This window comes from Heteronotia binoei, chromosome 3 (assembly GCF_032191835.1).
Source record: "Heteronotia binoei isolate CCM8104 ecotype False Entrance Well chromosome 3, APGP_CSIRO_Hbin_v1, whole genome shotgun sequence".
Taxonomy (NCBI): domain Eukaryota; kingdom Metazoa; phylum Chordata; class Lepidosauria; order Squamata; family Gekkonidae; genus Heteronotia; species Heteronotia binoei.
Window position 1 is genome coordinate 167,294,259 of NC_083225.1, and position 144,179 is coordinate 167,438,437.

The 144,179-nt window shown below is 43.2% G+C and overlaps 4 protein-coding genes across 6 annotated transcripts; 1 reads left to right on the forward strand and 3 right to left on the reverse strand.

The window, feature by feature from the left end:
- The first annotated feature begins 2,689 nt into the window (after positions 1-2,689).
- On the forward strand, positions 2,690-29,171 carry LOC132568746 (protein NPAT). Of its 3 annotated transcripts, none has more exons than XM_060234857.1 (18): positions 2,690-2,892; positions 8,120-8,238; positions 8,474-8,534; positions 9,233-9,305; positions 10,883-10,923; positions 11,650-11,880; positions 12,364-12,448; positions 12,864-13,008; positions 13,565-13,656; positions 13,752-13,839; positions 15,287-15,386; positions 16,361-16,489; positions 19,561-21,168; positions 23,044-23,159; positions 23,246-23,348; positions 23,682-23,745; positions 25,683-26,808; positions 28,565-29,171. In XM_060234857.1, the coding sequence occupies exons 1-18, from the start codon at positions 2,856-2,858 to the stop codon at positions 28,640-28,642; spliced, it is 4,296 nt and encodes a 1,431-aa protein (XP_060090840.1). In that variant the 5' UTR covers positions 2,690-2,855; the 3' UTR covers positions 28,643-29,171. The 3 variants fall into 3 exon arrangements, with proteins under 3 accessions (XP_060090840.1, XP_060090842.1, XP_060090841.1); XM_060234859.1 differs by having other exon boundaries at positions 28,568-29,171; XM_060234858.1 differs by having other exon boundaries at positions 12,367-12,448.
- Positions 29,172-30,393: 1,222 nt separating this feature from the next.
- Positions 30,394-50,713, reverse strand: ACAT1 (acetyl-CoA acetyltransferase 1). The gene is made up of 12 exons (XM_060234861.1): positions 50,514-50,713; positions 47,614-47,661; positions 46,314-46,431; positions 42,418-42,513; positions 41,606-41,706; positions 40,937-41,080; positions 38,319-38,469; positions 37,169-37,264; positions 36,794-36,907; positions 36,245-36,309; positions 32,580-32,737; positions 30,394-30,725 (listed from the first exon to the last, which is right to left on the reverse strand). Exons 1-12 carry the CDS (start codon positions 50,547-50,549, stop codon positions 30,605-30,607), a joined length of 1,248 nt encoding a protein of 415 aa, XP_060090844.1. The 5' UTR covers positions 50,550-50,713; the 3' UTR covers positions 30,394-30,604.
- Positions 50,714-55,007: 4,294 nt separating this feature from the next.
- CUL5 (cullin 5) lies at positions 55,008-92,623 on the reverse strand. Its single transcript, XM_060234850.1, has 19 exons — positions 92,217-92,623; positions 84,168-84,277; positions 82,205-82,304; positions 78,752-78,928; positions 77,880-78,021; positions 76,815-76,960; positions 76,650-76,730; positions 76,230-76,323; positions 74,193-74,323; positions 72,038-72,145; positions 69,811-69,875; positions 67,855-67,987; positions 66,420-66,551; positions 64,541-64,664; positions 64,220-64,395; positions 63,934-64,095; positions 63,299-63,417; positions 62,754-62,877; positions 55,008-59,159 (listed from the first exon to the last, which is right to left on the reverse strand). The coding sequence occupies exons 1-19, from the start codon at positions 92,238-92,240 to the stop codon at positions 58,965-58,967; spliced, it is 2,343 nt and encodes a 780-aa protein (XP_060090833.1). The 5' UTR covers positions 92,241-92,623; the 3' UTR covers positions 55,008-58,964.
- An 11,638-nt stretch (positions 92,624-104,261) lies between these two features.
- RAB39A (RAB39A, member RAS oncogene family) lies at positions 104,262-125,466 on the reverse strand. The gene is made up of 2 exons (XM_060234851.1): positions 125,141-125,466; positions 104,262-106,335 (listed from the first exon to the last, which is right to left on the reverse strand). The coding sequence occupies exons 1-2, from the start codon at positions 125,464-125,466 to the stop codon at positions 105,909-105,911; spliced, it is 753 nt and encodes a 250-aa protein (XP_060090834.1). The 3' UTR covers positions 104,262-105,908.
- Positions 125,467-144,179: the final 18,713 nt, after the last annotated feature.

Consider the following 144,179-nt stretch of genomic DNA (forward strand, 5'->3'; position numbering starts at 1 on the left):
TACAAAGGAGTCAAGTTGCACCTTTAAGAACAACCAAGTTTTATTCAGAACGTAAGCTTTCGTGTGCTCTCTAAGCACAATTCATCAGATGAGGGGATCAGGTATAGTGGGCTGAAATACATGCAGTTTGTTGATTAAGAGGGCAAATCTGATATATAAGTATATAGAAGCTTTAAGTTTCATATACCCACTGGCATAACTATCCTTTCATGTACACAGTATAAAAATGTGTAAATTATATTTTTTTCAAAGGCTAAAACAATGAAAGAATAGAATACAATGACCAGTTTTGACAGGGCTAAAAATTGCCAGCTTGTAAACCATACCCTGTGCTAAGTCAAATGGGTGATGTGCAGTTAGTTAGTGAAAGGGGGAAATGCACTCTGCACATGTTTCATGGCATTTGCTTCTTTAACTGAGCTCCAAAAGCAGATAGGCTATAGTCAACATGTCCAGGCTACAGTCAACATGTCCTGCTCAAAGACTCTACATATTGGATAAACAAAGTACCAGCATTCAGAGTAACTTTCAAGTAACAGCTGATGCCACAAATAGTCAAGAGTTGTCCAAACAAGCATTGCTGGCATTTAATAATTCTGTTTCCTTTAACATCAAGCAATGGCGAACTGCAAGCATGAAATGGTCATTAGGCAACCTGTAAATGAAAGCATACTTGTCTCTTTAAAACATAATATTTTTATTGCAGATAACTGCTCATCTAGTCATTAGCCACTGAAAAGCAAGGCATTTGATGTATAATTCTTACTTTTTATTTATTTATTGCTATTACTTTAATGGTACGATAGCTATCCTATCAGATAGCTGTTCTTATCAGAAACTTACTACAATATACTGAATGGGGCTTCCTCCCAGATATGTGTTTTTACAATTGTGCTGAAAAGCAGCCTCCTGTCCAAAAGAATTTACAATTCACATCAATGGTAAGATAGCTATCCTAATCTGTTCTTACCAGAAACCTACTACAATATACTGAATGGGGCTGACTCCTGGATATTTTTACAATTGTGATGATGATGATGATATTGGATTTTTATCCCGCCCTATACTCTGAATCTCAGAGGTCACAATCTCCTTTATCTTTCACCCCCACAACAGATACCCTGTGAGGTAGGTGAGACTGAGAGGACAACTCTTATGAAACTTATGGCTGACCCAAGGCCATTCCAGCAGCTGCAAGTGGAGGAGTGGGGAATCAAACCCGGTTCTCCCAGATAAGAGTTCGCACACTTAACCACTACACCAAACTGGCTGCTGAAAGTTCAACAGAATTTACAACCCACATATCAGTTGTGGGGTGCAGGAAGACAACAGTCAGGGAGGAAAATGACAGCAAGAAGCAGGGCTTTAAATAAAAGCAGAGAGAAATGCAGGAGGGAAGGAAGTCAACTGATGTAGGAAAGATACACAAACTAATCTAGGGCTAAATTGTATTGAACAAAATTAGAGTTCCTTAGAATCAGGCTATCTCTAAGCTGCTTTGGAGCTGTTTTGTTTTTAATTCCCCAGTTCTCTGGTGTCTGAAACTGAGATGCATCAATTTCATTTCACTATAGGTATACACAAAAAGAGCTGTCATTGCGACAATCCCCCATCTCCAAATGTATTTTCAGCACTGAACCTGACCAATGAAGTGAAGAAGTGAGCAGTGACTCAGGAAAGTTCCTACCCTGCCGCTAATCTTGTTTAATCTTGAAGGCGCTATTTGACTCTTACTCCTTTCTACTGACCAATGCTGGGCTTTAGAAATTCAGTCCTGTGAGGTGGGACCCAACCCTGTCAGGGAGGAGACTGGCTAAGGAGAAAAGCATTATGTAAGCAGGGAAGCAAAAGGTAGCCGGGTCAGTCTGTTGCTGCAAACAAGAATGCGCAGAGTCGCGTGGCGCCTTAAATGCTAACACCTTTTTATTGTACCATAAAGTGTGGGGGATTACAGCTCGGTTCCTCGCATGCACGCAGAATCGAAGAGTTGGAAGGGACCTCCAGGGTCATCTAGTGACCCGTGCACAATGCGTGGTGGATCCTGACTAGGCAGGCATATATACACGGGCGGGCATGAAAATATGAAGGGAAAATAAATACTAGAGTCAAGGGGCCACGAAATGCCATCTCATCCTGGACTAGTCGGGCATCGTCATGCAAAACTCGAGAAGCACACGCGCTATTCGCAATCATTAGAGGAAGCGGCCAAGGGAGGCGGGAGGAGAGACCGCCAGGCTGAGGGAGGAGGGACTGGATGGCGCAAAAGACGGTTAACGGACCTCAAAGGCACGCGCCTGGCTCTCTCCAGCGCGCGCCGCCTCCTCCCGTCGCCTCGGTCACAGCTGTGCACCCGGCCACGTTGCCTCACCGTTTTCACCAACGGGCGAAAAGAGAAAGAGAAAGAACGAATGGAGGCGGGATTTCCATGGAGGTGGAGAAAGGGAAAGTAAAAAGAGACTTCCGGTCCAAAACCGAACCGGTTTCCCCGTTTACAGCCAGAAGCATAGGTGGCATAGGAGGCTTTCACCATAGAGAGACCAAGGGATAGAGGCGACGCAACTCGACGCCCCAAACTCATACCGGAAATCCATTTTACGCGCCTCTCTAGCGTTTTCAACTCTTCTGTCTCTGGGAAATGCGCTGCTCTCCTACCTCTACCGCCGTTCTCACAGGAAGCGGAAAAAAGTTTGTTGTGACTGGTGATACCGGAAGTTGCTAGGCGGGGCGAAGAGTGAGAGTTGCTTCTGTGGAGAGCTTTGGGCGCCTTTCTGTAATCGGGAAGGCGGGACGACGAGCGCGAGAATTGCTTCTGTGGGGGCCGCCGCTCCTCTGGGGGGACAGCCCCCCTCCTCGCCATGTTGCTGCCCTCCGACGTGGCTCGCCTGGTGCTAGGTAAGCAGACGGGGAAACCTTCTCTCCTTCCCGAGGGAGCTGCTGAGAAAATGGCCCCTGGGCTCTTTCTCGTTTTAGCCCGCTTCGCGTACGTGCCTGTTTGTTTTTTTCGGGACCTCCGGGGAGAAGAAGATGATATTGGATTTATATTCCGTCCTATACTCTGAATCTCAGAGTCTCAGAGCGGCTTACAATCTCCTCTACCTTCCCCCACACACACTCACACAGCAGACACTGTGAGGTAAGTAAGGCTGAGAGAGCTCTTACAATAAGTTGCCCTTTCAAGGACAGCGCTGCAAGAGCTATGCTCTTCCAGCAGCTGCAAGTGGAGGAGTGGGGAATCAAACCTGGTTCTCCCAGATAAGAGTCTGCACACTTAACCACTATACCAAACTGTCTGGAGGGGGAAGAACTGTTAAGAGTGGGGTGGCCAGAATCTGTTGTGGGTTTTGTTCCCTCTTGTAGGAAAGAAAACAGAGTGACATTGTCTTCTGGGAGGCGGGCGGTGGGTGATTACTTGCTTTCTTTTGCAGCCTAATTTCCCCGAAGCCTCTTTCTCTCCCGCGCACCTATCTTATCTCTTGGTATGAATGGTCAGTAATCCTGAGCCAGAGGCTTGATGTGATGTAGGGCAGTATCTTATCTGACAGCAGTAAGTGCTGGACGTTGAGCAAAACTTGTTATCGTGTACACCACAAAGGAGGTGCAGCTTGAAGATCCATCATCCGTGATCGGAGATGGTGTGTAGCCAGTGGCCTGGGATTCGTCCTTGTTCAAATTTCATGTATCTCCTGTGAATTTAACAACTGGCTCAAAACAAGTTGCTGTCACTCATCTATAATAATACTGACTTTCAATTTTTGTAGGATGTTAATATGCAACATGAATCAATAAGTTAGAAGTGCTTTCAATACTGAAAGTGTACATAAATACTAAGTAAAAAAAAAGGGTAGAGGCAGTCCCCTGTGCAAGCACCAGTCGTTTCCAACTCTGGGGTGACACCGCATCATGACATTTTCATGGCAGACTTTTTACAGTGTGGTTTGATATTGTCTTCCCCAGTCATCTACCCTTTCCCCCCAGCAAGCTGGGTACTCATTTTGCCTGTTTTGGCTTTTAATGGTAAGGCAATAGAAGCTGCTGATCTGTATTCTTTGTGTGGTTAATGCTTCTTTGATGGAGGTGGAATTACCGGTTTGAAGAAGGTGGTAATGAGGCACCTCCTAATGAAGCCTTCTCTGGATTTGATTGGCTGAAGCACTTATCAGCCTGTAGCAGATAGCCCCTTTAGGGGCTGTATGCTCAGGCTAGCGGTAGCTGTTCAGTTCCAGTCTTACTTGGAGGGGATTGATTACATTGACCTCTTCCAGTCTGGTTTCAGACCTAGTTTTATATGGAAATTGCTCTTGTCACCCTAACTGATAGCCTTTGCCTGGAAGGAAGTGAGGAGCTCAACCCTATTGATTTTCCTGAACCTTCCAGCAGCTTTTGATAACATCAGCCATGGTTCCCTTCTTGTATGACTGGCTGAGATGCAGAGGTACTGAGCTCTGGAAGGTCTGCTTCCACTTCTCAGATCATTACCAGAATGTAATGCTGAGAAATTATTGCCTGACGCTATTGCATTGTGCTATGGCATTTCATAGGGTTCATCTTGATACACTATACCATTTATCATCTAATGTGAAGTTGTCAAGCAAGGCCATCTGGGGTTCGGAGTAAAGTGTAGTCCATGGGTGGCCAAATTGTGGCCCCACCACCCTGTTGGCCAGCTTGGAGAAAGCAATTGTCTCTCTTCTCCAAGCCTGGCCAACCCACATGGGAGGCTTGGAGAATGCATTTAAAGTTGCTTTCTTTCTACCTCTCCTTCCCCATTCTCTCTCTCTCTCTCGTTTGCTTCCAAATGAAGGAGCTAGAGAATGCTTGGCAAAATATATCACTTTCAAGAAGAATTTCAGGAAACAAATAGTTCTAGTTATCTAGTAGTTCAGTTTATTACATCAAAGATCAGTTAAAATTGAAATAAGATGTGCCTGCAGCTCAAGGCTGCTTTTATTCTTGCCTGATTCTCTCTCTCTCTCTCTGTGTAATAATATATAATTGCACAATGGATCAGACAGGGGGGGCACAGTGTCTTGGGAGCTGGTGAGCCAGTGCGTTCATGTCTTGCGGCTCTCAAACATCTGTTGTCTATGTGACTCTTACACTGAGCAAGTTTGGCCACCTTGGGTATCATCTGTATGCAGTCTGTTTGCTCTGTTTCTCAGGTGAGCTAGGACATGTCCTGAACCACTGTTTTGACATAGTAATAGGCTGAATGAGGGCCAATAAATGGACAGTTGAAACAAGACTGAGGTGCTCTTTGTGAGGAAGGTAATTATCCAATTGAGACAAAGACATTACTGAGTTCCTCAGCTTATTGTCACTTAATTTTTTGTAGATAGAGTCAATTCGCCCCCCCCCCCCACCACCATGTTTAGTTTTCTTGCATTCTAAATGCTTTTTACTGTGTAAACGTTACTGCCTTACAGTCTTGTATAGTTCAGTGTCTGGTGAGAAGAGAATGATCCCTGCAAAGAAGGAAATGAAAGTAGCTACTAATAACCAAGTCTGAAAATAATGTCCATATTTATACTCCAGTTAAAAATAAACTGCCAGCTTGTGTGCTGAACTTTGACTTTCTTGTTTGCCAGAACTATTGGCAGATTCATCCCCAGGAGATGGTATAATAAGAAAAACAGAAGAAGCCACAGTTCTTGTTAAAGGGGGGGGGGGGGGGTTGTTCCCTGAAAAAGGAGAGATTTGAATTATCTGGCCCAAAACCATTATATATAGTCAAGTTTTCTCAGTATAGACCTAGCTTGGACCTGGATGAAACAACATTCTCCATTACCTGGGTTTTAGGGAGTGCACCTCCTCATCCAGTGGGCACTGATGTGTCCCATCAGCAAGACTGCAGGATATTGTGTGGACAAAGCATTGAAATAGGATGTTCCTATGTAAATCCAAGGTGTATAGAATCCAATCACATAATTGATTGCCAGGTTATTGCCTGTCTATAAATCAATCAGTTTGGAATGCTTTGGATTCTACATACATGTGATATATTGAAATTTCATCTGCCTTCTAGGACAGAGATGTCTGTTCTCACTCCTCCATCATGCATTAGGAAGAGACTGGAAAAAGTGTCTGATGTGGCTTTTTAGTAGAGACATAGCACATTTCTGATATGGAAATAAAAATTGCATTCTAATTTCATCCTGTGGATGGTCCAGTCGTTGGTTAACAAAGTTTAGTTGTTAGAACATGATTCTCAGCATTGCTCCAAAAGTGTGGTGTAGCCTTGAAGTGTCAAGTCTTGGATCTGGAGTGGAAGCTGCTGAGTGACCTTGAACCAGACTCACAGTCTGAGTGTAACCTTCGTCATAGAGTTTGTATGAGTATAAAATGGAGTAGAAAGTCGCTATTGAGAAGAAAGACAAGATATATATAAATAGTATCTAAAAGAATGTGGCTTCATTTCATATGTTATGGTACAATCAGCTTTTCATTTTATTTTCTTCAATGTTAAACTGCTCATAACATATCATGAGATTGCACTTCTGAAAACATGGGGCTTAGTTCAAATATCACACCAAACCATGGTTTATTTTGACTGCGGTTAGTCTGTGAACTCAGGACTTAATTCACACATGACCATTGAAATCCTGATTTGCCTCAACAAGTGCTGGTTCCATCTCCTTTTCTCTGTTGCCAGGGTGGGCAACAAGCAAGGATTAAATTAGAACTCCTGTACTTGTTGATTGTGCAAAATCACAGTTAGGACTAACTGGTTAAAAAACATCAAATTCTAGCTTCAGGTATGGAGCCTAACGATCAGTAATGTGTTCAGGCGGGTAGCTGTGTTGGTCTGAAGCAGCAGAGGGAAGTTTGAGTTCATAAGAACATAAGAGAAGCCATGTTGGATCAGGCTAACGGCCCATCAAGTCCAACACTCTGTGTCACACAGTGGCAAAATTTTTTATATACACACATACACTGTGGCTAATAGCCACTGATGGACCTGTGCTCCATATTTTTATCTAAACCCTTCTTGAAGGTGGCTATACTTGTGGCCGCCACCACCTCCTGTGGCAGTGAATTCCACATGTTAATCACCCTTTGGGTGAAGAAGTACTTCCTTTTATCCGTTTTAACCTGTCTGCTCAGCAATTTCATCGAATGCCCACGAGTTCTTGTATTGTGAGAAAGGGAGAAAAGTACTTCTTTCTCTACTTTCTCCATCGCATGCATTATCTTGTAAACCTCTATCATGTCACCCCGCAGTCAACGTTTCTCCAAGCTAAAGAGTCCCAAGCGTTTCAACCTTTCTTCATAGGGAAAGTGCTCCAGCCCTTTAATCATTCTAGTTGCCCTTCTCTGGACTTTCTCCAATGCTATAATATCCTTTTTGAGGTGCGGCGACCAGAACTGCACACAGTACTCCAAATGAGACCGCACCATCGATTTATACAGGGGCATTATGATACTGGCTGATTTGTTTTCAATTCCCTTCCTAATAATTCCCAGCATTGCATTGGCCTTTTTTATTGCTAACGCACACTGTCTTGACATTTTCAGTGAGTTATCTACCACGACCCCAAGATCTCTCTCTTGGTCAGTCTCTGCCAGTTCACACCCCATCAACTTGTATTTGTAGCTGGGATTCTTGGCCCCAATGTGCATTCCTTTGCACTCGGCCACACTGAACCGCATCTGCCACGTTGACGCCCACTCACCCAGCCTCAACAGATCCCTCTCTGGTTCTCACCACCCTGAACAATTTAGTGTCATCCGCAAACTTGGCCACTTCACTGCTCACTCCCAACTCTAAATCATTTATGAACAAGTTAAAGAGCATGGGACCCAGTACCGAGCCCTGCGGCACCCCACTGCTTACCGTCCTCCACTGCGAAGACTGCCCATTTATACTCACTCTCTGCTTCCTATTACTCAGCCAGTTTTTGATCCACAAGAGGACCTGTCCTTTTACTCCATTCAATGGAGTAAAGTTCAATGGAATGGCTTGCATCCCTAGTCACAATAACTATAGTTAATTTAAACAGGGGTTTTACAAAGTGCCTGAGCTGAGCTCAAAAATAATCAGTTTGGAATATGAGTCCTTTGGCTTTTTTCTTAATCATATTGATACATGATGTAGCAAGAATGCTTGATTTGTCTGTTGCAGGATATTTACAGCAAGAGAAACTTTTAACCACATGCCGAACGTTTATAGTGGAAAGCTCAGATTTAAAAGAATATGCAGAGCACTGTACAGGGGAAGGCTTTGTTCCAGCATGTTTATTGGTGAGTGTGTATTTGTACTTGCATGCAACAATGAAATTTCTCACGTGAATCTGGTTTAATTAAACCTGAGGTTGGGTCTATTCCCTGCAATGAAAATGGAGTCTACATTAAAATGGTTTGTTTGATGGACTTTTGGTCTGTGTCTCTGTGGTCACTATACTTTTGCTGAGCTAGTCTTTTGCAGTATGTTTCTACTTGAAGTTCTTTTGCTTTAATATTGTTCTTTCTTCTGCAGTCTCTGTTTGGAAAAAACTTGACCACCATCCTTAATGAGTACATAGTAATGAAAACAAAAGGTAAGTAGGGAGAGGTGTTAGGGCAGTGCAAGGAATAGATTTAGTTGCCTGGTGTTGACTATATAGATTTTGAACTTCCCCTCTTATATGATGATATTTTTCACATCGTTCTTTTTCCAGTACTTGACTCAAAGTCATAAGCGAAACAAAGTAGTTGCATCCAACTGACTTGAGTTAAGTCGGCAGAGGAAGCTATAAATGGGTTTGAATAAAACTCTGCTGTATAAGGGGGTGTGGATTGTTTGTCATTTTGTGGCTACTATAATGCAGATTAATATACATTTTGCTTCCACAAGTGGTACTATTTTTTAAGCCCTGGCATGCTGCTTGCTTTGTGAACATCAAAATGTAGTTAAGAACAAGCATTTTCCCATTTATTAGTTTGCCCAAGTGTGAATGCCCTTCCACTAATACATGAAGGGGACTAATTTCTGCCAGTTCCTCCTCCTTATTGCAGCCCCCCACATTGTTCTTGAGAGTTGTCCAACGCTCAGAAGCAGCTTTTCAGGAAGCCCAGGCGATTTGCATTGGAAAAATGTGATAAAGTTGCCTCCATTTTGTGAGCTGTGCTCTAATTAGATTTCTTTAGATTCAGCCCTGGTAGTCTCTCGACTGTGAAGTCTCTCCATTTGGCTATCTTTTCAGTTTCTTCCTTTATCTAATGCAAATTTGTGCTTGATTTCTTTTTTTAAAAAAAGAAACTACACATGATGTTCCTGCAATGATGTCATCCCTGTGGAAGAAGTTGGACTATACATTGACTCAGATCAGGTAACTTGTTTTGAATGGAAATACTAGCCCATATTTCTCAGGGAATCTGCCTACACGTTCTAATTATAGGAGTTAAAGACAGGGCTTTTTTTGTAGCAGGAACCCCTTTGCATATTAGGCCACACATCCCTGATGTAGCCAATCCTCCAAGAGCTTAGAGTAGGCCCTGTAATGAGAGTCCTGTAAGCTCTTGGAGGATTGGCTACATCAGGGATGTGTGGCCTAATATGCAAAGGAGTTCCTGCTACAAAAATGGCCCTGGTTAAAGGCCTCTACCTTTGTGCTAGGGTATTGTTCTGCTGATCACTTGGATTGATTAGGTCTGGAAGAAATAGTTGTGAAGATTTTGAGTTATTTTGTCAAATCAGAACAACCAACAGAAGTGATAGAGAGGTGTTTTGACCTGTGCATGATTAAAACTTTTATGAAATTTAGATTGTTAATCACATCATCAAAAATCCCAAAGCTAATATTTAGGCAATTGATACAAGTTTAATTAGTTATTTCTACATGCATAACTATATGGGGCCCATGAAAAACTTGCATGGAAGTTTAGCCCCTCTGCCATCTTTCTCCACTCCCCTCATCCCAGTATCTCCTGCTCCTCCTCCAATCTCTTTCCTTCTATCATCTCCCAGCACTGATTCCCTACCTCCCTCTTGCCCATCCACAGCACCCTCTTTCTTAGTCTTCCTCTTTGCTACCAGGAGGAAAAGAAGTGGCAGCCAGGGGAGGTGGGTGCTGTGTGCCAACTGTGTTTTGGATTGGGAGAGAGCCTCCAGCAGCAGTCTTCTCTCCCTTTCACCAGTGGTGCCCATCGATGGAGGGGGGGAGGTGGATGAGGACCAGACTGGCCCTTAGCTCCCTGCTGACCTAGACATCACCAGAGTTTACCACCTGTTGCATCTATTCCAACAGGGTCCACTGATTTTGGCCACTGCCACCCACTAGACAGGCCACTGACTTCCTCCCAACCCAGACATCACCAGCACTCATTGCCTAATCCCTACTTTCCCTTCAGGCAGCCTTCATCTCTGCCAATGCACCTTGAGGGTCACTAGGCAACTCCCAAGATGCCAGCTGATCTCTCCAGGCTTGTAGGAAAATCTCCCTTCTCTATACATGGCTGTGTTCTGCCTGTTTTTTATCAGCTTGTTTTTGGCCACATTCAGAATTAAATATAATGATGGCATATATTGCAGTTGGTTTATCTGTCTATCTATTTGTTTTATCTCCTGCCCTATCCTGCAAGTGGGTGCAGGGTGGGTAACAATATATAGGTTGTATTGTGACATATATATTGAAAATATATAGGTTATGTTTTGGAAATGAGTTCAAATATCCCAAAGCTCTGTCTTGATAATATAGCATATTGAAATTCATGGCCCTCATACAAGAGACTTGGAAGTTCATGGGAGGAAGAAGTTATATTGCTTTAATTTTGCATTTGTTCCCGTATTTATGTCATACACAAACAATATTATGAGCCTGTATGCTGTCTAATACATACAAAACTAAAAGCATCTTCTGCATTCATGGTATAGTATATTCTAAAGTAGCTTGATTTTTTTTTCCAGGAGCATGCAGAATTCTAGTGCATTTTCTGTTCACCAAAGGGGTATGTATCGGAAAATTATGATAGACTGTATGTGCAGTGAATTTACTCTTTGTAAGCCTTTGCCTGATCTGAACCACATTTCTTTGGAAGTAAGTTCCAGAGATTTCAGGGAGACTTACTTAAGTGTGCATGTTTAGTTTGTCATTCTTAACGTAATGATTCTTCCCCAAAAACATTTCCAGTGTAATTGCTTAATACTAATGAATGTAGTAGCCCAATAGAAATAGAGCTGAATGCTATGCAAGGGCATGTACTGGTGGAGACTTCCCCACTCACACACATCTTTTTGAACATTTCTCTGGTTAATATTTATTGTGATTTTGTCCCCTTCCCCTGATCAAGCGGACAGGCAAGGTAAACTTTTTAGAGTTTGAGTTTGGAAAGGTTGAGTGTTGGGAACTGCAGCTGTTAGCTTGATCTGGAAGGGATCCAGGCAATAAGGTCACCATGTGCCCTTGTGTGTAATTCCACAATGATACAATCCACAGCTTGACTGCCTCACTCTCTCTTTGAGGTTAGCTCCTAATTTGGTTGGCATTGGAACTGTGATTGTATACGTGATTCGGCTGAAAAATTGCTTCAGAAGTAAAGGAGCAACTGGTCTTGCTTCAGCTCCACTGTAAGGTCTTCCAGGTGGTAACCATGTAGTTTAACTGTCTGTTGAGATGCCTGCTTCATTAATTTAAATACGGTAAATAAATAATTTTATTGTTAACTTTCTCTTAGGCCGCACAAGAAGTGCAATTGCAGATTTGAAGAAGCAGAAGTGTCTCCAGCCACCAACCTCTTCCACTTTGGGAACATCGTGTGTGTCACTTCTGCCTGGGCAGCTGAACTCTGTTCCAATGACAGCCACACAAGTTATTCTTAAGCCAGTTGCAACACCAAGCCATGATCTGATAAGATTAAGCTCTGCACCTGTGCAGCTGCCCCAAGCACAGGGAAGCAACAATAACAGTGAGTGAAATTTGATACAGATCTGTTTTGTTAAAATATTGACAGGAGAGAGCCAAATTTCATCTGAATTACAAGTAGTGGGGAGGGGCAATGGCTCAGTGGTAAAACATCTCTTTGACATGCAGAAGGTCCCAGGTTCAAATCGCTACACCTCCAATTAAAAGAAACAAATAGCAGGCATTGTGGCTGCTGCCAGTTTGAGTAGGCAAGTACTGACTTTAATGGATGAATGGTTTGATTCAGTATAAGCCCGCTTCATGTGTTCATAATGAGTGTAGCTTTCTGGCATAGACTCCAAGGGCAACTTCAGACTGTACTTTCTTTAAAAACAAGAGAAAGTTTGAATCCTCATAAGGCACTTAAAACCATGTAGTCAGTTACTGCTTTAAAAGCGAATGCAAATGGGGGAGGGAGTATCTTCCAGGATGCAGGCATTTCTTGTCATTGTCCACTATTGAAAACTATTACTGGTATCTTTTAAAGCAGGAGATCCTCTCAGTTTAGTTTCTGCCTCAGTTCAAGAACGAAAGCTTCACTCAAGTGTGATGTCTCCAGGAATACGAAAAAGGTAAATGCTGGTTTCCATCTTTGGCTGTAGTTTTATTCATCCCTTGTATGTTTGAAGTTAAGCAACATAAGCTGAACAATGAAATAAACAGATGGAACACATGGAGTGGGCATGGTGATCCTCTGCTGACACCTCTCATTTGATTCTTCTCTGCTTTCCCACTGTCATGTATACGAACCTGTGCAGAGTCACTTCCCCTCAGCTTTACCCTTCCCATTTAATCTTTTGTCTCTAGAATGCAAACTGTTGAGCAGAATCATAATAATGATGTAATGGATGTAAGACCACAAGATTCCAGCTGAAAACAGGAAAATAATAAGTTGGGGGGGGGGCGTGAATCACTAAGGGTCTTGTCTTCATGTTACTTTTGTGTCAGTTCCTTCTCTATTTCTTACAAACTTCTCAAATATTTCAGTGATTCCCAAAAGAAAAAAGCCATGTCCTCTGGAACGCAATCATCTAACAGTAGCTCAGAAGATTCTCCCACAGCGGAAGAAGATAGTTCACCCATGGAAGAGGAAAGTGAGCCACTTGAAGAACTTATAGATGGCAATTTTCCTGTAAGCAGAATGACAGTGACTTACTTTTAAAAAGAAAGGGGTGCGGGAGCTTCCCTAACAAATCCTTTTCTGTGTATTTTCTAAAGACCTCTTTGGACAGATTATCAGCTTTGGTGCTTTAGAATTTAGGTCTAAGGACTAATGTATGGAGTAGTTCTGAGCTTCATGGTTCAGATGTATGAAAAATATATGACTAGATGGCATAATTCACTACAGGATTTTGTAGCACTGACTTTTACCATCCAGTTCCAATGCTGCTGTGTAATTCTGAAATGCACATATGGTTTGAAATTTGATCCTAATCCTTGCTCCCCTTTGGCTAGTTTAATTGTGTGAGAGTGCCCTTAGAGTTGAATGCACAGAATATTCTGCAGATTGCTGGCAAGTGGGAAACACTTGTGTATTAATCAGCCACATCATAAATATTTCCGAGGTCCCTTTTTTGTAGTTCCAGTGTAGATTTTGGAAGAATGGATCACTAGCACTGATAAAAATGGTTGTTTTCTTATTAACAATTTTAAAAAATGACTTGGACATCTTGCTATTCTTCTTGTAGCAAATGGTTATTGAAAATGCCAGGGAGAAAATTCTGAGCAACAAGTGCCTTCAGGAGAAACTAGCTGAAAATATTAACAAATTTTTGGGCAGGTAACATCTTATTTGAAACCTCCTATTCCAAATTGCCATTGTTTCTGAAATCTGTACTAATTTTTTTTTAACTTCTGTATGTGTTTCTTTTTCAGCGATGGCACAGTTTCTCAGACTCCAAAGCAACCAGACAGTGGCCCTACAATACAAGAGTCTTCAATTGATGAGTTCCTTGGTCTCCAAGTAAGGTCTTGGGGTTTACTATGTATTGCATAAAATGTATATAATGATGCTGATTGATTTGCTCCATAAGAGGGCAAGAGTGCCCAGTGTTACTAAACCAGCATAAATATTTTGAAGCATGATGTGTGACCCACCAAGCAAAACAGTGGCCACAAAGGTCTTGTTGGATTTCCTGTGTTTTCTGACTATCTAGTATTGCATAAAGAGGAGGGCTGCCAAACCTCTGGCTGCTGCAGAATGTGAACTCTTGTGTTCAGCTTGAGAGGTCATAGGTTGTCCAGACCTGCTTTAAAGCAATCTTCCCCATGGCCAGGAGAAGTGGATGTAAGTTGGAGACAGTTAACAAGGAATTTTACTGGTACAAACATCGTGGGAAGAAATGGGAGTTGCACAAGTGTGTAAAAACAGATCTGTGAAACTCACTTTAGGTCTTTAGACCTTAACCTTAAGTCAGTGGTTCTTACTGTGAGTTGGGACCCACAAGTGACTTGTGATTTTCTTGCAAGTGGATTATGGGATCAGAAGGGAAGGAGATAAAACAGGGTGAGCTGGGAGAAGAAGCTGTAGGAGGCTCAGTGGGAAATCTGAATTTACTTCTGCATAATGGGGAAAACAAGCATGAAAAAACAGGTTGTTCCTCAGTAACACTGTATATGTACAATTATGGAAGGGGAAGATGAACTTGTTAATTAACTGAAGTGAGATTCCTGCACCTTAAATTGTTGAGGGAGAAAGAAATATGAAGTTGCTTTCCAAATGGGTCCTGAAAATAACCTTTGAAGTGTGTCTCACTTCAGAAGGTTTGAGAACTACCTTCAGTGAACTGTGCAGAAGACCTTTTTAGGGTGGTGCTTTCTGGATCAGACCAGTGGTCCATCTAGCCCAGCATCCTGTCTTACACAGTAGCCAGTTCCTCTGGGATTGAGAGCTGTTGTCTGCCTCTAAACATGCTTTTTTCTTACAGTTCTGTGCAGTCGCATAGCAGTTGATGTGCCTTGCTTCTAGATGCATGGGCATTATGGAAAGGGCTCCAGTATTTGTTATATCTGTAGCATCGTTTCAGCTTCTGACACCGAAATTGGTTCTGTTTGAAGAATTCTGTCTCCTTTTTTTTAGTGTCTAGGAATGTATTTCTAACAGTGCATTGAAATATCCCAATAAGCTGACACTGGGGGTATTCACAAAGCCAGCTTGTTGTTGCTTGCATGCATCTCTCTTGTCATGTATCTCCTCCCCCCCACCCCCAGGAAGATCTTAACTAACTCCAGTTATGCCTGAGAAGGCGGGGGAGGAACCAGGAGCAAGGCATGCACCCAACCCTGATCTTTTTAACGTCCCAACTTCCTATTGCCTTGTTGTGACATCTGAATGCAGCCTAGGTAAAAGCACAAGTTTTGGAAGGAACTGATTTTACATTTAAACCATTGGCTTGATTGTTTTTAAACAGCAGGGTGAGATTCACATGACCGAGGAAGCCATCCAGGAAATTCTGGAGCAAACAGAATCAGATCCAGCATTTCAAGGACTCTTTGATATGTTTGATTTCGGTATGATTTTACATGCTCACTTTCTCTTGTATATCAAAAATAATAAGAATCATGAACTATGAATTTTAATAAGTAGGTAAAGATGAAACATCTGTCTGAAGAGAGTTAGGCATTTTAAAATTTCCTTCATTTCAGGAAGAGACCATGACTCAGCTAAGACTGTGATGTGAAACTGTAGATAAAGTAACTTCACTAACAGGATTGGAAGTTGGTTTATTAACTATAGTTAGTTTTAATTGGGTTTTGCATGATATCTGAAAGCAGGGTTTAATCTTGTCTTCTCTGGTAAAACTCCCCTCCACATACACAAAAAAGAAAGGTGGAAATTAAAGCAGTTTTTGTTGTGGTAACCAGGGTTTAGTTGATTGTCTGTGTTGAAATAAGCCATGGTTTTGTGTTATAGCCGAATTGAGTCTTAAATGTGTGCTTTTTTCTTGTATTTAAATCTGAGATTTAATGATATTTGAATCATGCTCTCAATGAGCTATTGATGTCGGGAGGATGTTTCAGCACAGTGGCCTTCTTGGTTTCTTCTATTAGGTGACAAAAGATTTTCCCCAGTACTTTGGTTACCAGTCAGCAGTTCTGTAAAAACTTTATGTATCAGGCCTTGCACTGTTCTAATGAGTTTCTGGATTTCTGTCTGGTAACTGTAAAATATTTGTGCTGATTCATAGCAGAAATCTTTCCCATACCTAGAAAGGGCAGTCCAATCACTGAGGGGCATGATTCATATTTAACTTAGAATTTGTGGAATGCCAGGTAGAGAGGATGGATCATCAATCATTTCTGCCCTGTGGTCACTGGCCAGAAGGGCTTTAAGAATGATGGTAATAAAAACAGAAACGTGTTCCTGGTTATCAGTAAGATTTAATGAATAACTTTTGTGTCTTTCTTTTGGTTTAACATATAAACCTTGAACCATGTTTAACACCCCCCCGGCAAAGCTACATTTTTCTTTTCTTTTTTAATAGGTAAAACCAAGGGTAGCAAAAATGCCTCTCATGGCATTCTTGCTCAGAGCGGAGGGGAAGAGAATGCTATGTTGGTGGATGAAGAAAACCTGAAAGCACTTGAAAGCTATATTGGAACAAAAGAAATGAGTAAGAACTTGCTTCTAAAATGTTTTCCGGTACCTGGGTGGATCCTGTGCTCCTCCCTTCTAATACCAGAGCCTTCCTCTGGTGGCAAAAGCATGTTGTGCTATCAGGAGGACAGATTAGTAAGACCGAGTCTTCTGAATATTTGCATATTATTCTTTTACAAGTGGGAGCTTGCAGAAAACTTTGCTTCCTTTCCTCCCCCTTCTCTAATAATCTTCCTCCCCCCTCCCCTTCTGTCAGTCTTTCTCATCCCTGTATTGTCCCTTCCCTGACAATCCCCCTTTTCTCCCTTTCCCCTTATCTGACAAACCTTTCCCCTTTCCCCTTATCTTTTTGGCCCCCTCCCCCTCTGTTAATATACTTAGTCTCTGTTTCTCCCTCCTCCTCCTCTAGCAGTTCCCCCTCCCCTGATCTAACCTTTCTCCTCTCCTCCATCAGCTCTAGTTACCGCCTCCCTCTTTTCTCCCACTTCATCTTCTCCGACAATCTGCTATTTTCCCCTTCCCCTTATCTGACTTTACTCCATCTCTTTTGCCGTAACTTGTCAATCTCTTATCTGTCAGCCCCCTCTGTTTGCCCTTTCCTCACTTTGTCAGTCTACTCCTCCCCTACAGTCAGCCTCCCTCCTTCTGTTCTCCTCCCCTTTTCTGACAATCCCTATCAAAAAGTGACCACCTCTGCAACATTGCCAGGTGGGCCTGCTTCAGGAAAGAGTCGGTTTGGGTAATGGGCACACAAAACAAAAGGGTGAAGTGTGAGTCCACACAGCTCAGGGTATCACTGCCATTAGCCCCTTAATTACTCATAGACAACCAGAGACCAAGGGACCAAGCCCCTTGTGGGGCTAAACAAGAAACCAACCCTGTAGGATTGCACACTCACAAGGTGAGTCCTGAAAACAAGTTACTTCCATAGTTATAGCCAACTTGGGCCAAAGTACTGGATTCAGATCAGAGTCTCCTGAACTCAAGAACAAACCAAAATTAAGTGATTTATTAAAAGGCTGTTCAGGAATATACAACAAAGAGCAAAGACTAGCGAAAATAAAATAGCAGCAGTAGATAGCCAACCTAGATACTTCTAACCATGGTTCTCTAATCCAGAGGATACTTAACAAGACACAGTTCAAGATAGATTCAAAGTCCAACATCAATAGGTGTCCAACCAGTGCGGCCCACCCCATCAAAGTGTCCCAAGGCAAGTTGTAATCCAAGCAAATGGCAAAATTTGAATGAAGGATCTTTCCTTTATGCTTTGTGACCTAAGCTGGCATGATGTAAGCTAACCAATCAAATATAGGCCCAATGATGTAACCCCGTTGACCAGGTGATATAACCAATCAGGTGAGATTGCCGATTAGTATCTGGTGTTTTGCGGTTCTATCAGATCCAGTTAACAAGCTTCCATAAATCCTTGCATTAATACGATGGAATGTGTAGACCTGCTTAGCGTGACCTTGAAATGTATAGGGCTGATGAGATACCCTTGGACCTGTGAATGCCTCCCATCCTCCCTTATCTCTCTCTCCCTGTCAGCTTGGCTTTGGTGGGCAGAAGCAGAAACTTTTTCATGTTCTGTAGGCTTTATGCCTGAACCAAATTGTTGAGTCTGACAAGAGATTATGAAGCCTAGTCTCTTCACACCCACCCCCCCACCCCCGTTTCTTCCTCCTGCCCTTGTCAATATTCCCCATGTTGCTTTCTTCCCCCTCCCCCTTAATGGCTGCAGCAGCTGCAGTGTCTGGAAGCTGCTCTGGGCCTAGATAGGCTCCTGGATGCTGGCACTTCCAGCTGTGAAGAAAAAGTTAAGTATGCTGTCTGCCTAGCCACAGACAATGCTCTTTAATGGGGGGTGGGGGGACTTAAACGCCAATGTAGTTTTTAAGATGTCACATTTTCCTGCAAACCTGGGTGTTCCTCCACCTCTGCAAATTTACGTATCTGCAAATGAGAGCCATGCTTGAGAAACAGATATTTAGATGGTTTCAAGGCTTAGAAAACTCATGCCTTTTCTGTGTAGTCTATAAAACAGGTAGGGGCTGCCAACTTCCAACTGAGGCCTGGAGATCTGGAATTACAGGTGTTCTCCAGATGACAGATCAGTTTTCCTGGAGGAAAAAAGCTGCTTTGAAGAGTGGACATTATGGCATTGTACCTTGCTGAGGTCCCTTCTAGTGATCCCCTCTCCCAAATCTTCAAGAATTTTCCAACTTGGAGATGACAGCCCTAAACACAGGTGAACTGTCATAGAGACAGGCTGAGGCTGCAATGCAAGATACATAGGAAGGACATTGCTTCTGAGTAAACATACATAGGACTCAGCTACAACTGTTAATTGATCAAATTTTTAACAAAGCATGTGTCTTCTAAATAAGAAGCTTTTTAATGTTGTCTAGTAGGTGCTGTTTGCTCTCTAACCAAGGTAACCTGCTCTCCCTTCCCATAAGTCACAAGCGCGGCATGACTGCTAGTGCCAGCTGTTGGCTCTGGAGCTTATATGACATGTTGATTTCAAGACAGCAGCACAAAACATAACTTTCAGCGCCTGGGCTTAGGTGATACTTGAATCTTAGTCACAGGGAGTTTTATAGACATGGATAGAAGTGAGAGAAAATCATTGTACTTTTGTTTCTAAATTGTTTTGCCTTGAGACAAAAGACTTGAGTGATCTTTGTTACTTAACCTATGAGGCTCTGCTTGTTTTTACTGTATGTTTTTGCTCGTGTGTTCTGTAAATTGTCTCTTGGGACTCCCAGTTTTTTAAATAAGAAAACTTTTAAAAGAAGTAAAATATTGCAGACCCCATAGTGCAGAGTTATGGTCTCCTGTCAAACCAGGGGGGAAACCCAAGCAATACCTTTTATTATGACCAACCAAATTAGCACAAAATGTTGTGCAAACATTTGCACTCATCTGAACTCTTCATCAGGCAGGATATTACAACATTCTAAAAGGTAGAAAGCAGGTTCTTCAGGCCGTGGTGTTAATGTCTGCCTGACTTTGCATGCTTCCTCTGAGGTTCACAAGCAGGCAGTCAGCTTAATAAAGAACTTACTGAAACTCTTGTTGCAGGTGATGGTTCCCAAGACAGATTGTCCTACACAGGAGATAATTCCAAAGAGGCGGCTTGTATCTTGAAGTCTGGTGGCAGTGATGTAATCTTGGAAGAACACCTGAAGATGCAAAGTATAATTGATGGAGAATTTCCAGGAGTCTCTGAAGTGAGGACTGAACCCAATTTAGATGAAGCAAGATTGGCTAGCCAACATCTCCAGCATAAAACTATCTTTGAATCTGAGCCAGACCAGGTTTCTGCTCCTGAGTTCATTGTAAACAATGCAAGTTCTTATCAAAAGCAAGAAACGACAGCAAGTAGAATAGATACTGAAACTGAAACGGGCCTGTTGTGTCAGGATGCCCCAAACTTACCTGAACTGCAGTATGATCAGTTGGATACTCAACAGAAGTCCCTTTCAGAAACAACGGAGTGTTGCTCATTGCCTGATAATATATTATCTGAAAAGACAAATGCAAAATTGCTCTCTCCTCTGTGTTCTGGTCACAGTGAGATGCTAGAAGGAACAAATGTAGCTGACTCTGACCATTTTGAAGATTCAAATAAAAGTGCAGAGCAGGTAGCACAAGGATCTGTGTTCTTTCCTGCTCCCAGCCAGCAAAGTCCTCACAGTCCTACCCTCTCTAACTTTCAAGATCAAAATAAATTGACAGATTCTGTTACAGCACCTGTAGTCAGTGCACCGGATCTAACAGAGCTCCAGCTTGAAGTGGTAGATACTTCCAACAGTTTACATTCCGAGGATCAGCTTGTGCTTGAAGAATCTTGCTCAAAACACCAAAACCAGAAACCAGCAGATTCTGAGGTGATACTGGTAGAAATGCAGGAGCCGTCCTCTTCTACAAAACAAGATGCCGATAGCTTATTTGTTTCTTCTGACAATGAGAGGCATACAGAAACACCTGTGGAAAGCAATCCTACCACATCCACTGCTTGCTGTTCGCCTCTACCAGAACCAGCAGGAGAATCAGGGACCAAAACGGCAGGCAGTGTTTCATCTAGCAGTCATGCTGCCGATGAAGATCCCTCCAGCATTGTCTCCCTAAAAATCATCATCAGCGAGGACCCCTTCATTGCATCAGAGACTGAACTGAACAATGCCATTTCCAGCATCACTGGAGAGAATTTGCCAACTATCATATTGTCTTCTCCAGCGAAGTCACCAGCCAGGGTGACGGGACCAGCCAGGTGCATCGTAACTCCAGAAGAGGCTGAAAGAACTGGGGATTCAGCTTTGGTAGAGCAGAATCTTCTCATCGTCAGACCTCAAGATTCTGTTGTGAGCACACTCAATGTGCAGAATGAAGAGTGTGCTCTCTTTTCCGTTGCTGGAGCATCCAATGTTGCCAAGGATGGGGGATTTATACAGCTCATGCCAGGTGCAAACACATCTTTCGGTAGCGCCAACAGTGTCTATATCGCCACCTGTGTGACTGAGCCAGCAGCTTTGAGTACAGGTGTTACTCCATCAAATTTAGTCGTCTTGCCAGGCCATTCCGCATCCCTCACACCGCAGATCCCGGCAGCACAGCCGTTACGGACACCTCCCAGAACAAACAACTTGTTTGCCATGAACCCGCCGATGTCTCCAAACTTTTCTCAGGGTAATTAGTGATTTTAACTAAGATGCTCTTAGTTAATAATTGTTTTGTTTTAGTGTTGAAGTAAGCTGGGGCATAGGTTACTGTGCTCTTCATTTGAAGATAGCTATATGTTGTTGTTTTTGTCATCAAGACACAGCTGCCTTATGGTGACCGAGTAGGATTTTCAAGGCAAGAGACATTCAGAGGTAGTTTGCCATTGCCTGTCTCTGTGTAGTGACCCTGGTATTCTTTAGTGGTCTCTCCCACTCAGCAATGACCAGGGCTGACTGTTTAGCTTCTGAGGTCTGACAAGATCAGGCTAGCCAAATGGAAGATTATAGCAGCTGATTTGGACAGGAAGACGTAAGCTCCAGGAATTCTAGACTTGTACAAGGGACAGAATAATAATGTGAAGGACTCAGTGATGGACTTCATTGCTGTTGTCTGGTTGTTTTTAATTATATTCTTTGATGCTTGATTTCACCCCAGTGTTGTGCCGGGGAAGCAGTGTTTAGCTGATTGTGTCGTCTCATTCTAAATCCGTGGTTGATGAATGGCAAGGCTTCTGGGCTAAACTGAGATCAGACACAAAAAGCAGTGTGTGGGTCCATTACATCAGAGGCTAGAGGATCTCTTCGCTGGAAGCCACCTAGATGCCTTCAGCTGCAACACAATCTAGCATGGATTGTTCTGAGAGTAGGATGGTTGTAGTGTCCCATGCTATCTCGTGCTTCTAGATAATTAGAAGAAATGGGTAATTGGGCTGCTGGTTTCCAAGCAGCCTCCATCTCCTTTCTTGAGACACTTCACATCAGTAAGACTTCCTGAAGCTCTAAATTGCAGCAATAGATGGTTGGTCAGGTAGGCAGAGAGAAGAGCAAAGGAGCTTTGCTTGGAAATGTAGTAAGCAGTCAGGCCTCCTTACTCAGGAACTCCAGTGCATATATGAAATTCTGTATTCTCTTCAGCGCCTGTGGCAGTTCTGCATACATCTTTGTTTCATATGCAGATCTTCCCCTAATGTTTCTCAGCTGCCATCAGTCAAAGAAGTAGAGGCTGCATCCAGGGAGTCATCCGCTTAGAAACTGCTTCCTTTGCATCTTGGAAAGCAGGGCTGGGGTCAGCATTCCCTGAGGTGGGGCAGCTGCCAGGGCCCAGGGATTTTGGTGTGGCCCAGTGTTGCTGACCCCCCACCCCCTCCACGTGCCTCTGCCTTATTCTGTATGCTCTTCTCATTCTCTTGCAAGGGATCTGCCACTCATGCATCCATCTGCCTAGCACCAATTGGAAAGCACTCCCAGTGGCCGTAGAATGTTGATGGGGAGAGGGCATGAATGTGGTGCAAGCAGCTGTGAGTGTGGGCAGTGGGAGAGCTTGTGAGTGCAGGAAGGGCGCACAGTCAGGTGCGGGGGGGACAGGTAGGCAGGTGGAAAGGGAAACATGGGGGGGCCTGGTAGTGGACAGAAAGCAGCCCCTGGGCTCTGTCTGCCCAAGACCCACCAAAACCTGGAACTAGCACTGTTGAATAGGCTGTGCCAGTCCACACAGAAGAGCTTATTCATGTCTGTGCCAGCCCTTAGAATATTGCAATTCATACACTGTATGGTGAAGCTGTTGCCCTTTTTCTATTGCATGTCTTAGGCCGGTAGCTAAATGTGTAACTGTGTAGCCAGTTGCAACATCTCTATTCCAAGGCTAAAGTGACTTACATGTGGTTCCTGGGTCATCTTCCATCTGGGCACTTTATTAGATTTATGCAGTTCCAGGAGGAGGCTAAAATGTGCATTCAGACTGTTCTTCAACCTTCCTTAATTTGTGCAGTGGAGACTCTCTTGAGACTTCTTTTGAATCAAATATTAAAAGCGGTTACTAACTTGCAAGTCTGTTAATTTTTAGGTTCTGCCATTATAATTGCATCTCCAGTGCAGCCTGTGTTGCAAGGAATGGTGGGGATGATTCCTGTATCTATAATGGGACAAAGTGGAAATGCCTTCTCAGATCCTTCTCGTCAGGTAAAACAATTTAGTTTGCGTAGTGTAAGACTTTCCAGCTCAAAATGGCAAGAAGTTTTCATTGTGCTGCTTTAATTTTCCCCCAGGTCCTGCACATGCCTGTACCAACTTCTCTAGGCAGTGGAGGAGTTCCAAAATTACCTCTTCCTCCCAAATCTCAGAAGTTCCCAAGAAGCAAGTCAGCTGCTGGTAAGCTATCAAGATGAGCAAAATTCTATAACTCTGCACCACACAGCACTCATAGTAAAGCTGTGCTTAGCTGACTCCCCCCACCCAGATACTCTTTAATTCCAGAAGTTAAGGCTAGTATATTGTGCGTGTGGTTTTTTGTTGTTAGTGGTGGTTTCTGCTTCCAGGATTGGGTTAGCCTGGGCAATCCTGGTCAGAACATTATATTGTTAGGAGTCCTCAAATAAAACACTTAACTTGTACTACACAGTTGGGTTCCATCATAGAAAAAGAGCTGATAATTTTTTTCCTCCCCAAAAATGTTTTCTCATTCTTTGACTTTTGTTTCTAAAGGAAAGCTAAAAATGGATCAGAGTGGATCGAATACTGTCAGTCGTCCTGGTTCTCGTGTGCAAAGGTCAGCAGTTGATTTATCTTTTCCATGAGAAACACTTTTATGCATTACCTTTCTTGGCTCCCAGTGTCCCCAGGAAGGCAGTCCTCAGTCATATGAACTAACCATATAGATAGATCCCAGTAGGCAGCCGTGTTGGTCTGAAGCAATAGAACAAAGCAGCAGACAAGTGCACCTTTAAGACCAACTAAGTTTTATTCAGAATGTAAGCTTTTGTATGCTCTTAAGCAGATGGTCTGCTTAAGAGCATATGAAAGCTTACATTCTGAAAAAAACTTAGTTGGTCTTAAAGGTGCACTTGTCTGCTGCTTTGTTCTGTATGAACTAACCAATTACAGAGGTGGGTGTCAGCTGTTTCTAAAATTTACAATGGTACTTTTTAGCCACTGCGATTGCAGGAGTTGCTGGTGGCCATGTGGTCACTTGGTTAGCACAGTACATTTCTTCATAGCCGGGGCTACGCGGACTGCACTGGCTGCCAGTGATATACCGAGTTCGCTACAAAGTGCTGGTCATCACCTTTAAAGCCCTATATGGCCGAGGACCTACCTACCTGAGGGACCGTCTCTCCCCATATGAGCCCCAGAGAGCGCTGAGGTCAGCTGGAAAAAACCAGCTGAATGTCCCTGGGCCAAGGGAGGCCAGATTGAAGGCCACCCGAGATCGGGCCTTCTCTGTCGCAGCTCCACTGCTGTGGAATCAACTCCCTGAGGAGGTGCGGGCCCTACGATGCTTAGATCAATTCCGTAGAGCCTGTAAGACCCACCTTTTCAAGATGGCCTTCAACTAATGACAAAGCTAGGAAATGCTGCTGAAAATACTTTTAGTTACTGAATTCCACTGAAGATCTAATGTTTATAACGCCACATTGTTAAATGTTAATTTTAATAATCTATAATTTTGTTTTAACCATGTTTTTATAAGTATAATTGATGTACAGTGTATTTTATGTTGTGAGCCGCCCTGAGCCTGCTTCGGCGGGGAGGGCGGGATAGAAATAAAAAAATATTATTATTATTATCATGTGAGTGTCTGATCAAGGTTGGTTAAGATTGATCCTGTAAAGGGAGAAGTATTGGGTCCTACTTCTTTCTTTTTCCACACCACAGTTATCATCTTCATTTCTCCTGGTACCCTTTTAAGATTTTGGCTACAGGATCAGATATGTGTAGTGAGTAGAACCCTTGCGCCTGTAACATCTGTTCAGAGAACTTCACATTTTCAAAGGAGTGACAGATATGCTTCATGCATTATTTTGTAAAAATAAAGCACAGAATTATATGAATTAACTCTCCCTCTTAGGCATAAGTAATAAACATATAATGAATTGCCTTCTATGCTTTATTAAAACAGCAAAAAGATAAAAACAAAAGTTGAATTGTTCAACAGGAATCTGGATTGGGACATCCTTCCTAAATTGCTGTGTTTGATAATACAGTTTACTAATATGCCCCACAGCCTTACAACACTCAGGGGCAATTTTGATCATTTATCAGAAGATCTGTAATGTGGACCATTCAGGCATGTTAATTTTAGCTCTGGGGGGAGCTGAGGCAAGGGGGTTCCAGTTGAGAATCTGAGGAGGAGGGGATGTTAACCCCTTGGCTGCCTTCTCAAAACTGTTATTTGCATAATAGGAGAAAATTACAAGTACCACTGGGGGGCAAATAGCAGCTTCAGAAAGGAGCAAAATTTAAATCTGAAAAACTGTAAAGGCAGAAGGGGTTAATCCCCCTATTCCTTTACTGGCTGATTTGACCTCTGGACAGAAAAAGTCTGCAGAGAGCCAAAAGATAAAAATATGTCGTCTTTGACCCTCAGCGGTAGCTTCAACAAAGAAAAGAGACCAAAAAAAGAAAACTAACTCAACAATTGAAGGTGGCTCATTCTAGAGAATGTCGCATGATCTCCCAGATATCGCAATCTTTGTTTTCTTTCAGAGCTGGAAACTCAGAGAAGAATGCCTGTGCCAACCTGAGGAAGAAGCTAGAGCCTGTTGCTGTTGACACCACGAGCTCCAACCCCAAGCAAAATGAGAGCCACAGAAGAGTGCTTTGCTTTGACACCACTCTGGCTGAAACAGGAGGAAACCCTCCAGTTGCGCAGAAAGAAAGGACTGAAAACTCTTTACTCTCTGGGAATTCTCTCAGTGGAGTGCCTTCACCTGCTAAAACTCAGCCCAGCAAAAGAGAGCGAGAGAGGACGTTGCCTAGAATTTTATGTAAGCCAGACATTACTAACAGAAGCACAGCTACGAAAGAAGCCCAATCTGAGAGGAAATCTTCAGGGCCAGGACTGGCATCAGATGTGTTAAGAAAGCAAACCGCAAATAAAGAGAATGAGCTAGAAAGGGGTGTTGAGAAAAAAAGCCCTAATCACGAAGTGGCTTCCCTGTCAAATGGCCAACAGAGTATTAATCTTCATATTGAGAAGAACGGCTCACCAACACAAGAACTGGCTAAAAAACAGGGGCTCCAGGTAAATGCCAATAGCAAAAATTCTGGAGTTTTGACTTCAAAGGACCCTAAGAAGGACCAGACAAAATCTCCGAGCCAAGCCCACTGCTTGACCAGTCCGTTAGCCAAACAAGCTGTGGAGCTGCTGCATGACATTCAGAGGCATAGTCCTGCTACTAAACTGCCTGAAAACGGGGATTTGCCGGTACCTCGTACCCCTTCTGGAACTGGGGACAGACACTCAGAGGACACCTTTGATATAATAAGGACACCGACATGTAAACGGTACAGTGAGGATAGTACAACGCCCAGGATCATGGTCCCTCCAGCTACCCCCGACTTGCCGGCCTGTAGCCCGGCGAGTGAAACAGGCAGTGAAAACAGTGTTAGCATGGCTGCCCACACTTTAATGATACTTTCACGGGCAGCTATTGCAAGGACAAGTACAAATACACCTCTCAAAGACAATACCCAACAGTTTAGGTCTTTAAGAAGCACAGCAAAAAAAAGGAAACAGGAAGATGTGGTAGAGTGTGAGAAAAATTCACGGACTGCCGGCAAAAAGGACCTTTCAAACTTCACAGTGCCAATAAAAAAGAAGAAAGTAAAGGTAAGTAGACACCTATTTTAAGCATACAGTAAAAGCTTTATTATCTGGCGCTTGAACATCCAGAAACCTGTTATCAGTATGGCCACGTTTTCAGGTGGTTGTTTCATAGCTTCATCTCCTGTTGCCTGACTTGATGCCTCCAGCTGAGATTGCAGCCAGTTGAGTTCCTCGGATGGCTTTTGAGCTGCTGGTCTGTTCATCTCAGGGGAAGTATAAAGGTCCTGCCAGGGTTTGGGCGTAGTTGGAATGGCAGTCCCAAGAGTGGGTTGGTTATTGTGGTTTCTTCTTGTTAGCAGATGGGGAACAATTATAAAACTGAATATCCAGATCACATGAGCAACATCCTTTCCTCATGAACGCCAAATAACAAATATTTTAGTGTAATAGTATGATGCAGATTGTGTACCAGTACAGTGATGACATGTGGAATAGAAGCAGCCATCTATTCTAGCTCCTAACTAGGCAGCTCTGTTAACCAAAATGGTGTCTTCCATCATGTTCAAGAATGTAACCAAGCAAAATATCTTTCCTAGAATCATGCTAGCACTTGGAGGAACACTCCTGTTCACTTTGCCAGTTATTGCCAATATACAAAGATAGAATTTTGCTTTAGGCTGGATGATTTTTCTTGATTGTGGGTGAGAGTGTAACTGGAAATTTAGTATATTTACCAGTTGACCATTTAAATCCAGAATCCCTTCTGTCAGATCTTTGCCTGTCTGACAGATAATTCCAAATATTGGCTTGGATTCCATAGAAGACAGCAGTCCTTGTTTAAAACCAAGTGCTAAAATGTATTTCTTTATATCCATTTGTCTTAAGTGTGAAAGCAAGGTATTAGGGATATGTGTTTGGCGTTGGCTTTCTTTTCCCCTCATAGGAAACAATGGAAACAAGATGAGTGGGGGCATCTCATTCAGGGGCCCATAAAATTAGATCCCTTAGTCCAATTTGCTCAAATCTTGGGGGATCTTTAGTAAACAGGCAGCACTAGATTCCCTGCAATTTTGGTTGAAAAACAACCCCCTTACCAGTATTTATGCCATTCCTAAAATCCAATTCCACAAAATACCAGGGTTTTTTAGATGCAAATTCCTACCATACATAGTGCAGGGTATTTAATTCTCATACAATTTCAGAACTAAATGGGATCATGTGAAGCATCTTTTGCACATTCTGTTGTCCCATGTGCTTCATTAAAAATTGTGTTGCTACATTTGTTGCACTAACTACTTTTCCTTTCCATTCATATGTCAGTGAGATCCAGCATGTTATGTTCTATCTACTGGGTAGTTTCAGTTACTCCCTTTCTTATAGAGGTACTTTGCTACACTGGATTCAACCTGTCATGTTTGGTTTTTAATCTTATTTGCCTACCCGTTCTTTTACAGGCCTTTTAATCCATGTATACACTTTTATTGTGCCCTTTCTCTATGTAGCTGAGGGTAGCATGCATAGCTTACCCACCCCATTTTATCCCCACAGCAACCCTGAGAGTGAGTGACTCGCTAAGATCCTACATTGTAATGATTGGGGATTCATACCTGGGTATTCTGTATTCAGCATTCAGCATTCTGGCTTTCAGTGCTTGTGGGCTTGTTTAGCAGGTTACAGGGAAATGTTTACTTCAACACTAGACAGCTTTGGTCAGTTACAATATTGGTTTTTACAAAGTAATATAGTATTTTCAGGAACGGTGTGCTGCTTGTATGTAATGAATGTTTAAGCACCAAAATGTTTTTTTTTTTAATTTCAGCAGAAGAAGCTACCGATTTCCTTTCCTGCCGGAATGGATGTGGATAAGTTCTTGTTATCATTACATTATGACGAATAAAGAACTGCCTTCACGTCAATCATGTTGCTCCCTAATGAAAGGAGAACAACTTGTATGCTGCACACTTGGAAGACTGCAGTTTTCACTTTATAAATCACACTGGTTCTGGAGGACATTGATATATTTATCATTAGAATTTCCAGTTGGTGAATGGACTTTGGAGATAGCACTTAATACAGAGCCCATCTTCTAAGTTTGCACAGGTGTACTTGGCTACTGTAAATATTGTACAGATGTTGATGTTTTAAAACAAAATATTTTATTAACAGTAGGCACAGCTGTTCATACTGGCTCCACAAATGTTGGTGCCACTGAAAGCAATGGAATTTGCTCCCAAGACATACTTGAGGTCACAAAATCTGTAACTGAGGTTTGGGGGGAAAGGTAGTGGTTGTCTAAAGTTTTCAGTGTATAACTAAACTACAAAAAAATTCAACTACTTTTGTATGGGGAATCTATTTTTCCTGTTCAACATATCTTTCCCACTAGTTACAAAAGTTACAATAAAAGCTTTTCAACTTTCTGGTAACACTTTGAATCTCAAATAGTCATTTTTGTCTTCCTCAAAATTGGTTCTGCCTTGAAGTGGATGCCCCAGGCCAGCCTGATCTCAGATACTCAGCAGACATGGATGGGAGATCAGGGTTGCTCTGCAAAGGCAGGCCACGTCTCTTCCATCTCTTGCCTCTACAGAGCTGCCATAAGGCAGCTGCAGCTTTCACTCTGTCCATTCTTGTTTTATACAGAGGTTTTGACTTGAAACTCTACTAAAGCTTTACTTACAGTAAATTAGAGCAGTTTGAGAAGAGTACAGACAGCGGTACACCCCTCTCTACCAACTCCTCCTAAGGAATAAAAACTTTATCTAGCAGCCTTATACTATGGTGATATACTTATGTTAGCCATCTCTACTCTGCTGCTTTTAGCCCAAGTTGGCAGTACTGGGCTATATAATCTATTAAGGCATTTTGTTAGAGTTATAAAGTGAAACAATGTCTCCATTAAGTAACAGGAAGAGACTGGCTAAAATACCTGTGCATTGCCAAACCGGGGGAGGGGGGGCGGCAGGGCAATCTAGAACAGGCTCTTTCTTGGCTAAGGTTAATCACTAAATTCCTGTTCTTAAAACATAGTTGGGTTTACCTTCCAGTTAGTGCAAGCTCATAGCCTGTCACTGAGAGAAACTGTGGGGGTTCTGTAAAACTGGAGCCAAGAAACTTCAAAATGGAAACCATATATATAGCTCAGTCTGTAATGCTTTGAAGGGTGGGGGGGGCACTGTATTGTATTGAGGCACTGATAGACCATGTGCCTTCTGTAAATGTAGGTTGGTGATCCAGTTGTCTAATGGCAAATTGCCACTGCGGAAATACGCATGTCCAACTGGGAGCACTCCTAGGTTTGGAATCTCTCAATCTGGTTGTGAAAGAACAAAAGGTAGCCTGCAGATTACAGTGTCCTTTAAATTAAATGCCTATAGCAAATAAAAATCAATTTATACCTATGTAATGGTCTGTACATATGAAGAATTCTCTGGTCTTTTCCCCCAGCGGAGGCAATGGCCATAGTATGCTATGCCACATCTGTACCTGAAAAACCCAAACAAATTGCTGTGTATCTTTTTCTGCTGCTAATGAAGACCATCATTCTTTCCTGACTTGAGAAACATAGCAGGCAGCTTTGTCTACATCATGGCCAGAAGGAAGAATATGTAGATCATGTTGCATTATTTTAACACATCTACTAGTAAATCATGATTGTATATTATCTTTATTGTCTTGATTAGAAGTCCAACATGTTTTGTAATTCCATGGTATAAAACCATATTTGCTTTGAAGCATGCTATAGTAAAAAAACATTATGAAATTTTCTTTGAAAAACAATGATGAACCAAGCTAAGATCCCAGTGGCAATTCTATAAATATCTGTAACAGCTGTTTAAGTTTAAGCCTTTTACAGGGCCTACAACTTTTGAATCAGAATTGCTGATGCACCGCCACCTCCATTGCAAATTCCAGCAAGGCCATACTCTCCTTGCTTGAGGGCATGAGTCATGTGAACAACAATTCTTGCTCCAGACATCCTAGGATGGAGAAAGCACACCAAGTTAATTTGAATGCTGTTGATTCTCCAGCCACCTTCCCCCCTCCCTCTAGACCAAAAAAACTGAGATTAGTCTGTACCTCTGGCTTCCTTCTTACAGGTAGTCTTTCTCCTGCCCTCTGTTGAGAAGTTAATTTTTTTGCTTGAACTGGCTTAAATATGGTAGGCTTTAAACTTCACATCTACAAAGAGCCAAAGACCCTATTGTCTACTTGAATTTTCCTGGCTATGTTCCTTTCTCAGCCACAGGTCTTAGCCCTGAAGGCAAGCAGAGCTGGCTGTTCAGCCTCTCTGTTCCCTTGCACTAAGATAAGGTTAGAAAGGTGAGCATAGACTACTGGGCTGTTAACATCAGCATTAGTACCATGGCAGTCACTGGGACCAACCTGGAGATTAAAAGCTCTTTGAATTAAATCAACACATTAACCACTAAATCACACCACCACACCATTTCCTAAAAATATTCACTCTGCACTCTGCATAGCCCTCAATTTCGAAGGAAGATGCTGAGGTAGTTCTATTACAGGTTCAAACTGAAACCCTGTATTTCCCAGTTAGTGTATTAATACTAATTCAGAATGATTAAGCAAAACAGTAAAGATCAATCCTATGTTAGCATACATGTCATGACTTTACTAAAACTTCTGATTTGGCCTCTAAAGGCATAATGTGAGATAGAAGAAGACGACTGCAGATTTATACCCCGCTCTTCTCTCTGAATCAGTCTAAGAGCGGCTTACAATCTCCTTTATCTCCTTCCCCCACAACAGACACCCTGTGAGGTAGGTGAGGATGAGAGGGATCTCTCAGAAGCTGCCCTATTAAGGACAACTCCTACAAGAGCTATGGCTAACCCAAGGCCATTCCAACAGGCGTAAGTGGAGGAGTGGGGAATCAAACCCGATTCTCCCAGATAAGAGTCTGTGCATTTAACCACTACACCAAACTGGCTCTCTAAGATATCTCTGAGCATCCTGAAAAATAATTGTCCTATTATTGGATGTATCCTGGGCATAAAACTATATTCATAATGTATTCTTTAAAGCCAAAAACTAAATTAGCTAAAATAGTGGAGGGAATTGCATGTTTGCAGATTGACAGGTTTGCTGTCAAAATATCCTAGCCAATTATTTGAAGTACAACAGCCCATCCTCCAGGGTCAGATGAACTGTGCATTGAAGTCCAGAACTTTGAGCGTGCAAAGACCTATTTATTGTGTATTGATGACTATAAAGAGCCAGAGACCCATTATTTTTGGCTACAGCTTTTTTGCACCTGATCATTGTTTCCCCTTATGAAAAAACCATGAGAGCGGATATTTCCATCAAACTACCCATCAGTGCACTCTGACTGATCGCATTATAATTAGTGGAAGATCAACAAGAGTTCCCTAAACATAATACTTACTAGCCAGTGAACTGTAAAGGCAGGATTCCTGGCACAATTTAAAGACATTAGCCAGTATTAACAAACTGTTTAAAAATTAGCAGAATGCATGTGGACACTTTCTATATACACCTTATTCAACAGTTTTGTTTTACACAAAAAAGAGCACCTGAAACACCTAAAGATCAAGAAAGTGAAGTAGGCAAGGCCTGAGGCATTCACTACTTTTTTCAAATACTATTTCAAGGAGCACCATGAAACCTGGACTTAAAATGGGACAAGGATACTAGCAATACTCCCCCCCCCCTTTTCCCACAGCTATTTAAAACTACCAGGTACCATAATTCTAAAACCCATTTGTCTTCACTTACGGAAAAAAACCTCAACAGATTCCAGACACTGCCTATCTGAGATTCCCCCTGTTGTAGAGAAACCACACATCACATACCCAATTGGATGTCCCAAAGAGACTGCTCCTCCATGAATGTTCACCTTCTCTGGATCAATGCCCAGCATCTTGATATTGGCTAGGACCACAACACTGAATGCTTCATTAATTTCCCACATTGCAATATCTTCTTTTTTGAGTCCCGTCTGACTTAGTATCTGAAAAATCAAGACTGCAGTTTGAACTATATGTTCAGCAGACATTTGAAGTGCTACTAAAGAATCAATTTTAGTTGTGTTTTGTTGCAAGCAGGATGACAAACATCAAACTGGACATTAAATCATCACAGAAGCATCCAAAGATTTTGGTCAGGCAGCTCTGTCCAGCCAAGATCATACATCCTAATCAAATATTCCAGTTTCCCTTTTTTCAAAAAATATTCAATTCCCTTATTACTAATAATGTGGACATATTTCTATTTCAATTAGTAAAATCAGAACAAATTTTAAACCACAATGATCAGAGTACAAGTAATGTTTCTGTAGGCAATGCAGTGCTACCAAACCTGTATTTCTACTTTCCTCCACTAATTCAAACATACTAACTGATACTCTGAGGGTGCAGGCCTTAGGATTAGGTAAACTGCTTAGGGTGACAACTAAACCCCACATGCTAGCAGAGGTATTCCAGTATGGCACCCTGCCAACCACATGAAAGTAAATCGAGTGCAGCTGCACTGGGGTAGATGGCAGAAATTAGAAACATTGGGATATGTGGGGGAGAAGTAGAGCTTAGTTTGGTAAATATTATTACTGGACTGTTGCTATCTGCTCATCTTGACTGTCTTTTGTACACTTCTCTATGTCAAGAGTGCCTCTGGCCATGTTTGAATTGCTTTACAAGTGACTTCATGTAACCTCTCAGGGTCCTGCTTAGCCTGCTCTGCCTGTTACGTCTATACCTTAAATGTAGCCATTTCCACCCTGGGAATGGGAGGCCAAGGCCAAGGCCTGTTACCTTGTTGGTGGAGAATGTATGCTTGCATTTCTCTGTTACAAGGGCCTCACCCCGCCCCTGCCGCTGCCGCTGGTGTAATTAAAATTAGGCCCATGAAAACACTGTTTTCAATATCAAGGTTAAATAGGCGTGAAAAAGTCCCCTGGTCTGACTCTCACAACACCTACCATGCAGTTTAGGATAACTAAGACTGCAGGCAATCACAGTGCACCTAAGTATTACATAACCCCTGACTAGGATACCCATACAGAGAGTGCAGCATGGTGCACTCTGTTTTGCCTCATGTCATGCACACCCAGGGCTTTTTTTGCAGCAGGAACTCCTTTGGATATTAGGCCACACACCGCTGATGTCGCCAATCCTTCAAGAGCTTACAGTAAGACCTATAAGAAGAGCCCTGTAAGCTCATGGAGGATTGGCGACATCAGGGGTGTGTGGCCTAATATTCAAAGGAGTTCCTGCTACAAAAAAAAGCCCTGTATACACTTCACACAAACATAAAGACAAATATTCCAACAGATTGCCAGTTGTGCCACTTGGGAGATATGCTAATTGATCACCAAAATGTTGGTGTGACCCCACATCCACATAGGGAAAATGCAGAGTAGAACCACATTTCTCTTTTAACCATCAACCATTGCTACTGCTGGACAAATACCCAGAATACCTTTCAATCTGCAAGATCGAAGTCCCATAGAGCAACCTGAACAAATTGTAGACCAAAGACCCAACCAGCTCCCTCTGAGGGATGAGCATCTGTCCAATAGCTACACTATGTCCCCCAGTAGCTCCCTGAAGTCGAGTCTTTTTGCCATCTATTTTCTCAACTGAGATTGTACAGGATACCAACTAGCTAAACAGGGGCCGCCCTGGTGTCAACATCCGGATTTAGGATTGAGCTGATGGGACTTAACGTAATTAAATATCAATCAACTGGCATTAGTTGGGATTTCTCCAGCTCTCCTGGGATTAGCAGGTTTAATGTAGGTTTCAGGCAATAAAAGAGCCACCATTAATGGACTCAAAACTTCCAACATATACAATGCTACAAAGACTTAATATCAATAAGTCTTTGTAGTCAGTTATGCCTGAAAACTTAAGTTCTATTGAAAGAGATGTTATTTATTTCAGTTCTAATAAGACTGATTCCTGTATTCCAGCATTCCTGTATTCCAGCAAGTATAATGATAAAAATATTGTAAAAAGATTCATAGGGGAATTGGAATTTGCTAAAAATGTTTATACATTGTTTTTGTATAAAAGAATCTTATTTATTTATTTATTTCCATAGATTTATATGCCGCCCTTTCCCATAGTGCAGGGGTGGCCAACAGTAGCTCTCCAGATGTTTTTTGCCTACAACTCCCATCAGCCCCAGCCATTGGCCATGCTGGCTGGGGCTGATGGGAGTTGTAGGCAAAAAACATCTGGAGAGCTACCGTTGGCCACCCCTGCCATAGTGGGCTCAAGGCCGCTTCCAACATAATAAAACAATCAAAACAGTTTAAGAACAATTAAAACAGTTTAAAATTAAGACAATTACGCCACAACACACATTGGTTAAGGCGGCATGGATGGTGTGGACAGATCAATTAGGTATATTTGTCCCAACCTAGATGTTCAAAAATCTCAGCTATATTGGTTTTAAACAATCAGTGCAATCAGTGCAGTGGGGGCAGATTTAAAGGATGTCCATCCACCTCAATCATAGGCCTGGTGGAACAGCTGGCTTACAGGCCCTCTGGAATGGTAACAAATCCAGGAGGGCCCAAACCTCCACAGGGAGCTGATTCCACCAGGTTGAGGCCAGGGCTGAGAAAGCCCTGGCCCTGGTTGAGGCAAACCGGACGTCCTTTGGGCCAGAGATGGTCAGAAGATGTTGGCTGGCCAATCATAACGACCTCTGGGGCTTATATGGGGAGAGATGGTCCTGCAGGTATGCCGGTCCCAGGTCGCGCAAGGCTTAAATGTTAGTGCTAAAACCTTGAAGTGGATCTGGTACTCAATTGGTAGCCAGTGCAAACTGCGCAGCATTGGCTGACTGCTTGCCCATACAGGCGATTCAGACAGCAATCGTACTGCTGCATTCTGTACCAGCTGGAGCTTCCGGATCAGCCTCAAGGGCAAGCCTGTGTAAAGTGAGTAACAGTAGTCTAGCCTGGAAGTGACTGTTGCATGGATCACTGTAGCTAATTCCCAAGGGGCCAGATAGGGCGCTAGTTGTTTGACCTGCCGAAGATGGTAAAAGACAGATCGTGCAACAGCTGTGACCTGGGCCTCCATAGAAAGGGTGGAATCCAGTATCACACCCATGAGAAATTAAGTCTCTGAGCCAATCTTAATAAAAAAATTCAGATATTATACAATACATTATACAATATTATAGGTTTGAATCCTATGTAATGCAAACTAAATCACACTGGAAGAAGATTAATTCTCTGCCTCCTACAGTAGGAAGTAAATTCCCCACCTCTTTCTGCAGTGTTCCCTCTCCCCAAATTAAGTGAGGGAAAAATGTGATCCAGTAAAAGCTGCTCTCTCCTCCTCTGCAAACAGATGTGGCATTCCACTGGAAGAATTGTTGCTATTCTGATGGAACAACTTACAAGGCACCCTGACATATTAAAAAAGAAAATTCACAGTACAGCATAAAGACAGAATTTTTTTCATTGTGAAAGCAATACAGGAATTAAAACTTTTCTTCCTACCTTGGGAACAGCATGTGCTGGGGCAATGGGGAAGTCGATAGGATCAACAGCAGCATCTGCAAAACCTACAAGATCATAAATGCTAGTCAGAAAGGCAATGTTTGGTTATGTATTTGAGCAAGATAAATGGTCTTCATTTAAAATAAGATGCCTTAGAGCTTTGTTTCCACAATGATCCTGACCTAGACACATTTACAGTTCTTCTGGAATCATGCTGCAGATCATTCTTTGGAAAGATTGTATCCAATGTATTTTCAAGAAATAGCACTTTGGTTCTGTGTCACACAGTGGCCAAAGCGCTGGACTGAATGGGCAATTGGCCTGATCCAACATGGCTTCTCTTACGTTCTTATCCTAGATTATCAAAAGTCCCAACATTTTTTTAAAATGTGCATTTGGAAAGTTTCCAATCATATGGTGGCATCTTTCTGTCCTTCCAGCTTAATACCAAAATCAAAAGTAAAACTAAACCAGGCCACTCTGCATCTTTAGCTAGAGCCAAAGGTTTCCCAGAATTTTACTGAAAATTGGTATTTCAAGGATTCCTACCTGCTATCCTAGCCAATGGTTTAACGTTTAGCCTCTTAGCTGCTTCTGAAGTCATCAGCACCACAGCAGCTGCTCCATCATTGAGGGTACTGGCATTGGCAGCCGTTACTGTTCCTGAAAAAGTTAACTAACTTTAGGGGGAAAGCATGAATTTACACTCCTCTGTAATATTCATTCCGGTCATCAGGATTCAAAGCATCTTCCAGCACAATACAGGACAAGTCAGCACCAACAATGCTAGTGTTACCCTAAAGTACCATGTGTAGTCAAAAAAATCTGCAAGCAATTTGGATTAAAAGTAATGCAATTCAACTGGTCTTTGAGAAAAGAATTGTCATGCAAAAAAAAATCAGCAATTATCTTTTCAAAGCTTACCATTTTCTTTCTGAAAAACTGCCTTCAGCTTTGGAACTTTACTAAAATCAACACGTTTGTACTCTTCATCTTCTTTAAACTCTGTATCTGGTTTCCCTACAATGCAGAATTCGTTTAGTAAAAAGTTTTCAGCTTATAACTCAACTGAATTCAGCCTCAGAGATACTACTGAGGTTCTTTGGAGCTTACTACACACTTTACTTGATACCCCCCTCCTTCACAAGCAGTCATGGAGAATACAAAATAACAGCAACCCAGAATACTCCACATCACATTGCTCTTCTTGCAGTCTTCACACTCTGCTCGTTACCCCACTGCCCCAGTCTTCCTACTGAACTACTCACTCCTTCACTACCCTTTTATGAAAAAGGAACTTCAGCAAGCCTTGACAGCAAGCCACAAAGCTTGGAAAAGGAAGGAAGGAACAGTAAGCTTGGCTCTCTATCCCCTGCCTTTAAAAATAATTGCTGTCCAGAACTGTGCTCATGTTCTTCTACTACAATCTCCACTGAGATTTACCGGGTTATGCATATTCCCAGATCTTTAACATATCAGCTCAACAGAAAAATCTATATGGATGGAAGCAAGGGATGGGATGAACACAGGCTGAAAGGCACAACTGTTCGATAGACTCACGAGTGCTCTGGGTTATAACCAGTAGTTTAGATCTAGAACAGTAAACCCAGACCATGGAAATAATATCTTTTGCCAGACAACATGTTTAGCTGTTGGAGTAAATATTACAGGGAAAGAGTGGCCAAGATTCAAAGAACCATGAAGCTATTACCATGAGTTCAAGGATGCTTTATAATTTTTCTGCCAATCACAGAGGACAATGTTTTATAATGAAGCAGGACAATTTCAAATTGGTTCTGCATACTATGATTTCCTAACTTCAAGGCTGACCAAAAAGCTATTAGCAACATGCTGAGAGAAAAAGCCTACAAACATGGTCTTTCTGATGGGGATTTAGTGGCAGGATCCCGCATAAGCCTCCAGTCCAGCAAAACAAGCACAGAATACAAAACTACAAGTCATCATTCATATCAATGACACATTTGTCAGAATGCAAATACTATTTCCATTCTAATTTAACTTTTCAGTACTTCTTATATTTAATTTATCACACCATGTGCATAAGTCATAATACCTTTCTGAGAAATAGTAACAGGTATAATCTCCTTTGCAAGAACTCCAGAGTCCCAAGCTTCCTTGCTTCTTGTATAAGATTTGATGGCATAGGCATCTTGATCTTCCCGTGATACGGTAAACTTTTTAGCAGTATTCTCTGCACAGTTACCCTATGGAGCGAGGTGGTGAGAAAAGGCAATTAAAGTCCTTCCAAGAATAGAACAAGTTTTTGAACAGATCTGCTCTGATAATACACGTGCATGTATGTAGTGTATGCATGTATATGTTACACGTCATCAAGTGTTTCCAATTTATGGTGATGACTCTGAATTTGTTGTCGTCGTTCAGTCACACAGTCGAGTCCGACTCTTTGCGACCCCACAGACAAAGTCAATAGACAGACCCTCCTGTCTTCCACCATCCTCTGAAGTCTGCTCAAAGTCATGTTTGTTACATCAGTAACGCTGTCAAGCCATCTCTTTTTTTGCCGTTCCCTTCTTCTTTTGCCTTCTGTCTTTCCTAGCATCAGGATCTTCTCCAGGGAGTGCTCCCTTCTCATTCGGTGGCCAAAGTATTTGAGCTTCAGCTTCATTATCTGACCTTCCAGGGAACAGTCTGGGTTGATTTCCCTTAGGACTGACTGATTTGATCTTCTTGAAGTCCAAGGGACTCTCAAGATTCTTCTCCAGCACCACATCTTAAAAGCATCTATTCTTCTGCACTCAGCCTTCCTTATGGTCCAGCTCTCATAGCCATACATTACTATTGTGAATACAATTGCTTTGACTATACGAACTTTTGTTGGCAGGGTGATGTCTCTACTTTTTATTAATTACTGAATTAATGACCTCCAAATCATCCTATCATTAACAGCCGTGCTCAGGTCTTGCAAACTGCAGGCTGTGGCTCCCTTTACTGAGTCAATTGTGCTAGGTCTTCATCCTTTCCTGCTGCCTTCCATTTTTCCTAGTATTATTGTCTTTTTCAGTCACTCTTGTCTTCTCATAATGTGACCGAAGTGCAATTGTGTCAATTTGGTCATTTTAGCTTCTAGGGCGAGTTCAGGTTTGATTTGATCTAGAACCCATGCATTTGTCTTCTTGGCAATTCACAGTACCTGTAAAACTCTCTTCCAACACCACTTTTCAAATGAATCAGCCTTCTTCCTGTCAGCTTTTTTCATTGCCAATCTTCAACAACAGGGGTTCCCAACCCCCAGGCCCTGGACTGGTCCGTGGCCTGTTTCCAGGTGGGCTGTGCAAGCCCCCCCCCGCCCTTGCTCAGCCTTGTTGTCCCCCCACGCAGCCCCCCATTTATACCACTTTAAGGCCGGGGAAGGTGCCATGAAGCGCCTTCCAGACCAACCTCCCCCGCCCCCTACTGATCAGCTGATCCAATCAGCAGGGAAAACCGCAGCAGCTGTGGCGAGCAACCGCTGAAACAGCCATGCTGCTGTAGTTTTCCCAGCCGATTGGATCAGCTGATCAACAAGGGGTGGGGTGGGGAGGTCGGTCTGGAAGGCACTTCACCTTCCCTGGCCTTAAAGTGATAAAAAAGGAAGCAGTGAGGCTGCGTGGGGGTGGGAGACAAGGCTGTGGGGGGTGGGGCAGAGGAGGAAGGAGGAAACGAGGGGAGGAGGAGGTGCTGGGGGGGGGGCAGCCGCTGGCTCTGAGGCCACGGCGGGCCAGCCAGCTGTGGGGCCGGTCCCTGGGATAAAAAAGGTTGGGGGCCACTGTCCAACAATACAAACCTCCTATATTTCAATAGTTCTTTTACCACTGTAGGTAACAATCTAGTCTTAGGCTGTTTTAGGTTATTTTCAATACTTAAAACAGTTTAGGACTAGACTGTTATCCCCTAAATTCAATTGATAAAAGTGAGCCTACAGAAAGTCCTTCTAGACTTAGTGAAGAGATCAACAAAAAATGTATACATATACAAAGACTGACGAGGAAGGGTATTCCATGTTCAAATAAATTTTACCATTGTTCAGATGTTCTCTTTTATGTACATAAGGGCATGCCAGAGGCGAGATGCTACAGTGATGCCCACTTCTGTTTTCAGTAGAATTCAGGACATAAAATCAGGAAAGATTTTGCTATCTGTAATGCCAAATCAAGTCCTATTCATCCTATGGTCTAGATCCCAATATGGTTTTTGCCCATTTCTCCCTCTCACTACAGAGCCCCAAATTCATGCTCATGCTGTTCTTAATGGTTCTCAGCCTCCTAACAGCAGCATATCAAGGAGCTTATTGGCCTGCAGCAGTTAGCCATGAGATAAGACTATTCTGCTTCACTGACAAACGTGCCTTCCATTAGCTAGAGACACGAGTCTGGTGGATCACGACACATTTCGCCTTCTATTCTATATAATTAACTGGGTGAACTTCAAAAACATGCAGCAAATTGAACTAGATATTATTAGGATTGATAGCTCTACCCAGGGCTGCCATTTCCATTTGCAGCCTCCTGTTCTTTCAAAGAAGAAAATACAAACAACCATGCCAAACTTCAACAGTCAGAAATACAAGGTATCTACAGGTATTTTATCTTTCGTACATTCATAGAACATCAATCTTGTGAACAGCTAAGAACCTTAAAGCTTTTTTTCCCCCCAGACCTCAAAAATACTTACCATGTGGATTTTATTGTAAACATCTGTTAAACCATCTTTCACAATCAGGTCTTCCAGCTTTACTCCTCCATATGGTGTTGTTCCTCTGCTCATTGTATAGGGCACATTAGACATGCTCTCCATCCCACCAGCTACCATCACATCCTGTTCAGAAAGATTTTTACAATGTCTCGTGAAACTTTCACCTTTCCAGAAGGAGAACGAGAGTACAGGAAAACAAAATGCTTAAGATTTTAATAACGCTTTGATTCTGTCCTTTTTTCTTTTTAAGGCAAAAAGTTGCAATATGTCTCAAAAAGTTTTCTTGTTTATTACACAAAGCCACCTATTCAAGATTCTTGTAATACTCAAGTGTTTTCTGTAACTTTTATGTACAACATTCAATGCCATTCCAAGGAATAATTTATAACTAAAATTACAACGCAGATTTGCAATCTATCTCTGAACAATACTAGTATATAAATCCAAGCACTGTCAATGAATAGAATATCCCCTGCCTGTCTCCCACTTAAATGAACAGAAGCTGCGGGAGGACAGCATCTCTATATAGAGGCATATGCAATACTTCCACTGATCTGTAACAACAATTATTACAAGAAAACACAACATTAGTGTTATTTCAGAGACCACATATTCATAAGCATTTTGAATGCTCCATGATGATCCTACCTGATTTCCACACATCAGGCTCTGTGTTGCCATCATAATAGATTTCATTCCAGAAGCGCAAACTTTGTTGACAGTTGTGCAAGGAGTAGAAACTGGTAAACCTGGGCCAAATTAAAACAACTACTATGGCAACTAATGACAGCAATTGACAAGGAAATGTACATACTGCCCTAACTGAGCTCTTTAATCAACTAAAAATTTATGCCACAAAATCTCAATATACCCTCTCGGATTCCTCTTATAAACCACTTGTTTTCTGTTTTGTTACAAAAGAAATCTGCTTGCAGCAAGTAGTTCTGGAAACATAGCTGCTATACAGACAAACTACAGATTAACCATTTGAGCTCTGGTTATGGCATCAGAAGAAATCAGAAAGCTTACTCTAACACCCAGAGTTTGAATTTTAAATTTACAATTAAAAGGATCTGCAATTACATTTACCTTTTTAGCATTTAAGCAGCAAATCTTGTTTAGAGCCCTTTTCTGCACTACATAAAGAGTGTCTTGGATTTTGTTAATTTATGGACATGTCTAATAATGCAAAAGAAACATTATTAAGCAATTGAACCTGGGAGGGGCCATGGCTCAGTGGCAGAGCATCTGCTTGGCATGCAGAAGGTCCCAGGTCCAATCACTGGCCTCTCCAGTGGAAAGGATCAGGTAGGATGTGATGTGAAAGACCTCAGACCCTGGAGAGCTGCTGCCTGTTTGAGTAGACAATACTGACTTTGATGGACCAAGGGTCTGATTCAACAAGACTGGGGACCACTGTCCTAAACAGCCATAACCTGTAAAAATAAATAAATACATACCTGCACCAAGTGTTGCTTGCCTTGCGGGAGCTTGTCCTTGCCCAGCCTGGATAACATTTCCCATGTATACTTCCTTCACTTCTTCTTTAGGGATGCCTATAACAGAGAAGACATTTCTAACTATGAAGCTTTAACAGGATTATAACACAATACATTCTGAGACATGGTACAAAAGGAATACTACACTCTTTTTTGGTTTTAGTTCAGAACTTCCGTGCTAAGGCAAAGAATGAGGAGTGAAACAAAGCAAGTACTTTCTAAAAACCCAACTCAAAGCCCAATTCATACTACACATACTGTAGGTTCTCATGGTTTTGGCCTCTCCAACAGGTAGATTTCCCAGGAATTGGTGGTGATATGGTGGAGATATGGTGGTGGGACCAGGTCTCAGTGTTTTGGAAGAGGCCAGAGATGCTGGAATGCTCGGACCTCTTCCCACCTACGTCCCATCCCTCAGTATGTCAGTTGTAGGGCTAGGACGATTTACCCACCTCTGACACTGATGTTGATTAATGGTCTATCAACAACAAGACCTATATTTTACGAGACTACTTAGTGGAGCAATGGATAGACCTGGCATGTGTGACTGAGACCTGGGTGCGGGAGGGCAAGACTGTCGCACTGAATCAACTTGCCCCACCTGGGTTCTCAGTCCTTCATCAGTCTCGGATGACCGGGCGGGGGGGTGGGGTTGTAATGCTCATTCGTGAATCTGTCTCTTTCGGAGCACTCCCTGCCCCAAACATAGCCGGCATTTAATGTGTCGGTCTGGTATTGGAAGCTCTCTGGAGAGCCTGCCTGCCCTGCTGGATGCTGTGTCGACCTGGGCACTGGACTTCCCCAGGCTATTGGTCCTGGAGGATTTCAATGTCCATATTGATGACACAGCGTCTTTGCAGGTGCAGGACCTAGTGTCCTCCATGGAAACACTGGGACTCAGCCAGATTATATCGACCTCCACTCACCAGGCTGGACACACGTTGAACTTGATCTTTGGGAATGGGATAACACCTGATGACAAGTTCCATGGTCAGATCATTATGCCCTGAAAGTTCGAGTGGACTTGCAGCCCTTCTCCTCTCTGGGGGGCGAGCAGATTTATGCTCGCCCGCAGAGCCAATTAGACCCAGAGCGGCTTCGAGAGGCTCTGCAGGATCCGATGCCCCCTGGTGGGTTGTTAGATGAGCTAGTAGAGGAATGGTATTTCCCAGCTCTCTGCAGCCGTTGACGATGCTGCCCCCCAGCACCCTCTTCGTCGCCGTACTAAATCAGCTCAATGGTATACTCTGGAGCTGAAGAGGATGAAGCGGCAACTTAGACGGCTTGAGCGAGTGTGGCAGAGGTCTCATGACGAAAAGTCTAGAACTTCTTATAGAGTGTTTATGAAGACTTATGAGAAGGCAGTGAAGTCCGCTAAGAAGGAATTCTTTGCGGACTTCATTGTATCAGCGAATTCGCGCCCAGCCCAATTATCTAGGATAATTCGTTCATTAACTACAGTGCCGACAGGCAAGCTAAAACCTAGGGAATTGGATTTAGGCTGTGAGGCTTTTGCGACCTACTTTGCTGACAAGATCTTGATTCTCCGCCAGGCTCTTCCAGCCACAGCTGATACAGTACGGGAACTGAAAGCCCGTTGTCCATCCTCTGGATCCATGTTGGATCACTTAAGCAGTCTTTCTTGGGAAGATGAAGACAGGATATTGGCTGCAGTGAAGCCGACTACTTGCCCATTGGACCCCTGTCCATCCTGGCGAGGGTATCCAAGGTCCTTTAGCTGACATTGTTAACTTGTCTCTGGAAACAGGGACTCTTCCAGCTAAACTTAAAGAGGCAGTGGTTTGTCCACTTTTTAAAAAGCCATCTTTGGACCCAATGGTCCTGGCCCAGTGTCAAATCTACCATTCCTTGTTAAAGTAATTGAGAAAATGGTGGCAGAGCAGTTCCAAGCTTTCCTGGAGGATACCTCTACCCTTAATCCCTTCCAGTCCGACTTTCATCCTGGCCATGAGATGGAGACTGCTTTGGTTGCCCTAAATGATTACCTTAGAAGGCATCTGGATCAAGGTGGGTCAGCACTGCTATTACTGTTAGACCTTTTAGCAGCGTTTGACACCGTCGATTACAATCTAATGATCCACCGCCTTGCAAATATAGGAGTTCAGGGGGAAGCCTTACAGTGGTTCTCCTCTTTTCTCCGTGATCAGGGACAAAGGGTAGCAATTGGCAAGCAGATTTCCCTGCGGCACTCACTCAAATGTGGTGTGCCGCAGGAAGCTATTCTCTCGCCAATGATGTTTAACATCTATATGCGCCTCCTTGCCCAGATTGCCCGAGGTTTTGGGCTGGGTTGTCACCAGTATGCTGATGACACCCAGCTCTATCTGCTGATAGACGGCCATGAAGTCGCCGCCCGGAACATCTAACCAGGGTGCTAGAAGCTGTGACTGGATGGTTGCAGTTAAGTCGGCTGAAGTTTAATCCAGCTAAGACAGAGGTCCTGTACCTGACCCGAAGAGGGCTAAGATCGGACATCCGTCTCCCCACCCTGGATGGTGCTCCTCTTGTGCCATCCCAGAAAGTGAGAAGTCTGGGCGTGACGCTGGATGTCTCCCTTTCCATGGAGGACCAGGTCACAGTAGTTGCGCAATCTGCATTTCATCGTCTTTGGCAAATCAAACAGCTAGCATCCTATCTGACCCCCCGCAACTTAGCTACAGCGATTCATGCAATGGTCACTTCCAGATTGGACTACTGTAACTCACTTTACACAGGCTTGCCCCTGAGGCTGATTCAGAAACTCCAACTGGTGCAAAATGCGGCTGCACGGCTAGTAACTGGGCAGGCAGTCGGCCGATACTGTGCACATTGCACTGGTTACCAATTGAGTACCGAATCCACTTCAAGGTTTTAGTATTGACCTTTAAAGCCTTATGTGGGCTGGGATCGACATACTTGCGGGACCGCCTCTCCCCATACAAGCCCCGAAGACTGTTGCAATTGGCCAACCAATACCTTCTGGTCCGGCTTGCCTCAACCAGGGCCAGGACTTTTTCGGCCCTGGCCTGGTGGAATCAGCTCCCTGTGGAGATCCAGGCCCTACCAGATTTACTTCCATTTCGTAGGGCCTGCAAGACAGAGCTGTTTCGCCAGGCCTTCGGTTGAGGCAGGCAAACGTCCCTTCATTCTACTGCTTATACCATCTGTTACCCTCCCCCACAATGGGCTATAAAATTACAATGAGCCGGAATTATCTGTTTTATGTGCCTGCCCGCCTATATATATATTTTGTAGTTGTATTTTATTGGTACTTTATTGAGTTATTACTGTGTTTTAATTGTTTTATTGCGACTGTGATCCGCCCTGAGCCCGTATGGGAATGGGCAGAATATAAATCGACCAAATAAAATAAATAAATTATTCATGAATTTTGGAGTAAAGACAGTTATGACAAAGGGGGATCTGAAAACAGTTCAAAATAAACACATCGCTTCAGCTGAAAGATTTCTATGTTCCCTTTCTACCTGACATCTAAGTTGGCCTCAGTATGACACACTTTTTATTTTATTTTTATTTGTTTTTAATTATGGATCAGTCCCTAGAGACAAGTTGTACCTTAACTGCTGCCAAACAAATGCACCAAAATCTTCTGCTGATAGATGTAGTACAAACAGCCTACTGTTTACTTGCCACAGCTTTATAAATGGTTAGTAGTACTCATGACAAATACTCTGCAGACCTGACACAAGAAATGAAGTGATGCATGAAATGTCTCAATAGCTTCTATTATATATTTAATTTAAAGTTATTATTGGGAAAGCCACAGGACATTTTCTAACAACTCTACTTCAGCTTTTCAACATAGTTTAGATCATGGGAATAATCTCTTTACTTACCTGCTCTTTCAATGGCTCCTTTAATGGCAACAGAGCCAAGAGCAGTGGCTGGTAGTGAAAAAAGAGATCCTTGAAAAGAGCCAATAGGTGTACGGACAGCACTTACGATTACTACATCCTAACAAACAAAAATATTGTCATTGGATCAGTGGTTATTCACATGTGTTATACTTTCATCATAAAGCTGAGATCTGGTGATTGCTAAAGTCAGCAAATATTTTATATTCTATGAAAGCTGATTAACATAATGTAGTAAGGATCTCAGAACTGGTAGCAATTGCTTCAATTAAATAGGGCATTCCATTATATTTAAGCATGTTGGTGGGAATTCAATGAATATTGAATTCAATTCAATGCAGTTCCTCTAGTTTGTACCTTTAAAATGCATGCATGAACATAGGGAACTGCTCTTTGTCCCACAAGAACAAACAGGTAGGTAGTGAATCAGTAAGCGCATGTTTGCTCCATGGAGCAAACAGAAGGCCCCCAACCTCGTTTCAGATTTTAAAAATTGATGGGGGTGAGAAGATACATATGTGGTCCTGAGCAGAATGGGAAAAAAACACTGATTTTAAGGGGAGGGGGGAATTACACTGAAAGCTCCTTTCACAGAACTTTTTCATGTGCAGTTGAGCTTTTAGTATGGTTAATGTACAATTGATAGGAGTTATATAAACAATAGCTGCTCCCATGTGGGGATTTTTCCCACAAGAAAAGCAAGAAGCCCTCTCTCCCTTAAAGGAGAACATCCACATGTCATACTCATCCCTACCACAACTTGTGCCATTCCCAGGGCTTTCCCTTTTAAACCAACTCAAAGGAAATGCATGCAGTGGCTGTGCGGAAATATTTGTGTGGTATCCTATGGAATATTTGGACAGCATGAACTTCTGCCTGAAAAAACAAATGAATTCCTTATATGCATGTAAGAAACTAACAGCTCTGGACTTCAGCCTATCTGAATTTATCAGAACAAGTTCAAGCTTGTTCACGTCCCCCAATCGAACAAAGCTTGATGCTACAAACGAACGCAACCTAACACAGATTCAGGTGGATAGCTGTGTTGGTCTGAAGCAATTAAACAGTTTGAGTCCAGTGGCACCTTTAAGACCAACAAAGTCTAATTCTGGGTATAAGCTTTCATGTGCATGCTATCTGCACATGAAAGCGTACACCTAGAATTAAACTTTGTTGGTCTAAAAGGTGCTGCTGGACTCAAACTTTGTCCTACAACTTAACATTGCAGTTATAACAAGGCATTGCAGCTAATACTTGACATCACACCGTGTTTCATACTTACATTTAAACCACGTTGTGATGAATAGCCCCGGCTTGCATATATCATTGCCTGAAAGCAGAATTTTTCATTGTGCTGTTAACAGCTTTATACACGGCATACTCAGACTGACTGCAAAATGCTGGGGATTAGGCATTTTTCCACTTTAAATATTTTAACACATTACTTATATTCATTACAATATGTTTAGTAACACCATGAAGCCAAGGAAGTTTCTTTTTGCAACTCAACTTACTAAATGCATTCAGAGGTATAAAGAGGTAACGTTTGGAATAATTTGTGAATAGTTCTGGCCAGTATGGCCGCAAAAAACCTGATGCCTAAAATACTCATTTGTGTCAATTAGTGATGCAATATTTCATCATGAACAAGTCAGCATTGCTGAGTTGTCCAGTTTGCTTATTTAACCTTTTGATCCCATGAACTTTGGCCCATTTAGTGTTTTAGGTAAACAAACACCAATTTCTTTGTTTGGTTAGATTTGCAACTAAAGACACTCCAGCAAGACATCATGAGTAATAAAGAACATCAGATTTTTCCTATATATCTCCTTTTTTCCAGCTCCTGTGCTCAAACTACTGAACAGGTGTGCCATGAAAGAAAGGCTGTTGCTCTTCTATAAAAGGCATACTTTACAAGCCATTCTGGACAGGTAAGGAATTATGAGGCAAGGTGAAGCAGTACCTTAGGCAACAGTTTTTCTACACCAAATTAAAGAACAGATTTGTCCTACAAAGTCACAACCACCATAAATTCTCATCTGCAATTATCAATTGAAACCTTGCTGAAGGAACATACTCTGGATCTCATCCCTCCTGGATGAATAGTGGTGGGATGGCAGAGAGAGTACAGCATCAGAATTTTGTACCCAAGGAAGAAAATCTGCTGTGGTAATCTTGTCCAACAGATCTATGTACCTGCAAGAGTTACACTAGAGGCAAACGTGTGTGTGTTTAAATTCTGCTCTTTTTATTGATTTAGAGGACATTTATGCTTCCTCTCCAGGAAACCTGCTAAAGGGTTTTTTTAAAAGAAAACATAAACATTTTTCTTTAAAGCCCAGAACTAATCATGCAACCAGACATAACATATTGTTACTAAACAGCAACACATTATAAAATCCATTATTGAGGAAAAAATGCTATCACATCAAAAACAGGCTATAGTTTAAGATGTACCCTCTCTCCGGTTTCTATCTTTACAAGGACCTAGAAGAGTTCTCTAGGCATTCCACCAAAGAAAGACCTTTTCTAAGGCTTGGCCTACACATGCAGCAAGGTGATTCAGGAGACCAAGGAATTCCAGAGAGGTAGCCTTGCTGCACCTCAAAAATGAACTGCCTCGAGGAGCATATGCTTGCTAATCTACAGCCCTTACCAAAGTCAGCACTAGCCTACAAAAAACACCTTATTTTGCAAGAAGTCTACCTAGACAAGTAAGTCTGCTGTAAAAACAATACACAGGAGTCCAGTGGTATTTTAATGACTAACAGCTTAAATTTCCATGGTCCAGAGCCCACTTCCTCATAAGCAATGCGTGGATCCTCACTATATAATCATTTTATGTTATCCAGTCAAATAACCAGCACAACTAGTAAATGATCTCTGTATATTTTCTGGTTAGATTTGAATTTTACATAATTATATTCTACCCTGCATTTCATGCACTTCATAAACCTTTGACCTTGGGAAGGGTCCATGGCTCAATGGTAGAGCAACTGTTTTGCACGCAGAAGATGCTAGGTTCAGCTCCCAGCATCTCTAGTTAATGGGACCAAGTGATGTGAAAGGCTCCAGACTGAAGAACCACTGCCAATCAGAGTAGACAATACCAACCATGATAGATCAACCAGTCAAATACAAGGCAGCTTGACATGTGCATGCAATTATATTTATATCCAGTTTTTCTCCCCGGTTGGGATTTAAAGCACTTTTGAGTGTGAACTTGCTGTTTGTCTCTTTTTACCAAAAAATGTCTACATGTTTTTAAAGGTGCTTTTCTATTTCTAAAATACAGTGGCGATGGGACTCTGGATTGGCATAGGTGGGAGGGAGCTCTTTATAAAATAAATGCTGATGGGCAAGGGTCGTTTTGTAGAACTCATTAGCAGAACACATTATCATATGCTGCCCCTTCACCAGCCAAAAGCAACCCAGTGCAAGAAAGGACAGCCCCAGGTGAGGAGGACCTGCTTGGGTTGGCTAAAGATCCACCCAGCCCAAGCAGGCCTCACTGACCTGGGGCTCTCCTTGGCCACCACCCACCCCAGTCAAAATGCCAGTAAGCCACCTACCACCCAAAACCACATAAGAAGTGGAGAAAGGGTGAAGCGAGCTTCTCCAGGGGTTAATGAGGACTGCCGGGGGCGTGGCTGGCTGGCCGCTCTCCTAATCCAGGGATTGTTATGCAGCTGCACCTACTATTCAGTGGACAAGGTGGGAGGGGAAGAAGAGATGAAACCCTCAGAAAGGTTCAGGAGCTGTGCTTGTGTGAACTCCTGCTGAATTCAAGGCCTGCGGATGAGGAGCAGGAGAAACACACAAAAAACTGGGACCAAAAATGCAACTTGCACGCTAACGAGATGGCTGTGCTCCAACTCGCTCCCGGACAGGAGACTTCATTCCATGCATCGCGCACTCCTGCCACTCCCCCGCCCCGTGCCGTGCACACACCCCTCCCTGCAGGCCGAAGTGGCACAGTCCACTCTACCACCTCAGACCTCGACCACCTCATTCTACTGCGCGCGCAGACCAGGCCCAATGGGCAGAACGCCAAAGCGGGGCAGGTCTTAAGTCACCCGGGGGGGGGGGGGCGGTAGGGCAACAGAAGGTGGCGGCCAAAGGACAGCAACAATCCCGAAATCGCCACAACTCGACTAGGAACGGGAGCCTTTTTTCCCTCACCCGAAGTGCCTTCGATAGTTGCCGTCCGCCCATCATCTTCGCTCTGTCGCCGGCCTGAGCGCTTCCCGATGGACGCCAAGAACTCCCACAGAAGGCACCGAGAGACTGCCCAGCGCCTCTTTCACCTTCAACCGCACGAGCCTGCTGTGGACCCCGCCCCTTAAATCAACCAATCGGGTTTTAGGTGAGGCGCACGCGCCGCTTAATCTGTAACCCCCTCAGCGATTGAGGGGACGGGAGGGGGCGAGGCAGTCAGAGAATCATTCTATTGGGCAGAACTGAAAGGGGGCGTGGTTACTAGAGAGCGCGACCGCTGATGGCGCTCAGGAGAGCGGCGGGCTCTGCAGGTCTTCTAGAGAGAAGGGGCTGAATCGGCGTCTGTGTGTAGCTGCCTGTATGGGGTTGTAGATCCAAGTGGGTAGCCGTGTTGGTCTGAAAGAATTGAACAAAGTTTGAGTCCAGTGCAGTGCACCTTTAAGACCAACTAAGTTTTATTCAAGGTATAAACTCTCGTGTGCATGCACTGGAAAGCTTATACCCAGGATTAAATTTTGTTGGTCTTAAAGGTGCCACATTTGGGAGGGATGGTGGCTTAGTGGTAGATCAGCTGCTTGGTAAGCAGAAGGTCCCAGGTTCAATCACCAGCAACTCCAACTAAAAAAAGGGTCCAGGCAAGTAGGCATGAAAAACCTCAGCTTGAGACCCTAGATAGCCACTGCCAGTCTGAGTAGACAATACTTCGATGGACCGAGGGTGTGATTCAGTATAAGGCAGCTTCATATGTTCATATGCTCACTAGACTCAAACTTTGTTCCTCTTGAAATCCACTTTGTGTTTATAGTATAATTTTGATTGCACTGTTCATTAGTCCCAACTGAATTGCTCATTAGTCACCTTATATTAGTTGCCATCAAATGAAAAGGGAGCACTCACTGGAGAAGTTCCTGATGCTGGGAAAGACAGAAGGCAAAAGAAGGGAAGGGCAAAAGATGAGGTGGCTGGACAGTGTTACTGATGTAATTAACACAGATTTGAGCAGACTTCAGAGGATGGTGGAAAACAGGAGGGTCTGGCATGACTTGGTCCATGGGGTTGCAAGAGTTGGACTTGACTGTGCGACCAGGGGCATCTTAACGGCATTATGGGGTCCGGGCAAAGCAGTGTACTGGGCCCCTACAACAACTACTCACAGGAATAAAAATGTAAATGGTTATTAGTACTGCATCATACACAGATTAGTATGGGGCCTCTATGCTCGTGGGGCCCATGGGCCCATGCATTAAGACAACCCTGTGTGCAACTGAACAACAACTGTATATCTGGTAGTCCACCTTCAGTCTCACTGAGAAAGGTGGGCTATAAAGGCAATCAATAATGAAAAACCCCTTGTGGCTTCACTGTCTTTACTTTTCTAGAAATTAGATTCTCTGAGAGGAGAGGACATCTTGACTGCAAGCCACAGCTATAGATATGTGCATGCACTTGAATGCAACTTGTTGTAGAGCCCAGCCTTCTTTTGCAGGAGAGAGAGGTCCTGCAGGAGCAGAATAACAATTTCTTCCAACTCTCTACTGCAAGCCAGGTTCCACACCATTCCCAATGGCACCCCACGCACACACACGGGCAGCTTATCAAGGGCTGCAGAAAGAAAGGGAATGCATGGAAACCTAAATACAGCACACTACATTTTTACTTCTTCCGCAGTTGCCTATTCAGATGATACTAAATGTGTGTTACAGCTGTTCTGTTATACATAGTATAACCAGTCATTTTAACACTAAATGTTCTATTAATTTTGTTGTAGCAAGCAAGGGAACTGTTTTGATCAGTTTATTAACCTGTAGGTAGTGCAGAACCGACTGCTGAAGAACAAAATAAGCATGATATCCAGCAGGTCATCAAGTTGCTTCCAACTGATGATGTCCCTATGAATTAATCACCTCCAAAGCATCTTGGCATTAATAGCCTTGCTCAGGTCTTGCAAACTGAGGGCCATGGCTTTCTTGATAGAGTCAATCTCAAGTTGGATCTTCCTTCTGCCTTCAACTCTTACTAGCATTATTGTCTTTTCTAGAAGAAGAAGATGAAGATATTGGATTTATATCCCGCCCTCCACTCCGAAGAGTCTCAGAGCGGCTCACAATCTCCTTTACCTTCCTCCCCCACAACAAACACCCTGTGAGGTGGGTGGGGCTGGAGAGGGCTCTCACAGCAGCTGCCCTTTCAAGGACAACCTCTGCCAGAGCTATGGCTGACCCAAGGCCATCTCAGCAGGTGCAAGTGGAGGAGTGGGGAATCAAACCCGGTTCTCCCAGATAAGAGTCCACACACTTAACCACTACACCAAACTGGCTCTCCTTTTCTAGTGACTCCCATCTGCTCATAATTTGACTAAAGTACAAATACCCTCCCTTTGATCTTTTCAGCTTCTAGGGAGAGTTCAGCCCTGAATCTTTAGGAATGAGGAACAACATGTACATATTCAGGGAATACTTGGGCTCATGTGATGTTCCTTGGTGAGAACATCTTGGTGAGTGTCACTAATATATGTGAGTTCATATTTTTCTGGTGAAACATACACTCTTACTCATTTTAGCAATCCTGAATGCAACACATATTTGTCAAAAAGTTTACTTTTCAAACCAAATGATATTGCAATTAAGTTCCCCAAATAACAAAAGTCCCATTGAAGCTTACTAAAGAAGAAACCCACAAAATTTAATTTATATTCACTGCAGACCGTCAACCCCTATACAGGAAACAACATCACGTTAATAGTTTTGTGGTGTTAGATTTCTGGATTTTAAAAAGCAACAGAACTAAGCCTTTGGACCTGACCTAAAGTTTTTATTTGTAAGCAATTGAGCTATTTTGTTATTTATCCATATTTTCTATCTAATTGCTGGGAGTTTTATTGCTTAGAAGATAAGACTGTGAAGCCCTGTGAATATGCAACATGCTGTAAAGGATTAGGCAATAAAACCAAAGTTCTTTGCACAAGATTAGCTTACAATAGGCTTTGAGCTATGTAAATGTTATTTTAGTTAACTTTCAGTAATCTCGGGTGGGAGCAGAATGGTCATATGAGAAGTTTATGAATTTCTGCATGGAAACATTCAATTGTTAAAAAGTGCATGAGACCACTCTTTTAGATGCTCCCTAGGCCTTGGGTTAGTTGAATTATTTTCTTCTGATCAGCCCTCAAATGTTATGGCTTGCATGATTCCCCTGAACTTCAGAAGAGATTGGGTCATGCAGCATAAACCAAGGATGCTGCTTCAGTGTTTCGAAGTACCAGCATCATCATGCTTACTTTACACAGGGACATCTTCATTCTTGCAGTTTAGATTGCATTTGCCAATCCCCTAGTATCACCTGTGTTTTGATACAGGTTGTTATACAGTGGAATTCCTAAAGACAGTGCTTTTTATAGCCTTGTAATTTAGTGCACTCTCTTGTTTTTGTTGCATTTAAAAAACTAACATTTCCACAGTTTCTGCATTATTTACAGCAGTCCTCTTAGGCAGGAATTTCTGCTACTTTATCTGGTTGTAAGGTATCTCTGTTTGTTAAATTAGTGGAATCAATCTAACACTGCCCCCCATTGCTCTCCTCATGAATCTGTAAAAGCACACAGCAAGGCACCAGAAGAATGGTTATTTCCAGAGATTCTCAGCTATCATTGCTTCTTGAGATCAGATTCATTCTTTTAAAGAACAGAAAAAGTGGATTTGGTGTAGCCCAACTGCACCCTATTATTGTGGGGCTGCTACTTACATGTTTTGTATCTAAATCCAACCAAGTATTAAAAATTATTAACTGCCCTATGGACTATGCTTATAATGCATGAAAAAAACCCCCAAGATTGTGGGGAATTGCCAAAAAGTTTGGGGAGCAAGGTATTGAGCAAGTGGTTGCTTTACTATTCCAAGAACTTTTGGAGAAAGCGGACTTCCCTGTTCTGTTCTAATCCAGCTTCTGGCCTGCTTTTGGGATAGATACTGCTTTAAGTTGGAACTAGGGAAAGAAGTTGATAGGGAATGGATAAATAGTTGATTCTTGCAGATCTCTCAGTGGATTTTAGTTTCATGGATCATCATTACATCTTATTGGAACACATGAAAAACCAGATGGGAATTTAAGTGTTTGGCACAGAACATGTTCCTTTCCCAGTTACATACATCCTGACAATCCTCCATAGCTGACAGAATACCATTACATTTTATGTTTTTATAGCATTCAGGGCTATAAGTCAAGCTCCCACTATACAGTGTGATGCATCCCCATTATGTCGCTCATCTAGATCCTATTAAATTGAAAACGTGGTTTTTAAAGCAGACAAGAGCATAAGGCTACCAGAACTCAAACCAGCATACTGGAACCAGAATCTTTCATTAAAAGAGTCATATTCTAGGATTCCTACTTCAGTGAACTGTGCTTAGCAGATGAATTCTATGCTTGTTTAGGAAAGGCTCTGGAGAGGACACAACAATGTTTTGATTTTTTTATAATATTTTATATTACATTTTGCAAGAAAATAAATTATACAACTTAAAAAATAAAATTCAAAAATTAAGCAGTACATCAAAATAGTTCAGCCAGGCTGCCATACAAGAAAAAACTGCTACCAGTCAAAATTGTACAGCATTTTATCTCAGTTTGTAGTGGCACACATTTAAAAAAATGTAAATAACCGTATGTAGATAGATATTACAACCTAGGAAACTCAAGTTTGCACTGCACTCCAGGCTACATATAGTCTATTAACAGGAAAGCTCTCATGTATTTATTTCACAAATAGGACCCCAAATTTACAAAGATAGCATCCCAGCCAGTTCCATGAAAATAGAAAATAGTTTTGCACTTAAGATACCAAATCTTTCCATGAAATTATCAAATATTTTTATTTGACTGTATTTGTTAAAATTTTTATCTTTTACAACAGATATCACAATGCAAATAAATCCAAAATGATTGACTTCTTAGGCCATATGACATTGTTGGGAGGAAAGGGGGAGGGAGAGGAGCCACCGCTAAAATGCAATTGAACTACATTCTACTCCAACAAGAACAACAGATGGAAACAAATGAGTAGACAGAAAACCAGGGACACCAGTGGGGTAAAGGGAAAAAGTGGAAGACTTCAAAATGATTAAATCTGAACCTCATTTGTTGGGACAAAGTGTTTTTAGAACAATGCTTAAAATCAACGCAACTTACATTATTTGTCACATCTAGAAATTTGCTTTAATACCAACCACAATAGCAGTGCTTTGCAGTAACCTATTTTTAACGTTTGTTCAAAAGCAGCACCCTCTTTATGCTAAGTATTTGGAGAAAGAGATCCAAAGCTAAAAGTCATATTCAAAAGTGCCACGTTTCCATATTGCAATGAAGGATAATTCCATCCATTTTTAATGATCTGAATGTTTTCATCTTCCTGCAAAAAGAAAGGGGGGTGGGGGCAGGGGTGGGAAGGACCACTGTTCTATTCCTGATGTTAGCCTTAAGGGCATCTTGGTGAAAAGTTGTCCTGACGAAGAATGCTAAATGTGATTCTGCAGCTGTTAAAAAAATTGCTGGTGTGTGTGTTCGTTTTTTTCAGATTGTGTTCAACATGACATCTTGTTCTAACATACACAAAAAAGCAGTTGAAAATGTTACTGTTACAAGCACACAGATTGCCCCTTGCCTTACATGCAATTAGTCAACTTATAGGTTATTTCATATGTGAAAATATGGACACATCAAGCGCTCAATGTTCAGCATGAATGCACAAGACAGAATTCTTTCTGAAAATTACTCATTGGCAAGCCCTAAATAGTTTCATGTGCACACCTAAAGAGCTTCTGCACATGTATCGCGGGGGGCGGGGGAGAGCAAATGGCAGTTTTCACTTCCAAGTGCAGCCACTTGTGTAGCATTGGTTACCTGCTCTGGAGACCCCTCCCTCAGTCTCCAGGAATGGCTTTTTGGGGTGAAGATGGAGAAACAAAGTTCTGCAGTGGGTCTTCATAGAACCAGGACACAAATGGAAGTCTGAGCACCATTTAGACCATTTCAACCCCAGCCACTAATTCCAGGCTTCATAAATATTTGTACTTCCACGAACTGCAAGGGGAATAATTTCAAAGGATATAGTGTCAGTGTTTTCCCAAAAAAGAGAGGGGGGGGCCAAGTAAAACTGAGGATTTTAGCTGATTTTATAGTTAACATGTTATGCCCACTACACAGAATCAAAAGGGACCCTTATAATACAAAAAAATCCAATCAAAATGTTATAGGAGAAACATCTATACACATCTGTATCTTTCTCCACCTCACTGCTGCTCAGTGTCCTTCCGAATCAAATGCAGAGTTCTAGAAATCCCACAGCATATACAAAACACACTCCAAGGAACCAACTATAGATTTCTTTAACATTTTCAGCCTGTGACTGACAGATGCATGAAATCACTTTTTCATCCACAACATTTTTCAACAACTCTGAAGTTGAAAGCATGGGATTTTAACTCCGTAACCCCTTTCATTCACCTGCCTTTACATAAGATGTTTTTCAAGGAGAATTCACTCTGCCCCCATTTTGTACTTTGGAGCTCACTTAAGGGCAGAGATTCAGATACAAACCCACTCTATGTGAACAGATATTGTTGAAACCTATGGTCATGGAATACAAGAGCCCTTATAAAGTTATCTCTGCACACATACCTGCGTGAGGGCCTCTCCTTTTACCCAATAAGCAGGATCCACAATAGTCAGGATTATTAAACATCACCGCTAATCATCAGAGAGGAGGTCAAGGCTAACTGACCGAGATGGGAATGGGCATCTGGGCCTACAAAATTCCCAAGCTAGTTTTGCAAAGCTGCTTTCTAATCTGTGAAACGAACAGCAGGGTATAATAAAAGCTGGGTTCTCTCCATCAGATTGTATTGCCTTTTATCACCATCAAGGCCACAAACAAAAATCCAAAGCAATGACAGACATTTCAAATCAACTGAAGATGGTAAGCAATTGTTTATGACAGGGTGAGCAATTATTTAGGACTGGTATTTAGGACTGCATTTTGCTTTAATCCATAATACAGATATTTTCTTGCTCTCAGCAAAGCATATTTTCACTTAAGCCTTAATGTACATTTCCAAGTTGCTTTGCTTTTATAAGATGGGTGCAATTTTTTTTAATGGGAGAGAGAAGGAATCCACAAGTGGGGCTCTGAGAGGTTACACTGAAATAAACAGAAGCTGGCGGCGGCAGCAGTGCTTGTTAGAACAGCTGCATGATCTTTTAAATTGTTTTACAGTCAGCATAAGCATAAAAAGCAGGAAAATGATGATGGGGGGTTTTATATATATAAAAAAGCATATAAAACCAGAGCTACCCACCAGGCTAAAGAACTGTCTTTTTCCACACCATCATTTTTAGAGCAGAATTGTATTTTTAAAAGTAACAGTAAGATATTTTCAAATAAATAATCAAGGAAGAAATAGAGGGATTGTCAAAACGTTAATTCCTATGGAAGGGGTACTTGTGCATTGGCTATTTTAATGCATTCAGATTTATACAAGCATATTAACACAGTGAATTGCAAATATTAAATGTACAAAGAAATACACTTAATATTTCTATTTTGTTTCACTATAAACAGACCAATTCATGAAACAGTTTTTTAAAAGGTGAACTGATGTTTAAGAGAAAGCAACACTTCTTTTTTTAGAAAGGGGATTGAAGCCAACCTGTCCATATAAACAAATCACTGTTCAGCCACAGTTTTGTAAAGAAAACTGACCAACTGGAAATATCATATTTAACACCCGTGTGTCTCAATATCCAAGTCCAGGTGTTCTGAAGCCCTTGAGTGAGCCGACAGATAAACACGGACCTTCCGCTATGATGAGCATGTGTTGTTCTAACCCTAAACATAAAAAGAGATCAAAGGAGAACAGCATATTTAAGTGGTTGGTTCAAAACACAAACTGTGAAGTGCTATGTCTAGTCCTATTTGTTTGTTTGTTGTTGTTTAAAAACAAAACAAACAGCAGTTCCTCAGTGCATGAATATTTGAAGATCTTTTCCTTGTGCAAGTATCATTCGTCTAACCCTTCCCCCCCCCCATCCCGAATCTGTTTTTTCCCCCCATGTGGGAGTAAATCAAACCTTTTAAAAAAAAAGCTCACAAACAGGCTCTCCGTGAATCTAAAATTCCCCACAAAAACAAAAAACCCAGCATGCTGTTAAAAACGTGTGCGAAGTGAAGGGAATGCCGTCATGCTAGCTGAAAAAAAGGCTGGCAAAACAAAAGTCCTCTCTGGTAAGGCAAGGCAAGGGATCTGAATATGTAATGCAAGTCAAAACGAGTCCTTCTCCTGCTCAGTCCCTTTTCCGGTAGTTGTCTGCCCACGCCACCTTTCAATGCATGTCTTTCTTGGCATCTTCCAGTGAGCCTCCGTGCTATGCCATGTATATAAAAGTGTTGATATCCGATTCATCTCTTCTGATATATTTGTGTTCTATAAGCCATTCAATTTGCTCTTTTATCATTTTCTTCTGCGGCAAGAACATGTTTTTTAATATCTCTACCAGTTCAGTCTGAAGCTGAGCGTTAGTAATTTTCTTCCTCATCTTCATTATTTGGATGATAGCCTCCTAAGGAAGGACAAGAAAGGGGAAAAGGTGCTTTTGTTATATGTTGATCACGCCTAGCAAAGCTGCATCCAATTAGCTGAACGGCAGACAAAACATACAGTCAGTTTCACAAGCATGAGTTTGCATTTTAGATGGGGGCAGTGGCACTTGAATGGCAGAGTGCATCCTAAGGTGGTGTTATGTCAGCAGAATGGTACTTCTGTTCGGGGGGAGGGCATTTCCTTATGCCCCTTTCTACTGCAGGCCCCCACTTTGTTTCCCTCATGGCTCCTGAGAGTCACTTAACCCACCAGGATCAGAGTTTCAACCAGCCAGCTGTAGCAAGATGAAAGAGACCAGGAAGTCCTAATCTGCAGACTTCATTACGGTAGTGGTACTCAGGATCTAATGTGGAGCTTGCGGGTAATACCTCTCATGGATAGCCAAGCCCAGGCCAGCCATCTTTAGCAGGGTTATACGCAGGGCTTTTTGTGTAGCAGGAACTGTTTGCATATTAGGACACCCCCCCCCCCAATGTAGCCAATCCTCCAAAAGCTTACAGCGCTCTTAGTACAGGGCCTACTGTAAGCTCTTGGGAGGACTGGCTACAACAGGGGTGTGTGGCCCAATATGCAAAGGAGTTCCTACTACAAAAAAAGCCCTGGTTATACCCACATTGTCTTCTTTAACAATGCCATTAGTTACCACACAGGTGACCAGAAGGCCAAGATTGTTAAACGCATTGCTCCAGGAACCCACACTTGGGAGATAAACTCCAGACCTGCTATTAGCACCAGCATGAAAGAAACAGAAACAGCAACCATGTCTGTAAGTGAAATGGATTCTAAACATGAACTCTTTCACTAGGAAAGCTGTTGATTTTAGAAAGATCTTTAGCTTGGAGAAACGTCGACTGCGGGATGACATGACAGAGGTTTACAAGATTATGCATGGGATGGAGAAGGTAGAAAAAGAAGTACTTTTCTCCCTTTCTCACAATACAAGAACTCATGGGCATTCAATGAAACTGCTGAGCAGTCGAGTTAGAATGGATAAAAGGAGGTACTTCTTCACCCAAAGGGTGACTAACATGTGGAATTCACTGCCACAGGAGGTGGTGGTGGCTACAAGCATAGCCAGCTTCAAGAGGGGGTTAGATAAAAATATGGAGCAGAGGTCCATCAGTGGCTATTAGCCACAGTGTGTATAAATATGTGTATATATATACACACACATTTTTTGGCCACTGTGTGACACAGAGTGTTGGAATGGATGGGCCACTGGCCTGATCCAACATGGCTTCTCTTATGTTCTTAAAGATGCACACATGAAACTTTGAAAAGGATAAGTCTTGTTTAAAGTAAACAGCAAGCCTAAGCTTATGCAAAAGCACTGTATTTAGCCTGAATAAACAGGGCAGCACAAGTTGCTAACCATTTCTTATATGAATGGCAACATGCAAAAAAGTCATGAACTTCAGATCAAAAGGGAGATAACTGGAGATGCCTTTGGAGCCAATATTGAAACCGAAAAGGAGCATATAAAACCAAGCAAATCACACATATACACACACATGTCATTCTCAGAGTGGCAGGTGGGCTCACTCTCCTAAAGCTTGCAACATCCTTCATTTATTAATACTAAGAAGTTATGAATTGGCATAAAGTGCTAGTGTGGGAACACAAGACAAAATCTATTACTATCGCATTTATGTATTTAAAACATATTTATACTTATTCATAAATTTATTTGTTTATATATTTATTTAAAACATTTATACCCCCCCCTTTCCTTGTAGTTTACAGCAGCTTACAATAATAGTTAAAAACCATTTCCATTTAAAACCTGAAGATCTCCAAGAAGGTGACCCCCCCCCACTCTTGACTCTTCAGGGAGCCCATTCTGTTGAACGGAGCCATCATGCACAGGAACTAGTCAATGCCACACAGGCTGAGCCAAATGAATATCTATTTATGGACATCTATTTGCTGCCACCAGCCTTTGTCATTCTTCTTGCCAAAAAGTGAAAGCGAGACAGCTGCATGAAGAAAATTTAATCTCCAAAGTGACTCGATATACTCCTTTTGTAGGCAATGGAGAAGGGCTGATAGATAATCTGTCAATTTAATTTCCGGGGTTGACAGATTACCTGTCAGTTTAATTTCCCTACAATCTCACCCACTTCAGCTTGTTTTACTGTGCTACATCATGTCACACTGCTTTATCCTGAGGGAAATGAAGGGTCCACCTATTCTAGTCCTCTTTATTCCAGCAGGCAACGGCTCTCAAAGGATTGAGGCAGAGGCTTTCCAAGCCCCAAATTCCTTATTAAGTGGAGCTGACTAAAATCAAATTTGGGATTTCCAGCACAAGCTCTGCCATGGAACTGCAACTTTCCTTTGTTGTACAAGTTCAACCGAATTACAACTGGGGCTGTGAATATAGTACGCTAAAAAAAAGAGACTGCACCCAGCTGATCAAAATTCTGTTAGTTGCATAAATTATGCAAATAGAAAAACTTATTGTTTTGCAGTTTTTGCTACTTTGCATAACTTATTCTGGATTTGCTAGTCAAAGGAGGACTGAAAACATTGAAGTACTGCTTTAAACTACTGATAAATCTTATTCAGCTGCTTTCCTGGCATCTAGAATTCCAAAAGGCACTGCCAACACACACATACACATACAAAACCACTTTCAGCCATAATGGCTAGATACTAGAGGACTTGTTAAAATAAAAGCAAAGATTCTTAGGAATCTGAAGTCTGTGCCGATGCTGCTGAGAGCATGCATGTTTTGGTACTCTTGCAGGAATGGCCCTAGTCGTAATAACTTTATGAATCACAGCAGTCCTAAGAGTTATACCATATTAAGCAAAGGGTGTAGCTGTTTAGAACTGCACTGTTAGCCTTGCTGCTCCATTAGTACTAAAATATGCATGAACATGAGCCTCTAGTAAAGTTGCCCATCTAAGCTTTGCATCACTATAGAGCAAAACTCATTTTCAACTGCCTGCATTGTCAAGCTTTTTTGATCACAAAGAGAAATAATTAAATATGCCTTTCCACATCCTACACCATCAGTTGTTCTGTTCCAGGGATCACAAACCTTTTATAGTCTGCAGGCACCTATGGAATTCTGACACAGTGCAGTGGACATAATTGCAAAATGGCTGCCATTAGAGACTGAGCCAACCACAAATTATCAGGCAGTGAAACTGCACAGCTCAAATAGTAATTCTTCAGCATTTCAAGCAGAAGGTATTTTTAAAAAGATGGCTTTTAATCTGCACAGCCAATCAGAAGCCATGCTGGGTAAAGGCCAACCCACTGCCTAAAAGCACTTGGTGGGCACCAGAAAAGTTGTTGGCAGGCACCATGGCATTCACAGGTATCATGTGAGGGACCACTTTCTATTTTTTCTCAAACTAGAGACACTGCAAATGGTGGGGAGGGAGCCCAACTGTCAACCACTGAGGTGCTCCCAAACTTTCTAACAGTATACCAACAGATCACAACTACAACGTTCTACCTATTTAAGAATGCATCACAAACTGAAGCTGCAGTCAGAAAACTGGAAAGCCATTCAGTAAGTTACACTGCGGTGGTAACATACCTGGGTTCGTAATATTCTTAGCTGAACTATCCCTTCGTTTTCCTCTTCTCGCATTCTCTCTGTAGTTAGTTGCAGTCTACCGATTAGGTTTATCTTACCTCTTTTTTGAACTTTAGCGTTTTTTCTGAAAGAATCAAACAGGAGATGAAGCTAAAGACAAAACCCCTGCAACTCAGGGTTGTAAGGGGCTCCTTCATCCCATCTAACATTTCCAGGATCTTAGGCAAAGCGACTCTCAGCTCTCGTGTTCCAGAGTCTTTAACTAAACATTTACTCCCAACTATAATAGAAGGCTACTGTCAGACACAAAGTGCAGGGGCATTGCATTTTAAAATCTGCCACAATGGGATGAACTTCCAAGATAAATTTTAGGACTAGATGGGCCAGTAAACATTAAAATTTGCTTTCTAAGAAATACACAGGAAAAAAGCAAGCAGTAACATCTTATGTCTCATCCTATTGACTGAATCAACTTACACTGTGCAATCTGCCCTGAGTCTCAGTGACTATAAATAACATAAGTAAATAAATTAAATTCGTCTTACATTAAGCTGAACTCCTGGTTCACGGAGAAGAGAGTTCCTTCTGTGAAGTCTTTGGGTGAATTGACTTGAGGTTCATATAACAAAACCTGACGTTTCAACTTTGGAAATGCAACAAGGGACTGTTAAGAAGAAAAAAAGAACAAGAAGAAATGATGAATTGGATGTCATTAAGCTAAAAAAAAATCAGTGACTCAAGGTAATGATGAAATAAAAGTGAAGGGCTTTGTTGGGCACAGGAATCTGTTAATAAACTGGAGTTTATTGTCTCAGTCTTTGAGTATTATCCATCGGGATACTCAGTTGAACTGTTCAACATTAAAATAGTGGCAAAGGATTCTTTAAATTTTAAATTCACATATTTATACTCCACTTTCCTCTCCAACGAGGACCCAAAGCAAGTTACATTGTTGTTCACTCCTGCACTTTATCCCCATAACAACATCCCTTGAGGCAGGTCAGAGAAAGACAGCAGACAGAAAGACTGGCCAAAGGTTGCCCAGTGAATTTCCGTGGAGTTGAACCTGAGTTTCCCAGATCCTAGTCCAACACCTTGACTGCTAAACTTCATCCAAAACTTGCACGATACTCCCAGGATCCCATAACCAATAAAGCAGTTTTAAGCAATGCAGCCATACCCATAAAGTTCTCCTAAGCTCAGCATCAGGGAGTTCTGTCGCCAGTTTAAGATTTTCAAAGCTGATCTTCTCTCGTGGTCTTTGGTTCCATGCAAAAAGCACAGCCAGCTGAAAAGTTGTCACCTCCAAGTCATACTGGCCAACTTCATTCTTAAAAGTTATCTGTTAATGATGGCAAACAAAGAGCATCAGCTGTACAGAAATGTACAAACACTTCCAGTTTGCCAAGAGCAAGCATGTTTTAAATCATTGTAAAGGAGAAGCAGCTGCTGCAAACATAACATACAATTCCGTTGGACATCAGGTGATGCCAGTGAAGTTTCCTGCCACTGTGGTTCTTTTTATAGAACTCTTCTACCTCAGGGATGAGATCTTCAAGTTCCGTTGGCAATGAAACAAACACTTTCTCAGAACTTCTGGACCAAGCCCCGGCATTCAAAATTTTTATATTCACAGAATCAGCTGCAAAAAATAAAAATGTTGAAACACTTGGAATACAACATGTGACCAGCAGAAAAATGAGCTCTGATAAGCAGATACAAGTCTAAGGTCATGCAGTTAGTTATGAAAACAATTTGCTCAATACAAACAGGAGAGGAAAAAGTACCTGGTAAGGCCAATTTATTATTTTTGTGCATTTCTTTGAAGGCCTGGTTCAAGTCTTCAGATACTTTTATATCTTGGAACATTCTTGCTAGTTTATTTACATAGTCTGCAGGCATTCCCACTTCCTGCACAGAGATATCAAATTAAACTTATCAGGATCCTAAAAATAAGAACTTTTATAACAGAAGTCTCCATTGCTTACATATATGGAGTAAACACCAAAGTATAAAGTGTAGTTAAATGCATCATGGTAACTTTAAAAGTATATTAAACGACTATGTAGATCTGACAAGGTAAGGGAAGCAAAAAGGTCCTGTGTGTACAAGCAGCTGTGAGTACTGCTACTCATTCATCTCCCCAGTTAATACACAGTATCCAAATCGGATAAAGAAGTATATGCCTTAGTAACCAGTCCACCTTGCAATACCAGAAGTTTGACTCTCACACTTTACACCTGTTTCAACACATCTGACAATTTCAAAGTGGCCAGCTACAGAACTACACATGAGTGAAGCCAATTTTTTAAAGGTAGGAATTGGGAAAGCTACTCTATGGCATTTCATGGCTTTTATATAATTTCAGTATAACAAAATTATATTCCGACACTAGGCAAACAAAATTATTATTAATGATGAAAAATGAATTCCAGTTCCACATTGAATTCTGCTAGCCCACAAAGTCCAGACAAAGACCCCAGGCATTTTATTTCTCCGTTTCAATATTAAAAATCTTCAACAGTGGTATAAGTTTCAAATTATGCTTGGACTCCAAGGAAGAGCAATGCCAGCTATGATTATTTCTATTATTTTCCCCTCTTCCTTTTGCAAAACATCTAAGCACAATCACAGAATCAATCCAACTATCAGTTAGAAAGGCAGTTTAAGAACATGAGAAAATCCCTTCAGGAGCAATCATACAGTCCACCTAGTCTAGCAACCACTTTCCAAAAGTGGAAAACCAGATGTCCTGGAAGGACCACACAGCAGGGGCACAGAGCACAAAGCCTCCCCTCTAATGATGCCCCCCCCACACAGCAACTGGCAGAGATATACAGAGACTGATGGATCCATCCTCTATGAATCCTTTTCAAATAATCAAGTACAATTTCCACAAACTGTGTGATACAGTATTTCCTTTTATACTTCATGAACCTACAACCCATCAATCCACTTTTTGGGGAGGTGGAGAAGAGTTCTCTTGCTATATCCTTCTTCACAATTTTTAAACTTCAAGTATATCCTTCCTGTTAGCTAGAAAGAGTTTGGTGCCACATCCTCAAGTCACAAAGCAACCCTTCCTTCACAAAGTAAGCAGCCATCCTGAAAGTCCTCTGATGACATTGGCCTAAGGTTCTCTACATTTATACATATGTTTTGAAGTCACTCCTTATTTTCCAAAATAAGGGGTGCCTAGAAGTAATACCGGGGAGGGGGGAGGGACTCATTTATCATGCCAGTCAACCCTATGGAAAGAAGGAGTGCTGTGCCTCACATGTAGTATAGCATGATCAGGTGTAGACAGAACAGGATCCACAGTTAACCAGCTAGCCATCTTGACATGGCTGTCACAGCATCAGAAGGATCATAATCCAAGTCAAATATATATTAAATGGTTTATTTGCTAAGCAGTTTAATGGCTATACAACAGTCTTGTGAAAAACAGCCACTATTAACTTTCAATGCATAAATCCAATGATTAGATGGACAAGATTTGTTTTCAGAATAGATTTTCTACAAACCTTATTTTGTACGTTTGCAAATAGTTCTAGAGATACAGCACAAATAGCATCATTAAAAGAAAAACAGCAGGTATTATTATTTGAATTCAATTATTTTTTAAGGGAGGAAAGAAAAAAGCCAACAGAATTTGATAATACTCACTCTCAGCCATTCCACCATGTTCTCTTCTATTTCACTATCTGCTGATATATCCAATATAAGACGCCTTGTTAAATGAGCTTTGTGATATCTCATGAACACATCTTTGTTCTGTACATACTTAAGCACCAACAGCTGTTTTTTAAAAAAAGCATTGAACAAATTTCACTCTCCACAATTAGCACATACTTCCTCTACAGATTACCACAAGGTACTAATGACTTAATCCCAAATTTATCTTCTTGTCATTAGACACAGTCTATCAACATACTACACACATCATCCCAAGTCTCTTGCCTAGGTTTCACCAAGGAACAATGTTGCATGACTTTACTTCAAACTTTCTGTTCTCCTTTTGATCAGTCTTTTTTTTATACAGTAAAGTACATACAGTAACATGCAGATGCTGACACATAATATGTTGAATTTTTACACCATTTTAACCTAAAAAGTAGGCCCTGAAGTGGCAAATAGCAAGAACAATTTAAAAATACAGTGATTACATTTTACAATATGTATTTCAAGACATTTCCCATCCTTGCTACTAAGAACCCCAGATTTGATGTTATTTCCAGACACAAGTCACCTGCTAAGGTGACCAAGGCGGTCTCTGTTACAAAACAAGGCCAATAACCAAAATGGAACGAACTGAAATAATAATTAATTCAGGAATGTTGCCATCACATCCTCAAACATCTTGCTCAAGAACAGAATAATGAAGGGCAGAGGAAAGTTATCCCAACTTGATGCACTAAGGTTTTCAGATTCAAACATGACGGTCACTTTTTCCCATAGCCCTTGATATATGGAGCTGTTTATGAATACTCCGTAAGAATGAGAAAGGGCTATATTCCCTGACCTGGAGAGCCCAGGGAAGTCCGATCGCCTCAGATCTCGGAAGCTAAGCAGGGGTGACTGTGGTTAGTACTTGGATGGGAGACTTCCTTGAAATACCCAGTTGGGAGGACAGCAGCAGGCTCTATTCAGCCACCTCTCTGAATATCCTCCAGGCCTTCAGTAGAAGTCAATCACCAGAGGTCAACATGACTTTCAGGTGCAGACACACACACAAATACAGAAAGAGAGCGCGCGCTAAATACTGATAATACACAACCAGTAGTTGCCAATGCCACCAAGCTGACAAGAGCATGCCAGAAAGTCACACACACTCCCCCACCCAAAAAAAAAAGGGAAGAAAGAAAAAGATATGCATAACAGTGCACTAACTTGCTGGCAATCTGTTTTACCAGTCAAACACAGTATAACTATGCAACTCAATTATACGTGAACCAATTTAGCTCTGAACTCTGCAACCATTTGTTTAGTACTCTGGTGTGTTTGAAGGCAAGGTAGTGATGAGATGTTTAAGGGGGGCAGAATCACAACCATGAAATGTATTTCTCCCAAATTAAAAGTAATAAAAACAACAAGAACATACCACTTCTTTAAGCTTTGCTTCAATTTCTTCAGAGGTCAGTTTTTTGCTAAGTGGCGTTTTTCTTAACAACATGTCACAGTAATTAGCAAGAAGCTCCGGGCACTTGGACTCCGGCTGTGTTTTCAACCCAACCCTAACAGAACATGAGGAGCAGTGGTCACAAGATTTTCCATGCTAGATTCCTGCATTATACAAATACAGGTTACTTCAGTGTTCCCTTTAAACTGAGTTAGCGTGAGCTAGCTCACAGTTTTTTAGCCTGCAGCTCACACATTCGTGTCTTAGTTCAGAAAAAATTACCCCAGAGTAAAATAATTTATGCAGTAGCTCACAACTTTAATGCCAGTAACTCACAAAGTAGAATTTTTGCTCATAAAACCCCACAGCTTAGCGGGAGTATTGGTTACTGCTAACGAATTAAGAATGATTTAATTTTCTTGAAGGGCTAGAACAGTGCCAATGTTTCCATACATTTCATTTGTCATTTCTCCTCTGATGGATCCACATTTTCCTAATTCATTAATGCAAGTAAAATCAAACTAGTTAGCAGGATAAATTGTACTCAGAAGGCTACAGAAAACGAGTACCATTGTGTATGAAAGATGAGTGTGTGCAGAATGGTGAAAGGTCTTCAAGAATGATCAAGACAACCAGTTTTTCCAACAGGCCTATAAGCACCAACCAAATGTGATTTAAACTGCTAGCCCACTTCTAAGTGAACAAGCAAGGGTTAAAACAGAGAAGCTTCAGAATGAAAAGGTCAGAAGGTCAGGGGGCCTGTTTCGACTTCTAGATTAGGATAGTTTAAATTAAGGGTTCAGACCTGTTCTTGCTGCAAGCATATGATGCAGTGCACAAAGCTGCCTTACAATGGATGAGACCACTGACCCATCAAAGTCAATACTGCCTACTCTGACCAGCAGCAACTCCTCAGGGTCTCAGGCAGAGGTTTTTCACATCACCTACTAGTTGATCCTTTTAAGGACAGATGCTTTTTCAGTAGAGGCATTTCATTTGTGTTATGGCCTTCTCTTGAAGCTTGCCTGGCTCCAGTGTTTCCTGTTTTAGGTATCAGACCAAGATGTTTTTGTTCATGCAGGCTTTTAATTAAGCAGCTGATCTTTTAACACTATTTTAGTCTAGAAATGTTGCTATGTTAAATTGTCAATAGTCTGTTTTTATAGTCTGTGTTTTTATGTTGGGTGTTTTTAGTGCTAATGCTTCGTTATTTTGCACACTACCTTGGGTAGGTTTCCTAGAGAGAGCATAAAAATTTGCTAAATAACAATATATCACTGGCCTTATTGGTACTGGACTCTAGGGAATGGAATTATATTGCATAGCAAGAGTTTTAAGACAACTGTTTTCAGTTGCTTTTAATTACATTTTCATTGAAATATATATAACTGCTGCATCATCTAATTCACATCGTCTAATGTTATCTTAGCAATTGTCACAACCAATTTTTAAGGTAAGTCTCTCTGTATTGTAGATTATCTATGTGCTCAGTTTCCAGTGAAAGTAGTTTGCCATATTTCACCGAGAGTTAGCCTAGCAATGTTTTAGCCCACACTCCTATACTTTCAGTCATTGTCTCTTCACCAGCTCTAATTTTATATAAGTTTAAATGTACCTTCCACAAACTGGACATTCTTAATTATGAATATCTGTGTTCCAAGTTCAAGCAAACAGCAGCACGTATGAAATAACCTTTTTGTGGAAACTCAAACTCTGAGAGGAAAGCTCTTTATGTTACTCATTTTTTGACAGCCAGGTATTAATTCAGTGTTTTAGCGGTTTTTATATCACCTTAAATTATTTGGCTGTTGCATGAATCTCTAGGATTTGAAAGCAACAGACAGAATGCAAGTAAAGATTTAGGAAGTAAGAAAAGAGCTAATTTGACAACTATAGACTCAATACAACCAAATTCAAAGACAAATCGAAGTTACTTACCCCTTTTGTTTCAATGGTAATTCAAGTTTAAATATTGTAGCGTCATTTACAACAGCTTTATATGCCTAGCAAAAACAAAATGAAATCAGTCACTCACCTCTGTTATTGCAGGAATAAGCTCTAGAACAGTGGTGTCAAACCTACAGCCCACAGGCCAGAGCAGGCCTGCCCAGGGCTTTAATTTGGCACATGGCTCTCTTCTCCCCCGTCCCCTCCCCTGCCTGTGGTCACTCTGTGGCTGAGCCACCTATGCGCGCAGGGAACAGAGGGTGGGGCTGCCAAAATTCCCAACTCATCTCCTCCAGCTATTTCATGTTTTCCTACATGCAGAGCATTTTCTATTTTTTTAGTTTTTATTTTTAGTTTCTGCTGTGATCCTTGTGTTTTTTCTTGATGTTTCATTTCACAAATTGCATTGCCAAATCCCACTATTTCCCCATTTTAGACAGGCATCTTTTAAGGGCCGGTGGGGGGGAAAGAGCATTGAGATTTGGGACCAACCACAGTTAAAATATAGAGTTCTACAAATTCAAGGAATTCCAGTTTTGCAGAGATATATTAGTTTTAACATAACCTCCCTCCCTAATGTGAGGCTCCAATGCAGAAGAAGTGCTGCAGAGGACAACCAAAATTATCTCAAACCATCCTGTAAAAAAACTGGAGACTTTGGAGAGCCACTGCCACTCCAAGCAGACTGGGGGGGGGGGGAGGAGGACTTGCAATGACCAGTCATTTCATGTTTTCCTAGGCTCAGAGCATTTTATAGTTTAAGTTTCTACTGTGAGCCATGTGCTTTCTCTTGATGTCTTATTTTAAAAATTGCATTGCCAAATCCTGCTATTCCGCAACTTTTCCATTTTACTCAGGCATCTTTTAAAGGTGGGGGAAGGTCTGCGAGGCATCAGATACCAAAGACTGTTAAATAAACAAAATATCACAAGAGTTTTAAGCATGTTTGTATTTTAAGTAAATATATATATGTCTATATATCTTTAATTGTGTTTGTCTGTGTCCTTCATAAAGTTTATACCTCTGCTACCTGGCTTACATTTTATGACACACATGACCCAGCCTGACAAAGTCCCATTTATGTCGGATCCAGCCCTTATAACAAATGAGTTTGACACCTCTGCTCTAAAACAATAATTTCAACCTCTCACCTGATTTAGATGTCAGGTTGGACCATGATTTAGCAACATGGATTATATGCCCCTCCCATCTGCCTTTGTGGCTTCCCCTCTTTCCTTTACCCATTTAGCAACTATTACTTACTGTGACATCTGAATCAGTTTACCTATACTGACTGCTAATTCCTGTTTGAGATTAAACAATGTTTGGCCTGGTTCACAAAACAGAATAAATAACGATCATGAGAAGTGAGGAAGGAGCTCAGAAATCCATAAAGCACTGAAATTCACCCAGACTAGCATGATCAACCTACAATCAGTCCAAACTAAGCAGCAATATATTCCGTTTACTTAAGTAGCTTCACAACTTCATAAATTACTTTCAATAGCTAGTAATATTCCTGACATCCTGACATTTTGTGGCTGGCTCCACCTCTCTGTGTCGTAATTCCAAAGACACCTACAGGCTCAAAAATGGTTGGGGACACCCAGGACTTTTTTTTTTTTTGTTAAATTTAGGAACTCACAGGAACACAGTTCCAGCTGGCTTGGTATCAGTGGCTGTGACCTAATATGCAAATGAATTCATGCTGGGCTTTTTCTACAAAAAACCCTGTGTGAAACAATGGTTCAGTCAGGGGGTGGAGTCTAATATGCAACTGAGTTCCTGCTGGGCTTTTTCTACAAATAGGGACACCTACAAATAGGACATTCAGTAAATTCTCTGACTGTCTGGCACCTGAGTTTTGGCCACTGTCTGACACAGAGAGTTGGACTAGATCAGCCATTGGCCTGATCCAACATGGCTTCTCTTATGTTCTTATCTGAGAAGATTCTAAGATAAAGGAGCTATTAATACTTGAACATACACAAAAGAACTTGTGAAAATGACACATGCAACAGTATTTGATAGCCAGTTGTCTATAACAGGGATGAATACTGTGGATCCATCCCCACTATCACTTGCACTTTCCTCAGTGCAAGGAATGGAACAGATCCACGGGGCCCAACCCTTATTTTAAAAACATAAACAATTGTTTCTTGATTTAACTGTTCTTATGAAGAATTTAAGCAGGTCAACTGAATGTATAACAGCATACCTTATCTCTGGCAGTAAGAAATCTTGGATCATCTTGAAAAGCTTCTTTTACCAGCTTGCTAAATCGATTAAATAACGTGAGCAATTGTTCTACATACTTCTCAGAATCCTAAAAATAAAGCAAAAAATAAAAAGCCAATCTGTTAAGGTGACAAAAATAGCAAGTGCGATCATTATTTAGCAGCAGTGATAAACTATGAATTGTTTATTCCTCTTGCTTTAAAGTTAAATACGGATGGGCATGAACCAGTTTACGAATAAAAATTCAGCACAAACTTGGCCTGGTTCAGAGCCCCCGAACCGATATTCAGGGATGGCACATTTCCTGAACATTTACCAGACTTCTGGTCTGGTTTGGTTGTTCAGATAATTTAAACCTAACAGCTGAGAGGTGCAGGTCCACAGCTTACCCGTTACGTTTAAATGGCTGCCAGCCATTTCAGTTTCACAGCTGACAGGCACACCCATCTCACTGTTAGGTTGAAATGGCTGCCAGACATTTAAATCTGTGATATGCTGGCTAACACATGTAGTATAACTTTTTGCAAGAATCATAAAAATCTTTTGTCACATTCTAGAGAAGGAAATCCTTATAATATCACAAAGAGAAGTCCAGCCTCATGGTTTTACAATGAGCAGCCAGATGTAGGCTCATTTAGTCAAAGTCTATACCTATTTTCTTCAGAGTCACCAACCTCTTGTTACAATTTAGTGTTTATACTAGGGGGGAAACCAGTCCTCAGTATCTTCTCTAGCTAGTTCAGTTTGGTTTGCTTCAAGGATCGGTTTGGGGGCTGCCCTAAACCGAACCAGAATTTTTAGGTTCGTGACCATCCCTAAAGTTACACATACTCCTTTCCAAAATGTGATCCATTGCACAACATTTATATTAACTACACCTTTTTTGATGCACGTCATCAGTTCCAAGTAGAAACTGCATTACTCATTACACAGAGTTGTCTGAATTATGTATCCCCCTTTTCCCTCAAAAGGGTATTTCTTTAAAAATCTCCCTTGTATTTTCATAAAGCAGGACTGGGAGTACAGGAATGTTCCATTCAGGTAGGACAAGGCACTGGGAGTCCTGCCTGTGGCTGGGCGTGTGCACATCACAGATTCTCCATAAACCCTCCTTCTCTGTGTTGTGTACTTCCTCCCCACTGCACCAAATACCCTCCATTCCCTTTTCAGCCATAACTGTGATTCACCATTGCATTTGTACTAGCAATAACTATGACATAATGTCATGACCACTTTGGTCCAGAGAACCCGGAGGTTTTTTGCCTTCCTCTGGGCGTAGAACAGTGGTCACTGAGGGAGTGGGGGTAGCAGTGAATTTCATACACTGTGCAGAGAGTTTGGACTACATGACCCAGCCCTATGTGTACCTTCCAGCCTTATATTTCTTTCTACAGTTTTGTTTACACCATAGTATGCAAACAGCTTCAAATCCCTATTTAAACGAAGGAATGTACTAGTTAACAGATCAAACTGGAGAGCCTGGCTGCTGTCATCTACCCTATATTAAAATCAGAGAAATGTACCAGGTACTCCAACTGAAACTTCTTCTGGAAAAGATTGTCAGAAGGTTGACCTTCTTCCTATATGGGCCGCCAACGTCAGTTGCCTACAATTCCTATTATTGTGAGAAAACTCTCATGGCACACTATGGGTGCGTTCACACTACACTAAATAATGCATTTTACAACTGGAATTTTGCTCCTCTTACACTGTAAAAATCCAGTTGCAAAATGCATTATTTAGAGCAGTGTGAATGCATCCTATATGTTGGTTTGAATTATAACTGGCACAGAGAGCATGCATAGTAGCAGGCCCTTCTAGTTTCACAAGACCCAGGAAACGGACTTAAGTGCTAGTCTTCTCAAATAATATGAAGTCACATTTTAATTGTCAGTTAAGAGACCTAATTGTTTAAATCATGTTAAAGTTTGCTGATCCTCAAACAGATTTCTAAACCGCATAATTTTAAAGAATGCACAGTATTTTCTCACTATATTATTAAGTTGATTTTTTTAAAAAATTGTTCATATATTAATTACAGCAATTTAAAATGTAGCCTTGCAACACATATGATGATTTTTGGATATTTCTCTCTAAGAAGGGGTAGGGAGAAGGACAAGAAAACACCTACTTACAGTAGTAATAGTTTCAGCAGCTGCTACCATATCTGCTAATCCAGCACTAACAATATGCTCTTCCAGATCTTTTAACATAGGCTCTATTCCATTAGGAACTTTATCCATCAATGAAAACATTAAATGCAATTCTGGAGATATAAAAAATTGAAGAAACAATGAGTCAATCTGTATATTGCAAGCAGTCTGGAAGGATTATCTGAACAGCAGTGTTTACATAAGAAGAGCTGTGCTGGATCAGCCCAATAGTCTGTCTAGTCCAGCATTCTGGAAAGCCAACAAGGCATCAAGGCCAAAGCCTTCCCTTTACGTTGCTTCCTGGCTCTGGGATTGAGAGGTTTGATGCTTCTGAATGTGGAGGTTCCCTTCAGTCGCCATTGATAGACTTATCCTCCATGAATCTATCTAATCTCACTTTAAAGCTGTTTATTTCTATGTCCATCACTACATCCTCTGGCAGTGAATTCCACATTTTAATCACTCTCTGTGTAAAGTAATATTTACTTCACATGAATAATCTGTGTCCAACACAGACATGCTCACTGCAAGCTACTGGGGAAGAAATCTACAAACTCCCTGAAAACCATGGTTTGAAAGTTTAAAAAGAAGCTGTTAGCAGCCATGCCAATCCCAAAGTAAACTTACATGTCACCTGGATGATCATAATAAAAAGATATTATGCAGTAAGTGGGTGGGGTTTTTTTGAAATTTTGTTTTGAGAATTAAAGAGTCACCTTTGGTGATGCACATTCCCTGTCCTTCCTTTCTTGAACTGCATTCTATCTTCCCACCCTCCCCATCATTACCATGGTCTTATATCACTAACATAACCACTCAAACCAAGATACTAAATTGAGACCGTGGTTTCATATGTGCACAAATGCCAACTATGGTTAATGTCAGGCAGATAAGGAGGGTGAAAATTGCTTGATAAGGTTAGAGTCAGCACAAAGGTTTCAAGGTGGCCCCTGATTTACAGACCATAGTCTCCAAAGGCCCACCATTACACTAGCCCCATGTAAGGAAAGCATTCAATGAGAAAGCAGCAGAGGAAAAGTAACACGTATATGCTGCAAAAGACAATAATAGAATACCAACTCCACTGATCTGTTTCTTAGATCATTATATAAGTTAAGTATTGGTAAAACAATGGAAAAGAAAGTGGGATTTATGTGCAAAGAATTCTGCTGGACTTCACAGTTTCCCATGTTCAGTAATCCATGTTTCTATAGTAGTAATTTCCCCCTGAGAGATGATAGTCATACTTGCACGTGGTTTGGTATCTTGCTATATTCAGCACTGGACCAGATCCAAACAAGTGCTGTTAGAACGAGGAGTCAGGCATAGTTTTAAGGTCAGATTGCCTTCTGAATTCCCAAGCTCAAGAGCACAACTTTCCACTTTGAAAGTCGGAAATCTCTTATTGGGAATTAACAGCCAGGTATTCAAACCATTAATAGTTTCTCATCTATCACATGGAATAATTATGTAACTTTTTCCACATAGTGAGGCAGCACACTGACAGAGAATGGTTTGGTTCCTCCTGTTTGCTTCTTCCAAGCCCCATACATGGCTCATCATAATTAAACATCCCTCATCTTCAACAGAAACATTTGCCAACAAAACGCAAAAGTTCAATGGATTCCCAGAGCAGAATATACTTGTTTATTTCAGTTTCAGTGCGACAATAACTATGTGACTCTGAAACTCTCTTGTGGTAGATAAATGACTGGGGTGGGGGATAGTGGTGAATGCAACAATAGAATAAAGTGCAGCAACAACGCATGAGAGAGGGGCGGAGACATACTTTTCCAACAGTAACTGGATCAGCATCACTTCAAGACCATTAAAGCTATCTAATCAACCAGTTCCACTGAATGAATACAAATGTCTTTGTAAGGCAATAAAAACGTTCAGCTGTAGCTTTTACTTCACACAATCTCTCTAGTCCACTGCTTTTACAAAACAGTGTGTCTCAAATGTATTCTACTCTATGCCAATCTAAAGAGGGGGGGAAGTATTTTAAGTTCCACTTACTTTCTGTTTCATTTCGTTTGATCATGCCTTGGCATTCAGCTAAAATAGTCTCTTTGAAAGATGTCACCAGAGCATTCACACAGCACTCCATAAGCTGAAAAGCAGTAAGAACCATTAGTACACTTCAGATAGTGCTGTTTTAGAAAGCCAGTATGGTTTGGGTCCTGTGATGCACGAGCCTTTTGAATAGAAAAGACTCACACACAGTATCTCAGCTTTTAATTGCTCAGACTTTAGATCTACTTTAACTGCACTCAGCTCTAACATACGTAGCTGAATAGAATAAAAGGACAAAGCGATATGGCATTCCTGACTGTAGATGAAGAGCTTCAATTTAATATATCTTTAAGATGAGAATCCTTGCCAATATTAAAGGCGACGCATGACTCTGCTACATATGCATGCACAGCGTGTTCTTACCGCTTCTACGGAGTTACATTCACGTCTGGTTTCTAAATATCGCAGTGCTCTTTTTTCCTCTTCCTTTAATTTAGCATCTGCCTGTGCGGAAGCAGAACCACCATCACTGAAAAGTCCTGACATTAACCAAACCAGCTGTCTTCATGTTAACACCTTTCCACTTACATATTTCATATAGTTCTGTACACCATTTTGCTGCAAATATGAAGGGGCTTGAGTCCTGTAAAATCTCTCCGTCGAATCAAGATAAGCTTTCTCAAAATTATCTCTATAAATCTGAAGTTTATCTTCAGGATTAGAACACAGATTAACTGTAGAAAGAAAAGTAAAGTTAGATCTTTCATTCTGGATTTTTTTTAAAATGAAGAAACACCTCTCTAATTAACATAGCAGTATAGACACACATGCACAGAAACATGTTCTAGCCTTCCATATAGATTTTAATGATGAATGAGCAGGATATCATTTACCAGTCCTTAGAAATTTAACTAACAAGAAACTTCTGAATTAACAGAAATGTGCTGGGGATGGGGGGACAGAGAGTTCAGAATTTTTTTGAAGTCAGTTGCTGTAGTATGATTACTGTCTCAGGATTCTTTTGAAGAATTATGAGCAGAGTGATTCCAAGGGTTCCCCCATTCCTTAGGACGTCTACGTGATATTGACACTGGTTTGGACCAAAAGGACATCTTCCAATGAGGGAAGGCACATCAGCCAGCAAAAGAAGGGGTATTCTCATCTGTTGCCTCCTCCTACTGCACCCCTTTTGCCCCACATGCTGTTCCCAGGAGCCCCCACAAGCAGCATTTTATAGAGTTCCATGAACTGTGTCAGGAGAAGGAAGGCAGAAACATCCTGCTCCATCTGCAGAACTCTGCTTCTAGCACTCTGAACCCAACTCACAAATTTTAAAAATCAACTCCTTTTAACCAGCTAGTGAAAGGACTAGTTTCAAATGCAAGAAAAACTCATCATTTACAAGAAGTTCAAACCATAGATGCAGATTTAAGATTACAAATTTTGCCACTGATTTTGGGGGGGGGGGGGAGAGAAGGGACAGATTATTGAACTTGTCACTAGAGCTGTCAAAACCATGCTTTCCTGTAGTAATGTATTGCTGTCAAGCACCATTAAAAACTGCACCAGAAACGCCTTGTAATGGAGGCAACACATGAGGGCTTGCATATTAAAAAGGAGATTGAAAGTTATGTCTTATGAAACAAGACATACCATAAGATTCTCTAACACCAATGACAAGTTGAGAGTCAAACGCTTCCCCCAGCCGTTCAGCATGAACCAGCTTCATGGCACTGTCCTGAAGGCGAGTCTTTATATTTGAAAATATGGACTCATTCCACGTATCTAACATGAGCTACAAGTACAATAAGCAGAAGGAGAAAAGAAAGTTTAAAAGCCACGTGAAGATTTTCAAAAGACAAAGCATTGAGATCTAGTTCTCAGATTTGATTGGTCTAGCAAATGTGAATTGCAGAGTAACACTGTACTTCCTTCTTAGAGTGGCACCGCCTGTCCACAAACAGGCCACTTATGCACAGTCCTGAGATTACCACTATCTTTTCTAGGAAATGATTTCTTAAAATATATCTGGCCTACATTGAAAGTGTATTTTCACCCTAATTGCCTTTACGCTAGTAAAGTAGCAAATACGATTATGCACAGTCTAAACCTAACTCATGAGAGTAGGCTCAATCCTATGTCCCTGTACCCTCTATATGTGTTTGCCCTGTACACAGACACATAAGCCGCATGTACAGCCAGTGTCACTTGGGATGCAGTAGAACATAATCCCTCTATTGTCATGCATATCAATCAGAATTACTGGGGCTAGCATAGTGTATCAACAGGACAGGGCCATAATAACGCATGCTTTGCATGTAATCTGACAACTCCAGCTAAAAGACCTCACATAGGAGGGGTTGGGGAAGACCATGATCTGTCCAAGCTGCTTGAGCACCCCTGACAGTCAGAGTAGACAATACTGAGCTGGTTGCTTAATATAAAACATCTTCATACATTCTTAAGTACTGTAACCTATCTTATCTCTAGGATGGGAATTTTTTGATAGGCAACATAGTACCTACCTTTCGAACAATACTGTCTTCTACGTTGGACTTCTTACTGCTGCCCTGTTTGCCCATAAGAGTGATCTCTAGCTGGCAAAATGGCTTGGGCAGGATATCACACTGTGTGAAGAATTTACGCCATTCCACAATATAGGCTTTCAGTAATGCGGTGTCATCTTGGTGGCTCAGCACTCTCTGAAAAGAAGAGGCAGATCCAAATATAAAGACGTATATAACGTCTTTCCATTTCAAAATAGCTTTTCTATTTTAGATATAACGCCTCTTACCAATTCAGCTTTGAAAACATAAAACATTTAAAAGAAGGAGGAGGAAAATCTTCTTTTTTTGGTCACCAAATCGCAGTCAACTTATGGCAACTGTGCAGGGTTTTCAAGGCAATAGATGTTCAAAGGTGGTTTGCCATTGCCTCCCTCTGCATAGGGACCCTGGTGTTCCTTGGTGGTCTCCTATCCAAACATTAACCAGAATGGGCCTTGCTTACCTTCCAAGATCTGATGAGATGGGGCTAGCCTGGGCTGTCCAGGTCAGGGCATCTATGCGAAACATAATAAATCTACATCATCTCGTATTACCAGCACAGCTCTGTGAGAAAGCTTCTGTAACTCTTTGAATTACAGAAGGGATCCTTCTGCCTACTCTATAAAAGACATCAAGAAATAATGACTAAACCTTGAAAATCAGCATGCCACTGAAGCAAGCGATTCAAAATTATTCTGCATTGAACAGTCAAGTGAAGGGCAAGGAGCTATGACACAGCACTGAAGCTCCTCCCTCTGGAGCTCTTGCTAAGCAATACCTCCAGCATCAACTACTTTCCCTTGGCATCATCCATTCACTTTCAAGAATAACTTCACAACTACCAGAAACAAAAAAGTGCTTTTAAAAAAGGGAAACAAAGCTAAGACTGTCAAGAACCCTGCACTTATGCCTGCTGTGACCTGAAGCCTGCACTTATGACCCTACTGTGACCAGCGACTTGGGCACAGATACATGACTCGCTCCCTGCAATAGACTTATTTTAGTTTGCCAGTGCTTCCCCACAGGGTTGGGCTGAGTTCCATCACTTGACCCTTTTAGTCTAGACCCCAATGTCTCTTTTAAGGCCCTTCCTGAGCATGAGAACCCACCCACCCCTTTTCCTATCTTGGTTGCCTGAAGATTATTTTGTAAACTGAGATGTTAGTGCCAGTCCCAGTTGGCATGTCCCACGCAAACCACTCCCCACCCAACCAACTCAGGCACAGCCAGACTGGTGGCTACAAGCATAGCCAGCTTCAAGAAGGGATTGGATAAACATATGGAGCAGAGGTCCATCAGTGGCTACTAGCCACAGCATATTGTTGGAACTCTCTGAGACAGTGATAACTCTGTATTCTTGGTGCTTGGGGGGAGCTTCTAGCCCCACTCGTGAACCTCCTGATGGCACTTGTGTTTCTTTTTGCTTGTTTTCGTTTTCGGCCACTGTGTGACACAGAGTGTTGGACTGGATGGGCCACTGGCATTATCCAACATGGCTTCTCTTATATTTTCACCTTCCTCATTCCTCCCTAGGTTCTGCTCTCTGCCCTTGTAGCCTAGCAAGCCATACCTTTTGCCAGTTGGTCAAGAGCATCATTTGACTAGATTATTGGGCTTGGGGATGTCATCTGGATCTGACTGGGCCTCTCCCACCACACCCATCCAAACCTTTCAAGAACAAGGAGATGCCATGAACCTCTGGGCAACATGGTCCAGTGCCCATCAGTGCTCACAATTCCGTCACTTGACCCTCTTAGTCTATGTATGGTTGTATTTTGTTCTTAATTGCCAACATTTCAGTATAGATTCCCACTAACCACTTCATTCTTCTGTAAGTGTTTATCTTGGCCTATCAACATTTTACAGTAGTGCTTCCTTTCCAAGCAGCATGGAAAAACAAACTTTGCTACAGATTCATTGCTGACATGCCTACAAATCATTATGCACTTGCCTCTTATTTTATAAATGAAAACACAGTGCTGAAACAGTGGCTCGAGGCAAAGTTTAGCATCAAAAGCAATATTTGTAGATATTTGCATGAAAGGAGAGGAAGAGAACAAAACCCTCTTTTTTTCTGCAGTGGCTTAATGCAGATTACAAGTTCATTTCTGAGTAGAATGATCTGCAGATTTCCAAGAAGTGAATAAATCTGCAGGATGACTATCGGCCTCTCATTTCAAATATGTGTTTGATGGATATGTGCTTCAGAATCAAGAGCTGGCTATTTCAGTGTGTACTTGTGGAAGCACAAGTAGATATGACTTTATAGGCGGACAAGGTTATTGCCTCTGTTTCAAAGGTTAAGGAACAAAGAGGTATCTGGATTTTCATAAGTGTTATTTGTCCCTTCAAGTGGCTGCATGTGCAGCCACCTGAATGGGCAAACAACTCCTCCCTGGCACTGTTTCAGGTCAGCAAAAACATCACAGAGAGGCAGTGGCCCCTTTTCCTGCCATCCCACAGTCCTGACCAGAATCAGGGCCCTGCAGCACTTCTAGTTCTTCATGAGGACCTGCAGTTGGTGCATGGCTGCCAGTCCCCTGTGGACAAAACACAACAAAATGCCAGATCTGTTTCAGTCCTAAACACATTCTGGATTGGGCTGCAAACACACTCTGCACAGAAACCTGTGTGTGCCTGTGTTTCAATGCTGAACTGTGCAAATCTTCAGGAGCCTCTGGAAAATCCAGCCTGAAAACTGTAACATCAGGGCACTCTTTGCAGGTGCTGTTTGGCTGCTGTCTGCATTTCATCCCTGTGCTAATACTTTATTTTTAAGCAGGACATTGTAAAAACAGTTGCATATTTGGCAAGCTCACTCATCTACATACTATGGCTTAGATCCCACCTAGAATTCCTGTGACTTTTGCTGATTCCCCCTCCCATGGAAGCCTCAACACTTCTCCTGGGTCTCCTGCAGACATTCTATGCAATATCTTAAGCCTTTTGCACTTGCACGTTTCTGGTAAAATGCCAACATCTCTAACAACTTTCTTATAGGTAACATGTCTGGAGACAAAACTCTGGGGGGGAAATGTATTTAATAATAAATTTCCTTCTCAAGAGACCTACAGTAAACAGCTAAGTTTCTACTCCTGCACATATTTACCTGGGAATAAGTCCCACTGTACTCACTGACACGAACTTCCCCAAGCGTGGACCATAAAGCACTATGCTTATCAAGGCTATCTGTTAGTATGCTTAATAGAACTCTTTTCAGAGTACAATCTGCACAGCCCTTGAATAGGGTTGCCTCTATCAAGGAAGGTGTTTGAGGGAGATGACCCATAGCATCTAGTCCAGCTCCTCAGTTTCATGCGGCCTAATATGCCACATCAGACTATCTGAATTTATGCAAAGAAATGGTTAAAATAAGCCATTTACACATTAGCATAAGAAAAGCATCTGCACTCTTTCAAGCTGAACACTTACTGCTTGTGCTTGTTTAATAAAATCAAGGATGTCTTCTTTTAAAGCCTGGTGTATTTTTGCTGGACCTTTGTCATCCCATAAACAAACTGCATGCACATCCCTAGAAAATACAGATATTTGGTCAGTATAAAATAACTCTGAACTTTTAAATCCAGTAACTTTCAGAAACCAACAGGCATCTTGAAAAATCTGCTTAAAAACATAATGTATACTTAAGAAAAACCCCACAAAATTCCACAGGGGTGGAGGGAGGAGCTACACAATTTCTTTCCAATAAATCATTTCATAGCAGCACCAACAATGTATGAGGTTAACATTTAAAGAAGTTGATTGATCTGAAGAAAATTAAAATAACCCAGTGCTACTCTGCACTGCATTTTTCACTTACAGCATGCACAGGCTTACACATAGGACAAGGGATGATGCCAGTTTATGCAACAGGAGGACCGGGAGATGGAAGAGACAAAAACTTAAAACAGCTTGAACAAGACAGGTTTTTTACATGCACAGGGAAGGTTTTAACTTAAGACTAAATCAAATACTTCTGTGTACAAGATCCTAGCCTCGATGCCTAGTATCACCAGGTCCAGAAGCATTTGTAGCTGGTTTTACAGACTAGATCTCAAGACTCCAGTGAGCTGCTCCCAAGCATCATAGAACAGAGGTCTCCTCACAATGGCGAGCCTTACAAATGCACTGCTTGAAATACACGTTCAGACTGAACGAGTTTTCAAGAATAATGATGGATGTAATGGCTCCCTAGCTATATTTTATTTATGGAGAATTCTTTGCAATTCTAGAACAGGAAACATTATGGACTGCAGTTTTATGAACCTAACTCCAGTTTTATAAACCCATCAACTTCCAACTTGGTGCCCATGCAACCCCCAAAACTGTAACACAATTTCTTCAGGGCAAACTATACTGCAAGACTGGTTTTAGATGGTTCCTTTTCGCCTTTGGAAAGGAAAAGCAGATTTAAAAAAAAATCAGTAAAAATTTACTCCAAACTTCCCCACCCATTTCAAGATTCTTATGCCCTTTGCATTCCACTTACTGGAGTGGAATATTGAGCAACCCAAAGGAACCTGCTTTCCAAGCAAGCATCAGCAAGCAGAGGGCAAGGCTGCAAACTTTTCTATGAGCAAAACCGCTTTCAGATGGGAAGGTCTTGTGTTTCATTCACTCCATTCTCCTCTCCTTCCCTTCCCACCCCAGCCCAGTTCTTATACAGCCTTAGCCTCTCTCCTCAAGGAATCAAAACGAATACCTCTTGGAACCAAATTATGTTTTGCTGCCTGAGTACTGTTAAAAACCATGTTTTGAGTAGGCAAAAATCAAAAGCTATGCTAATTGTTCTGTTTAGCATATTTCGATAACCTGAATGAACCTATGAAGCTGCCTTCTACTGAATCAGACCCTGGGTCCATCAAAGTCAGTATTGTTTACTCAGGCTGGCAGCGGCTCTCCAGGGTCTCAAGCTGAGGTTTTTCACTCCTATTTGCTTGGACCCTTTTTAGTTGGAGATTCCGGGGATTGAACCTGGGACCTTCTGCTTACCGAGCAGATGCTCTACCACGGAGCCACTGTCCCTCCCCTATTCACGGTATTCTGTGAATAGAATACCCAGTCCTGTCAACAGGACAGCAACAGAATGCACAGTACAAAAGATCTCATCATCTAACCATTTTACTCAAGTTATCTGAATGAGAAAATAGTTCATCAATTTTTTTTAAAGAACACAGTAAGTCCAAATAAATCCCTGAAGCTGAATTACTCTTTTAATTTTCAAGGATGGTTGATAGCAATCACAAAAACAAACAAAAAAACCCTCCCACTTACTGTAATTGAGATGTTTCTGATAGGATCTTTCCTAGAACAATGCCTATGATGGCATTACAAAATACCATAGCAGCATTTCTATTACAGCACTTAAGAAATGCAAGTTGTAAGAATTACTTACGAAAATAGATCAAACCACTGCTGCTTTGTGACGGATTCCTGGCGTAAAAGCTTCAGAACAATAGGTCGCATGAAATCCCATTTGTCTTCAAACTGAAGTGCACCTTTATTCTTCCAAGAAAAGAAACAAGCTTAATTTTAATGCAGGTCAAATATAAACCACACACTTCTTCAGAAACAAGTACATCGAACCTTGCTCAATGTTTTACCTCCAAATGTGAAAAAAATTGCAGGCTGAGTCAAACAATCCAGTTGGATGGTCATTGCCTTTTAATGACTCACTGCAGGATACCTTGTGAAGTTTATGATCCTATGTTATTTGTAGTCTCTGGGAGAATATATATTAACATGTACCACAACACATGTCCTGGCTTTTACCCAGCTTCAGAGGTCCAGAACGATGAATCAACAACCCTTTAAAAGCCCCTAATAATAGAGTCGGGCTCCCTATACCCTAGAAAAAGTTGCTCAATTGCCGGTGAAAACTGCCATTGTTGCTGGTGAAAACTGCTATTGTTAAATAACAGGCCAGAACCTGACTTTAACAAGGGATAAAATGATGACATTACCAAAACATAAACCATGTAGAAATTTTTAAAAAGAGCCAAATTAGATGTTTCATTATTATGTTTGAGTTGGATCCAGCCTGATTTTTTGTTCAATCCCATCCAATTCCCCTCCTTATTAACAGCCCGTTTTTCACAAGGCCTTTGTCCATGCAAGTCCCAAACATAGCCCTTCTGGTGGTCAAATGAGACTCCCTCCTGTTGTGTTTTTGAACACAGTTACAACCTCATGACCTGAGACTACACTCCCAGCACTGCAACTGTGGGCCACTTTATACAGCACATATTATTCTTAGAAGCCAAGTACCAACCAACTCAGAAATATGTAGTAGTAAACCAAAGCTCTGGTGAATTATGTGCACTTAGGCCACTAAGTTCCTTCTCGAATGACAACTGACAAAAGCTGTTCTGGAAACATTTACAAATGACTGGAGGCAGTTTTGCATTGCCCTTAAAATTGCTGTTTTGTTGCTAAAAGCCATGGTGGAAGTGGAAGAAGCACTCCACCATAGTCGTCTCTGACAAACAGATATGCCTGTACAGGCACCAATTTACATCTTATACTCCTGCTTTGAAGAATTAGGTAAAAGTTGAAGCTGAAACACATGATTCTTCATGTATAAACATTGGATCCTTCATACATCATACAGATGCTACACAGGTATAGCTACAACAGAGCACATCACAAATTTGCTCAGTATAGTTCTCATAATCCCCTATTTGAATGGAGAGTTTTAAGAAAAAGAAATAACGCCTAGTTTCTGTTATACCCCTTGTGCTTTCCAGGACATTGTGCAAATTCATCTTCTTGTGCTCTTGCTACCATTTTAAAACTTCATGCTGGAAGTTTAGCTACTGAGTGGTAGGTAGATCAGGGGCCATCTCCTAGTGCACACAAGCACAGGTAAAGCAAGAATAAACAGCAATTACCTCTAACATTTACTAACTTTCAAACAAGCAAAGAAAACACTGCTACTAATAACATCATATATCTAAAATAATGGATTAAAGGATTTCAAAAATATCATGCTGTGTTCCTAATATGATCATGCTGTGATTATCTTCAGAAACCATGCACAGTACACAGAAAGAAGTCAATGAAAACTAGGTATCACTTGAGATGGAGTCTGCTACACTGATTGTTAGGTTTCACATGATCTTTGTAACATGATGTTCTAGGATCTGAGATCATGGATAGGTAACAAGAGGGTCAAGTCCAAAGACTCCTTGAATTCAGCTATATATACACATTTCAAATCATAGTGAAATCTGATCCTATGCACTACAGCCCATTAACAACTCTTACTGCTGTAGTTCTTCTAATGTAGTTGCACAACAGCTAGAAAAGAAACAGAAATGCTGGAAGAATAACTAAAAATGCTGGAAGAATAAGTCATAAAGGAACTCTATGATAAACTGTTTTCCTCAGTTCTGTGTTACTTGCTGGTAAACTCTGGAATGCCTTCTCTGTTATAACAGAAAGAAATGGGCATGAACTACAGAACTAAATTTATAATGACAAAGTAAAGTATATTTATAAAAATCTAGAAGTGGCTTCAGAATACCTGGTATCTAGCTACCAGTGTGACAAAAGCTATACAGTAGTAATAGCAAAACCAACAAGTCAATTACAGCTATCAGATCCATTCAGCTGAGACATATGCTGGTAAGTTCCATTGGACAGGTGGAAGTGGTGATATACAGGAGATCAGCCATAGCTTGATCAACCAGGTCTGGGAGATGCACAGAAGAAACAGTGGAAAGCATAACAGCGGGGGGGGGGGGGTGCTGCAGAGAAACACGGGTTTATATATGCAGCGACAGTGACAAGCATTGAGGGCTTCACAGAAGCAGCAGCAGAGTGAGGCCTCTGGAAAAAGGGGGGGGGGGGAGTAGTAACATGATCCTACCTATGTTTACTCAGAAAGATGTTTAATCTTATTAGCTTATTTAAAGCCCGCCTTTCTCACCAAGGCTCAAGGGGGATTACAGAGACAGTGAGACAGAAAGGGAAAAGGTGCTCACACAGTAGGATATCAAATGAATAATGTAACAGGACTAGCTGTATAAAACGGAACAATGCAAGCAACAGTATGATCATATAATGTTAAGATGCACATAAACAATGCAAACTTCGGCTCTTGTTTCGGTGCATTCCATTTAGACTTATGGATGTTTGCTACCTGCAGAAGTTCATTACTATATTACTTAACTAGTTTTATATCTCATGCTATTTCAAAGTTGCTAGGCAGCATTTAATTTAAAATTATCCAACCCACCTTGCGTACTTATGCCAAGCACTTTGGGCAAGAGTGCACTTTACTATTTCTTATTCTTACCAAGAGGCAAGGTATCAAAAACAAATACAAAAATCAAAGCAGACACTCAAGTTGTTTGTTTATGTTTAATTTGATTTATTCCCCGCCCTCCCCACTGAGGCAGGCTCAGGTTCTGATGAGCCCCTGGAACCCTGTGTCTCAACAGGCAGCCTTCAAGCTGTGTCACATCTATGGCTATAGATCTTTCATTTCTCCCACTGTCCCTAACAGGAAACTTATGGATGCCATCATTTTCACTTGTGTGCATGCATGGGAAATTCTATTTCAAAGGTCATGAATGGGACACTAGCAGACCTGGAAGTAACAGGTATTCTAGTTATCAGTTAAGTAAACCCCAACCTTTGAACTACTTTCTATTATCAACTGCTTTTCCCCAATAGCAGTACTCCTGAGCAGGGATGGCCAGTATCTATTATCAAGGACTACTCCAGCCTCTAGCATTATCCTGAGAGGCAGAAATGCACAGCCAAGCACAGATGATCATGCATTTATAAATCTGGCATCACATAGTACACGTATCCCTATGCTGTACCACTGAGATCACCAAGGAACAAACAAGTTTCCTGAAATGAAGTGGATCAGCAAGTCCTTTCCCTTCCGTGAATGTTCATGAGAGTTCAATACAAATCTATATGGAACATCTTGATGAGTGAAACTGCTAGCAAAACAGTTTGAGTGAAGTTTGTTAAGGTCAACAGAGGTCAGATAAAGATACTTCAGAGGGTGGGTCAGTTACATAGGCCACACTTACCAGATCTTGCTTAGAAAGCAATACTATTTAGAATTACTCCAACCTGAAGCCATCAGTTTTGATGGGCCTAGATGGGAATAACTCTGCACAGGACTTCTCAGGATGTTTCTACAATAGATGTTTCTTTTCAAACCCAGTCTTATAATTCAATTCATAATTTGTAATGTCTTAATTATTTTTACAAAGAATACATTTATCACCTAGAGCTGACCCCCAAAGTAAAACTTCACTGACTAAGCTTACCATTTTAGGAACTGTGCCCAAAAAAACAAAAAAACAAAAAAAAAGATTTTATTCACCAAGTATAGGGTTAAAGAGACTGCAAGATAAGTCATAGAAACAAAAATGTTGGGGGTTGATAAAACATGTCACTAACTGCCAGAAAAAAAACTTCATTGAATACTTCCAAGAAGAGCATGGCAGCATAGACCCCAGGGAGAAAATATACTTTTCTCAAGTTCACCCTACATGCAGCAGCTCTCCTTTCAGTAAAATTGGTAGCAAAAATTACCTTAGTACTATCAAAGAACAATTTACAAAAAATGACAAAGGGCATGCTTCGAAAGAAAGACACAGAAAAATTCATTATTATTGAGGAATATACCGAGCATAGCAATGTAGAAGATTGAAAACAAAAGGTTTGTCTTCCCCCCCCCTAATTACTCCGGGTCAATCTCACTCCAATTTTTGAACAAGGATGATGTAATGCGAAAAAGGCAAAAAACCAAAACTATACAAAAGAAATCCCTTTATATGGAACACTGAATTCAACATAGGACCTTTGACATAGTTGTCGAGTAATAGCACTCATTTACTGAACTATTATGAATGTTTTAATCAATTCAACTGCACTGCACAAAGAAAAGCCACAGGTCAGCTTTGGCAAGAGCATATTTACTATTAAGGAAACACTGTGTACTACTTTAAAACATGTTTTATGGAGATGGAAAATGCTTGCCATCAACCGACTTACATTTCACCACAACATGACCAGGACCAAAAGATAGTAACACCGGTTATAAAATTTAAGTGACTGGTGTTTATTCTTTTTCTGGGTAAAGAAGTACTCATAGCAAAGAATTTCACAAAAGACCTAGTTGCTCTACATTCTCTTATAATGCATTGTTTTGTTTAGGCGCATGTTCTGCACTTATCAATTTCCATTGTTAAGGCCAGAAACAAAAAGTGTATCTGATTTACATTTATATAACACAGTGTTATAATTTGGAGCAAAGGAAACAAGAAAGATGGTTATACATGCAAAACTACTTGCCAAACACTGTACTTAATACCCTAATGTACTGAATTAGATGCAGCTTTGTTACAATGTTTCTGTAAGAGATTGGAACATATTTCAAACTTTGATATTTCAGTCTCAGAGATTTTTCAGAACTAGCCTGGCGTAAGGCTGGGAAAAATGTCTCCCATATTTCCATGCACAAACATCAAATTTCTATATGGAGAGTTTTTGATGTCTTCCTTCTGTGAATACCACATTTCTACATATCTTTTCTCTCTCACACACACACACACAAAATTTCACTGCTCTGCCCCTGAGGAACACAGCTTCCCTCTAGCTGTTCAGGAGGACATTCTTATAGAAGGAGCAAAGCTGATGTGTAATGGTTCAGCTCAGGAAGTGACTTTTTAAAGGAATAAAGTGTTCCTTTACACTCATTGTCTTGTTGCCTTAAACAGGTATATTTGCACAAATTGTTCTGGTATTTCCCCCCTCTTCTACAGTCCCAGCCCAGCTGAATGACTTTGCCGTACTAAGAATCTTTGCTGTCAGATTCAAATATTGTTATATTTGGTAATCTACTTACTGATTGCCTATTGCTAACAAATTTCATAACCTGCCTACTGATTAACTGATTTTTTTTTTTAAATCATTGTAATCTGCCTTGGGTACCAGTGACAAAGGACTGTTCCTTTTTTGCTATTTCATTTCATTTCCAAGCCATTTTTTCAGTTCCCTGACCTCAATATCATACTGCCACTATACTTCGCTTCTGGGAAATGAGGGAAACAATATTTCTGATCCTTATTTCCTACAAAACTCTGTCATCTGAATGCTCATTTCTGGCCTTTTACTTCTTCTACTGTACCACTACATCTTATATCAGGGTCTCATAACAAGTAGCTTGCAAGTTGCACTGCTGTAGCTAGTGTGACCCCTAAAGACTCTGAAAAAAACTTCAAAAAAGATCTGCTACAGGCTTGTTTTAAAAGCTTTTATTTCATAGAATTTTCTCTGCACTGATTAGCTCGTAGCTTCATTTCTCGTGCTCTTCCTAGTCTACATTCTGTTTTTAAGATAGAACAAAAGTTGGTAATAAATGGGGGGAGGAGAGGAGTAGCTCAGAATATTTTTCACTACTCAGAAGCAGCTTTCACTAAAGGTTGGAAACCCCTGTTCTGCAGTTACTCTACACCTTGCTTCTGAGTTAGTTACCAAAGGCTGTAACAGAATCAGACATGTGAACTGTAGGACAACAGAGAATCATTTCCTCAGCCTTTGCATCATCTGCTTACAGGCAAAGTGGAGGCTATCATCTGTGTTAATACTTCTGGGCACAGAAGCTACAGTGAAAGCTAATGTGCAATGGTTTATGTGAACGTGGCAACTGGCAAGTGTATAAGGCCTTATAACCAGGCAAAGTGAAGCAGCCACTTCCAGTGGTAGATTCTGGGTACCATCAAGAGCAGATCTAATCAGACATGCGGGGCACAACCCATTGGGAACCCCTCCTGCAAAAGTCCCACTGCACTAGAACATGGTTGGTTATTTGTAAGGGCCCAAACAAACTTGACCCTCAATTTTGATTGGCACAGGAAGAGGAGGAGGAGGGGTTCCAACTGGAATGATACCGATCGGCTGCCTCACTGTTCAATCCTATGCATGTTTACTTAGAAGTCAATTTCAAGCACAGCAATAGGACTTATGCCCAAGCAGCATGTGTAGGATTCAGGCTTAGGCTCAGTGAGAACGTATATAAATCTCCACTCAGTACCTGTCAACTCCAATTAAAGACTCTCAAGCCTGTGAAAGACTTGAGACCTTGGAGTGTTGCTGCCACATAAATAGCACCATGCTCAAAATGCCAGTGATCAAACAGCACAAAACAACTTCACAAAGATCCCCTGGGCCACAGTTCTGCTCTCAAGCCCTCCTCTCCAACCCTCTTTTGATTTCCTGCCTTTTGAGATTTCTGCTTACGCTCTCCCCCCGCCCTCCACTACATACAAAAGCATCTTCCAAAGCATCACAAGTGGGTGCACCTACACAGTGCTGGGTACTGCAATCTCACTGTCAGACAACCATCATTCACAACTGGCCTGTCTTGCCCACATAGAAAAATCCAGTTGCGAATGACTGCTACACCACAACGAGCGCACAATACCTATGACGGTGCGGATGCAGCCACGGATTTAGGAGATACCAGCCTCTGGGAGAAGGGGAAGAGCAGTGGTGGACTGGCCAGGGTGTCAGCTTGCCCGATAGCAAGTGGGCCCCTGATGAAGTGGCCCCCCTTAACCAATATGTTCTAAACGTTAATGACTTTTTAGTAGCTTGTAAATATAATAGAGGTTCCAATACAATAGAAGTTCTTTATCTCCTAGCAACCAGTATTTTTAGACCCAGTCCGCCACTGGGGGGAGATAACACAGTCGCACCATCCCAAATGTTGAGACCTGAGGCACCCCTCATGATTTCCCCAGTCACAGTTTCTTCCTTTTTACAGCATTCGTTTATGGGAAGGAGAAGGGGCTGCAAACAGGAAGAGCAGAGAAAACAAGAGAAAAAGCAGAACAGTTTTTTTTCTCCCCAAGACCACAACTCGGAAAGGGGCCCGCCTTCCGTGGGTTTTCTTCTCTCCAGAGAGCCAGTTTGGTGTAGTGGTTAAGTGTGTGGACTCGTATCTGGGAGAACCGGATTTGATTCCCCACTCCTCCACCTGCACCTGCTGGAATGGCCTTGGGTCAGCCATAGCTATCGCAGGAGTTGTCCTTGAAAGGGCAGCTTTTGGGAGAGGTCTTTCAGCCCCACCCGCCTCACAGGTTGTGGCGAGCCGCTCTGAGTCTCTGAAATTCGGAGTGGAGGGCGGGGATATAAATCCAATATCTTCTTCTTCTTCTCTCCTCTTCCCGTCCCCGCCGTTTGCTCCTCCGCCTCCAGCGCTCAGCTCACTCTGACCCACACCAGCCTCTCGATTACCACACAAACATTTCATCCACCCACCCGCCAGCCAGCCAGCCAACCCTTCAGTCCCCACCTACTGCCGGGACTCCGCTCCTCCTCCTCCTCCGCTCCACATAGCCTCCAACGCCCCCCCCCCCTTCCAGGCCGGCGGTCCCCTCAGCCGCCTCTGCCTCCTCCGTCCCTCTCTTACCTTTAACAAATTCGACGTCGCCATGTTCCCCCCCCCCGGACACAGACACGCACGGCGGGGCCTTGGGGCGGGCGGGCAGGCCAGCGGCGGCTCCCGGTCTCCGGAGCTGGGGTCGGGGGCTCTCGCTTTTACATGGTCCCCGCCGCCCCGCACGGGACGGACGGACGGGGCGCTAAGCGACGGAGCTCGAGCGCCTCAGGCCCGCTCCGGCTCTTCCCGTCTTTCCTGCCGCCGCTTTCAGCGCCTCATGGCAGGACCCAGGCAGGCAGGCGGAGAGTCCGGGCACTTAGCAGCGGCGGCAGCGGCCCGGCTCCGCGCGGGGGGGCTGGGCGAGCCCACATGATGCGGCGCTCAAGAGCCGGATGCGCCGCCGAAGGGAAAGAGCGGCGCGGGGGCGGCCCCACAGCGCCCCCTGCCGAGCGGAGGTCGCCTCCCTCCTTCTCGTCAGCAATGAGACCTCCCTCAATGGTTATCTCCCTCAGAAGCGAGGGCTAGCCGAAGAATGCGGTCTTAATACGCTCTCTAATAAGCCCTGGGATTTGTAGTTTTAAGGAGAGATGGTAGAAAGGGAGCGGCTCTGTGACAGGGCCTCAGGAAACTACATTTCCCAGGATTCTTTTGCGAAGCCGTGACAGGTAAATCAGGTAGAAAACCCCAAAGAACCAGTGGTGCCGAGGAATTTTCCTGTACAATACACCTGGTTTTGAAGAAAACACACAGCCTTTTTTTCTATTCAGTTTGATTTGGATCAGCACATAGCAAGCAGTCATCTGAATGTGTCCCCATGAGTAGGGCCATCTTAACAGCATTATGGGCCCCAGCCCCGGGCGAAGCACTGTACTGGGCCCCTACGACAACTACTCACAGGAATAAAAATGTAAATGGTCGACATAGGTCTACAAGACTACGTTCAACAATTTCTCAACTTGCACAAATAAAAAGCTTATCCATTCATATATTCACAAACTATCAATACCTGGTTATTAGTACTGCATCATACACAGATTAGTATGGGGCCCCTATGGTCGTGGGGCCCACAGGCAAGTGCCCATCAGGCCCATGCGTTAACACAGCCCTGCTCATGAGTTGATGGAATTGAGGTGAACAAAGCAGAGGACAAAAGCCACAAAGAAGAAAACGGGGGGGGGGGGGGGGGGGAATGTCTGCAAAATTTGCTTATGCTAATTTACATTAATAGATGCAACTATATTATAATCTATACACAAATGCAGCTCACCATATTACCAGCTCTGTCTATTCTCTAGGTGCTGATAGGTAATGGGGAATGTTTTTTTTCCCTTATTATAGTTTACCCTCTTTGATTTAATTTGAGCCAAGCAGACAAGCAGGGTATAAATATTTTTATAAATTAATTGTTCACCCCAAACAGACTGCTGAGTCCCCCATGACAGCTCAGAAATCCATACCTCCACAGCCACCTGCCAGTTTTACTAGTAGGTTCCTCTCTTGCCCAAAGCCTGCCCTCCTCTAACTCCACCCCCCCAAGTCTCTAGGTATTTCCCAACCTGGACATAGTGAGCAGCCATTTTTAATAACAGATTATTTACCAAGGCTGTGATCACACACACTTAATAATGCACTTTCAATCAACTTTCAATGTACTTTCCAACTGGATTTTGCCGATTTGCCCATTCACACAGTAAAATCCAGTTGGAACATGCATTGAAAATGGATTGAAAGTGCATTATTTGGGGTGTGTGACTGCAGCCCAAGTGAAGAGAAGAGGGTTTTCTGGAGAAAACATGGACATGATGTCATGCCTCTCCAGGAATTGCCAGAAAGTAAAGCCTATGGACTGTCTTTTATGTCTGGGTTTTACCACAGAGTTTTTGGAGATTCCACTTCCATGTTTTTCTGTCATAAAAAAAGGTAAAGGTAGTCATCTCCTGTGCAAGCACCAGTCGTTTCCGACTTTGGGGTGACGTTGCTTTCACAACGTTTTCACAGCAGACTTTTTACAGGGTGGTTTGCCATAGTCATAGGGTACCATAAAAAGTGTTGGCAGTCGCAGTTATGTCAAGAACCTCTGCTATGTTCTTCAGTCGCACAGTTGAGACTGACTCTTTGCGACCCCATGGACAAAGTCACCCCAAGCCCTTCTGTCTTCTACCATCCTCTGAAGTCTGCTCAAAGTCGTGTTTGTTATATCAGTAACACTGTCCAGCCATCTCATCTCCTGCCGTCCCCTTCTTCTTTTGCCTTCTGTCTTTCCTAGCATCGGGATCTTCTCCAGGGAGTGCTCCCTTCTCATTTGGTGGCCAAAGTATTTGAGCTTCAGCTTCAGCATCTGACCTTCCAGGGAACAGTCTGGGTTGATTTCCCTTAGGACTAACTGATTTGATCTTCTTGCAGTCCAAGGGACTCTCAAGATTCTTCTCCAGTATCACATCTCAAAAGCATCTATTCTTCTGTGCTCAGCCTTTCTTATGGTCCAGCACTCACAGCCATACATTACTACTGGGAATACCATCGCTTTGACTATACGGACTTTTGATGGCAGGGTGATGTCTACTTTTTGTTATACTGCCCAGGTTCGCCATAGCTGTCCTCCCAAGGAGCAAATGTCTTTTAATTTCATGGCTACAGTCACGATCTGCAATGATCTTGGATCCCAGAAATGTGAAGTCTATCACTACTTCCATGTCTCCCCCTTCTATTTGCCAAGGTGTGATGGGGCCAGATGCCATGATCTTAGTTTTTTTGATGTTGAGTTTCAAGCCTACTTTTGTGGTCTCCTCTTTCACCCTCAATAAGAGGTTCTTTAGGTCCTCCTCACTTTCTGCCATTAGAGTAGTGTCATCTGCATATCTGAGGTTGTTAATGTTTTTCCTAGCAATCTTAATTCCGGTTTGTGCTTCATCCAGGCCAGCCCTCCACATGATGTACTCTGCATATAAATTATATAAGCAGGGTGACAATATACATCCTTGTAGAACTCCTTTTCCTATTCTAAACCAATCAGTTGTTCCATATCCCGTTCTGACAGTTGCTTCTTGATCCTTATACAGGTTTCTCAGGAGACATGTGAGGTGGTCTGGTACTCCCATCTCTTTAAGGACTTGCCACAGTTTGTTGTGATCCACACAATCAAAAGCTTTAGCATAGTCAATGAAGCAGAAATAGACTTTTTTATATACTCCCATGCTTTCTCCATAATCCAGCAAATGTTGGCAATTTTATCTCTAGTTCCTCTACCTCTCTGAAACGCAGCTTGAACTTCTGTTAGTTCCCAATCGACATGCTGCTGAAGCCTAGCTTGTAGGATCTTTAAGATGACCTTGCTGGCATGTGAAATGTGTGCAATGGTGCGATAGTTTGAACATTCCTTGGCATTACCCTTCTTTGGGATTGGAATATAAACTGATCTTTTCCAATCCTGTGGCCACTGTTGTGTTTTCCAAATTTGTTGATATAATGTGTGTATCACTTTAACAGCATCATCTTTTAGGACTTTGAATAGCTCAACTGGGATACCATCATCTCCGCTCGCTTTGTTGTTAGTAATGCTTTCTAAAGCCCATTTGACTTCACACTCCAGGATGTCTGGCTCAAGGTCTTCGATTTCACTGTCATGGTTGTCCGGGACATTGAGATCCTTCTTGTACAATTCTTCTGTGTATTCTTGCCACCTCTTCCTGATCTCTTCTGCTTCTGTTAGGTCCCTACCATTTTTGTCCTTTATCATGGCCATCTTTGCACGAAACATTCCCTTTATTTCTCCAGTTTTCTTGAAGAGATCTCTTGTCCTTCCCATTCTATTATTTTCCTCTATTGCTTTGCATTGTTCCTTCAGGAAGGCCTCCTTATCTCTCCTTGCTGTTCTCTGGAAATCTGCATTCAGTTGGGTGAATCTTTCCTTTTCTCCTTTGCCTTTTGCTTTCCTTCTTTCCTCAGCTATTTGTAAAGCCTCATCAGACAGCCACTTTGCTTTCTTGCATTTCTTTTTCTTTGGGATGGTGCTGATTGCTACCTTCCGTACAATGTCATGAACCTCCGTCCATAGTTCTTCCAGGACTCTGTCTATCAACTCTAGTTCCTTAAACCGATTCTTCACCTCCTCTGTATATTCATAAGGGATGTGATCAAGGTCAAACCTGAATGGCCTAATGGCTTCCCAGGTTTTCTTCAGTTTAAGCCTGAATTTTGCGATGAGTAGCTCATGATCTGAGCCGCAGTCAGCTCCAGGTCTTGTTTTTGCTGACTGTAAGGAGCTTCTCCATCTTTGACTGCAGAGTATATAATCAATCTGATTTCTGTATTGCCCATCAGGTGATGCCAATGTGTAGAGACACCTTTTAGGTTGTTGGAAGAGGATGTTCACTATGACCAGCTTGTTCTCTTGGCAAAACTCTATTAGCTTTTGCCTGGCGTCATTTTGTTCTCCAAGGCCAAACTTGTCAGTAGTTCCGGTCACATTTTGACTTCCTATTGGCATTCCATTCCCCTATGATGAGGAGGACATCTTTTTTTGGTGTTAATTCTAGAAGGTGTTATAGATCTTCATAGAACTGGTCCACTTCAGCCTTTTCTGCATCAGTGGTTGGGGCATAGACTTGGATTACTGTGATACTGAATGGTTTGCCTTGGATACGGACAGAGATCATTCTGTCATTTTTGATATTGTATCTCATTACTGCCTTCCTCACTCTCTTGTTAACTATAAAGGCCACACCATTTCTTCTATGGGACTCTTGACCACAGTAATAGATGTAGTGATCCTCTGAGTTAAATTCACCCATTCCCGTCCATTTTAGTTCATTGATTCCCAAGATGTCAATGTTCAGTCTTGCCATCTCTTGTTTGACCACATCAAGATTACCTTGATTCAAAGTAATGCACATTGGGGCCAAGAATCCCAGCTACCAATACAAGTTGATGGGGTGTGAACTGGCAGAGACTGACCAAGAGAGAGATCTCGGGGTCGTGGTAGATAACTCACTGAAAATGTCAAGACAGTGTGCGTTTGCAATAAAAAAGGCCAACGCCATGCTGGGAATGATTAGGAAGGGAATTGAAAACAAATCAGCCAGTATCATAATGCCCCTGTATAAATCGATGGTGCGGTCTCATTTGGAGTTCTGTGTGCAGTTCTGGTCGCCGCACCTCAAAAAGGATATTATAGCATTGGAGTAAGTCCAGAAAAGGGCAACAAGAATGATTAAAGGGCTGGAACACTTTCCCTATGAAGAAAGGTTGAAACGCTTGGGACTCTAGCTTGGAGAAACGTCGACTGCGGGGTGACATGATAGGGGTTTACAAGATAATGCATGGGATGGAGAAAGTAGAAAGAAGTACTTTTCTCCCTTTCTCACAATACAAGAACTCGTGGGCATTCGATGAAATCGCTGAGCAGACAGGTTAAAACGGATAAAAGGAAGTACTTCTTCACCCAAAGGGTGATTAACATGTGGAATTCACTGCCACAGGAGGTGGTGGCGGCCACAAGCATAACCACCTTCAAGAGGGGGTTAGATAAAAATATGGAGCAGAGGTCCATCAGTGGCTATTAGCCACAGTGTATGTGTGTATATAAATTTTTTTGCCACTGTGTGACACAGAGTGTTGGACTGGATGGGCCATTGGCCTGATCCAACATGGCTTCTCTTATGTTCTTATAGATCTTACATTCCATGTTCCGATGCAATATTGTTCTTTGCAGCATTGGACTGTTCTTTCACCATCAGACACATCCATAGCTGAGCATCCTTTCAGCTTTGGCCCAGCCGCTTCACTCTTTCTGTGGTTACTTGAATGCTCTTCCCCAGTAGCATATTGGGCACCTTCTGACCTGAGGGGCTCATCTTCCAGCACCATATCTTTTAGCCTTTTGTTTCTGTTCATGGGGTTTTCTTGGCAAGGATACTGGAGCGGTTTGCCATTTCCTTCTCCAGTGGATCACATTTAGTCTGGGTTCTCAGCTGTGGCCTGTCCATCTTGGGTGGCCCTGCATGGCATAGCCCACAGCCTCATTGAACCATGCAAGCCCTCTCCCCACAAGGCAGCAATCCATGAGAGGGAAAGGTAAAGATAGTCCCTTGTGCAAGCACCAGTCGTTTCCGACTCTAGGGTGACATTGCTTTCACAATGTTTTCATGGCGGGCTTTTTATGGGGTGGTTTGCCATTGGCTTCCCCAGTCATCTACACTTTCCCCTCAGCAAGCTGGGTACTCATTTTACCGCCCTTGGAAAGATGGAAGGCTGAGTTGACCTGGAGCCGGCTACCTGAACCAGTTTCCACTGGGATCAAACTCAGGTTGTGAGCAGAGGGCTCCGACTGCAGTACTGCAACTTTACCACTCTGCGCCACGGGGCTTACCACTCTGCGCCACGGGGCTTACTACTCTAGCATTAGGCCAAAACCCTATGACTTTACCATTCAGGTTTTGTGGAATGCTGGAGTGCCTTGGTTGAAACTGGAAGTGACATAGAGATTACAGTGTGACACTGGTGCAACACTGCAGGGCTGCCTGTCTCCATGTAGTGACTGGAGATCTGGAATTACAGCCGGTCTCCGGATTACAGAAACCAGTTTCCCTGGGGGAAAATAGCTGCTTTGAAAGGTGGATTCTAGGGTATTATACCCCACAGAGGTCCTTCCCCTTCTCAAACCCTGGACTCTCCAGGCACCACCCCGCAAATCTCCAGTACAGTTCACTGAAGGGTTTGTGGCTTTTTCTCCTCCTGTGAATTAAGCCTGGGCTCAAACTGCACATGTTGGGGATTTGGAATTTAAACTCGAAATGTGACTGGAAGGGATTTTATTCAGGTTTGCAGTGTTGAGGAGGATTAACTCCTGCCAATGTTAAGGCTGTCAATCCCCAGTTGGGGGCAGGGGATCCTCTGGCTTGGAGGCCCTCCTCCCACTTCAGGGTTATCAGAAAGCGGGGACAGGGTGCTGAATGTCCACTGGGCACTCTATACCTTATGGAGACTGATCCCCATAGGGCATAATGGAGAATCAATTTGTGGGCCTCTGGGATTCAGGGAGGGCTGTTTTTTGAGGTAGAGTCATCAAATGTTCAGCATAGCATCTAGTGCCTCTCCTCAAAACACCTCCCAAGTTTCAAAAAGTTTGGCCCCGGGGGTCCAATTCTATGACCCCCAAAAGCCGGTGCCCCATCCTCCATTATTTCCAGTGAAGGGAAGGCATTTAAAAGAAGTGTGGCCCCTTTAAATGTGATGGCCAGAACTTCCTTCCAAGTTCAATCCTTCCGATTTCAATCATGCATGTCATAACCTTGCTCCTGGCTCCACCCCCAAAGTCTCCTGGCTCCACCCCCAAAGTCCCCAGATATTTCCTGGGTCAGACTTGGCAACCCTACCCGCCATGCCATTTTCATTGGAGTTGCTGTTAGACCTAGTACAAAATAATGCAGCAGGGTTGCATGATGGCTCTGTAGAGCATTGGCATATCTTTTGTTTCCTGTTTCTATACTTGAGTAGAATTTTTTTTTTTAAAGACTAGTGAATGAAAACAGACCTTGCTTCATATATTACTTTATAATGTGTTTTGCATCCCTTCACCTCTCCCTAAAATCCAATCTGGTACTGCAGTTTTAGGTTCATAGGAAGAATCATTTTGCAAATCCACACGTTTTATTCCACTAGCTCAGTCTTCAAGGCAAGAAGTGGTATTTCAGTACATTTTGCTCTTTCACCTCCCTCCCGTACTTGAAAACTGTTATGTACTGGGTTTGTTGCACGTAGCATAGTGATCAGCTCGTTTATTTTTGATTACAGCATAGTAATTGGAACTAAGACTGCTCAATAGGGCCAACTGAGCCAGGCCAGCTATATACAACTCAAGTTCCCGCACTACGATGGTTTGAACCAGCAGGGGGCAAACAATTGGTCCAGGGAAGCCAGGTTTGAATCCTGCTTCCCATTGTCTCTGTGTCCCCAAGCTCAGTCCATAAACTCCCATGAATCTGGCAGGAACTAGCAAACGCTAAAGCAGTAGCTTAGCTTTCCATACATAAACAAAAACCATGGCTTCTAATCAGCGGCGTCACTAGGGCGGGACCAAGGGGGCCATCGGCCCTCCCCCAGAGCATTCTCATTGGCCCCAGGCACTGACCCATGACCCCCCCCAACAGGAAGGGGCTGGCCCTAGGACTAGAACGCTGCTGCTGTGTGGGCTGGCCGGGATTCTGAAACCGGGGCCGCGCTGCCGTCTCTACCACAAGGGGATCAGCATTCTGTTCAGCGGGGGTGAGTGGGCGGGCTGGCTGAGCTTCCCAGCTCACGCTGCCGCCGAGTTGTTTGCTTTCTGTGCATGGTGGGGGGGCTGGGCTTCCAAAACTCCAACGGTGCCTCTGCTGAGTGAGTCCTGCCTGTTTTCTGTGTGCCTGGGGGGTGGGGGGGGGCGGAGGGGCTTCCCAAACCGGTGCCGTGTTGCTGAGTTGCTTGTTTTCTGTGCATGGGGGGGGGTGGGCTTCCAAAACTCCAAAGGGGTTGGATTACGGGGGCTGGTCATGTGACCAGAGGGTGGATGAGGGAGGGGCCATGTGAAGTGGGTGGGGTTGTGTGTGGAGGGGGTGACGCAGCCCTCCAAAAGGGGTGATGCCCAATGGGGGGGTGACTTGAATCAGTTACACCCCAGGGTGCAACCCACCCTAGTGACGCCTCTGCTTCTAATCAGTATTCTGCCACTGAGTCCCAACTGGGGAGAGACAAATGAGATACAAATATGTGTGTGTGCGTGCACATGATCTTTCACCTTATTGAAAACAGGTTTGTGTACTGTGCATGCAGTGATGGCCACAGAAATAAACAGCTTTAAAAGGGGATTAGAAAGATTCATGGAAGATAGGTCTATCGGTGGCTACTCGCCATGGTGACTGATGGGAACTTTCGCATTCAGAGGGGACTAATCCTCTGAATCCCAGTGCCAGGTGGAAATATCAGGGAAAGATCTCAGGCTCTATTCCCTATTATTGGCCCTCCAGGTTGGCCACTGTGTGGGACAAGATGCTTGACTAGATGGACCACTGGTCCGATCCAGCAGGGCTCTTATGTTCTGGTGTTTGCACTTGAAACTCAGCATTGCATTGTAAACATGCACATGACACCAACATTGGGGAGTTCAAAGGAAGTATCCACTGCCCTGAGCTCCTTTTGTCCTGAAAAAAACCAGGACAAAAATGTGATTGACAGATGTCTTGTGGGTATAAAGTGCCTTCAAGAATAGGAATGCCAGCCTCCTGATGGGACCTGGGAATCCTCCAGAATTACAACTCATCTCCAGACTGCAGACGTCAGTTTCCCTGGAAAAAATGGATGCTTTGGTGGGTGGACTCTATGGTCTTGTACCCCACTGAGGTCCCTCCATCCTCAACTCCGGAGTCAGGAGTTTCCAACCTGGACCTGGCAACCCTCACCTACTCCGTCTCCCATCGGTGACCTGACAACCCTAGTCAAAGTGCAGCCAACTTATGTGACCCTGTAGCTTTTTCCAAGGCAAATTTAAGATACTTTCCCAGACTTGCTAAACTGCACAGGAGCTACAGAGCAAAATCTCTATTTTCTCCATTGGCTGAGGCTCCTCTTGAAGGAAGGAGGGGAGAGAGAGCTTGCTTTGCCAGGCTCTCTCAATTGCACTGCAGAGCTACTGAGCCAAGCCCTTCTTCTTTCTATTGGCTGAGGCTCCTCCCCCTTGTGGTCTCCTGGGGAAGGAAGAAAAAGAGCCAGAGCTTCTTTTGCCCAGTCCCTGGGTCCCGTGAGAGAGATACAGAGAAAGAACCTTTAAGACCAACGTGCTAATGTTTTAAGCATGTTTTATTTTAAATTTTATTAAAAATCTTTAAACTGTGTTTGTAAATGTCCCTTTATAAAGTTATATCTCTACCTGACATTACATTTTATGACACATATGGCCCGGCCTGACACGGTCTCATTTATGTCAGATTTGGCCTTCATAAAAATGAGTTTGACACCCCTGCTATACACTTCTTTTGAGCTGGGGCTCATCAGATCAACCTTCCTTAGGATGGGAATGGTGTGTGTGCTTATCTTAGAAACTCCTATGTGAACTTACTCTCTGCCTAAAGGAGTTGTCCTTTGAAGTGAGTCCCTCTGGCCTGGTCAGTTTTTCCTGCTGGCCTCCTATTTACCGTAACCATTTTTTTTTACTTTGGTTTTATATTCTAATTTTTCGCTTCTAGCTTGGAGGCATTTGATGATAATGTTCTGTACTTGATGGTTAGCAATTGGATTAAAGGTTACAGGCTCCTGTGCTAGACTGCCAACTCCAATAAACATTTCCATGGATACCAATGAATCTTGTGACACCAAACAAACACTAGGATACACACACACACACACACATACAGCCTACATGACAGCCAGTGTGGTATAGTGGTTAAGAGTGTTGGAATAGTATGAGGAAGACCCAGGTTCAAGTCCCACTTGTGCCATGAAAATTCACTGGGTCATCTTGGGCCAGTCACGGTCTCTCAGCTTAACCTACCTCACAGGGTTGTTGTGAGGATAAAATAGAGAACAATGCAAGTTGCTTTGTGTCTTTATTGGGGGGAAAGGTGGAGTACAAATGAATAAATAAGTAAAGTAATAAATATTACTGCTATTGTCTACCATAGAGAAGTGGATTGTGAAGATCATGAAGTTGGCTGAGATGGCTAAACTTAATGGCTTTGTTATCAAAGATTTTAGGTTTTCACGGCTGGTAACATCATTAGGGTTTGTAGAATCTTTCAGGCTCAAGTGCCGTGTTCTACTGGAGAAAGTTTTCCTTCCAGACGTTTCGTTCTCAGCTGCGGGGAACATCCTCAGTGGCGTTGCAGCCGGAGCAGGCGCTCTGACCTTCTTGGCTGCTGTGCATTGAGTGGGGCCAGGGCTGCTGGAGAGCTGATATTTCTAGGCTGCTATTTCCACACCCCCTCCAGCCTAGAAATAGCAGCTCTCCAGCAGCCCTGGCCTCACTCAATGCACAGCAGCCAAGAAGGTCAGAGCGCCTGCTCCAGCTGCAACGCCACTGAGGATGTTCCCTGCAGCTGAGAACGAAACGTCTGGAAGGAAAACTTTCTCCAGTAGAACACGGCACTTGAGCCTGAAAGATTCTACAAACCCTAATTAATGGCTTTGATTAGAGAGGACATTATCCAGATTTATAGCAAACGGAATACCCTTTATTGTCTTTTTGTGTGAAACTGAAAGAAATGAACTGATGCTTTCTGGTTTTAAACGGGGAAAAGTATTACAGAAAATGAGAAGTTGTATTCTGATAATAGAACAATTGCGAATTCTAGAATTATGCCAATATTTGTCATGGAGAAAATCGAAAGCTTTTCCTTTATTTTCCTCTTTCTTTCTTCACTGTTTTTGTTTTGTCTTTTTAACTTTTAAAATCCTTCAATAAAACTTGTTTTAAAAAGACCACTGCTTGCATCTGACAGAGTGGGCTGCGGCCTATGAAAATTTATACCACTATACACGTGTACATCTGCAGGTTGGCACAAGACTTCTTTTTTAAAAATAATAATAATAATAATTTTTGCAGTTTTCCATCTATGAATTCACTAGATATACAAAAACAGTAATAAACAATCATTAGTAAATACTTTTTACATACAGTTCAACAGGGGTGGAATTCTAGCAGGAGCTCCTTTGCATATTAGGCCATACACCCCTGATGAAAGAACCTTGTAAGTTCCTGGAGGATTGGCTACATCAGGAGTGTGTGGCCTAATATGCAAAGGATCTCCTGCTAGAATTCCACCCCTGCAGTTCAAGACTTCTTTTTGCAACATCTTACTGGTTACCCCTCTGGAATTTCCATGATCCCAAATAAGCTGAGACTGACCATCTCATAAAAATTTATCAGGAAATAAAATAGTTGCTTAAAGCAGATAAATACTCACCTGGTCACCTGTGGCAAGTAAGCATCACCTCCAAGTGATCACACAGGGGTGTTTCTGTACATTGGAGGGGGAAACACTCTTATGTTGTCAACATGCTGCAAATTAGCAATGTGGATACACACAGGCGAGAGGACTACTAAAAATGTAGGTTGGTAACTGGTTATGAGTTTATTTATGACAGCTTACATTTGGAATAATGTTCCCCCGTTATACAAATTAACTGCTTTATTCACACCATGGGAAAGACCTAAATCAATTCCATACTTAGTCCATTAGACATACAAACTATATAGATGACTGAAACACAAAAATACTTTGTTCTAAATCGTGTTTGCTCTACGTACTTTTACAGATTTGTACATATATTAATGCTTATTGAATTCATCTTCAGTAAGGCTTCTCATTAAAGATACATCAAAGAGAAAGCTTATACCGATGGAACAACTGTTTTTGCATTTGCTTGATGTACATTTATTTCAACAAGTTCAAAGAATCACAGTAGGAAAGTACATGACATTGACGCAAAGCAGCATATGGATCATAATGCACACAAACCTTTGTCTGGATGTGAATAAACGTCCTTATGTATGCACAGAGCGGCTCCTGGAGTGTAGGAGGGCCTCTTATGGCCTGGAGAATTCTGTGTATCCCTGAAGCTCCAGAAGGCTTCTGTGGTTTGGGGTAACACTCATTCACATGTACATACTTCTGTGTGAGGTTTGGTGAATCAAAGCAGGGGATTTGTGAACATACTAAGCATAGTCCAGACCAGAGTTTTATTTTTACCACTTTTCACAATGTAAAGTCTTGCATGTGCGTGTGTGTGTGGGGGGGAATTATCACAAAAACATGAAAATGAACTTGCTATTTAACAGTAATTTTGCTTGCTTGCCATAATATTTCTTTTGCACATCAGTAAACCATGCTTTCACCATGGAAAATAAAAAGTTATCTGTTACACAAAGATATAAAGAAGGGACAGGGAACTCGACGCTGAACTACCATTTTGTGACCTGTTTGGGTGTCTATGGTCTCCAATGTTAACGTATTGAGCAGGGTTAGAAAGCAGAGGCCCTTGTTAAAAACAGATGGGGAGCCGTTGCAAAACTGCATAGGCACCTTGTTTGTTTTTAAATTAATTTGCAGCTCATTTTCATGAACACGGTGGACACTAAACTATATGAGATCAACATGCTGTGCTTCTCACAATGACATTCATATTTATATTCCAAAATGATTAGCAACTAAGCTTTAATGGACTTTAGTCAGCCCTTAAAAAAACTCGATAAAGTATTTTTTAAAAAATCACAAAAGTTGATAAATATGAAATCAAGCTGCTTTTTACCTGTTCTCAGCCCTTCAGGATCTTGGCCATCCCATATTTCATCACCAAACATTTATTTTGATGTAATTCTCCAGATTTTAACAGGGGCCTGTTGGCTATGCTAGGGACGCCCTAGGCATCCCGGAACCCACCTGCCCCTACCCTGTGATTGGATACATCTTCATAAATACACAGCCACATGAAGCTGCCTTGTACCTCGTCATACTTGGTCTATCAAGGTCAGCAATGCCTGCTCAGGCTGGCCGTGGCTCTTCAGCTCCTCAGGGAGACAACATTCACATCACCCCTTTCCTCTGTTAAACGGCAATGTCATGGATTGAACCAGCAACTTCTGCATGCAAGGCAGATGCACTACCAGTGAGCCACAGCCCCTTCCCATTAATAATCTGTTATGTACACTGGCCTCATGCTCCAACACATGATACAGCTCTTTGGCATGCAAGCATTTTAGCAGGGGCACTGTTCTCCAGGCGAGTCTGCCTGCTCCAAGGAATGTCCAGCATCTGGAATGTAGTCGCTTTTCACCCCTTCCCACCCATCTTGCACTGTAATCTCTCCTTTCTTCACAAGTTCGTATATATCTGTTGTCAGAATGGTAAAAGACTCTTCCACGTTCGTGGCATCTTTGGCCGAGGTTTCGATGTATTTCATGCCACAGGCGGAAGCCAGTTCTTCCGCTTCCTCTCTGGAAACCTGACGCTGGGACTCCAAGTCACATTTGTGTCCGACCAAGATAAAGACCAGCTGGAAGGGGTCCGCGTGCATTTTAGCTTCCTCCAGCCAGTCGCACACGTGGTCGAAAGAAGAACGATTGGTGATGTCGAACACCAGTAAGCCTCCCACCGAATGTCGGTAATAAGAACGTGTGATTGATCTGTAAAAATGAAAGGGGGAGAAAGAAACTCAACAGGGGTTCAATCGGTAGTCTTGCATTTACACTGAAAATCAGCAAGACCTGTTGGAATAAGCTACAGCCCTGGAACAGAACAAAACAGAAATGTTTTCTTTATTAAAACAAAAAAGGGGGGGGAACCTGGTCCATTTCAGCAGTGACCAGATTCTTTTAGCTATGCACAATGCAAGTCACGTTCCACAAAGCCAGAGAGATTGTCCTCATGCCTGAATTAAAGGGTGTTTTTACACTGACAGTTTGTGACTATCACCACATTGGAAATCCACCTTTTACATTATCTAACGTTCTCACAACTGTTTTGCATCGTTGCTGCCCAAAGCATCTACATTTGTTTTGGTGAGATGTGCTTTGGAGCTGCTGCTGCAACGTTTTTCCCCGTCAGTAGTTTTGATCTGGTCTTTTCTCAACAGGCGTTTCAAACTTGTAGAAGTTTTCATGCATTTTAAAAGACTCCTCCAAAAGCCACAAGGTGCAGTAATTTGCATAAGAACTGACAGCACTTGAAATTTTTACAGATCATTGCTTGCCTCATATAGTAATTTAAATTTGTGTTGTTTTTGCAGTGTTGACAGGATTTCCAAGCAATCGTATACATTTAACTAAGCACTGGTATTCTGGCTGCTCTCTGATCAGAGACAGCCCCCTCCCACAATTGAAACGCTTAAATGTAAAAGGAAAATAATTAAAGCGGAACAGTGGCAGGCAATTTGAAGACTCTAAAACTCTGGATCAAACTGATATAAAAACACCCAAAGAGTCCCTCTGTGCCTGGCTGAAGTTTTGCCTCTGGTCTGCTGAGGTGAGTGAAGGCAGATGTACAGCTAGTAAAAGGCAGGCAGGGCTGTTGGCCTGGCTCTTTGCCATAGCCAGGACTTCAGGCCCACATCCTTTGATGTGGGACTCTCACAGATTCCTGATACTTATGCTACCGATGATATCCAGGAAGACACCCCTGTACTTATTCCCAAGCCATGCACCCCTGGAATGTGATATTGCAATGTAACCCTAGAATATTAAATATGACACAGCAATGCCCATTTGAATTGGAATGGTCTCTCTTGCACATAAGGGAGAAAAATCCAGTTCCTTCTTAGCCCAAGGCAGGCTACAGTGTGATTCTGGTTCACAAGCCAGAACAAACATGGTGGCCGGCTGAAAGGTTGAGAAGCATCCATCTTTCTGCTCCTGGGAATGAAGAATTCCGGGCCCAGAGAGACTAGTGGGCAGAGCTATAAAAATTCCTTCACTCTTTTGGCAACCTTTTAAGTCCTGTTATCAAAGCATAAAGAAATAAGAATTACCAGGAAACCTCCAACACAAATAAATGGCTTGTCTGTTACTCTTCAGGGCAAGACAGAAGAAACACAAAGGTTAAAGGCTAAGTGCTCATCTTGTTGTGAATGTGTGGTATACCTGCAAACTGATCTCACAATTTTTTACTCTTAACAAAGTTTCTGTTTTTCTTTAATTAACTGCTAAGGCCATCAAAGTCAACCAGTCTCCTGAATACCTGATGGATGCCTATCCATGTCTGACACTAAGAGAGAAATCTATCACTTTTGGGGAGCTTCAAAGAAATCAGTTTTGGGAAAAACAGGGCCATAAAGTCATTTGGCCAGTGTAATTAAAATTCCTATGTTGGGGTATGGATCTATGATACGATTGATCTCTGATTGGATATTCCACATATGACACTCTGATTTTCCATTGGTGTGACACTCTGCCCCCTCATTGGGTAATTGAATCTCTTGATGTGATGTAATTTACCTCAGAAAACAGGCAACCCACCTGTCAGTTTTAGGGTCCAGAGAGCAAAGGGTCCAGAGAGAAAAAGAAGGAAAAAGGGAATCCCTTCATCCTCTCCTTCCTCCACCCTTTTCCTACCCTCACCCCCCCTCTTCTCAAGAGAAATCTCCCTCCAGAGGCCTTGCATTTCCTCTGACTGAGCCTACCCTGCAAGATATAGGTATTGTATCACCTTCCTCCATCCATGCTTAATCAGCTAAATTCTTGTATTCCTCTTGTATGCTTGAAATTGTTTGATTGAGATGTAACTATTTGAAACCCTATAATAAAATCCATTATTAACCAAAGGATTTTCAGTGGTCTATCTCCGTAGACAAAGACAGAGATCCTGCCCACCTCACCTCTCGTAGGCCTACCATTTTGAGCTAAGAAACATTAATATTCCCCCAAAAAAGTTGTTTGAGGTGTAACACTGATGGCACCAAATGATTAATTTATTTTAAATATTTATAAATCACCTTTCCCGCAAAACATGGTCTGCAAGGTGGTCAACATCAAAACACTTCAGCATTCAAAGATATTAAAAACAGTATTTAAAATTCAAGCATATGTAACATTTTTTAAAAAAATAAAATAAAATATAAAAATACACAACACACATAAAAACACAACCAGGGAGGAGGATCAATAGCGGTTAGTGGGGAATGACTACAGGTTGACCACCCAATGAAGTCCATGAGCAATAGATTCGGGAAGGACAAAAGGAAATATTTCCTTTCTCAACGAATAATTGAATTGTGGGGTTGAGTCCCAGTAGATTTAGCAATAGTTTCCTGGCAGAGATGGCTTTGAAAGGGGTTCTGACAGATTCTTGGAGGATATGTCCACCAATGGCTACTAGCCATGATGACTAAGGAGAATCTCCATATTCAGAAGAAATAAATCTCTGAACATCAGTGCTAGGAGATAGTGTCTGGGGAAGGCCTTAGCCTCAATGCTCTGTTCGTTAGCCCTCCGGGCCAACTGGTTGACCAATATGTGAAACAGGATGCTGGACCAGAAGAATCAGCGTCTGATCCAGCAGGGCAATTCTTATGCTCACTCACGCAATAGAAAGTTCTGGTAGACTCCCAACTCTCATGATACAGGGAGGACTGGAATTTTTAAGAGGCAGTAACTTGCGAATATAATACGGGACAACATTTCACATTTGTAGAAACTACTACATATTAGTTCATCACTGTAACTAATTCATGTTTCATCATGCACCTAGAAAGGATCTTGGTCAACATTTTTAAAACCCAAGCCCCCATGCGATCTATAATATATATTAGGAGTGTAAACTCAAGTTGCCAAGTTATATCCTGTCAATTGACTTCAGTGACAAAGAAAGAGTTGCAGTTTCAAAATGCATTAGTGGACTGTGCAGATTCTTCTAAAAATGTTCAGAGGCGGTTTACCATCGCATGCCTCCAATATTCCTTGGTGGTGTCCCATCCAAATACTAGCCAGGACTGATCCTGCTTAGCTTCCAAAATCTGACAAGATCAGCTAGCCTGGGCTATCCAGATCAGGGCTAGTCTTATTTTACAGATGAGGAATAAACAATTGATACCAACCAATGTCCTCTATAAACTGCAGAGTTTTGTGAGCAAAAATTCTGCTTTGTGAGCTACTGGAATTAAAGTTGTGAGCTACTGTCATTAAAGTTGTGAGCTACTGCATACATTAGTATGCTCTGGGGTCATCCTCCCTGAGCTAAGACAAAAACGTGAGCTGGAGGCTAAAAATCTGTGAGCTAGCTCAGGCTAACTCAGCTTAGAGGGAACACTGATACCAACTCACAGTTTGAGCATTTGAAAAATGGAGGATTGCCAGCTCTGGGTCAGGAAATTCCTGGAGATTTTGTGGGTGAAACCTAGGGAGGGCAGGATTTGGGGAGGGGAGAGCCTTAATGGGGTATAATGCCATATGATCCACCTTCCAAAAGAGCCATTTTCTCCAGGAGAACCGATCTCTGGAACCTGGAGACCAGCTGTAATTCTGGGAGATTTCCAGCCACCACTTGAGGATTGGCAACCCTAACAGCCATGCCCATCCTATGGGGAGGGGGATTTGCTTGTCTTCTACAGGAGAACAAACATAGCCCAACCGTTCTAGGGTAGCCTGGCTCTTGATAAAAGGAACGGGATGAGGGAGGAGCAGAAAATAGCACCTTACCAGCTCCCAAGGCTGGTTTTTGTTCTACAGTTGTTCTACAGTTCTACCTTGTTGGGAAGGCAAAAATGTCAAAATGGTTCAGCATCACTGAGCACAGAGGAACCCTGGGGCTTTAGAACATATGGCCTGAAGGGTTCAGTTGCTGGCACCTCCAATTACAGAGGACACAGAATTGTGAAAGTCTCAGGCCCAGAAAAGCTGACCAGCAAAGTAAAACAAAGTACAAAGCTAAATAAACCAGTAACGTTTGTCACATTTGTATCCCACCCTCGTTCTAAGAAGCTCAGGGCACCATACATCTTTCTCTCCTCCCTCATTTTAATTTCACAACATCCCCCATCAAGTAGGTTAGTCTGAGGAGAAAGTGACTTACACAGAGATACCCAGCGAGCTTCATGGCTAAGTGAGGTTTCAGAGGGTTAAGGCTGCCAAGCTCCCGCTGGGGGCGGGGGATCCCCCAGTTTGGGGGCCCCCAACCCACTGGCATGGAGCAGGCTGCTGGGGAACCCTGCCCCAAAAGGGCCCTGTCATCACGTGACATGCCCTGCATGATGACATCACCTGGAAGTGTCGTCATCATGCTGGGGAAGTTTTAGGATTCATGGCGAAAACTCTATGGCACCAAAGAGTTTTCGTCACGAATCCTAGAGTGTTGCACTGGGGACACAGTGGCAGAGGGACTTGGAAACCCTACAGAGGGTAGCCATGTTGGTCTGCAGTAGAACAGCTGGGAGAAGATGGCAGCCGCCAGAAGATATTAGGGGTGGAGCCAAGACAATTATGCTGTGACAAGCATAATTGAACTCCAAAGGGAGTTCTGGCCATCACATTTAAAGGGATGGCACACCCCCTGGTCCAATCTTTTTGAAACTTTGGAGGTATTTTGGGGAGAGGCACTAGATGCTATACTGAAAGTTTGGTGCCTCTACCCCAAAAAACAGCCCCCCCCCCCCCGGAGCCCCAGATACCCACAGATCAATTCTCCATGATTTTCTATGGGAATAAATTTCCATAGGGAATAATAGAGTTCCCAGCAGACATTTCCCTCCCCTCCCCCTGCTTTCTGATGACCCTGAAGCGGGAGGAGGGTCTCCAAACCAGGGGATCCCCTGCCCCCACCTGGGGATTGGCAACCCTATGGCCTCAAGAGGCAAGACCAATCAAAAAATGGCCGCCAGAAGGGGGCAATTACAAAACGCTAGGAGGTTTCAAGTCCAGTAGCCCATGATGAGGACAGCTATTTCTAAACAGCTGCTCCTTATAGTGTTACCAACCTCAAGGCTTTGGGTTCTCTCAGAATTATAATAAATCTCCAGGCTACATATAAGATCAGTTGTCTTGTAGGCAGGGCTTTTTTCTAGAAAAAGTCCAGCAGAATATTGACACCACCATTGTTTCACAAGGGGTTTTTTTGTAGAAAAAGCCCAGCAGGAACTCATTTGCATATTAGGCCACACACCCAATGCCAAGCTAGCTGGAACTGTGTTCCTATCTAAAAAAAGCCCTCCCTGTAGTAGGAAATGGCAGCTTCATACAGCCAGCTCTGTGGTATACTACCAGAGAAACTGAAGCTCTACGGTGGCTACAGAAGGTTGGTGCTCCACTACCCCACATTGCTTCCCACTGATTACCTTACAAGCTAGCTAAGCCATTATGGAAGAGTGGTGGTGATGGAAAGTGCTGTCAAGTCACAGCCAACTTACAGCAACCCCATAGGGTTTTCAAGACAAGAAATGTTCCGAGGTGGTTTACCATTACCTGCTTCTGCATAGCAAGCCTGGTATTCCTGGGTAGTCTCTCATCCAAATACTAGCAAGGGCCAACCCAGCTTAGCTTCCAAGATCTGATGAGATCAGGCTAGCCTGGACCATCCAGGTCAGGGAACAGCAGCTAGAGAAATGGGATGGAACATGGGAAATCCCAGTTCAGATCCCTCAAGCCAACTCATGGGACTACTGCAGTTGCCATGGCTACAACAGTGTCTTCCAAAAGAAGCATATAAATCATGAATGGAAGACGTGTGTGCTATTTGGCTATCTTTCAGTTAAAGAAAACTGAGTTGATTCATCATATGAATTTCATTCGATTGATCAATAAATCTGCATTCTTTAGCGTGAGGGAAAAACCATTCTAAAGAAAAGGCACATTTTGTTTTGAGATGTTGCTTGCATGAGTCACAGCAGGCTCATCTTACAAGAAGCAAACACACAGCCACACACAGGAACAAAATGCCTCTTTTAAGACAGTACTTGCTAAGTGTCCTTTTCCAAACTACTCATTTTAAAAAAAAATGTTAAGAATGTTAGGACTCAGCAGGCAAATTAATCAGGACCATATTTTAAGTGGATCAACATGGTCAAATCAATTTTACTAATAAATTAATTCATTAATGTTACAGCCTTCGAATGTATACATACTTCAGGGACTCATGATCCACCAGGGCACCATAGCACATTTAGGCAAAAGTACCTAAATGTAGAGAAAGTAGAGAAAGAAGTACTTTTCTCCCTTTCTCACAATACAAGAACTCGTGGGCATCCGATGAAATTGCTGAGCAGACAGGTTAAGACGGATAAAAGGAAGTACTTCTTCACCCAAAGGGTGATTAACATGTGGAATTCACTGCCACAGGAGGTGGTGGCGGCCACAAGTATAGCCACCTTCAAGAGGGGTTTAGATAAAAATATGGAGCACAGGTCCATCAGTGGCTATTAGCCACAGTGTATGGAGCACAGGTCCACCAGTGGCTATTAGCCACAGTGTATGTGTGTATATAACATTTTTTGCCACTGTGTGACACAGAGTGTTGGACTTGATGGGCCGTTGGCCTGATCCAACATGGCTTCTCTTATGTTCTTATGTTCTTACCATTTGCACCTTGTGGAATGGCTCCAGGAAGCACCAAATGTAGCTGAAGAACCAAGTAACTCCAAGCTGCCTTGGCCAAATCTCTCCCTTTCTTTGCTACTGAATTCATGAGCATATGAAGCTGGCTTATAGTGAACCAGACCCTCGGTTCATCAAAGTCAGTATTGTCTACTCAGCTTGGCAGTGGCTCCCCAGGGTCTCAAGCTGAGGTTTTTCATGCTTATTTGCCTAGACCCTTTTTCAGTTGGCGATGCAAGGGACTGAACCTGGGAGGGACCTTCTGCTTACCAAGCAGATGCTCTACCTCTGAGCCACCGTCTCTCCCCATGGAAGAAGCTCTTCCATGGAAGAAGTTTGGAATAGAAAAGTAACAAACAGTTCTGTTCCTCCTCTCCGCTGCCGCACCTGTGCAAAGCTGATACCGAATTAGCAAGCCTAGAGGACTAGGGCTGCCAGCTCTGAAATTCATGGAGATCTGGAGGGTGCAGCCTAGGGAGAGCAGGGTTTGGGGAGGGGGGGAGACCTCAGTGGGGTATAATGCCATAAAGTCCACTTTCCAAAGCAGCCGTTTCCTCCTGGGGGATTGACCTCTTTTACCTGGAGGCCAGTTGTAATTCTGGGAGAGCTCCAGGCCCCACCTGGAGGCTGGCAATTCTAAAAAAGGCCCCAAAACGAGGGGTGATGAATGAGTAGACTTCATTGGATCTGGAGCTGCATTCCAGACACAACATTTATTTTTTGGCTCATGATACTGGATAGATCAGGGAAGTAGACACATTATAAGTTTGTATTGGGTCCTGGAAAATTATGCTTGGGCCCTGGAATGAATTGCTCATCTCTACTGCAACCATGTGGGGCTGTGAAGGTTCAGTCTCCCTGCTTTCAGATCAAAACCTTGCGATTGTCACTGCACTTATGTCTTTTCGTTTTTATAAAACCACTACAATAAATGAAAAGAAGTTAAAAATACTTGTGATGATAAGCCGTATTTATTGGATGGGCCTTCCTAATAATACAAGTAAAAAAAAAAAGACATCTGAGGCATTAATTTTAGATCATCTGTTCTAAAACTGTTGTTATTGGTTTAGTCAAGCTGTGTGTACAGGATGGGACAGAGACCGCTTTGCTAACAATGTGCCAACCAGAGCCAAAGTCTGTAACCTAACTAAATTATTGAACATTAACATTGCTGATTTTGCATTGTGGGTTCTGCTTCTGGTAGCCTTGGGGAGAGAAAAGAGGCCAGGCAGCGCCTGAAATCTCACTACCACCCCTGGATTGTGAACCACCTTAGTCTCCCTGTGGTTTTTCTAGAAAGAAGATTTTCCCCTGGCACAGATACCAATTTGCAAGGTTAGGGCTGCCATCCAGAGAACCACTTTAGGCCCACTGCAGGTTTTCTGCCTCCTCCTTCCACCTTGGAAGAGAAGATTCCTCCTGCTATTTCAGACTGTTCCTGAAACGCTTCCAAGGTTCAAAATTTCTCCCAGAATTACAGGTGATCTCCAAATTACAGAGGTCAGCTCCCCTGAAGGAAATGGCAGTTTTGGAAGCTGGCTGTATGAAATCACATCCTCACTAAGTTCTCTCCCCTTCCCAAACTCCACATCCCCAGATCTCCAGGAAATTCCCAAGTAGGAGCTGGCAACCCTAGCAGGTGCTGGTGTTGGAGAAGAGCACACTCAGAACCACAAATGTGCAGGTGTGGGTTTTCCTGGTTTGAAGCCCATGTTCCCATTCCAACAACATCAACAAAAATCCTATTTATGAAAAGAGAACACACATGTAGCAAGAGGCATCACTAACAGCCAGATTCACAGTGTGCACAAAACTGCACTGCCAGCACTGAAATCCATGGCATATGCATACAGCTTTAAGAGAATGCATACATTCCTATAAATCAAATAATACAAATGTGAGACTCATCCCTCACCAGCATAGGGCTGCCAAGTCCAATTCAAGAAATATCTGGGGACTTGGAGGTGGAGCCAGGAGACACTGGGGGTGGAGCCATAAGCAAAGTTGTGACAAGCACAACTGAACTCCAAAGGGAGTTCTGTTCATCACATTTAAAGGGACCACATATCTTTTTAATGCCTTCCCTACATTAGAAATAATGAAGGATAGGGGCACCTTCTTTCAGGGTTCATAGAATTTGTCCCCCTAGTCCAATCATTTTGAATCTTGGGGAGCATTTTGAGGAGACTCATCAGATGCTACACTGAAAATTTGGTACCTCTACCTCAAAGAACCGCCCCTCCAGAGCCCCAGATACACCGGGATAAATTCTCCATTATACCCTATGGCCCAGTATACATTTCCCTCCCTCCCCCCCGTTTCTGATTACTCTGAAGCTCTGGAGGGTCTCCAAACTGGGGATCCTCTGCCCCCAACTGGGGATTAGCACCTCTACTCATGAGTTGCTGAACTTCCAAGTTTTTCCCAGTAACACAGGGCAACCAAAGATTCACGTTTACCTTCACACTATGCAAACGACCTCTGCAAAGATGGTGCAACAATCTGGGCTCCTTTCACAGCCATGTTGTTCTGCCTTCTCCCCCCCCCCCTTTCCCGCTCCCCTTCAGCCTTAAAGATGCAGACACACCATCCAAAGAGAAAGGCTTTCCAGGTAGAGACTGAAGCCTCTGGAGGTGGAAAGGCACATGACGGCTGTGAGGGCGGGGCTCCCCCCCCCATCAGCCAGCTGACTGGGGGTGGGAAGGAGCCTGGGAAAGCAGGAGAACCCCTGCTGGGACCTGGGGATTGGCAAGCCTACACCAGCACCACCCCCTGGCTTTCAGCTTTGCTTCACTAGACCTCAGAATAGGGAAAGGGTGCACAGGGTTGCACCACCCAAGTCCTCCCTCTCTTTCCTGGAGCAGCTTTCCTCCAAAATATGCCTCCTTTCTACTCCTCTCTCACCTGATTGCATAGTTACCATTTATGCTTCCTCCCCAGCCCCACCCTTATGGCCTAGAGTTGCCAATCCTCAGTTGGGGACAGGGGATCCCCCAATATGGAAGCCCCCTCCCGCTTCAGGGTTATCAGAAAGTGGTGTGGGCAGGAGGGAAATGTTCGCTGGGTAAACCAGTCTCCATAGAGGATAATGGAGAATCTATCTGTGGGTATCTGGGGCCCTGGATGGACTGTTTTTTGAGGTAGAGGCACCAAATTTTCAACATAGCATTTGGTGCCTCTCCTCAACTCCACCCCACCCCAGTTTCAAAAATATTGGATCAGGGAGCCAATTCTATGAGCCCCAAAAGAAGGTGCCCCATCCACCATTATTTCCAATGGAAGGATGGCATTTTAAAGGATCGTGGTCCCTTTTAAATGTGATGGCCAGAACTTCCTTCAGAGTTCAACCGTGCTTGTCACAACCTTGTTCCTGGCTCCGCCCCCAAAGTCCCCAGATATTTCCTGAGTCAGACCCGGCAAACCTAGGCCTGAGCCATTCTCGGAAGACAGACTGAAACAACACTTCCTTCTGCATCCTTGCTGGCTCTCCCCTTTTCTCTCCCTTGCCATTTCCTGGGAGGCCTTCAGCCAGGTCTTCCTTGCTTGGCTCCTCCCAGGTTCTTGCATAGCTGGTCTCTTTCTGTGCCCCACCCAGGCTATCATGGTTGGCCTTTAGCTGGTTGCCTCCATGCTCACTGGCTGCCCTGATGGACTCCAAGCCTCGATCTTCCTGGGCATCTTCTTTGTTGTCCTGGGCACCAGGAGATGAAGTCAGCAGCTGACACCTGAAGCTCTGGGGCTCTGGAGGGAGGTGGTGAGGTCCATGCTTGGTTGCTGTGCCAACCTGTTGCCCAGGGTCCTGTCCTGGGAGTTCTGGCCAAGTTGATGGTGGCTGCCTGAGGTATGAGAGGGGTGGGTAGATCCTACTTGGCTTCTGTGGCTTTAGGGAAGCCCCCAGCTTTGCTGTAGGCAACTTGGCTGAGGATGGGCCAGCAGCTGAGGGGAGCAGCTGCACGTTTGAATGTTCCCCCATGTAAAATCTCCTTGCCCACAGAAGGTAGAAGGTTCTAGTTTAGACTCTTTCCACATATGCTAGTAGAGTTGCCAATCTCCAGGTGGGGGCAGGGGATCCCCCAGTTTGGAGACCCTCCCCCCACTTCAGGGTCATCAGAAAGTAGTGGGGGGGGGAGAGGGAAATGTCTGCTGGGCACTCCATTATTCCCTATGGAGACTGATTCTCATACAGTATAATGGAGAATTGATCTGTGGGTATCTGGGGCTCTGGAAAAGCTGTGTTTTTTTTTTTTTTTGAGATAGAGGCACCACATTTACAGCATAGCATCCAGTGCCTCTCCTCAAAACACCCTCCAAGTTTCAAAAAGATCGAGCCAGGGGGTCCAATTCTATGAGCCCCCAAAGAAGGTGCCCCTATCCTTCATTATTTCCAATGGAGGGAAGGCATTTAAAAGGTGTGTGGTCCCTTTATATGTGATGGTCAGAACTCCCTTTGGAGTTCAATTATGCTTGTCACCCCCTTGCTCCTGGCTCCACCCCCAAGTCCCCAGATATTTCTTCAATTGGACTTGGCTAGCTTTGTACACGCGGGGAACATTTTTTTTAAGTTTGCAAAGATTCAGAAATGCAATCTACTGCTTACAGATTCAAATTGTACAGTCATAGGAACAGCGTGCCGCATGATTTATTTGCAGCTCAGTGGCAAGCAGTGAGGAGTACAGAGTGTGCAAAATCAATATGCTGAATGTGCACTTTATTTGCCTGAACAAATGTAAAATGCTATACACAGTACTGTTCCATAATTTGTCATGGGCTGAGTGTCAAAAGTGATCAGTAAAGCAAGAGCACCTGTGAGTCCCATTTCCTCCAGCGTGTCACTCTGCTCAGCAGCAAAACAGCAAACATCAACATGCTTAGATGGTTGGCCATGATATACCGCCCTTCAGCACCATCGTAAATTAGTATTACTATTCTCATAATTTGAGTTGGAATAATAGATGAGTCTCTGCCTATGGGTCTGTTGATTTATTTACAGCCTTCTCAAATGAATGCTGTAATCAGAAAAAATGGCTCCATCCCAGAAAACTCCATGCAAAGCTAGTAGAGTAGAAAATGTGAAAAACGGTACAGGAAAGAAGAAAAATACCAACTGCAGCTCAGAGGCCAAATCAGGCCCTGGAGAGCTCATAGCAGGCCCTCCCAGCAATTGGCTGTTGTTTGTTTCCTTCTGCATCATGGCTTGCTTTGCCAGGCTTGCTCAATTGCACAGGAGCTACAGAGCAAAGCCTCTATTTCCTCCATTGGTTGAGGCTCCTCCCTTGGGGAGGGAGGGATAGCATGCTTTACCAGGCTCTCTCAATCACACAACAGAGCTACTGAGCCAAGCCTCTCTTCCTTCTATTGACTGAGGCTCCTCCCCCTCCTGGTACCCTGGGGAAGGAAGGAAAGAGCCAGAGTTTCCTTTGCCCAGTTCCCTGGATTGCACAGGAGAGATACAAAGAAAGTACCTTTAAGACCAACAAATGCTACTGTTTTAAGAATATTTTAAGTTAAAAAACACTTTAATTGTATTTGTTTGTCTGTGTCCTTTATAAAGTTTATATCTCTGCTACTTGGCATTACATTTTATGACACACAGGGCCAGTCCAAGAAGATCTCATTTATGTCAGATCCAGCCATCATATGAACATATGAAGCTGCCTTATACTGAATCAGACACCTGGTCCATCAAAGTCAGTATTGTCTTCTCAGACTGGCAGCGGCTCTCCAGGGTCTCAAGCTGAGGTTTTTCACACCTATTTGCCTGGACCCTTTTTTGGAGATGCCAGGGATTGAACCTGGGACCTTCTGCTTCCCAAGCAGATGCTCTACATCTGAGCCACTGTCCCTCCCCTGTACTTAACTACCTTCAAGTGACAAATGAGCATGACACCCCTGGGCTAATGTGCTGAGGAAAGGTCTGGACATTACGGAGATCATGGGGACAAAACCATATATTTCTATGGGAGAAAATAAAGAGGTACACTTGGAAACATCTTTGGTGTTGGCTACCTCTGCCCTTCTAGACCCCCAATTCCCAAGATCCGAGAAATCTCTTCTCAGCTGAATCCTAAATTGTACTCACTTTACTTTAGGCTCTGGAACCGGAATGCACAATCACATCAAGCCTGTGGGCATGTTTAGAGTTAGCACCACCACAAAATGGCTACCATGGATGGGAATAACAAAATGGCTGCTGTGGGTTGCTGTGGATAATGACAGAAAGTGCTGTCAAGTCACAGACAGCTTATGGTAACCCTTTAGGATTTTCAAGGTAAAAACAAACAGCAGCAGTTTGCCATTGCCTTCCTCTGCTAGCAACTCCAGACTTCCTTGGTGGTCTCCCATCCAAGTACTATCCAGGACCAACCCAGCTTTGTTGCTGAGATCTGTGCTGTGATGTGACCAACCACAAAATGTTGGGAGGCCGCTGTTACAGAATGGGTGTTCCCTACTGACACAAAGAAGAGGCCTCCTGGGTTCTTCTGAAGAACCTCCTGCTTCAATGACATGGAAGAAAGTCAGGACTGTTTTTTTGTTTTGTTGATGAGATGCTTTGTCTAATAAGCAAACTGCATTCTGTGGGTTGCAGGTAAAAATGAAAATAGGATAGGAATGTACTCCCCTGGAAAACCATTGGCAGGTGTCATACTGGAGACCACTACTAGAGAACTTTATCCCTTAAAAAATGAGCTTTCCTATATAGTTCCATCTCTTCATCTCCATAACCCCACTCTAGGATCCAATTCTTGGTCTCACCAAATGAGATGGACCCCTAGGAACTAGCTACTATCAATGGGCATAGAATGGTGTAACTTGGCCTACAATTGCACCATAAAATCCATACAAAATAGCTAAAAGGGGAGGGGCTGTGGCTAAGCGGTAGAACATCCACTTGGCATGCAGAAGGTCTCAGGTTCAATCCCCAGTATCTCCAGTTAGAAGATCTGGCAATAGGTGATGTGAAAGACCTCTTCCTGAGACCTTGAAGAGCCACAGCCAGTCTGAGTAGACAACACTGATTTGGTTTACCAGTTCCATGGGTTCAACCATTAACAAGTGCAAGGGACAAGATGTAATTGATAAGTGCCTTTCAGAATAAAAAGAAAAAATAACCAGAAGGCCTTTTACAAAAGAACTCTGCTGTGGGGGGAAGAGTTTCAAAGACCAGGGGTGGGTACCAAGCCAATATTTACAAATGGCAGGCAGCCCGCAAGCTATTATAGACCCAACTAATTTAGGGTTCTCAGAATTAATACTATCACTTTTTATTGAGTCCAGAAGAACATGCGCAGCCAATGAAAGTGGCACAAGAGAACACTTTCTCTGAGGCTAGTCCCAGTAGGCACCGGGGCTACCACATTCTAAGCCAATTGAAGCTTCCAAACTATCTCCAAAGGCAGTCCCATGTAGACCATATTACAGTAGTCCAACCTAAATGTTCCCAATGCATGTGTAAGTATGGTTAGGCCAGGTTTTTCCAGAAAAATCCACAGCTGGGAAAATGCACTCCTGGATCTTCTGTCACCTACTGTGCAAATAAACCGTAAACAGAATTGAAGCCTTTTAAGCCCCTTGAAGTCAATGCGCTTAGAAGAGCATAACTCTACTTATAATTGCACTGTTGGGCATCCAGGATCAACAAGGCCTCAAGGTGTGTCTCCAAGCTGCAAGCTTGCTCTTTTAGGGGTAGTACAATCCCATCCTACCGCCAGATTAGTTTCACCACTAAATCACAGCATGTTCTAATAGAAAACTTGATAGGTTGGTGCCTATCAGCAGAACAACAGTAGAACAAAGTTTGAGTCCAGTGACACCTTTAAGACCAACAAAGTTTTATTAAAGGTATTATGTTGTCTGGGTGTATGTGGCAGCAAAGTTGGCATCTGGGTTTATTGCAAGCTCTAGTACCAGTAGGACAGCAGGACAAGGACACCCACAGAGGAATCAGGGCTTCTGTATGTGTAAAAATACCTCAGGACTATGTACAAATATCAGTTTGTAAATTAAGGATAAAGAGGGAGTCCCAAAAAGGGTTCCTGGCAGGGCTTTTTTGGTAGCAGGAATTCCTTTGCATATTAGGCCACACACCCCTGATGCAGCTAATCCTCCTGGAGCTTACAGTAGGCCCTGTACTAAGAGCCTTATAAACTCTTGGAGGATTGGCTACATCAGGGGTGTGTGGCCTAATAGGCAAAGGAGCTCCTGCTACCAAAAAAGCCCTGGCGCGCTCAAAAAACCATGGGATGCTGTGGGTGGTTAAGTTAAAAAAGAAAAAGAGAGTGCAGAAGGAGGTGAGAAAACGGATCTGCTGAAATCCCTAAATGCATCCTGGAGGGAAGAGATAAGGGTCAGGGGATTCACCCCATAAAGTGCATGTTCTCCTCTCTGTCTACCTCTTGTTAGTTTTTCAGGGCTCTGATTACTGTGAAGCCAAACCTATTTACTTCATTTATACCCCCCTTTATCCCCAACAGGGACACAAAGCATTTCACATGGCTCTCCTCTCCTCCCTTTTATCCTCACAGCAACATCCCTATGAAGTAGTTTAGACAGAGTGTGTGACTGGCCCAAAGTCACCCAACACGTTTCCATGGCAGCGTGGAGTCCCCAAATCTTACTCTGATGCTCTAACCACTATGCTTGAGACCTGCTGATGATCATTAAGATTGCTAAAAAAAAAAACAAACCCTTTCCCCTTGATAATTAATTAATTAATCACCAGAAGGCTGTAAAGAAGAAAGCATCATGATTGCAAACGGGAGCGAGTTCCAAAAAAGACTAAGTGCCTTCATAATCTGTGAACAGGGTGGAGTTTATAATATCCAGGCGTAGGAGGTGAAAAGAGGGTTAGAGAAGTTTTTCATAATATTGCATGATAAAGAAAGGTAAAAATAAAATTCAGATTGTTCTCACAGTTGCGGCAAACACTTTTGAGCCACTGCTCCTACACCAGTTTCAAAGGTTTTTTTCCTTCCTGGCTGAGCTCTGAAGCAGGAAAAGGACAAAAAGAAGTAAAGGGAAGCATCAATTTCAATGTGGTGACAGGGAGTACAGCTGGGACAGTTCGGCACCCCCGTCCTGCCTCTTCTCCTCTGCATCAAATCCTCCCACCCCTATTCTATATCTGTTCAGCATGAGCCAGATTTTAACTCAGGAGACGTGATGCTTGTAGTGATAGAATATACAATTTAGAGACACTCCCTTATGTTTAACAGTGTTAAGGCACTGTGCTGGTACTTTGGGAGCTTGCCCTTAGATCACATGATCATTGCTTGTTCCAGAGAAAGCTGCTGAGGCTACTACACAAGGTGTTGGTTACTGTCCCTTCATATTTAAGTTGTTTACAGCCATTTCTCCTGGTTGTCTTTATCTGTGGCTCCTGATGTATTACAGCACCGCTCGCTTCAAGTCAGACCCTTCAAATTCTCACTCCTCCCCTTAAAACACAGGATGGAAAGTGTCTATTGAAAAATAACAAGTCACTGTTCTGCCTAAAGTAATTACAAGCATGCACAGAATTCATGAATATTTTGGTGTGAATGTACAGTAAAAGAAGCCTTCCTAGGGGCTTGGTCTTAATGTGGTGTGCTTGGGAGAACCTGTAAAAAACAAGATGTACAAAAATGAAGATGGCCCTGTTCTCTAGTTACAGGGAACACACGTACAATTTATCGCAGTGAGAGCCAGTTTGGGGTAGTGGTTAAGTGCACAGACTCTTATCTGGGAGAACAGGGTTTGATTCCCCACTCCTTCACATGCACCTGTGGATGTGACCTTGAGTCAGTCACAAGTTCTTGCAAAACTGTTCCACTCAAGAGCAGCTTCTGTCAGAGCTCTCTCAGCTCCACCTACCTCACAAGATGTCTGTTGTGGGGAGGGGGAGGGAAAAGAGTCGCTTAGAGACTCCTTTGGGTAGTGAAGAGTTGGGTGTAAATCCAACTTTTTTCTACATTTGATTTTTTTTCCCCCTTACACCTGTGTTGAGTGGTTCAAATGTCACATTCAAAGCATGTACAGCTGGATATAGGACTGAAAACCCCACCACATTTATTCAAGTTTGTCAGATGGTATCTGACGAATGGTGATGGACTCTTGAAAGCTTACACCCTGGGAATCTAATTGGTCTTTGAAGCACTACTGGACTCTAACATAAGAACATAACAGAAAGCATGTTGGATCAGGCTAGTGGCGCATCCAGTCCAACACTGTCACACAGTGGCCAAAAAACCCAGGTGCCATTGGGAGGTCCATCAGTGGAGCCAGGACACTAGAAGGCCTCCCACTGTTGCCTCCCCCCAAGCACCAAGAATATAGAGCATCTCTGCCCCAGACAGAGAATTCCAGCAATACGCTGTGGCTAATAGCCACTGATGGACCTCTGCTCTATACGTTTATCTAACCTTGCTCTTCTACAGCAGACCAATACAGCTGCTCACCTGAAACGATCTTCATGTGTGTAAACATTAGTTTAGGTCCTGGAAGCAGAGGTGTATGCATGTGTGTTTGTGCTCTGTGACTCCAGCAGGCTAGCCCAATCTCAGCAGAATATGGAACCTATGCAGGATCAGCCCTCATCAGTAACTGGGAGTCCATCAAAAATACTACAGTTCTGACTTGGGAGGCAGGCAATGGCAACCCGCCTCTGAACGTCTCTTGCCTTGAAACCCCCCACCAGATTGCCATAAGTCAGCTGTGACTTGACAGCAAAGAAAACCATAATGATTTGCTTGTGCATCTGTAAATAAAACAAATGCTACAAAGACCGCCTTAAGTCTCCAGTGATATCTCTTGCAAAAGGAACCATGCCAGGTAAGCATGGCTTCCCGAGCTTGTCGCTACTCGGGGAAGCAGGGAACGTGAAACATCGGGTTACATGTTTACTGACAGCGGTGGAAGGCTTTGTTCCTGGTGATCTGTTTTCATGTGGAAAGGGAAGTCAGGTTGGTAAAACTGTAGCAGAGGGTTAAGCAGAGGGGAGAGAAGCAACACCACCCGCTCACCTCCACCAGGAACAAAGCAAGAGCGGGAGAAGGAGAAGGGAATGGGAAACAGCTGTCCCTTTGAAAACACAGGTTGCCCAAAGGAGGGGCAGCAGGGATGCCTTTGACTTTCTCCTGGATTCCTTATCAGACCTCTCCTCCCTTTTATCAGTTTTGGGGATCAGCAGCCACACAAATGTTCTCTGCACATGCTCAGAGGCACTTGTCTTTTCTTTGCTTTATGCAATCCAGAGCTGTGCTTTGGCACCGAGTCTCCTAATGCCAACTTTGGCAGGAAAGGAGCGCTGGGAATAGAAGCAGAAAGACAGAGCTGGCCCTTGGAATGCCCTGATTGCTGCTAACGGGCAGGGTCTGCCTCAGCATATTCAAATGGGAATTGAAAAGTTAGCTAGGGCTTCACTGCCAAGGTTTTCAAGCAGATATTACGAGAAGGGGAGGTGTGCAAGCTGCAATAGGCTGGAGGGGAGGGAAATACACTCTGCACGTGCTCAGAAGGATTCTTTCTTACACAGATGCTCAGCACCTGCATGGTGGGGCTTGCTGGAAACCTTGGCAAAATAAAAAACCCCGAGGAAAGAGGAAAGAAACGGAAGGCAAGATTGCTCGGTAGTTAGGGAAAGGCACTCTGCACATGCTCAGAGGCTCTCTTATTGGGGAGGGGAGGGCAGGTTCCAGAACCTTGGAGAGGGCGGAATTAAACTCCGGGAAAGGGGAGGAAAGAAAGGTGGAAGAGAAATGGCATGGGATGGGAAAGGCACTCTGCACATGCCCCGAGGCGCCATGTTCGTAGCTGAAGTCTCCGCGCGGGTATTTGGGGAATGGCAGGGAGCAGGTTCCGGGGCTGAACTCTGCCACACGCGCTCACACCTCAACGCCTATGCTCGGGGGCCGGAGAGAAAAGGGCGTCGCCGGCGTACCTGAACCTCTCCTGGCCGGCGGTGTCCCAGAGCAGCAGCTTGACCCTCTTGCCGGGCTCGATCTCCACCAGGCGGGAGTAGAAATCCACGCCGACGGTGGGGTCGGACTTGACGGGCCCGGGGAAGCGGCCCTCGGCGAAGCGGTGCAGGAGGCAGGACTTGCCCACCGTCGAGTCGCCCAGCACGATCAGGCGGAACTGGTAGAGCCAGATGGCCGCCTCCAGGGCGCCCTCCCCGGCCGCGTGGGAGCCGCTCGCCTCGGCCTTGTTGGGGCGCCGCCTCGGGCGATGCCTGCAGCGAGCGCCCACCGCCCCGATCCCAGGCATGCTGCTCCGAGGGAGGGCTGGAGGGAGACCCCTGCTGGGCTGCTGCGGCCGGGGTGGGGCGGCCTCGTGGACGCTTCGCCTGCCCTACAGGGAAGCAGCAGCAGGAGGCGCCGCCCGCGCCGGGGAAGCCCAGATGGAGGCTGGCGCGGCAGGCAGGAGACGAGACGAGAGGAGAGCCTTTTGTTCCTTTGGAGTCCGGGGGCGGGGGGTGGGAGAGCTCGCCCGTCTTCTCCCAGGGACCGAGGAGCGGAGGAGGACGAGGGCGGGGTCTCTCGGCTCAGGCTTGCCGCCACTGGTCTAGGAGACAAGGGGGGAGAGAGAGGAGTTTCCCTGCCTCAACTGGGCGGGCATCGGCAGAAGCGCTCCCTTGCGCCTTGCCGTCTTTCTCCGCTTCTCTTGCCAGTTGCCAGCAGGGACGGCGGGCCGGATCTTTCTCCTCCTTCTCCTTTGCTCGGGTTTGGACAGTGAGAGATCTGGACACCTCCCCAGCCCCACGGCCTTCCTTCCTCTCAGATGTGTGTCAGAGATGCTCAGTGGCCAGAGAAAGGCTCTCTGCACATGTTCAGAGGTACGCTTTTTTATGATCTGGGGTGGGCGCGTGGGACTACAGATCCTGGGGTTCAGCTCTTGCTCAAATGAAGCTCTGCTTTTTCCATGGAAGAAATCTTGGGAGTGTTTTGAAATTAAAAAGCATATTCATAGGATTGGGTTGCGCTTTCTGATGAACACGTGAAAGCTGCCTTACACTGGATCAGACCACTGGTGGTCAATCAAGAGACAGATTGTCTGCTCTGGCTGGCAGCCTCTTTCAAGGGCGGAAGCCTTTCAGATCACCTCCTATCTGATCCTTTCAGGTGGTGGTGCAAGGGACTCAACCTTGGGTGCTCTCTGCCCAGTGAGCCACAGCCCTTTACTGCAAGTTGAATGGGTCTGGCAGTATCCTCTCCCCCTGCAAACAGCTGCCCTGGAACCATTTTGCTCACTGCCCAACAGCCAACTCAAGCCATATCTGGATCTTCCACCCATACTCATTTAACCAAGAGGTGGAATTGACCCTGGTTCTTGGGTAGGTATGTCCACATGACACATCATTCTAGAGGGGTAGCTGTGTTAATCTGTTGCAGTCAAAATAAACTCAGGACTTGTTGGCTAACAAGACTAGCCATAATTTGAGCATAAACTTTCATAGAGTAATGGTCATTTTTTTTTCAGATGCAGTGTCCCAAGACTTTTGTGTGGCTGCAAATGGATGGTTGTCGCATTCACCTGTGACATTTGTGTCTGAAACAGACTTTATAGGAAGACCATTGGTCGGTCTAGCCAGGCATTGTCTAGGCCAAGGGTGGCCCAACTTGCTTAATGTAAGAGCCACATAGAATAAATGTCAAATGGTTGAGAGTTGCAAGACATGAACGTCGCATGTAGGAAAGAAGGAAGGAAAATAGATGGGAGGAGGGGGAAATGGAAAGAAATCAACTTTAACTTTAAATACATTCTCCAAGCTGCTGGCAGGCTTGGCTTGAAGAAGGGATTAAAAGAGAGAAATGCCTTCTCCGAGCCAACATACAGGGCAGTGGGGGCATCGAGAGCCACACAATATGTGCAAAAGAGCCACATGTGGCTCCCAAGCCACAGTTTGGCCACCCCCAATCTAGGCTGACTGGCAGCATCTCTACAAGGTCTCCGACAGATAACTTTACCAGCCTTATGCAAAATCTTTCAAAATCTCCACCATTTTAATTCTCACAACAACCCTGAGAGGTAGGATAGGCTGTGTGTGTGTGACTGGACCAAGATCACCTAGCAAGCTTCTGTGGCAGAGTAGGGGTTCAAACCTGGGTCTCCCAGAGCAAAGTTCAACTCTTTAACCACAATGCCAAGCTGGCTCTGCCAAATATAAATGTTGGGTGTTGATTATAAAGCTGACTAGCTGTGACAAGAGACTATAGAAGAAAACTGGCATTTTCTTTGTTGATTCAGGAGTGGAAAAGTGGTGACGCTTGGTGTGCTGTTTTGAGTTGGATGGTGACATGGTGGGATTTGGGTTCCTTAGCAGCACTGAAAGATTTTTGGCAAAAAGAGGGCAGGCACCTTTGTTGGGGACAAAATGGACTTGGTCTTCTTTCCTGTTGTTTTCCAAAGGGAAGGAAACTGAGAGCGCACAGCCTGCCAGATAGACCAAGGCGGAAAGAAGGGGAGCTGTCCATTCAGCACTCCTTGGGAGCAAAGTACTGCAGCTGATGAAGCAATAAGGACACAGCCTGACGGTGCAATTGAGAGCACAGTTTCGCCCTTGGAAGATGACTGATTTCAGTGGGTTTAGGATAGTGTAACAATTTTGTGTTGCCATGTGAACTTTGGGGAATGTGTTTCTTATACTTCTGTAATAAGGTTTGAGTCCGGTGGCATCTTTAAGACCAACAAAGTTTAATTCTGGGTATAAGCTTTCATGTACATGTGCACTTCTTCAGATCTGAAGAAGTGTGCATGAACATGAAAGCTTATACCCAGAATTAAACTCTGTTGGTCTTAAAGGTGCCACTGGACTCAGTTCTGTTGCTTCAGACCAAGGGTGGCCGAACTGTGGCTCTTCACACGTATTGTTTGAGTCTCAAAGCTCCTACCACCCCATCAGCCAGCTTGGAGAAGGCATTTCTCTCTTTAAATCACATCTCCAAGCCGGCCAGCAGCTTGGAGAATGCATTTAAAGTTAAAGTTGCTTTCTTTCCATCTCTCTCTCCCTCCTTCTCCCATTTATTTGCCTGCCTGCCTTCCTTACTGCTTTCAAACATCTGATGTTCATGTCTTGCAGCTCTCAAACATCTGACATTTATTCTGTGTGGCTCTTACATTAAGCAAGTTTGGCCATCCCTGCTCCAGACCAACACTGCTACCTGCCTGGATCTGTACTGTAGCAAAGTACAGAATGTGTACAGATGTGTGACTGTTAAAATATGGCAGCCCCCTCCCCAACTTTTTCACGCCTGAGGACACCTTTGGAATTTTGAAACAGAGTGTTGTGGTGATAGCAGCTGCCGAAGCAAAATTGCCCAGCCAGTCAGATCTCTAGTGGTTGATCAAAAACCCTGTTGGGCAAGTGTCCCAGCTGGCCTCACCCACTTTTCAGAAATACTTGGCAGCACCAGGAAATGTGTCAAGGGGTGTCAAGGGCACCGTGTTGGGGAACCTCTGAAACATGGCATTAAACATATAGGTGCTAAACAACACTGCTGGGAAATAGCTGGATGATACTGGGTTAAAATTTGCATTATGAAATGGCAAGGTGTCACCCATTCTGTGCTTGCTCTAAGTGAGGCGTTCTTCAGTTACACCATGTGGAACCTGACTAGTGAAAACAGCACTCTGCATTCTGAGCCTTCTGTTCCCTGGAACAAAGACAGAATGAGAGGTTTCATCAGACAGTCTTGCCCAAAGGAACTACAGTGCGATGTAGTAGTGACTAGAGTGTCAGAGTAGGATCTGGGAGACCCAGGTTTGAATCCCTACGCTGCCATGGAAGCTCACTGGGTGACCACAGGCCAGTCACAGAAGCTCATCCTAACCTGCCTCCCAAGACTTCTGCTGGGGGCGGGGTGTAAAACGAAGGTGGGAAGAACATTGCAAACAGCTTTGAATCCCCACTGGGGAGGAAAATGGGATGTAAATATCTGTATAAATAAATACATTCATACAGAGAAGGCATCAGGGCCATGCAAGACGAGAGCTTGATTCAAGTTCCCTCAGGGAGTGATAATGAGATGGCAAGAACTGATGGACAGGGGTTAATTTTAACCTTTTGATTTTAAAATGAGATACATCAAGGCTCTGCTTGGCTCAAGGTCTTTTACGCAGAAGCCATTGGTCTCAGTTGTGTGGAGGCTTAGATATGCCCAAGTCAGACGTTCTCTGCACATGCTTAAAGGCATTGTCCTGTCTTATTATTTCATACTCAAGGAGTGTCTGTTGGTTCCAGTCACCAGTCCTGTAACCCACTCTGCTTGTGATAGGCCTGGGGTACACATTTAACACTTTAATGGCTGGTAGGAAACACTGATCTACAAGACCTACATGGCAAGAAGTCATGGAAACCAGTCCCATGATAGGAGGAGGAGAGGCCAGTGTTATAACCTCATTGGTGGGGAGGGCTATCCACACACACTACATGGTGGGAGTGGGGGGTGGCCTGGCCTGTGGAAGAGAAAAACGATATGGCAGAGATTTTCAGGGAGAACGAGAATCTCTGGATCTACCTGTGTTAAAAAGGAACCTTTTCCACTGCTACGTGAACTCTGGTAATCTTCCTTCTGCTGCTCACAGTCAGTGTACATGTGAAGAAGGCAGGAAGCATGGAAACCATGGTCTCTGAGCATATACCCTAAGAGCCCTCCCCCTGTCTTTCCCCAAATAGGGGAAAAATTGGGGAGAAAAGTCTTTAGAAAGGACCCTGTCCCCCCATATTTTTCTGCCCCTGCTCTCTAACAACAGACTGCCATGGGTTCAATTTACAAAGTGTATTATTTTGCAAATGAGTTGAATGACTACATCTGGACAGGTTAGAAATAGGTTGGTACACTGAAGACTTTTAGTTGAGCAACCTCCTCCCTTTGAACCAATCACTTTTAGATTTCTACATTACCAAACCTCAACATAGATGGCTTTTTGAGATACTGAGAGAAGGGTGACACGTAGTGTAGTGTAGTGGTTAACAGTGGCACTCCACCACATAAGGCCTGCTGGGTGACCTTGGGCAAGTCACAGTTCCCTCAAAACTCTCTCAGCTTCACCTACCTCACAAGGTGATTGTTGTGGGGAGAGGAAGGAAAGGTGATTGTAAGCCATTCTGAGACTCTGAGTTAAGGACAGAGTATAAATCCAACTCCTCCTCCTATTCTTATTCTTCTTCCTCTTCCTCCTCTAAGCTGGAGAACTGGGACTGATTCCCCACTCCATGAAACACAGGAGGAACTCATGGTATGGTTGGGACTGTCCCCCTCCATGACTTTTGTAAACTTTTGTCATTCCTCAAATGGCAGAGGCATCTCTGTGGTAAATGTGGGGATGCTGTCACAACTAGTCAGGCTCTGAGAAGGTTTGATCTTGGATCTCCCAGTCTTTAAGGATAAAAAGCAGACATGAAAGAGGGGGGCTAAGCTGGGATCAATGGAAATTAACCCACCCCAAACTTTATGCTTATTAGCTATAATAGCACAACGAGAGAGACAATACTGGTATCTCTCTTCTTTACTGTAGCTGATAGTAGCTTGAGGAGGTGTGGCAATGTCCATCAGGGAAACAGCAAAGGATTGCTGACGTGATTTTTGCCCTGAGCCAAAACACCTGAATAAAAATTTGCTCTGACCAATTAAAACAGCCTTCACTAATTAATCGATGGCCGGTGGAGAGTTCGCCATACAGGGCAATCTTGGGAAGGCGGTGGTTTTCCATCCTAGAAATATGCCCCGCCCAGCGCAGCTGCGTCTTCAACAGCAGTGCCTCAATGCTGGTAACCTCTGCCCGCTTGAGGACTTCAGTGTTGGTCACAAAGTCACTCCAGTGGATGTTGAGGATGGTGCGAAGGCAGCGCTGATGAAAGCGCTCAAGGAGTCGCAGGTGATGACGGTATAAAACCCACGATTCGGAGCCATAGATGAGGGTTGTCATCACAACCGCTTTGTAAACATTGATCTTTGTGCCTTTTTTCAGATGCTTGTTGCTCCACACTCTTTTGTGCAGTCGGCCAAACGCACGGTTTGCCTTTGCCAGCCTGTTGTCAATCTCCTTGTCGATCTTGGCATCTGAGGAGATGATGCACCCCAGGTAGCTGAACTGCTGGACTGTCTTCAGAACTGATTCACCCACAGTGATGCAGGGAGGGTGATAATCTTCCTGGGGTGCAGGCTGGTGGAGAACTTCTGTCTTCTTCAGACTAACTTCTAGGCCGAATAGCTTGGCAGCCTCTGCAAAGCAGGACGTCATATGCTGCAGAGCTGATACCGAGTGGGAGACGAGTGCAGCATCATCAGCAAACAGTAGCTCTCGGATGAGTTTTTCCATTGTCTTGGAGTGTGCCTTTAGTCGCCTCAGGTTGAACAGGCTGCCATCGGTGCGATAGCGGATGTAGACACCATCGTCCTCATCTAGATCTACTGCGGCTCTTTGAAGCATCATGCTAAAGAAGATCGTAAAGAGAGTTGGCGCGAGAACGCAGCCTTGCTTTACACCTGTGCCTATTGGGAAGGGCTCCGAGAGGTCGTTGCAGTGTCTGACTTGGCCTCGCTGGTCTTCGTGTAGCTGGATGATCATGCTGAGGAACCTTGGGGGACATCCTAAACGTTCCAAGATTTGCCACAGGCCTTTCCTGCTAACGGTATCGAAAGCTTTGGTAAGGTCGACAAAAGTCACATACAGACCCTTGTTCTGTTCCCTGCATTTCTCTTGGAGCTGCCTGAGAACAAATACCATGTCGGTGGTGCTCCTGTTAGCTCTGAAGCCGCACTGGCTCTCTGGGAGGAGTTCTTCTGCAATGGTGGGCACCAGTCTGTTCAGGAGTATTCTGGCAAGGATTTTGCCTGCGATGGAGAGCAGGGTTATCCCCCAGTAGTTGGAGCAGTCTGACTTTTCCCCTTTGTTCTTGTATAGGGTGATGATGATTGCATCGCGAAAGTCCTGTGGTAATTTGCCTTGTTCCCAGCAGGTGACAAGTACTTTGTGAAGTGAGCTATGTAGTACTGTGCCCCCATGCTTCCAGATCTCTGGTGGAATTCCATCAACTCCTGCTGCCTTGCCACTTTTCAGTTGCTTGATGGCTTTAACAGTCTCTTCTAGGGTGGGGATCTCATCCAACTCTGTTTTCACCAGTTGAAGTGGGGTGAGGTGGATTGCTGAATCTTGAACTACGCGGTTGGCACTGAAGAGAACCTGAAAATACTCCGACCACCGGTTCAGTATGGATGCCTTGTCTGTGAGGAGCACTTGGCCGTCTGCACTATGCAAGGGACTCTGAGCCTGATATGATGGACCATATACTGCCTTCAGGGCTTCGTAGAACCCTCTTAAATCACCAGTGTCTGCACACAGCTGGGTTCTCTCTGCAAGCTTGGTCCACCACTCGTTCTGAATGTCTCGAAGCTTGCGCTGGAGGTTGCTACATGCAGCGCGAAAGGTTGCTTTTTTCCCAGGACAGGAGGGCTGAGCAAGATGTGCTTGGTAGGCAGATCTCTTTTTTGCCAGTAATTCTTGGATCTCTTGATTGTTCTCATCAAACCAGTCCTTGTTCTTCCTTGTGGAGAACCCGAGGACTTCTTCAGAGATCTGCAGGACGGTAGTTTTTAGGTGTTCCCAGAGTGCTTCTGGAGAAGGGTCTGTGGGGCAACTGAGGTCCTCAATTCTTGACTGGAGTTTTGCCTGGAAGGCAGCTTTAACTTCGACTGACTGGAGGCTGCCAACCTGAAACTTCCTCCGAGGGATACCTCCTCTCCTGGGTGTGGGTTTAAAGTGAAGACGGAGATTGCAGCGTACAAGACGATGATCCGTATGACATTCTGCGCTGGGCATTACTCGGGTGTGTAAGACATCTCGAAGGTCTCTCTGGCGCACCAGAATGTAGTCGATAAGGTGCCAATGCTTGGACCGTGGGTGCATCCAGGTTGTCTTCAGACTGTTCTTCTGCTGGAAGATAGTGTTGGTGATGGTGAGCTGGTGCTCCATGCAGAATTCTAGCAGGAGGCGCCCGTTGTCATTGCAGTTGCCAATGCCGTGTTTGCCAAGTACTCCTTTCCAGGCTTCCGAGTCTTTACCTACTCTGGCATTGAAGTCGCCAAGGATGATCACCTTGTCCTCTGTAGGGGTCTTCCGTACGAGGTTGCGTAGATCAGCATAGAACTTGTTCTTTTCTGCAGGATCTGCCATCGAAATAGAGGGGCACCAAAGAAGAGGTACAAGGACTCCTTGAAGAAATCCCTTAGCACCTGTCACATCAACCATCACCAGTGGTCTGACCTAGCCTCAGATCGCAAAGCATGGAGGCACACCATCCACCAGGCTGTCTCTTCCTTTGAGAACGCACGCATAGCTGGTCTTGAGGACAAAAGGAGACTGAGGAAGAATTGCACTGCTACAGGACCAACCCTAAATCAGACTTTTCCCTGCAGCCGCTGTGGCCGGACCTGCCTGTCCCACATTGGTCTTGTCAGCCACCAGCGAGCCTGCAGCAAACGTGGACTATTGCACCCTTCTTAAATCTTCGTTCGCGAAGCCAAGCCGAGGGGACTAATTAATCAATTAAGCTTTCACTTCTGCACAGGTGTCCATCAGAGTGGCCTGTAAAGTATATGGACATAAGATATGTTTGAATCATACCAGTGTTCCATCCAGGCTGCAAGCCTAAAAATGCTTTCCTGGGAGTAAATCCCATTGAATAAAATAAGACATTTCTCAGTAGGCTCAGCTTTGGCTTATTCCTCCAATCTAGCATCCTGTTTCACAGGATGGCCAACCAACTCCCCTGCAGGGCCTACAAAGTTTGGGCCTCCCTGGGAAAGCCACCCTCCTCTATTAAAAACTATGGTGCCAAATCCAGTTCTGAAACAGATGTTGATGCTCCAGCAAGAATTCTAGCAAGCTCGAGGAACAGATTCAACAGCATGTTGGAACTGCAAACATTCCTTGGCTTCTCCACAATATTTACACTTGAATGTGGCATATTTTTCTCTTCCTTAAATACAGAACTGTGGATTTTCCCCCTTACAGTACTAATTGCCTCATTACATTTGATCCAACTTTCCTTTCTTCGTGTCTGTTTTCAAAAAGGAATTTTTTTGTGCTGTCTGAAAAAAAACAGGGAGGCATTCTAAGTATCTTTGGTTTTGCTGCCAAGATAGAGGTAACTTCTGCAAAGTTTGGTCTTTTGCACTGAAGATGACCATGCAGTCCTCGCGGCAAGTGTATACTTCTCAGTCAGCTGAAATCAATGTGCTTAGAATGGTGCAACACATTTTCAGTCTACACTGTTGATCACTAGAGAACTGCAATTAATGTTTGTTCCTTGAGAACAATTCAGTGGCCTGAAGCTGATTTTAGGTAGTATGACTCACCCCTCCACTTCCCTCCCTCAGAGGCAAGATTTTGCCCTCCATTTTTCTTTCCTGTTGTGTATGTGGACCAAAGTGAAGACTGATACGGGTGTTCCTGCCGGGCTCTTTGGCGCCAGAAGGACTGAGCTTGGGGACTCAGGAACAATGGCCTGCAGGATCCAAATCCCTGCTGCCCTGCTCCAGTCACGGGTCCCCTGCTGGTTTGAATGATCCAATAACTTGCTTGCGTGGGAACCCTGAGTTGTATATAGTTGGCCCTGTGGGCCCAGTTAGCCAGTCTTTGAGTGCAGCCCTATACTATGCTGTACCTAATAAAGAGCCATGATCACTACCACCTTGCCTCTTCACTGCATTGAGCCCAATGTATTATATTTCCCTTTGCCACTGAGCCACCCTAGTTGTCTGTTTTCTTCTTTCCTAAAGCTTGAACATATGAAGCTGCCTTATACTGAATCAGACCTTTGGTCCATCAAAGTCAGTATTGTCTTCTCAGACTGGCAGCGGCTCTCCAGGGTCTCAAGCTGAGGTTTTTCACACCTATTTGCCTGGACCCTTTTTTTTTTTTTTTTGGAGATGCCAGGGATTGAACCTGGGACCTTCTGCTTCCCAAGCAGATGCTCTACCACTGAGCCACCGTCCCTCACCATCCCAGCTTGCTGGTTGTCCCAGCCTGTCACACACTGGCTCAGCTCAGGAACCTGAGGGAAGGGTTGAGCGCCCCCTTTAACTTAAACAATTGAAATGGCACTCAAGGCATCTGGAAGTTCAAAAATAACAAAATATTTTATTCAACTTAGAGGGGAGAAGGTCAAGTGAAATCACGGGTAAAATTTCTGAGGTAACTCGAATAAATAACCTTGAGGAAAAATCAGTAAATGTACAGACATATGTTTCAGGCTAATCACTAGTGATAAAATCAGTAGATGCACAGTTCATATGTTTCAGGCTAATGAGAGTTTCTTAAGCTATTCCCAATGACTTAAAACCTTTATGATGAGTGGCTTATATTCCAGTGCTTCCCAAACACTGCAGTACACTTTCTTTGAATGTTCACTGACTCTTTTGGTTTCCAGAAAGCTGGGACACTCTATCTAGTACTCAAACTCTTTCTCTAAACACATCAGTACTCTTCTTGAGTTCTAACTGACTCTTAAGATTTCACAAGAGAGTCTCTAACCACACCACACCAGGAATCTCTCCACTCTTCAGAGCAATCTCCCTGTTTTGACTGGGTAGAGAAATTCTTATCTCACTAGAAGATCTATCCCCTTCCTTGGACCAAATGGGAGTCTTTGCCTAACTACTCACTCTTCACTGCCAACCTTCCCAACACTCCACCCTCTGTGTTAAACTGAACTCAGTCAAGGCTGAACTCAGACTGACTTTCTCTTCAGCATTCAGCTCTCAAGTCTTTCTCTGTTCAGCTGATGCTAACCAACCAGATCTCTTGGAGCAGCCTCTCTGCCTCTGTGAGGAATTAACCCATCACAGTCCATTACCTGTTTACACAGCACTTCTGAAATTTTAAAGTGCAGTCCATCACAGTGGCATGATAAATTAGACAGATAATGACAGCTAAAGCAGAAACGGAAAGATTTATCATTACTAGTGAAGGCACACTTGCTGGTAATTGCTAATGCTCACTATCCCAGATTACTTATTTATTGTCTGCCTTTTTCACAGAGACTCAAGGTAGATAACGCAGTGTAATCAATGTGATCAATAGGATTGGATTACACCAATCTGAAAGGAAGTATAAGTATTAAACAAGAAAGGTTAGCATTAAAGAAAATGGTATTTACATAGAAAACAATTTACATAGAAAACAATACATGAAAGTAAGATAATACATACAGCAAACAGAGAGAATGTACTATACACAGTAGTATAATCCACAGTCTTATTAACTTCACTAAAACACCTTCCTAAGTACTCCATTATAATGTAGCTCTATCACTTTTTTAAAAATACCTTTCTGAATAATTCAGTTTTACACAGTTTGCAGACTGACAGACCTCTTGCTTGACCTCTTCAGGCAGGCAGGCCATTCCACAAGGTGGGGGGCCACAGCTAAGAAGGCACATGTGTAGACTGTTCTTAATCTTGCCTATTTACAGGGTGCCACCCCCTGAAGGTCCTGCTCAAATGAGTAAAGCTGTCGTGGTGGCGCATAGTGGGGCATAGTGGGGATATTTGTGAGTTTCTACAACAAAGCTGCCAAGTAGAGGAAGCATAAAATCATAATAGAGAAAGCAAATTTAAAAAAAAACATGTGAGGCAAATATATTAGAAAAAAGCTCCTGACTTTTATCAAAGTAGGTTCACATCCATTGTGAAAAAACCCCAACCTGGTAGGAAGATCCCAACAGGACAGTGGCGGCAGTGAACCTTAGTGGAAGGAAGTGGAATAGCACCCTCCAGGAATTGGCACAAGCCAAGGAGCGGGCTGGCAGAACAGGGTCTGTAAGTCAAAGTGGGCCTGTCCCATCACATAACCCAGGGTTTCCCAAACATTTCTTTCTCATGGCTTGGTTATTTTTACACTTCTCCTTCGTGACCCACTAAAATTTGGGAGTGGAGCCTGGAGACTTTGGGGGTGGAGCTGGGAGGCAGGAATTATGTCATTTCCTGTGGTGTCACTTCCAGGTCATGGGCCAAGTAATGTTACTTCCGGGGCACACTGAACCAAAACTCCACCTCTTCCTGTGAGGTCACTTCCAGGACACTCCCCCAAACCTCCCACATCTTCTGAAGTAACTTTTTTTTACATGTTGTAAGCCGCCCTGAGCCACCTAGTGGCAAGGGCGGGATATAAATCACAAATAAATCACAAATAAATAAATAAATAACTTCGTTTTCAGAAAAATCTCTCTGAAACTCATGCTGAGCCAAAATGGGGGTGAAAAGTGGGTGGTCTGCAACTTTTTCATACATTCCCAGGGTCCTCTCTTTTCACCCCACACCTGCATGCACCTATCTGTTTGTGTGTTCTTCTCCAGCTTGCAGGCACTCCTAATGCCCATGTTCAATTGCCTGCACCACCTACACACCCCTTCCTCAATAGCACTGACCAGTGTATGCGGTTGGGAGTGCTGTTGCCATTGTCATCAGGAATGCCAGCACTGTGTACCACCCACACTGGGCCCTGACAGCTCCTCTACCTCAAAATATGCTGACACATTTAGTAGGCCCTTCCTTCAGCTGCTACTACTGGAACCCTGCCTCAAGCTACAACCAAGCTTGCTAGTTTTTCTCTGCACAACACAGAGATGGGGGAAGGAAGGAAGCCAAACAGAGCTCAGGTTTTGTAGCCTGTGTCAATCATCAAGCCTAGCTTTTCTCTGCACAACAGAGAGACGGGGGAAGGAAGGAAGCCAAACGGTGCTCAGGCTTTGCAGCCTGTGTCAGTCTTTAAGACCAGGTTTTCTCTGCACAACAGAGAGACGGGGGAAGGAAGGAAGCAGAGCAGAGCTCAGGCTTTGCTGGGGGCGGGGTTAGCTTTGGCTTTTCTTGTGACCCAGTATGGAGGCTTCTGTGGCCTGGTACCGAGTTGCGACCCTGCTAAGGGGAAACACTGACATAGCCCATTCACTGTATTTCAGATTTTGTGGGTACACAAAACAGGACCCAGGCAGGACTGTTGGGGGGAAGGTGTTCCTTGAGATCTCACAGTGTTCAGAGGTTCAAAGATCACAACCAGCGCTCTGACTGGGGCCTGGGAAGTAACCAGCAGCTGGTATAGATAAAAGAGGAGTCATGTGCTTCTGGCAGTTCACTAATAGCCTGGCAGAGAGAGAGAGAGAGAGAGATTGACTGACTGACTGACTGTCTTAGTTGTAGGCAATGCAAATATAAATCAGAAACAATAAAACTTGTGATTGCTGCCTTGTCTTATTCAGTATAGAATATCAGGCTAGACACAATCAGGTTGCAAAACCATAAACTGTGGCACTAAGTAATCAGTACCCAAGCCTGTTTTGATGCAACAATTTGCTTAGCTGAGGCTTCTGAACTAGGCATACCAGTTTCCCTCTGGGGATGGGAAATCCCCTACCTGACTCTTGTTTCCCGACTGGCAGGAGAAAATAATGTTTTTTTTTAAAGTTAGTTGGGTAATGGTGTGATGTCATTTATGGGGGGAAGCCAGAAGTAACATCACTTAGCTTTAGGAATCAGTGGTAACTATGGTTTTACTTGCTAGTTCCTAAATAGGAGCAATCTTTTAGTCAAGTGTCTGCCTGTTACATTCATGTTTACATTCGGGCTTTCTCCTGGTTTTACTTTAATCTTCCTAAACTGCTTTAGTACAACCTTTTTTGAAAGATTGCAGACAAAGCAGGGTGGATTTCATGTGGATGGGGGGAAAAGGATTTTTCTGGGTCTTGCTCACAATGGTGACATTTCCTTGTGCCAGTTCTTCTGTGTGCCATTCCCTCATATGTCACTAGAGGGCTTTTTTGTACATAGAAATTGATTAACATGCTGTAGCACCTCTGGACATCTCTTGTCTTAAATACCCTACAACAGGGGTGGCCAAACTTGCTTACTGTAAGAGCCACATAGGATAAACATCAGAGGTTTGAGAGCCACAAGACAGGGAGGGAGAGAGGAAGGAAGGCAGGCAAATAGATGGGGGAGGGAGAGGTGGAAAGCAATTTTAAATGTACTGTCCAAGCCATCAGCTGGCTTGGCTTAGAGAAGTGATTTAAAGAGAGAAATGCCCTCTCCAAGCCAGCCAATGGGCCATTAGGGGCTTCAAGGGCCACACAATATGTGTGAAAAAGCCACAGTCTGGCCATCCCTACCCTACAGGGTTGCCATAAGTTGGCTGTGATTTGATGCCACTTTCCACTACCATAGCATTTTGATAGATAGATGAGAGAGAGAGAGAGAGAGAGAGATTTTTCTGGATATTTGTAGACTGCTTTCCTTCCCAATGGGAACTCAAAGCAGTTTACAACATTGTTCTTCCCTCTTCCATTTGATGCTCCCAACAACCCTGTGAGGCAGGTCAGACAGTGAGAGTAGCAAACTTCCCTAGCAAAGTGAGTATTTGACCTTGGATCTGTCAGATCCTAGTCTGACACTTGAGCCACTGTCAATTAAGGATTGTTGAAAGTCCCCAAAGCTCTCCAGTGGCACAGGGGTGGGTGATAAGTGGGAAGTGCCTCTGCATTCACAGCAGCAACAACAAGAAGCACACAGAGAACAGCCATTGTGTACAAGCAGTCCCAAATTGGCTCCATGTTGCAAATATAGTTCCGACACAGCTCTGGAGATGATCACTTGTGTTCAGAGAAACCTGTTTAACCAGGTAACAGATATTTACTTACAATATTGATAAGCCTGCCTGTCTTCCAGAAATGTGGGGCCCAAGCAGGGAAAGATATAGGGGGGGGGGGGCAGAGGGGGGTGCTTGCCCTGGGCGCCGACAGAGGGGGGGCAAATTGGGTACGGAGCCCATTGTATTCAATGGGACCATAAAATAGAATGGCCCATAAGGGGGCACCATTTTGTGATTTTGCCCCCCCTCAAAAAACATGTAGATCCGGTCCTGGGCCCAAGGCAGGTAACAGCACAGAAGTGAAGCAATAAAATATATGAATGAAGCCAGAAGTCTGCAACAAGATCCATGGAACAGTCTACCATCTAAAAATCCCTGCTGTTGTCTTTCCATGAGACCTCAGCCATCCTTCTAAGTACTAAGTATACTTTCCAGGTAAGTATAGCCGACAATAAGACCAGGTTAAGAACAGCCCTCTGGGTTATTCCCCAAAATATACGAGTTTGAGCATTTTATTTATTTGAACTTTTTCTATTCTGCCTTCCCCATGACTCAAGGTGGCTTCCATAATTAAAAACATCCAAGTAGATATAAAACCCGAGTTCAGCCCCTGTCTAATAAAATGCCTACAACTTACAATCAAATTAAAGCTCTAAAATGTCTTATAGGAGCTCCTGAAAGTTTCCAAGGATGGTGTCCCCTCGCCTCCCCATTCAGTAAAGTGGGAGTAACCGCAAAGAAAGCTCAGGCCCTCATTGATGCTTGAGTTAGGGAACACCCAGAAGGTGGCAAAGGGAAGACTTTAGCTGGCATACAGGAACAGTCCTTTAGATTTTTGATAGAAATTGCAGTTTTTGAGTTGTCTTCAAGGGCAGACTCATGTAGAGCATGTTACAGTAGTCAAGCTTCAGGGTTACTTTAGGCAGAAATAACATGTATGACATTAGTGTTCTTATGATGTACGATGCAAAAATCTATAATTCTCCAGACATTCCATAGAATCAGATTTTTAAAAAATACATATTGGTTATACTATTAACTTATATCTACTGTGCAATACTATATTATTTTATTTTGTTATGTTTATGATGTGAAAATACCATAAATTGTTAATTTAAAAATATATATTGGTATTCCTTGCAGAAATACGTGTGGGATATCAAATTCCCCAGTTGATTAAGCTTTCTTTTCCATCCCCACAAGACATTCTTTATGTTCTCTATGAATTATCCAAATAAAACAAAAGGGCTGATCTGGGCATTTTAAACACCAGTTTGCAGTGTCTTCTAATTGCAATGGAATCCAAACACAATTGCACTATGATTTAAGGGTAACATATATTTTTTACTGTTTAGCTAAAACTGATTGTAACAAAACCTGTAAGAGCTGACTAAAATAAAATAAAAGGCACATAAGAAACATTGTGATTTTTGAATAGTTGTGTTATTAACAAGGGGCCTCTAGTGGTAGCAATGAATAACTGCACGTTATCATCAATTTTCCTAGAAGCTCCTTTAAAATCAAATAAAAATCTTTGAAAAGAATTTTCCCAGAAGCTGCTGAGTTAGGATTCAGAAACAGTTTTGATGTTATCAGGCTTGTAATGCAGTACTATGCAGAGTTACTCCAGTCTGCTATTTTGATTATAAAGTCCAACAATTACAGATATAAATAGAATGCTTTACAAAAATTATTATAAACATATTTAAGGTATGGGAGCCAACATGGTGTAGTGGTTAGAATGATGAACTAGGATCTGGGAGAGCAGGCCCATAGCCATGGGGGAGCATGTGGGGACACTGCCCCTGACTTCCAAGTGGGTCCCCCAACTTCCCGGGGGCCCTCCAGGGAGCAGCCTGCTTTTTTTTTTTTAACCTTTTCTCCCATGGCAAAGCGTCATCATTATCAGCCGGAGCCAGGAGAGCTGAGCAGGGCAGAGTGCACTGCAGCAGCAAAAACAGCAGACAGAGAGGGAGGTGAAGGAGAGGGAGGCGGAGGAGGTGGAGGAATGGGCTGTGGAGGGGGGCATGGATGGAGCTGCTGCAAAGTGCTGGGGTGGGGGAGAGGGAGATGAAAGGAAACCCTGCTGCATGCATGCAAAGTGCAGTCCCTTCTTGACTCCAAAGTTTGATGAGATTGATGATGAGATTGGATTTATATCCCACCTTTCACTCGGAGTCTCAGAGCAGCTTACAATGTCCTTTCCCTTCATCTCCCTACAACAGACACCCTGTGAGGTATGTGGGGCTGAGAAAGCTCTGAGAGAACTGCTCTTCAGCAGAACAGCTCTGTGAGAGCTGTGACTGGCCCAAGGTCACCCAGCAGCTGCGTGTGGAGGAGTGGGGGATCAAACCTGTTGCTCCCTGGTAATATTCTGCGCACTTAACCATTACACCAAACTGGCTCGCTTTAGGGTTTTAGGGCTGGCTGCTTCAACTTGGCCACTTTCAGAGCTTCCAGCTTTTGCCTCCACCCCAGAAAGCTTCTGAGAAGCAGCAAGCCCCACAGTGGATGAGAAAGGGAGCCCCCAACTTTTAAAATCCTGGCTACGCCCTTGTGGGAGAGCCAGGTTCAAATTCCACTTATGCCATGGAAACTTGCTGGATGAACTTGGAACTCAGCCAAACCTTCACAGGGCTGTAGAGTGGATAAAATGGAGAAGACAACCATGTGCTGCTTTGATTTCCCAATGAGGAGAAAGGCAAGGTATAAATGAAGTAGGAAATATATAAATAGCATAACCTCCAGAGTAGGCCCCGGTAAGCCATCTATGAGACTGTAAGAAAATGTCTTACCTGTTGCAGACTAGTACCAACTGGGCTTTAAAAAAAAAAAAAAAAGCCCAGCAGGAACTCAATTGCATATTAGACCACACCTGCTGACATCACCATTGTTTCACAAAGGCGTTTTTTGAAGAAAAGGTCCAGCAGAAATTCATTTGCATATGAGGCCACACCCCCTGATGCCAAGCCAGCCGGAATTGTGTTCCTGTGTGTTCCTGCTAAAAAATAAAAGCCCTGAGTACCATTATATTTTATTCGAATGTAGGATCCTTTGAATGCATTAGGTTAAAGTTGCTCTTTAAATTACGTACGTTGCAGCTTTTCTCTCTCATGAATGCTTCTGAAATAAGTATATGTTTGCACAAATCTGATTTAAAGGAGTATTATAACTGAAAAACTAGCCTGGAGACAGATTATAAAATTATAGAAAAGTTTTTGTTTGTTTGTTTTTTAATTCTTTCCTCTGGGTTAGCACTGGTTTGCAGGAGGGGGGGCACTCTGTGGTTAAAAGGCAAATGTTTGCAAAATCAGCAGAGCATTAGGGATCAATAAGGAACAGGGCAGTGGCAACCTCTATGGAAATATTTAAGCCCCACCCCCTCATCAGTTAGCTATGAGCACTCAGTAGGTGGCTTTCATATAAAAAGTTTCAATAAAATGATGTAGCCGTGAATAAGCCAGGGACGCCAAATCTCATTGAACCTGTGGGCATTTGGGGAATTTGAGAAGGGGAAGTGGGGGCCTCTACAAAATGGCTGCTGTGGGGGAGTTGGGCCTGTCAGCAGAACTGCCTTTAAAGTCGATAATTCAGGGTTATCAGACAAATACAAATTACTATATGTTTCTAAGAACAAAGTTTGAGTCCAGTGGCACCTTTAAGACCAACAAAGTTTTATTCAAGGTATGAGCTTTTCTGTGCACGTGAAGAACTCGCCTATATGAAAGACAGCACCATAGAATATTTTTTTAGAATGTTTTAATTGTAATTGTATTTTATTGGTTTTTAAATTGTAAATGTAAATATTTAAAGTGATTGTTAGCCGCCCTGAATCCGCTTGCGGAGAGGGCGGGATAGAAAGTTAAGATAAATAAAAATAAAAATAGATAAACTCATACTTTGAATAAAACTTGGTCGGCCTTAAAGGCGCTACTGGGCTCAAACTTCGTTCTACTGCTTCAGACCAACATGGCTGCTCACCTGGATCTATCAGTCCCTAAATACTTCTGATATACCTGTGCCAGTATTTTAGCCAAATTAAACTTATATAATTGCTAGCTAGGGGTGCCAGCTTCCACATGGGACTTGGGGATCCCCCCAGAGATAGGATTGCCTGCCAGGTCTGTGTTGGAAAATATCTGGAGATGAGACATTGAGGGTGGATCTGGGAGAGGGTGGGGTTTGGGGAGGGGAGGGGCCTCAGCATGGTACAATGCCATAGAGTTCACTCTTCAAAGCAGCCATTTTTTCTAGGGGAGCTGATCTCTGCCAGCTGGAGATCAGTTGGAACAGTGGGAGATCTCCAGTTCCCACTTGGAGGCTGGCAACGCTGTTTC

What these genes read in the sequence shown, in the direction of transcription:
- LOC132568746 (XM_060234857.1), top strand. Translation starts at nt 2,856, where the DNA reads ATGTTGCTGCCCTCCGACGTGGCTCGCCTGGTGCTAG. An exon ending in GTCTCCAAACTTTTCTCAGG is followed by an intron (nt 21,169 to 23,043) that starts GTAATTAGTGAT and finishes GTTAATTTTTAG; the next exon opens with GTTCTGCCATTATAATTGCA. An exon ending in CCTGGTTCTCGTGTGCAAAG is followed by an intron (nt 23,746 to 25,682) that starts GTCAGCAGTTGA and finishes GTTTTCTTTCAG; the next exon opens with AGCTGGAAACTCAGAGAAGA.
- ACAT1 (XM_060234861.1), bottom strand. Translation starts at nt 50,549, where the DNA reads ATGATGGGCGGACGGCAACTATCGAAGGCACTTCGG. An exon ending in CATCACAACGTGGTTTAAAT is followed by an intron (nt 46,432 to 47,613) that starts GTAAGTATGAAA and finishes TTTGTTTGTTAG; the next exon opens with GATGTAGTAATCGTAAGTGC. An exon ending in ACCATTGGCTAGGATAGCAG is followed by an intron (nt 36,310 to 36,793) that starts GTAGGAATCCTT and finishes ATGATCTTGTAG; the next exon opens with GTTTTGCAGATGCTGCTGTT.
- CUL5 (XM_060234850.1), bottom strand. Translation starts at nt 92,240, where the DNA reads ATGGCGACGTCGAATTTGTTAAAG. An exon ending in TACAGAACTATATGAAATAT is followed by an intron (nt 76,731 to 76,814) that starts GTAAGTGGAAAG and finishes GCTTCCGCACAG; the next exon opens with GCAGATGCTAAATTAAAGGA. An exon ending in CAAACGAAATGAAACAGAAA is followed by an intron (nt 74,324 to 76,229) that starts GTAAGTGGAACT and finishes TTATATCTCCAG; the next exon opens with AATTGCATTTAATGTTTTCA.
- RAB39A (XM_060234851.1), bottom strand. Translation starts at nt 125,466, where the DNA reads ATGCCTGGGATCGGGGCGGTGGGCGCTCGCTGCAGGCATCGCCCGAGG. An exon ending in GCCGGCCAGGAGAGGTTCAG is followed by an intron (nt 106,336 to 125,140) that starts GTACGCCGGCGA and finishes TCATTTTTACAG; the next exon opens with ATCAATCACACGTTCTTATT.